At 37.7% G+C, this 141983-nt stretch overlaps 1 protein-coding gene, 2 long non-coding RNA genes and 43 other non-coding genes across 46 annotated transcripts; 45 read left to right on the forward strand and 1 right to left on the reverse strand.

The window, feature by feature from the left end:
• Positions 1-117: 117 nt before the first annotated feature.
• Positions 118-190, forward strand: TRNAT-UGU (transfer RNA threonine (anticodon UGU)). The gene has a single exon. It is a non-coding gene; the product is annotated as a tRNA-Thr (tRNA).
• A 1124-nt stretch (positions 191-1314) lies between these two features.
• TRNAT-CGU (transfer RNA threonine (anticodon CGU)) lies at positions 1315-1387 on the forward strand. Its single transcript has one exon. It is a non-coding gene; the product is annotated as a tRNA-Thr (tRNA).
• Positions 1388-1553: 166 nt separating this feature from the next.
• Positions 1554-1626, forward strand: TRNAT-UGU (transfer RNA threonine (anticodon UGU)). Its single transcript has one exon. It is a non-coding gene; the product is annotated as a tRNA-Thr (tRNA).
• A 406-nt stretch (positions 1627-2032) lies between these two features.
• Positions 2033-2105, forward strand: TRNAT-CGU (transfer RNA threonine (anticodon CGU)). The gene has a single exon. It is a non-coding gene; the product is annotated as a tRNA-Thr (tRNA).
• Positions 2106-2270: 165 nt separating this feature from the next.
• TRNAT-CGU (transfer RNA threonine (anticodon CGU)) lies at positions 2271-2343 on the forward strand. The gene has a single exon. It is a non-coding gene; the product is annotated as a tRNA-Thr (tRNA).
• A 646-nt stretch (positions 2344-2989) lies between these two features.
• TRNAT-CGU (transfer RNA threonine (anticodon CGU)) lies at positions 2990-3062 on the forward strand. Its single transcript has one exon. It is a non-coding gene; the product is annotated as a tRNA-Thr (tRNA).
• Positions 3063-4186: 1124 nt separating this feature from the next.
• TRNAT-CGU (transfer RNA threonine (anticodon CGU)) lies at positions 4187-4259 on the forward strand. Its single transcript has one exon. It is a non-coding gene; the product is annotated as a tRNA-Thr (tRNA).
• A 166-nt stretch (positions 4260-4425) lies between these two features.
• On the forward strand, positions 4426-4498 carry TRNAT-UGU (transfer RNA threonine (anticodon UGU)). Its single transcript has one exon. It is a non-coding gene; the product is annotated as a tRNA-Thr (tRNA).
• Positions 4499-4904: 406 nt separating this feature from the next.
• Positions 4905-4977, forward strand: TRNAT-CGU (transfer RNA threonine (anticodon CGU)). The gene has a single exon. It is a non-coding gene; the product is annotated as a tRNA-Thr (tRNA).
• Positions 4978-5142: 165 nt separating this feature from the next.
• On the forward strand, positions 5143-5215 carry TRNAT-CGU (transfer RNA threonine (anticodon CGU)). The gene has a single exon. It is a non-coding gene; the product is annotated as a tRNA-Thr (tRNA).
• A 646-nt stretch (positions 5216-5861) lies between these two features.
• TRNAT-CGU (transfer RNA threonine (anticodon CGU)) lies at positions 5862-5934 on the forward strand. The gene has a single exon. It is a non-coding gene; the product is annotated as a tRNA-Thr (tRNA).
• Positions 5935-6099: 165 nt separating this feature from the next.
• On the forward strand, positions 6100-6172 carry TRNAT-CGU (transfer RNA threonine (anticodon CGU)). Its single transcript has one exon. It is a non-coding gene; the product is annotated as a tRNA-Thr (tRNA).
• Positions 6173-6337: 165 nt separating this feature from the next.
• On the forward strand, positions 6338-6410 carry TRNAT-CGU (transfer RNA threonine (anticodon CGU)). Its single transcript has one exon. It is a non-coding gene; the product is annotated as a tRNA-Thr (tRNA).
• Positions 6411-6576: 166 nt separating this feature from the next.
• On the forward strand, positions 6577-6649 carry TRNAT-UGU (transfer RNA threonine (anticodon UGU)). The gene has a single exon. It is a non-coding gene; the product is annotated as a tRNA-Thr (tRNA).
• Positions 6650-7770: 1121 nt separating this feature from the next.
• On the forward strand, positions 7771-7843 carry TRNAT-CGU (transfer RNA threonine (anticodon CGU)). Its single transcript has one exon. It is a non-coding gene; the product is annotated as a tRNA-Thr (tRNA).
• Positions 7844-8248: 405 nt separating this feature from the next.
• Positions 8249-8321, forward strand: TRNAT-CGU (transfer RNA threonine (anticodon CGU)). Its single transcript has one exon. It is a non-coding gene; the product is annotated as a tRNA-Thr (tRNA).
• A 167-nt stretch (positions 8322-8488) lies between these two features.
• Positions 8489-8561, forward strand: TRNAT-UGU (transfer RNA threonine (anticodon UGU)). The gene has a single exon. It is a non-coding gene; the product is annotated as a tRNA-Thr (tRNA).
• Positions 8562-8727: 166 nt separating this feature from the next.
• TRNAT-UGU (transfer RNA threonine (anticodon UGU)) lies at positions 8728-8800 on the forward strand. Its single transcript has one exon. It is a non-coding gene; the product is annotated as a tRNA-Thr (tRNA).
• Positions 8801-9921: 1121 nt separating this feature from the next.
• On the forward strand, positions 9922-9994 carry TRNAT-CGU (transfer RNA threonine (anticodon CGU)). Its single transcript has one exon. It is a non-coding gene; the product is annotated as a tRNA-Thr (tRNA).
• Positions 9995-10399: 405 nt separating this feature from the next.
• Positions 10400-10472, forward strand: TRNAT-CGU (transfer RNA threonine (anticodon CGU)). Its single transcript has one exon. It is a non-coding gene; the product is annotated as a tRNA-Thr (tRNA).
• A 167-nt stretch (positions 10473-10639) lies between these two features.
• On the forward strand, positions 10640-10712 carry TRNAT-UGU (transfer RNA threonine (anticodon UGU)). Its single transcript has one exon. It is a non-coding gene; the product is annotated as a tRNA-Thr (tRNA).
• A 165-nt stretch (positions 10713-10877) lies between these two features.
• On the forward strand, positions 10878-10950 carry TRNAT-CGU (transfer RNA threonine (anticodon CGU)). Its single transcript has one exon. It is a non-coding gene; the product is annotated as a tRNA-Thr (tRNA).
• A 645-nt stretch (positions 10951-11595) lies between these two features.
• TRNAT-CGU (transfer RNA threonine (anticodon CGU)) lies at positions 11596-11668 on the forward strand. The gene has a single exon. It is a non-coding gene; the product is annotated as a tRNA-Thr (tRNA).
• A 646-nt stretch (positions 11669-12314) lies between these two features.
• Positions 12315-12387, forward strand: TRNAT-CGU (transfer RNA threonine (anticodon CGU)). Its single transcript has one exon. It is a non-coding gene; the product is annotated as a tRNA-Thr (tRNA).
• Positions 12388-12791: 404 nt separating this feature from the next.
• On the forward strand, positions 12792-12864 carry TRNAT-CGU (transfer RNA threonine (anticodon CGU)). Its single transcript has one exon. It is a non-coding gene; the product is annotated as a tRNA-Thr (tRNA).
• Positions 12865-13031: 167 nt separating this feature from the next.
• TRNAT-UGU (transfer RNA threonine (anticodon UGU)) lies at positions 13032-13104 on the forward strand. Its single transcript has one exon. It is a non-coding gene; the product is annotated as a tRNA-Thr (tRNA).
• Positions 13105-13269: 165 nt separating this feature from the next.
• TRNAT-CGU (transfer RNA threonine (anticodon CGU)) lies at positions 13270-13342 on the forward strand. Its single transcript has one exon. It is a non-coding gene; the product is annotated as a tRNA-Thr (tRNA).
• Positions 13343-13987: 645 nt separating this feature from the next.
• On the forward strand, positions 13988-14060 carry TRNAT-CGU (transfer RNA threonine (anticodon CGU)). Its single transcript has one exon. It is a non-coding gene; the product is annotated as a tRNA-Thr (tRNA).
• Positions 14061-14706: 646 nt separating this feature from the next.
• Positions 14707-14779, forward strand: TRNAT-CGU (transfer RNA threonine (anticodon CGU)). The gene has a single exon. It is a non-coding gene; the product is annotated as a tRNA-Thr (tRNA).
• A 165-nt stretch (positions 14780-14944) lies between these two features.
• Positions 14945-15017, forward strand: TRNAT-CGU (transfer RNA threonine (anticodon CGU)). Its single transcript has one exon. It is a non-coding gene; the product is annotated as a tRNA-Thr (tRNA).
• Positions 15018-15182: 165 nt separating this feature from the next.
• On the forward strand, positions 15183-15255 carry TRNAT-CGU (transfer RNA threonine (anticodon CGU)). Its single transcript has one exon. It is a non-coding gene; the product is annotated as a tRNA-Thr (tRNA).
• A 165-nt stretch (positions 15256-15420) lies between these two features.
• On the forward strand, positions 15421-15493 carry TRNAT-CGU (transfer RNA threonine (anticodon CGU)). Its single transcript has one exon. It is a non-coding gene; the product is annotated as a tRNA-Thr (tRNA).
• Positions 15494-15658: 165 nt separating this feature from the next.
• Positions 15659-15731, forward strand: TRNAT-CGU (transfer RNA threonine (anticodon CGU)). The gene has a single exon. It is a non-coding gene; the product is annotated as a tRNA-Thr (tRNA).
• A 647-nt stretch (positions 15732-16378) lies between these two features.
• TRNAT-CGU (transfer RNA threonine (anticodon CGU)) lies at positions 16379-16451 on the forward strand. The gene has a single exon. It is a non-coding gene; the product is annotated as a tRNA-Thr (tRNA).
• A 165-nt stretch (positions 16452-16616) lies between these two features.
• On the forward strand, positions 16617-16689 carry TRNAT-CGU (transfer RNA threonine (anticodon CGU)). Its single transcript has one exon. It is a non-coding gene; the product is annotated as a tRNA-Thr (tRNA).
• Positions 16690-16855: 166 nt separating this feature from the next.
• TRNAT-UGU (transfer RNA threonine (anticodon UGU)) lies at positions 16856-16928 on the forward strand. The gene has a single exon. It is a non-coding gene; the product is annotated as a tRNA-Thr (tRNA).
• A 406-nt stretch (positions 16929-17334) lies between these two features.
• Positions 17335-17407, forward strand: TRNAT-CGU (transfer RNA threonine (anticodon CGU)). Its single transcript has one exon. It is a non-coding gene; the product is annotated as a tRNA-Thr (tRNA).
• Positions 17408-18291: 884 nt separating this feature from the next.
• TRNAT-CGU (transfer RNA threonine (anticodon CGU)) lies at positions 18292-18364 on the forward strand. Its single transcript has one exon. It is a non-coding gene; the product is annotated as a tRNA-Thr (tRNA).
• A 165-nt stretch (positions 18365-18529) lies between these two features.
• On the forward strand, positions 18530-18602 carry TRNAT-CGU (transfer RNA threonine (anticodon CGU)). Its single transcript has one exon. It is a non-coding gene; the product is annotated as a tRNA-Thr (tRNA).
• Positions 18603-18768: 166 nt separating this feature from the next.
• Positions 18769-18841, forward strand: TRNAT-UGU (transfer RNA threonine (anticodon UGU)). The gene has a single exon. It is a non-coding gene; the product is annotated as a tRNA-Thr (tRNA).
• A 406-nt stretch (positions 18842-19247) lies between these two features.
• TRNAT-CGU (transfer RNA threonine (anticodon CGU)) lies at positions 19248-19320 on the forward strand. Its single transcript has one exon. It is a non-coding gene; the product is annotated as a tRNA-Thr (tRNA).
• A 165-nt stretch (positions 19321-19485) lies between these two features.
• On the forward strand, positions 19486-19558 carry TRNAT-CGU (transfer RNA threonine (anticodon CGU)). The gene has a single exon. It is a non-coding gene; the product is annotated as a tRNA-Thr (tRNA).
• A 1124-nt stretch (positions 19559-20682) lies between these two features.
• TRNAT-UGU (transfer RNA threonine (anticodon UGU)) lies at positions 20683-20755 on the forward strand. The gene has a single exon. It is a non-coding gene; the product is annotated as a tRNA-Thr (tRNA).
• A 12220-nt stretch (positions 20756-32975) lies between these two features.
• On the forward strand, positions 32976-33593 carry LOC149662690 (uncharacterized). The gene has a single exon (XM_089842281.1). The coding sequence runs from the start codon at positions 32976-32978 to the stop codon at positions 33591-33593; it is 618 nt and encodes a 205-aa protein (XP_089698407.1).
• Positions 33594-55328: 21735 nt separating this feature from the next.
• LOC149662691 (uncharacterized) lies at positions 55329-119102 on the forward strand. Its single transcript, XR_016368582.1, has 3 exons — positions 55329-55786; positions 117896-118461; positions 118551-119102. It is a non-coding gene; the product is annotated as an uncharacterized LOC149662691 (long non-coding RNA).
• A 4640-nt stretch (positions 119103-123742) lies between these two features.
• Positions 123743-124286, reverse strand: LOC149662692 (uncharacterized). The gene is made up of 2 exons (XR_016368650.1): positions 124169-124286; positions 123743-123962 (listed from the first exon to the last, which is right to left on the reverse strand). It is a non-coding gene; the product is annotated as an uncharacterized LOC149662692 (long non-coding RNA).
• Between the last annotated feature and the right edge of the window lie 17697 nt (positions 124287-141983).

Genomic DNA, 141983 nt, shown 5'->3' on the forward strand with positions numbered 1-141983 from the left:
ACTAAAAATAATAGTTGCTTGAGATATGCATTAATGCAAAGAATAGGTAAACACTGCGAAGGAGTTAATTTAGTAAAATTACGGAAATATTCAGCATTAATCTCGCTTCGGAACCAGGGCTCCGTGGCATAGTGGTTAAAGCGCCTGTCTTGTAAACAGGAGATCACGAGTTCGATTCTCGACGGAGCCTCGTTGTTATGATAATTGAACTAGTTTTCGTAGCTATTAAATTTTGAAATCTAAAAATAATAGTTGCTTGAGATATGCATTAATGCAAAGAAGAGGTAAACACTGCGAAGGAGTTAATTTAGTAAAATTACGGAAATATTCAGCATTAATCTCGCTTTGGAACCGGGGCTCCGTGGCTAAGTGGTTAAAGCGCCTGTCTCGGTATACAGGAGATCATGAGTTCGATTCTCGTCGGAGCCTCGTTGTTATGAAACTTGAACTAGTTTTCGTAGCTATTAAATTTTAAAAACTTAAAATAATATTTGCTTGAGATATGCATTAATGCAAAGAATAGGTAAACACTGCGAAGGAGTTAATTTAGTAAAATTACGGAAATATTCAGCATTAATCTCGCTTCGGAACCAGGGCTCCGTGGCTAAGTGGTTAAAGCGCCTGTCTCGGTAAACAGGAGATCATGAGTTCGATTCTCGTCGGAGCCTCGTTGTTATGAAAATTGAACTAGTTTTCGTAGCTGTTAAATTTTGAAAAACTAAAAATAATAGTTGCTTGAGATATGCATTAATGCAAAGAATAGGTAAACACTGCGAAGGAGTTAATTTAGTAAAATTACGGAAATATTCAGCATTAATCTCGCTTCGGAACCAGGGCTCCGTGGCTTAGTGGTTAAAGCGCCTGTCTCGGTATACAGGAGATCATGAGTTCGATTCGCGTCGGAGCCTTGTTGTTATGAAACTTAAACTAGTTTTCGTAGCTTTTAAATTTTGAAAAACTAAAAATTATAGTTGCTTGAGATATGCATTAATGCAAAGAATAGGTAAACACTGCGAAGGATTTAATTTAGTAAAATTACGGAAATATTCAGCATTAATCTCGCTTCGGAACCAGGGCTCCGTGGCTAAGTGGTTAAAGCGCCTGTCTCGGTAAACAGGAGATCATGAGTTCGATTCGCGTCGGAGCCTTGTTGTTACGATACTTGAACTAGTTTTCGTAGCTTTTAAATTTTGAAAAACTAAAAATAATAGTTGCTTGAGATATGCATTAATGCAAAGAATAGGTAATCACTGCGAAGAAGTTAATTTAGTAAAATTTCGGAAATATTCAGCATTAATCTCGCTTCGGAACCAGGGCTCCGTGGCTCAGTGGTTAAAGCGCCTGTCTCGTTAACAGGAGATCATGAGTTCGATTCTCGTCGGAGCCTCGTTGTTATGAAAATTGAACTAGTTTTCGTAGCTGTTAAATTTTGAAAAACTAAAAATAATAGTTGCTTGAGATATGCATTAATGCAAAGAATAGGTAAACACTGCGAAGGAGTTAATTTAGTAAAATTACGGAAATATTCAGCATTAATCTCGCTTCGGAACCAGGGCTCCGTGGCATAGTGGTTAAAGCGCCTGTCTTGTAAACAGGAGATCATGAGTTCGATTCTCGTCGGAGCCTTGTTGTTATGATACTTGAACTAGTTTTCGTAGCTTTTAAATTTTGAAAAACTAAAAATTATAGTTGCTTGAGATATGCATTAATGCAAAGAATAGGTAAACACTGCGAAGGAGTTAATTTAGTAAAATTACGGAAATATTCAGCATTAATCTCGCTTCGGAACCAGGGCTCCGTGACTAAGTGGTTAAAGCGCCTGTCTCGGTAAACAGGAGATCATGAGTTCGATTCTCGTCGGAGCCTTGTTGTTATGAAACTTGAACTAGTTTTCGTAGCTATTACATTTTGAAAAACTAAAAATAATAGTTGCTTGAGATATGCATTAATGCAAAGAATAGCTAAACCCTGCGAAGGAGTTAATTTAGTAAAATTTCGGAAATATTCAGCATTAATCTCGCTTCGGAACCAGGGCTCCGTGGCTTAGTGGTTAAAGCGCCTGTCTCGTAATCCGGAGATCATGAGTTCGAATCTCGTCGGAGCCTCGTTGTTATGATACTTGAACTAGTTTTCGTAGCTATTAAATTTTAAAAACTTAAAATAATAGTTGCTTGAGATATGCATTAATGCAAAGAATAGGTAGGCACTGCGAAGGAGTTAATTTAGTAAAATTACGGAAATATTCAGCATTAATCTCGCTTCGGAACCAGGGCTCCGTGGCTTAGTGGTTAAAGCGCCTGTCTCGTAAACAGGAGATCATGAGTTCGATTCTCGTCGGAGCCTCGTTGTTATGATAATTGAACTAGTTTTCGTAGCTATTAAATTTTGAAAAACTAAAAATAATAAATGCTTGAGATATGCAATAATGCAAAGAATAGGTAAACACTGCGAAGGATTTAATTTAGTAAAATTACGGAAATATTCAGCATTAATCTCGCTTCGGAACCAGGGCTCCGTGGCTTAGTGGTTAAAGCGCCTGTCTCGGTATACAGGAGATCATGAGTTCGATTCGCGTCGGAGCCTTGTTGTTATGAAACTTAAACTAGTTTTCGTAGCTTTTAAATTTTGAAAAACTAAAAATTATAGTTGCTTGAGATATGCATTAATGCAAAGAATAGGTAAACACTGCGAAGGATTTAATTTAGTAAAATTACGGAAATATTCAGCATTAATCTCGCTTCGGAACCAGGGTTCCGTGGCTTAGTGGTTAAAGCGCCTGTCTCGGTAAGCAGGAGATCATGAGTTCGATTCTCGTCGTAGCCTTGTTGTTATGAAACTTGAACTAGTTTTCGTAGCTATTAAATTTTGAAAAACTAAAAATAATAGTTGCTTGAGATATGCATTAATGCAAAGAATAGGTAAACACTGCGAAGGATTTAATTTAGTAAAATTACGGAAATATTCAGCATTAATCTCGCTTCGGAACCAGGGCTCCGTGGCTTAGTGGTTAAAGCGCCTGTCTCGTAACCCGGAGATCATGAGTTCGATTCTCGTCGGAGCCTCGTTGTTATGATACGTGAACTAGTTTTCGTAGCTATTAAATTTTAAAAACTTAAAATAATAGTTGCTTGAGATATGCATTAATGCAAAGAAGAGGTAAACACTGCGAAGGAGTTAATTTAGTAAAATTACGGAAATATTCAGCATTAATCTCGCTTTGGAACCGGGGCTCCGTGGCTAAGTGGTTAAAGCGCCTGTCTCGGTATACAGGAGATCATGAGTTCGATTCTCGTCGGAGCCTCGTTGTTATGAAACTTGAACTAGTTTTCGTAGCTATTAAATTTTAAAAACTTAAAATAATATTTGCTTGAGATATGCATTAATGCAAAGAATAGGTAAACACTGCGAAGGAGTTAATTTAGTAAAATTACGGAAATATTCAGCATTAATCTCGCTTCGGAACCAGGGCTCCGTGGCTAAGTGGTTAAAGCGCCTGTCTCGGTAAACAGGAGATCATGAGTTCGATTCTCGTCGGAGCCTCGTTGTTATGAAAATTGAACTAGTTTTCGTAGCTGTTAAATTTTGAAAAACTAAAAATAATAGTTGCTTGAGATATGCATTAATGCAAAGAATAGGTAAACACTGCGAAGGAGTTAATTTAGTAAAATTACGGAAATATTCAGCATTAATCTCGCTTCGGAACCAGGGCTCCGTGGCTTAGTGGTTAAAGCGCCTGTCTCGGTATACAGGAGATCATGAGTTCGATTCGCGTCGGAGCCTTGTTGTTATGAAACTTAAACTAGTTTTCGTAGCTTTTAAATTTTGAAAAACTAAAAATTATAGTTGCTTGAGATATGCATTAATGCAAAGAATAGGTAAACACTGCGAAGGATTTAATTTAGTAAAATTACGGAAATATTCAGCATTAATCTCGCTTCGGAACCAGGGCTCCGTGGCTAAGTGGTTAAAGCGCCTGTCTCGGTAAACAGGAGATCATGAGTTCGATTCGCGTCGGAGCCTTGTTGTTACGATACTTGAACTAGTTTTCGTAGCTTTTAAATTTTGAAAAACTAAAAATAATAGTTGCTTGAGATATGCATTAATGCAAAGAATAGGTAATCACTGCGAAGAAGTTAATTTAGTAAAATTTCGGAAATATTCAGCATTAATCTCGCTTCGGAACCAGGGCTCCGTGGCTCAGTGGTTAAAGCGCCTGTCTCGTTAACAGGAGATCATGAGTTCGATTCTCGTCGGAGCCTCGTTGTTATGAAAATTGAACTAGTTTTCGTAGCTGTTAAATTTTGAAAAACTAAAAATAATAGTTGCTTGAGATATGCATTAATGCAAAGAATAGGTAAACACTGCGAAGGAGTTAATTTAGTAAAATTACGGAAATATTCAGCATTAATCTCGCTTCGGAACCAGGGCTCCGTGGCATAGTGGTTAAAGCGCCTGTCTTGTAAACAGGAGATCATGAGTTCGATTCTCGTCGGAGCCTTGTTGTTATGATACTTGAACTAGTTTTCGTAGCTTTTAAATTTTGAAAAACTAAAAATTATAGTTGCTTGAGATATGCATTAATGCAAAGAATAGGTAAACACTGCGAAGGAGTTAATTTAGTAAAATTACGGAAATATTCAGCATTAATCTCGCTTCGGAACCAGGGCTCCGTGACTAAGTGGTTAAAGCGCCTGTCTCGGTAAACAGGAGATCATGAGTTCGATTCTCGTCGGAGCCTTGTTGTTATGAAACTTGAACTAGTTTTCGTAGCTATTACATTTTGAAAAACTAAAAATAATAGTTGCTTGAGATATGCATTAATGCAAAGAATAGCTAAACCCTGCGAAGGAGTTAATTTAGTAAAATTTCGGAAATATTCAGCATTAATCTCGCTTCGGAACCAGGGCTCCGTGGCTTAGTGGTTAAAGCGCCTGTCTCGTAATCCGGAGATCATGAGTTCGAATCTCGTCGGAGCCTCGTTGTTATGATACTTGAACTAGTTTTCGTAGCTATTAAATTTTAAAAACTTAAAATAATAGTTGCTTGAGATATGCATTAATGCAAAGAATAGGTAGGCACTGCGAAGGAGTTAATTTAGTAAAATTACGGAAATATTCAGCATTAATCTCGCTTCGGAACCAGGGCTCCGTGGCTTAGTGGTTAAAGCGCCTGTCTCGTAAACAGGAGATCATGAGTTCGATTCTCGTCGGAGCCTCGTTGTTATGATAATTGAACTAGTTTTCGTAGCTATTAAATTTTGAAAAACTAAAAATAATAAATGCTTGAGATATGCAATAATGCAAAGAATAGGTAAACACTGCGAAGGATTTAATTTAGTAAAATTACGGAAATATTCAGCATTAATCTCGCTTCGGAACCAGGGTTCCGTGGCTTAGTGGTTAAAGCGCCTGTCTCGGTAAACAGGAGATCATGAGTTCGATTCGCGTCGGAGCCTTGTTGTTACGAAACTTGAACTAGTTTTCGTAGCTTTTAAATTTTGAAAAACTAAAAATTATAGTTGCTTGAGATATGCATTAATGCAAAGAATAGGTAAACACTGCGAAGGATTTAATTTAGTAAAATTACGGAAATATTCAGCATTAATCTCGCTTCGGAACCAGGGTTCCGTGGCTTAGTGGTTAAAGCGCCTGTCTCGGTAAGCAGGAGATCATGAGTTCGATTCTCGTCGTAGCCTTGTTGTTATGAAACTTGAACTAGTTTTCGTAGCTATTAAATTTTGAAAAACTAAAAATAATAGTTGCTTGAGATATGCATTAATGCAAAGAATAGGTAAACACTGCGAAGGATTTAATTTAGTAAAATTACGGAAATATTCAGCATTAATCTCGCTTCGGAACCAGGGCTCCGTGGCTTAGTGGTTAAAGCGCCTGTCTCGTAACCCGGAGATCATGAGTTCGATTCTCGTCGGAGCCTCGTTGTTATGATACGTGAACTAGTTTTCGTAGCTATTAAATTTTAAAAACTTAAAATAATAGTTGCTTGAGATATGCATTAATGCAAAGAATAGGTAGGCACTGCGAAGGAGTTAATTTAGTAAAATTTCGGAAATATTCAGCATTAATCTCGCTTCGGAACCAGGGCTCCGTGGCTTAGTGGTTATAGCGCCTGTCTCGTAATCCGGAGATCATGAGTTCGATTCTCGTCGGAGCCTCGTTGTTATGATACTTGAACTAGTTTTCGTAGCTATTAAATTTTAAAAACTTAAAATAATAGTTGCTTGAGATATGCATTAATGCAAAGAATAGGTAGGCACTGCGAAGGAGTTAATTTAGTAAAATTACGGAAATATTCAGCATTAATCTCGCTTCGGAACCAGGGCTCCGTGGCTTAGTGGTTAAAGCGCCTGTCTCGTAAACAGGAGATCATGAGTTCGATTCGCGTCGGAGCCTTGTTGTTTTGATACTTGAACTAGTTTTCATAGCTACTAAATTTTGAAATACTAAAAATAATAAGTGGTTGAGATATGCATTAATGCAAACAATAGGGTAAAACTAAAAACGAGTTAATTTATTAAAATTTCAGAAATATTCAGCATTAATCTCGCTTCGGAACCAGGGCTCCGTGGCATAGTGGTTAAAGCGCCTGTCTTGTAAACAGGAGATCACGAGTTCGATTCTCGACGGAGCCTCGTTGTTATGATAATTGAACTAGTTTTCGTAGCTATTAAATTTTGAAATCTAAAAATAATAGTTGCTTGAGATATGCATTAATGCAAAGAAGAGGTAAACACTGCGGAGTTAATTTAGTAAAATTACGGAAATATTCAGCATTAATCTCGCTTCGGAACCGGGGCTCCGTGGCTAAGTGGTTAAAGCGCCTGTCTCGGTATACAGGAGATCATGAGTTCGATTCTCGTCGGAGCCTCGTTGTTATGAAACTTGAACTAGTTTTCGTAGCTATTAAATTTTAAAAACTTAAAATAATATTTGCTTGAGATATGCATTAATGCAAAGAATAGGTAAACACTGCGAAGGAGTTAATTTAGTAAAATTACGGAAATATTCAGCATTAATCTCGCTTCGGAACCAGGGCTCCGTGGCTAAGTGGTTAAAGCGCCTGTCTCGGTAAACAGGAGATCATGAGTTCGATTCTCGTCGGAGCCTCGTTGTTATGAAAATTGAACTAGTTTTCGTAGCTGTTAAATTTTGAAAAACTAAAAATAATAGTTGCTTGAGATATGCATTAATGCAAAGAATAGGTAAACACTGCGAAGGAGTTAATTTAGTAAAATTACGGAAATATTCAGCATTAATCTCGCTTCGGAACCAGGGCTCCGTGGCTTAGTGGTTAAAGCGCCTGTCTCGGTATACAGGAGATCATGAGTTCGATTCGCGTCGGAGCCTTGTTGTTATGAAACTTAAACTAGTTTTCGTAGCTTTTAAATTTTGAAAAACTAAAAATAATAGTTGCTTGAGATATGCATTAATGCAAAGAATAGGTAAACACTGCGAAGGATTTAATTTAGTAAAATTACGGAAATATTCAGCATTAATCTCGCTTCGGAACCAGGGCTCCGTGGCTAAGTGGTTAAAGCGCCTGTCTCGGTAAACAGGAGATCATGAGTTCGATTCGCGTCGGAGCCTTGTTGTTATGATACTTGAACTAGTTTTCGTAGCTTTTAAATTTTGAAAAACTAAAAATAATAGTTGCTTGAGATATGCATTAATGCAAAGAATAGGTAAACACTGCGAAGAAGTTAATTTAGTAAAATTTCGGAAATATTCAGCATTAATCTCGCTTCGGAACAAGGGCTCCGTGGCTCAGTGGTTAAAGCGCCTGTCTCGTTAACAGGAGATCATGAGTTCGATTCTCGTCGGAGCCTCGTTGTTATGAAAATTGAACTAGTTTTCGTAGCTGTTAAATTTTGAAAAACTAAAAATAATAGTTGCTTGAGATATGCATTAATGCAAAGAATAGGTAAACACTGCGAAGGAGTTAATTTAGTAAAATTACGGAAATATTCAGCATTAATCTCGCTTCGGAACCAGGGCTCCGTGGCTTAGTGGTTAAAGCGCCTGTCTCGGTATACAGGAGATCATGAGTTCGATTCGCGTCGGAGCCTTGTTGTTATGAAACTTGAACTAGTTTTCGTAGCTTTTAAATTTTGAAAAACTGAAAATTATAGTTGCTTGAGATATGCATTAATGCAAAGAATAGGTAAACACTGCGAAGGATTTAATTTAGTAAAATTACGGAAATATTCAGCATTAATCTCGCTTCGGAACCAGGGTCCGTGGCTTAGTGGTTAAAGCGCCTGTCTCGTAAACAGGAGATCATGAGTTCGATTCGCGTCGGAGCCTTGTTGTTTTGATACTTGAACTAGTTTTCATAGCTACTAAATTTTGAAAAACTAAAAATAATAAGTGGTTGAGATATGCATTAATGCAAACAATAGGGTAAAACTAAAAAAAGAGTTAATTTAGTAAAATTTCAGAAATATTCAGCATTAATCTCGCTTCGGAACCAGGGCTCCGTGGCATAGTGGTTAAAGCGCCTGTCTTGTAAACAGGAGATCATGAGTTCGATTCTCGTCGGAGCCATGTTGTTATGATACTTGAACTAGTTTTCGTAGCTTTTAAATTTTGAAAAACTAAAAATTATAGTTGCTTGAGATATGCATTAATGCAAAGAATAGGTAAACACTGCGAAGGAGTTAATTTAGTAAAATTACGGAAATATTCAGCATTAATCTCGCTTCGGAACCAGGGCTCCGTGGCATAGTGGTTAAAGCGCCTGTCTTGTAAACAGGAGATCACGAGTTCGATTCTCGACGGAGCCTCGTTGTTATGATAATTGAACTAGTTTTCGTAGCTATTAAATTTTGAAATCTAAAAATAATAGTTGCTTGAGATATGCATTAATGCAAAGAAGAGGTAAACACTGCGGAGTTAATTTAGTAAAATTACGGAAATATTCAGCATTAATCTCGCTTCGGAACCGGGGCTCCGTGGCTAAGTGGTTAAAGCGCCTGTCTCGGTATACAGGAGATCATGAGTTCGATTCTCGTCGGAGCCTCGTTGTTATGAAACTTGAACTAGTTTTCGTAGCTATTAAATTTTAAAAACTTAAAATAATATTTGCTTGAGATATGCATTAATGCAAAGAATAGGTAAACACTGCGAAGGAGTTAATTTAGTAAAATTACGGAAATATTCAGCATTAATCTCGCTTCGGAACCAGGGCTCCGTGGCTAAGTGGTTAAAGCGCCTGTCTCGGTAAACAGGAGATCATGAGTTCGATTCTCGTCGGAGCCTCGTTGTTATGAAAATTGAACTAGTTTTCGTAGCTGTTAAATTTTGAAAAACTAAAAATAATAGTTGCTTGAGATATGCATTAATGCAAAGAATAGGTAAACACTGCGAAGGAGTTAATTTAGTAAAATTACGGAAATATTCAGCATTAATCTCGCTTCGGAACCAGGGCTCCGTGGCTTAGTGGTTAAAGCGCCTGTCTCGGTATACAGGAGATCATGAGTTCGATTCGCGTCGGAGCCTTGTTGTTATGAAACTTAAACTAGTTTTCGTAGCTTTTAAATTTTGAAAAACTAAAAATAATAGTTGCTTGAGATATGCATTAATGCAAAGAATAGGTAAACACTGCGAAGGATTTAATTTAGTAAAATTACGGAAATATTCAGCATTAATCTCGCTTCGGAACCAGGGCTCCGTGGCTAAGTGGTTAAAGCGCCTGTCTCGGTAAACAGGAGATCATGAGTTCGATTCGCGTCGGAGCCTTGTTGTTATGATACTTGAACTAGTTTTCGTAGCTTTTAAATTTTGAAAAACTAAAAATAATAGTTGCTTGAGATATGCATTAATGCAAAGAATAGGTAAACACTGCGAAGAAGTTAATTTAGTAAAATTTCGGAAATATTCAGCATTAATCTCGCTTCGGAACAAGGGCTCCGTGGCTCAGTGGTTAAAGCGCCTGTCTCGTTAACAGGAGATCATGAGTTCGATTCTCGTCGGAGCCTCGTTGTTATGAAAATTGAACTAGTTTTCGTAGCTGTTAAATTTTGAAAAACTAAAAATAATAGTTGCTTGAGATATGCATTAATGCAAAGAATAGGTAAACACTGCGAAGGAGTTAATTTAGTAAAATTACGGAAATATTCAGCATTAATCTCGCTTCGGAACCAGGGCTCCGTGGCTTAGTGGTTAAAGCGCCTGTCTCGGTATACAGGAGATCATGAGTTCGATTCGCGTCGGAGCCTTGTTGTTATGAAACTTGAACTAGTTTTCGTAGCTTTTAAATTTTGAAAAACTGAAAATTATAGTTGCTTGAGATATGCATTAATGCAAAGAATAGGTAAACACTGCGAAGGATTTAATTTAGTAAAATTACGGAAATATTCAGCATTAATCTCGCTTCGGAACCAGGGTCCGTGGCTTAGTGGTTAAAGCGCCTGTCTCGTAAACAGGAGATCATGAGTTCGATTCGCGTCGGAGCCTTGTTGTTTTGATACTTGAACTAGTTTTCATAGCTACTAAATTTTGAAAAACTAAAAATAATAAGTGGTTGAGATATGCATTAATGCAAACAATAGGGTAAAACTAAAAAAAGAGTTAATTTAGTAAAATTTCAGAAATATTCAGCATTAATCTCGCTTCGGAACCAGGGCTCCGTGGCATAGTGGTTAAAGCGCCTGTCTTGTAAACAGGAGATCATGAGTTCGATTCTCGTCGGAGCCATGTTGTTATGATACTTGAACTAGTTTTCGTAGCTTTTAAATTTTGAAAAACTAAAAATTATAGTTGCTTGAGATATGCATTAATGCAAAGAATAGGTAAACACTGCGAAGGAGTTAATTTAGTAAAATTACGGAAATATTCAGCATTAATCTCGCTTCGGAACCAGGGTCCGTGGCTTAGTGGTTAAAGCGCCTGTCTCGTAAACAGGAGATCATGAGTTCGATTCGCGTCGGAGCCTTGTTGTTTTGATACTTGAACTAGTTTTCATAGCTACTAAATTTTGAAAAACTAAAAATAATAAGTGGTTGAGATATGCATTAATGCAAACAATAGGGTAAAACTAAAAAAAGAGTTAATTTAGTAAAATTTCAGAAATATTCAGCATTAATCTCGCTTCGGAACCAGGGCTCCGTGACTAAGTGGTTAAAGCGCCTGTCTCGGTAAACAGGAGATCATGAGTTCGATTCTCGTCGGAGCCTTGTTGTTATGAAACTTGAACTAGTTTTCGTAGCTATTACATTTTGAAAAACTAAAAATAATAGTTGCTTGAGATATGCATTAATGCAAAGAATAGCTAAACCCTGCGAAGGAGTTAATTTAGTAAAATTTCGGAAATATTCAGCATTAATCTCGCTTCGGAACCAGGGCTCCGCGGCTTAGTGGTTAAAGCGCCTGACTCGTAATCCGGAGATCATGAGTTGGAATCTCGTCGGAGCCTCGTTGTTATGATACTTGAACTAGTTTTCGTAGCTATTAAATTTTAAAAACTTAAAATAATAGTTGCTTGAGATATGCATTAATGCAAAGAATAGGTAGGCACTGCGAAGGAGTTAATTTAGTAAAATTACGGAAATATTCAGCATTAATCTCGCTTCGGAACCAGGGCTCCGTGGCTTAGTGGTTAAAGCGCCTGTCTCGTAAACAGGAGATCATGAGTTCGATTCTCGTCGGAGCCTCGTTGTTATGATAATTGAACTAGTTTTCTTAGCTATTAAATTTTGAAAAACTAAAAATAATAAATGCTTGAGATATGCAATAATGCAAAGAATAGGTAAACACTGCGAAGGATTTAATTTAGTAAAATTACGGAAATATTCAGCATTAATCTCGCTTCGGAACCAGGGTTCCGTGGCTTAGTGGTTAAAGCGCCTGTCTCGGTAAACAGGAGATCATGAGTTCGATTCGCGTCGGAGCCTTGTTGTTACGAAACTTGAACTAGTTTTCGTAGCTTTTAAATTTTGAAAAACTAAAAATTATAGTTGCTTGAGATATGCATTAATGCAAAGAATAGGTAAACACTGCGAAGGATTTAATTTAGTAAAATTACGGAAATATTCAGCATTAATCTCGCTTCGGAACCAGGGTTCCGTGGCTTAGTGGTTAAAGCGCCTGTCTCGGTAAGCAGGAGATCATGAGTTCGATTCTCGTCGTAGCCTTGTTGTTATGAAACTTGAACTAGTTTTCGTAGCTATTAAATTTTGAAAAACTAAAAATAATAGTTGCTTGAGATATGCATTAATGCAAAGAGTAGGTAAACACTGCGAAGGATTTAATTTAGTAAAATTACGGAAATATTCAGCATTAATCTCGCTTCGGAACCAGGGCTCCGTGGCTTAGTGGTTAAAGCGCCTGTCTCGTAATCCGGAGATCATGAGTTCGATTCTCGTCGGAGCCTCGTTGTTCTGATACGTGAACTAGTTTTCGTAGCTATTAAATTTTAAAAACTTAAAATAATAGTTGCTTGAGATATGCATTAATGCAAAGAATAGGTAGGCACTGCGAAGGAGTTAATTTAGTAAAATTACGGAAATATTCAGCATTAATCTCGCTTCGGAACCAGGGCTCCGTGGCTTAGTGGTTAAAGCGCCTGTCTCGGTATACAGGAGATCATGAGTTCGATTCGCGTCGGAGCCTTGTTGTTATGAAACTTGAACTAGTTTTCGTAGCTTTTAAATTTTGAAAAACTGAAAATTATAGTTGCTTGAGATATGCATTAATGCAAAGAATAGGTAAACACTGCGAAGGATTTAATTTAGTAAAATTACGGAAATATTCAGCATTAATCTCGCTTCGGAACCAGGGTCCGTGGCTTAGTGGTTAAAGCGCCTGTCTCGTAAACAGGAGATCATGAGTTCGATTCGCGTCGGAGCCTTGTTGTTTTGATACTTGAACTAGTTTTCATAGCTACTAAATTTTGAAAAACTAAAAATAATAAGTGGTTGAGATATGCATTAATGCAAACAATAGGGTAAAACTAAAAAAAGAGTTAATTTAGTAAAATTTCAGAAATATTCAGCATTAATCTCGCTTCGGAACCAGGGCTCCGTGGCATAGTGGTTAAAGCGCCTGTCTTGTAAACAGGAGATCATGAGTTCGATTCTCGTCGGAGCCATGTTGTTATGATACTTGAACTAGTTTTCGTAGCTTTTAAATTTTGAAAAACTAAAAATTATAGTTGCTTGAGATATGCATTAATGCAAAGAATAGGTAAACACTGCGAAGGAGTTAATTTAGTAAAATTACGGAAATATTCAGCATTAATCTCGCTTCGGAACCAGGGTCCGTGGCTTAGTGGTTAAAGCGCCTGTCTCGTAAACAGGAGATCATGAGTTCGATTCGCGTCGGAGCCTTGTTGTTTTGATACTTGAACTAGTTTTCATAGCTACTAAATTTTGAAAAACTAAAAATAATAAGTGGTTGAGATATGCATTAATGCAAACAATAGGGTAAAACTAAAAAAAGAGTTAATTTAGTAAAATTTCAGAAATATTCAGCATTAATCTCGCTTCGGAACCAGGGCTCCGTGACTAAGTGGTTAAAGCGCCTGTCTCGGTAAACAGGAGATCATGAGTTCGATTCTCGTCGGAGCCTTGTTGTTATGAAACTTGAACTAGTTTTCGTAGCTATTACATTTTGAAAAACTAAAAATAATAGTTGCTTGAGATATGCATTAATGCAAAGAATAGCTAAACCCTGCGAAGGAGTTAATTTAGTAAAATTTCGGAAATATTCAGCATTAATCTCGCTTCGGAACCAGGGCTCCGCGGCTTAGTGGTTAAAGCGCCTGACTCGTAATCCGGAGATCATGAGTTGGAATCTCGTCGGAGCCTCGTTGTTATGATACTTGAACTAGTTTTCGTAGCTATTAAATTTTAAAAACTTAAAATAATAGTTGCTTGAGATATGCATTAATGCAAAGAATAGGTAGGCACTGCGAAGGAGTTAATTTAGTAAAATTACGGAAATATTCAGCATTAATCTCGCTTCGGAACCAGGGCTCCGTGGCTTAGTGGTTAAAGCGCCTGTCTCGTAAACAGGAGATCATGAGTTCGATTCTCGTCGGAGCCTCGTTGTTATGATAATTGAACTAGTTTTCTTAGCTATTAAATTTTGAAAAACTAAAAATAATAAATGCTTGAGATATGCAATAATGCAAAGAATAGGTAAACACTGCGAAGGATTTAATTTAGTAAAATTACGGAAATATTCAGCATTAATCTCGCTTCGGAACCAGGGTTCCGTGGCTTAGTGGTTAAAGCGCCTGTCTCGGTAAACAGGAGATCATGAGTTCGATTCGCGTCGGAGCCTTGTTGTTACGAAACTTGAACTAGTTTTCGTAGCTTTTAAATTTTGAAAAACTAAAAATTATAGTTGCTTGAGATATGCATTAATGCAAAGAATAGGTAAACACTGCGAAGGATTTAATTTAGTAAAATTACGGAAATATTCAGCATTAATCTCGCTTCGGAACCAGGGTTCCGTGGCTTAGTGGTTAAAGCGCCTGTCTCGGTAAGCAGGAGATCATGAGTTCGATTCTCGTCGTAGCCTTGTTGTTATGAAACTTGAACTAGTTTTCGTAGCTATTAAATTTTGAAAAACTAAAAATAATAGTTGCTTGAGATATGCATTAATGCAAAGAGTAGGTAAACACTGCGAAGGATTTAATTTAGTAAAATTACGGAAATATTCAGCATTAATCTCGCTTCGGAACCAGGGCTCCGTGGCTTAGTGGTTAAAGCGCCTGTCTCGTAATCCGGAGATCATGAGTTCGATTCTCGTCGGAGCCTCGTTGTTCTGATACGTGAACTAGTTTTCGTAGCTATTAAATTTTAAAAACTTAAAATAATAGTTGCTTGAGATATGCATTAATGCAAAGAATAGGTAGGCACTGCGAAGGAGTTAATTTAGTAAAATTACGGAAATATTCAGCATTAATCTCGCTTCGGAACCAGGGCTCCGTGGCTTAGTGGTTATAGCGCCTGTCTCGTAATCCGGAGATCATGAGTTCGATTCTCGTCGGAGCCTCGTTGTTATGATACTTGAACTAGTTTTCGTAGCTATTAAATTTTAAAAACTTAAATTAATAGTTGCTTGAGATATGCATTAATGCAAAGAATAGGTAGGCACTGCGAAGGAGTTAATTTAGTAAAATTACGGAAATATTCAGCATTAATCTCGCTTCGGAACCAGGGCTCCGTGGCTTAGTGGTTATAGCGCCTGTCTCGTAATCCGGAGATCATGAGTTCGATTCTCGTCGGAGCCTCGTTGTTATGATACTTGAACTAGTTTTCGTAGCTATTAAATTTTAAAAACTTAAATTAATAGTTGCTTGAGATATGCATTAATGCAAAGAATAGGTAGGCACTGCGAAAGAGTTAATTTAGTAAAATTACGGAAATATTCAGCATTAATCTCGCTTCGGAACCAGGGCTCCGTGGCTTAGTGGTTATAGAGCCTGTCTCGTAATCCGGAGATCATGAGTTCGATTCTCGTCGGAGCCTCGTTGTTATGATACTTGAACTAGTTTTCGTAGCTATTAAATTTTAAAAACTTAAATTAATAGTTGCTTGAGATATGCAATAATGCAAAGAATAGGTAGGCACTGCGAAGGAGTTAATTTAGTAAAATTACGGAAATATTCAGCATTAATCTCGGTTCGGAACCAGGGCTACGTGGCTTAGTGGTTAAAGCGCCTGTCTCGTAAACAGGAGATCATGAGTTCGATTCTCGTCGGAGCCTCGTTGTTTTGATACTTGAACTAGATTTCATAGCTACTAAATTTTGAAAAACTAAAAATAATAAGTGGTTGATATATGCATTAATGCAAACAATAGGTTAAAACTAAAAACGAGTTAATTTAGTAAAATTTCAGAAATATTCAGCATTAATCTCGCTTCGGAACCAGGGTTCCGTGGCTTAGTGGTTAAAGCGCCTGTCTCGGTAAACAGGAGATCATGAGTTCGATTCGCGTCTTAGCCTTGTTGTTACGAAACTTGAACTAGTTTTCGTAGCTTTTAAATTTTGAAAAAACTAAAAATTATAGTTGCTTGAGATATGCATTAATGCAAAGAATAGGTAAACTCTGCGAAGGAGTTAATTTAGTAAAATTACGGAAATATTCAGCATTAATCTCGCTTCGGAACCAGGGCTCCGTGGCTAAGTGGTTAAAGCGCCTGTCTCGGTAAACAGGAGATCATGAGTTCTATTCTCGTCGGAGCCTTGTTGTTCTGAAACTTGAACTAGTTTTCGTAGCTTTTAAATTTTGAAAAACTAAAAATAATAGTTGCTTGAGATATGCATTAATGCAAAGAATAGCTAAACACTGCGAAGGAGTTAATTTAGTAAAATTTCGGAAATATTCAGCATTAATCTCGCTTCGGAACCAGGGCTCCGTGGCTTAGTGGTTAAAGCGCCTGTCTCGTAATCCGGAGATCATGAGTTCGATTCTCGTCGGAGCCTCGTTGTTATGATACTTGAACTAGTTTCCGTAGCTATTAAATTTTAAAAACTTAAATTAATAGTTGCTTGAGATATGCATTAATGCAAAGAATAGGTAGGCACTGCGAAGGAGTTAATTTAGTAAAATTACGGAAATATTCAGCATTAATCTCGGTTCGGAACCAGGGCTACGTGGCTTAGTGGTTAAAACGCCTGTCTCGTAAACAGGAGATCATGAGTTCGATTCTCGTCGGAGCCTCGTTGTTTTGATACTTGAACTAGATTTCATAGCTACTAAATTTTGAAAAACTAAAAATAATAAGTGGTTGAGATATGCATTAATGCAAACAATAGGGTAAAACTAAAAACGAGTTAATTTAGTAAAATTTCAGAAATATTCAGCATTAATCTCGCTTCGAAACCAGGGCTCCGTGGCATAGTGGTTAAAGCGCCTGTCCTGTAAACAGGAGATCATGAGTTCGATTCTCGTCGGAGCCTTGTTGTTATGATACTTGAACTAGTTTTCGTAGCTTTCAAATTTTGAAAAACTAAAAATTATAGTTGCTTGAGATATGCATTAATGCAAAGAATAGGTAAACACTGCGAAGAAGTTAATTTAGTAAAATTACGGAAATATTCAGCATTAATCTCGCTTCGGAACCAGGGCTCCGTGACTAAGTGGTTAAAGCGCCTGTCTCGGTAAACAGGAGATCATGAGTTCGATTCTCGTCGGAGCCTTGTTGTTATGAAACTTGAACTAGTTTTCGTAGCTATTACATTTTGAAAAACTAAAAATAATAGTTGCTTGAGATATGCATTAATGCAAAGAATAGCTAAACCCTGCGAAGGAGTTAATTTAGTAAAATTTCGGAAATATTCAGCATTAATCTCGCTTCGGAACCAGGGCTCCGTGGCTTAGTGGTTAAAGCGCCTGTCTCGTAAACAGGAGATCATGAGTTCGATTCTCGTCGTAGCCTTGTTGTTATGAAACTTGAACTAGTTTTCGTAGCTATTAAATTTTGAAAAACTAAAAATAATAGTTGCTTGAGATATGCATTAATGCAAAGAATAGGTAGGCACTGCGAAGGAGTTAATTTAGTAAAATTACGGAAATATTCAGCATTAATCTCGGTTCGGAACCAGGGCTACGTGGCTTAGTGGTTAAAACGCCTGTCTCGTAATCCGGAGATCATGAGTTCGATTCTCGTCGGAGCCTCGTTGTTATGATAATTGAACTAGTTTTCGTAGCTATTAAATTTTGAAAAACTAAAAATAATAAATGCTTGAGGTATGCAATAATGCAAAGAATAGGTAAACACTGCGAAGGATTTAATTTAGTAAAATAACGGAAATATTCAGCATTAATCTTGCTTCGGAACCAGGGTTCCGTGGCTTAGTGGTTAAAGCGCCTGTCTCGGTAAACAGGAGATCATGAGTTCGATTCGCGTCGGAGCCTTGTTGTTACGAAACTTGAACTAGTTTTCGTAGCTTTTAAATTTTGAAAAACTAAAAATTATAGTTGCTTGAGATATGCATTAATGCAAAGAATAGGTAAACACTGCGAAGGAGTTAATTTAGTAAAATTACGGAAATATTCAGCATTAATCTCGCTTCGGAACCAGGGCTCCGTGGCTAAGTGGTTAAAGCGCCTGTCTCGGTAAACAGGAGATCATGAGTTCTATTCTCGTCGGAGCCTTGTTGTTCTGAAACTTGAACTAGTTTTCGTAGCTTTTAAATTTTGAAAAATTAAAATAATAGTTGCTTGAGATATGCATTAATGCAAAGAATAGCTAAACACTGCGAAGGAGTTAATTTAGTAAAATTTCGGAAATATTCAGCATTAATCTCGCTTCGGAACCAGGGCTCCGTGGCTTAGTGGTTAAAGCGCCTGTCTCGTAATCCGGAGATCATGAGTTCGATTCTCGTCGGAGCCTCGTTGTTATGATACTTGAACTAGTTTCCGTAGCTATTAAATTTTAAAAACTTAAATTAATAGTTGCTTGAGATATGCATTAATGCAAAGAATAGGTAGGCACTGCGAAGGAGTTAATTTAGTAAAATTACGGAAATATTCAGCATTAATCTCGGTTCGGAACCAGGGCTACGTGGCTTAGTGGTTAAAACGCCTGTCTCGTAAACAGGAGATCATGAGTTCGATTCTCGTCGGAGCCTCGTTGTTTTGATACTTGAACTAGATTTCATAGCTACTAAATTTTGAAAAACTAAAAATAATAAGTGGTTGAGATATGCATTAATGCAAACAATAGGGTAAAACTAAAAACGAGTTAATTTAGTAAAATTTCAGAAATATTCAGCATTAATCTCGCTTCGAAACCAGGGCTCCGTGGCATAGTGGTTAAAGCGCCTGTCCTGTAAACAGGAGATCATGAGTTCGATTCTCGTCGGAGCCTTGTTGTTATGATACTTGAACTAGTTTTCGTAGCTTTCAAATTTTGAAAAACTAAAAATTATAGTTGCTTGAGATATGCATTAATGCAAAGAATAGGTAAACACTGCGAAGAAGTTAATTTAGTAAAATTACGGAAATATTCAGCATTAATCTCGCTTCGGAACCAGGGCTCCGTGACTAAGTGGTTAAAGCGCCTGTCTCGGTAAACAGGAGATCATGAGTTCGATTCTCGTCGGAGCCTTGTTGTTATGAAACTTGAACTAGTTTTCGTAGCTATTACATTTTGAAAAACTAAAAATAATAGTTGCTTGAGATATGCATTAATGCAAAGAATAGCTAAACCCTGCGAAGGAGTTAATTTAGTAAAATTTCGGAAATATTCAGCATTAATCTCGCTTCGGAACCAGGGCTCCGTGGCTTAGTGGTTAAAGCGCCTGTCTCGTAATCCGGAGATCATGAGTTCGAATCTCGTCGGAGCCTCGTTGTTATGATACTTGAACTAGTTTTCGTAGCTATTAAATTTTAAAAACTTAAAATAATAGTTGCTTGAGATATGCATTAATGCAAAGAATAGGTAGGCACTGCGAAGGAGTTAATTTAGTAAAATTACGGAAATATTCAGCATTAATCTCGCTTCGGAACTAGGGCTCCGTGGCTTAGTGGTTAAAGCGCCTGTCTCGTAAACAGGAGATCATGAGTTCGATTCTCGTCGGAGCCTCGTTGTTATGATAATTGAACTAGTTTTCGTAGCTATTAAATTTTGAAAAACTAAAAATAATAAATGCTTGAGATATGCAATAATGCAAAGAATAGGTAAACACTGCGAAGGATTTAATTTAGTAAAATTACGGAAATATTCAGCATTAATCTTGCTTCGGAACCAGGGTTCCGTGGCTTAGTGGTTAAAGCGCCTGTCTCGGTAAACAGGAGATCATGAGTTCGATTCGCGTCGGAGCCTTGTTGTTACGAAACTTGAACTAGTTTTCGTAGCTTTTAAATTTTGAAAAACTAAAAATTATAGTTGCTTGAGATATGCATTAATGCAAAGAATAGGTAAACACTGCGAAGGAGTTAATTTAGTAAAATTACGGAAATATTCAGCATTAATCTCGCTTCGGAACCAGGGCTCCGTGGCTAAGTGGTTAAAGCGCCTGTCTCGGTAAACAGGAGATCATGAGTTCGATTCTCGTCGGAGCCTTGTTGTTCTGAAACTTGAACTAGTTTTCGTAGCTATTAAATTTTGAAAAACTAAAAATAATAGTTGCTTGAGATATGCATTAATGATAAGAATAGCTAAACACTGCGAAGGAGTTAATTTAGTAAAATTTCGGAAATATTCAGCATTAATCTCGCTTCGGAACCAGGGCTCCGTGGCTTAGTGGTTAAAAAGCCTGTCTCGTAAACAGGAGATCATGAGTTCGATTCTCGTCGTAGCCTTGTTGTTATGAAACTTGAACTAGTTTTCGTAGCTATTAAATTTTGAAAAACTAAAAATAATAGTTGCTTGAGATATGCATTAATGCAAAGAATAGGTAGGCACTGCGAAGGAGTTAATTTAGTAAAATTACGGAAATATTCAGCATTAATCTCGGTTCGGAACCAGGGCTACGTGGCTTAGTGGTTAAAACGCCTGTCTCGTAATCCGGAGATCATGAGTTCGATTCTCGTCGGAGCCTCGTTGTTTTGATACTTGAACTAGATTTCATAGCTACTAAATTTTGAAAAACTAAAAATAATAAGTGGTTGAGATATGCATTAATGCAAACAATAGGGTAAAACTAAAAACGAGTTAATTTAGTAAAATTTCAGAAATATTCAGCATTAATCTCGCTTCGGAACCAGGGCTCCGTGGCTTAGTGGTTAAAGCGCCTGTCTTGTAAATAGGAGATCATGAGTTCGATTCTCGTCGGAGCCTCGTTTTTTTGATACTTGAACTAGTTTTCATAGCTACTAAATTTTGAAAAACTAAAAATAATAAGTGGTTGAGATATGCATTAATTCAAACAATAGGGTAAAACTAACAAGTTGGGAAAGCCAAAATATTACCTCTCCGAGTGGAGATGACTATCACTACCCCTTAAACAACCTAAATATATGCATCTATCGCTTTTTTTAATTCTTTGCAAGTGCAGGAATTCAATTTTAAAATAGTCAATTGTTCAAGCCTTTTCAATATCTCTCAATTGCTGGGGAAACTCTACTCTCTTGCTATACCTCAACCGTATTCTTAGTCTACCAGTATGACTTGTAACATTTGTCCATATCAAAGCTGATACATACATCGCCACACAAAAAGCAAATGTCCCCAAAACATGGAAGCCACAACCCAATCACACATAAGCTAGGCTCGTACTTGTTCATCGCTTTCGATGATTTCACTAATATTAGCATTAACATTTTGTACATTATTGGGTTCCTTATTAATAGATATGCCTACGCCTACAGTACTTTCAATAGAACATTTATTTAATGCATTATCTTTCGTACGATCATGGCCAACTGGCCTCGTGGTAGGACCAACATTTTGCGTGCTAGAACCTGTTCCAGAAACAGCCTTCTCCTTTCATTTTCTCGTTTCCTAAATTCAGGATCTGACCTTTTTGCCCTCATTCTTTCCCTTGCCTTTCGTTTTCTGATTTCCTCTTTACTTAAATTATTATCTTCCTCCATTTACTTATTAATCAGTTAAATACTCACAAAGGTTGGCAAAATCAATCTCCTTCAGTAATACGTAAGGCTTAATTATATTATTTGCCGAACAAAATTAATCGAGCAAATTTAACACTTAACTTCTTCCTTCGAAATTCTATCAAAGAATGAATCAACTGTTTAAAAAAAAGGTTTTTTTCGCGAATAGGGCGCTATCATACCAACAGCAATTCCGTCATATTTAAAAAATATACATTGCCAACACTTTTTTCAAATAAAGAATGATAAAAGTGCGTAAAAAAGGTCTTTCACAAATAGGCCTAGGGGGCGTATAAACTAAACAGCAACAACGCTCTACAGCTACACTAATCTTACACAAACAAGGAGTACTATAAACCCACTACTGGAAGCGGTATTTTTATTCAAACGTAAAACAATTTCGCTTAAGCTTAACATCTCTAGACATCGGTAAAAATGTCTCTATCACTCCTAGACATTATAACTCAAATTCATCTGATTATGTTTTAACAAGGTTAAATCTAACTGGGAGTAAGATGAAAGGAGTAGAAGCTTATCTGTCTAAGGAAATATGAAATTTTATCTTAACAGTTCGTTAAATCATAAGTTTATAACGAAAAAACGCGGAAGGGGAAAACGAGCAGACAACAGCGATTTTTGGGGGTAGAAGGTTAAGAGCGCCATCTGTCGTCCGTGCCAAAGTTGAACTTCCACTCGAAACGCAATGAGAAAGTGGATAAAATAATGCCATCAGCTATTTAACTGCGTCGATATATTTAACGACTTGACCCATGACATGCCCATAACACTGGCTTCTATGAATCCTATTTATTCTTGGATGCTAGGAAACTTGGTAGACGTAACAGTCTGTACCAAGTACCCAAGCATCCTTCAATAAACGCCTGGCAACATTGTGGTACGCATGGTACAACTAAAAAATAGGACGTGTATCTATCTTTCCAGTCACTCCAAGTCGTTAAGCCCTCATTACAGAGGATTTGAAACACTATCGTAATTCCAAGTGTCTCGAATCTCTACGTTCCTGTCCATTATGAACAGTGCTGAGAGAAAGATACATCAGAAAGAGCCATTCAAATCGAATTGCCGAAAATATTATCCATATTTTCATTTCATATAACAGAGAAAAAGAAATTATTATGGTTTTGAGAGGAGCTTCTCATTTTGGTTGTTGTTTAAAATATAACGCAATGCACGGGCCTAGATACATATAGCAGGCAATGAATAAAATATATCGCAATGCACGGGCCTTGATAGATAGAGGAGGCAATGTAGGAAACATAACGCAATGCACGGGCCTTGATAGATATAGGAGGCAATGATTTAACGACTTCGGTACTTGGGTTTATCTTTAATATTTAAATAAATATAATTATTTTTAATTATTTTAATCGCCAGTAAATAACTTTAAAAATAGTTAAATCGTTTAAAATAAAGTTGTTCATAATATCTTTCGAAACTTTGCTAATATTGACGTTTAAAGTGAAGGGTACCCTTCTTGCCCGCTTTCTTCAAATTTTGGGGTATATATACGTTTCGATTCCATTATAATAATAGATAAAAACGCATTCGCGTGAACCTTTGGTGGAAGCCCTGCCATTGGGAGGCTAGACGTTTCTCGTAACCCTAGCTGATCGCCGCGTATATCTTAAAACCAAATAATAGATAAAAACGCATTCGCGTGAACCGATGGTGGAAGCCCTGCCATTGGGAGGCTAGACGTTTCTCGTAACCCTAGCCGCTCGCCGCGTATATCTTGAAACCAAACGATGACGGTGGAAAAGAAGCCAGAATGTACTGACCGGCGTCCATGTGGAATGGACAAAAGACCTGAAGATGGTGGTGCATAGAAGCTGGTGTCAATGTGGAATTGACGAAGAACAGAAGATGGTGGTGCATAGAAGCTGGTGTCAATGTGGAATTGACGAAGAACAGAAGATGGTAGTGTATATAAGCTGGTGTCAATGTGGAATTGACGAAGAACAGAAGATGGTGGTGCATAGAAGCTGGAGTCAAAGTGAAATTGACGAAGAACAGAAGTTGGTGGTGCTTGGAAGCAAGCACGTACAGACTAGTGTCCATGTGGGATGGACAAAGACTAGCAGATTGTGGTCCTTAGAAGCCAGTTAGTAAAGACTGGTGTTGGTAGATGAATGACCAAATTTCCGTGAACCGCGAACGCGTTCCGGAAATCGGGTATTTGTTTGCTCCGATTTGTAAACTGCGAACGCGGTCACGTGGGGTCTGACAGACAGACAGACACACACACACACACACACCCATACATGTCCTACATTGCTTATGAGGACCGAGTTTAAAAAGTCACTTACGGGGACATTTAGAAAACGCAATATCTCCTCCGCTTTTATCGTAAAATCGAAAATATATTTCACTTTTATGACTTGTTTCAAATTGCATCTTAAAATGAATTCCAAATATTTTTAAAGGAAACTTTTACATAATTTTCTTTACATTCTTTATGGGGACCAAAATCTATGACGTATTTCCGGTTAACTTTGTCCCCGTAAGAATAGCAATGCACTTATATTCTCTAAGCTTGAGTTATGGGTAACAAAATGTCTCAATTCAAAAGGAAACGGAATTTAATACGTTAATACGATAAGAACAAGCCGTAATCAAGCAGCTGATATTGTCAAGATTCATTTTGAAAACTTAAAAATAATACTTGTATAAATTTAGAAAAATCATAAATAGTAATACAAAACCTCAAGAAACAAACTCTTAAAAACTTAAATCTTGGAACAATGATCCACCTACCAAATGTCAAATAAAATTCAATTAAAATGGTATATATCAAAATTTTCATCAAGAACAAAAATCATTAAAGAAGGTTGGAACAATGGCCTCATAGAGGGTGGTAAAATTCAATTTTAGAAACAATTAAAAAATATATAGGCCCTATTAAAAATAAAAATTATTTTTAGTGCTTTGTACGATATCTTACGAACTTTACGTATTCAAATTTACTAATCAAAAATTAGACACAAAATGGGGTAAATTATAAAATTCAAGTAAAAGATTTTTTTTAAATAATACTATACACGACAACCTTCGAAGTTAACTTTTATTCATCCATATGAAAGATAATAAAAAAATGTTGGGAATGGGGTCCCCATAGCGGATGTATTATTTCAAACTTAAACAGAAAATGTGATTTACTACAGATTTCAATTTAACGGAAGGAAATCAAAAACACGAAGATATTTCTACTTCGTTAGACGATATCTAGATAAATCGCATTATTTTCACTAGAAGCAAAAAACATGAAAAGCCGTTGGCTCAAAGGTCCCCGTAAAGGGTTTAAAAATCCAAAATTAGACACAAAATGGTGTAAATTTTAAATTTCAAGTAAAGGTTTTTTTTGAATAATACTAAACACGACAACCTTCGAAGTTAACTTTTATTCATCCATATGAAAGATAAAAAAAAATGTTGGCAATGGGGTCCCCGTAGCGGAAATAGTAATTCAAATTTAAACACAAAATGTGATTTACTACAAATTTCAATTTAACAGAAAGACATCAAAAAGACGAAGATATTTCTACTTGGTTAGACGATATCTAGATAAATCGCATTATTTTCACTAGAAGCAAAAAACATGAAAAACCGTTGGCTCAAAGGTCCCCGAAAAGGGTTAAAAAATCCAAAATTAGACACAAAATGGTGTAAATTTTAAATTTCAAGTAAAAGGTTTTTTTTGAACACGACAACCTTCGAAGGTAACTTTTATTCATCCATATGAAAGATAATAAAAAAATGTTGGCAATGGGGTCCCCATAGCGGATGTGTTATTTCAAACTTAAACACAAAATGTGATTTACTACAGATTTCAATTTAACAGAAGGAAATCAAAAACACGAAGATATTTCTACTTCGATCTACGATATCCAGATAAATCGCATTATTTTCACTATAAGCAAAAAACATGAAAAACCGTTCGCTCAAAGGTCCCCGTAAAGGGTTTAAAAATCCAAAATTAGACACAAAATGGTGTAAATTATAAAATTCAAGTAAAAGATTTTTTTTGAATAATACTAAACACGACAACCTTCGAAGTTAACTTTTATTCATCCTTATGAAAGATAATAAAAAATTGTTGTCGATGGGGTCCCATAGCGGATGTAGTAATTCAAATTTAAACACAAAATGTGATTTACTACAAATTTCAATTTAACAGAAAGACATCAAAAAGACGAAGATATTTCTACTTCGTTATACGATATCTAGATAAATCGCATTATTTTCACTAGAAGCAAAAAACATGAAAAACCGTTGGCTCAATGGTCCCCGTAAAGGGTTTAAAAATCCAAAATTAGACACAAAATGGTGTAAATTTAAAATTTCAAGTAAAGGTTTTTCTTTGAATAATACTAAACACGACAACCTTCGAAGTTAACTTTTATTCATCCATATGAAAGATAATAAAAAAATGTTGGCAATAGGGTCCCCATAGCGGAAATAGTAATACAAATTTAAACAAAAAGTGTGATTTACTACAAATTTCAATTTAACAGAAAGACATCAAAAAGACGAAGATATTTCTACTTCGTTATACGTTATCTAGATAAATCGCATTATTTTCACTAGAAGCAAAAAACATGAAAAACTGTTAGCTCAAAGGTCCCCGTAAAGGGTTTAAAAATCCTAAATTAGACACAAAATGGTGTAAATTTTAAATTTCAAGTAAAAGGTTTTTTATGAATAATACTATACACGACAACCTTCGAAGTTAACTTTTATTCATCCATATGAAAGATAATAAAAAAAATGGTGGGAATGGGGTCCCCATAGCGGATGTAGTAATTCAAATTTAAACACAAAATGTGATTTACTACAGATTTCAATTTAACAGAAGGAAATCAAAAACACGAAGATATTTCTACTTCGTTCTACGATATGTAGATAAATCGCATTATTTTCAGTAGAAGCAAAAAACATGAAAAACCGTTGGCTCAAAGGTCCCCGTAAAGGGTTAAAAAATCCAAAATTAGACACAAAATGGTGTAAATTTTAAATTTCAAGTAAAAGGGTTTTTTTTTTGAACACGACAACCTTCGAAGGTAACTTTTATTCATCCATATGAAAGATAATAAAAAAATGTTGGCAATGGGGTCCCCATAGCGGATGTGTTATTTCAAACTTAAACACAAAATGTGATTTACTACAGATTTCAATTTAACAGAAGGAAATCAAAAACACGAAGATATTTCTACTTTGATCTACGATATCTAGATAAATCGCATTATTTTCAGTAGAAGCAAAAAACATGAAAAACCGTTGGCTCAAAGGTCCCCGTAAAGGGTTAAAAAATCCAAAATTAGACACAAAATGGTGTAAATTTTAAATTTCAAGTAAAAGGTTTTTTTTTGAACACGACAACCATCGAAGGTAACTTTTATTCATCCATATGAAAGATAATAAAAAAATGTTGGGAATGGGGTCCCCATAGCGGATGTATTATTTCAAACTTAAACACAAAATGTGATTTACTACAGATTTCAATTTAACAGAAGGAAATCAAAAACACGAAGATATTTCTACTTCGTTCTACCATATCTAGATAAATCGCATTATTTTCAGTAGAAGCAAAAAACATGAAAAACCGTTGGCTCAAAGGTCCCCGTAAAGGGTTAAAAAATCCAAAATTAGACACAAAATGGTGTAAATTTTAAATTTCAAGTAAAAGGTTTTTTTTTGAACACGACAACCTTCGAAGGTAACTTTTATTCATCCATATGAAAGATAATAAAAATGTTGGGAATGGGGTCCCCATGGGGTCCCCATAGCGGATGTGTTATTTCAAACTTAAACACAAAATGTGATTTACTACAGATTTCAATTTAACAGAAGGAAATCAAAAACACGAAGATATTTCTACTTCGTTCCACGATATCTAGATAAATCGCATTATTTTCACTAGAAGCAAAAAACATGAAAAACCGTTGGCTCAATGGTCCCCGTAAAGGGTTTAAAAATCCAAAATTAGACACAAAATGGTGTAAATTTAAAATTTCAAGTAAAGGTTTTTCTTTGAATAATACTAAACACGACAACCTTCGAAGTTAACTTTTATTCATCCATATGAAAGATAATAAAAAAATGTTGGCAATAGGGTCCCCATAGCGGAAATAGTAATACAAATTTAAACAAAAAGTGTGATTTACTACAAATTTCAATTTAACAGAAAGACATCAAAAAGACGAAGATATTTCTACTTCGTTATACGTTATCTAGATAAATCGCATTATTTTCACTAGAAGCAAAAAACATGAAAAACTGTTAGCTCAAAGGTCCCCGTAAAGGGTTTAAAAATCCTAAATTAGACACAAAATGGTGTAAATTTTAAATTTCAAGTAAAAGGTTTTTTATGAATAATACTATACACGACAACCTTCGAAGTTAACTTTTATTCATCCTTATGAAAGATAATAAAAAATTGTTGTCAATGGGGTCCCATAGCGGATGTAGTAATTCAAATTTAAACACAAAATGTGATTTACTACAAATTTCAATTTAACAGAAAGACATCAAAAAGACGAAGATATTTCTACTTCGTTATACGATATCTAGATAAATCGCATTATTTTCAGTAGAAGCAAAAAACATGAAAAACCGTTGGCTCAAAGGTCCCCGTAAAGGGTTAAAAAATCCAAAATTAGACACAAAATGGTGTAAATTTTAAATTTCAAGTAAAAGGTTTTTCTTTGAATAATACTAAACACGACAACCTTCGAAGTTAACTTTTATTCATCCATATGAAAGATAATAAAAAAATGTTGGCAATAGGGTCCCCATAGCGGAAATAGTAATACAAATTTAAACAAAAAGTGTGATTTACTACAAATTTCAATTTAACAGAAAGACATCAAAAAGACGAAGATATTTCTACTTCGTTATACGTTATCTAGATAAATCGCATTATTTTCACTAGAAGCAAAAAACATGAAAAACTGTTAGCTCAAAGGTCCCCGTAAAGGGTTTAAAAATCCTAAATTAGACACAAAATGGTGTAAATTTTAAATTTCAAGTAAAAGGTTTTTTATGAATAATACTATACACGACAACCTTCGAAGTTAACTTTTATTCATCCATATGAAAGATAATAAAAAAAATGGTGGGAATGGGGTCCCCATAGCGGATGTAGTAATTCAAATTTAAACACAAAATGTGATTTACTACAGATTTCAATTTAACAGAAGGAAATCAAAAACACGAAGATATTTCTACTTCGTTCTACGATATGTAGATAAATCGCATTATTTTCAGTAGAAGCAAAAAACATGAAAAACCGTTGGCTCAAAGGTCCCCGTAAAGGCTTAAAAAATCCAAAATTAGACACAAAATGGTGTAAATTTTAAATTTCAAGTAAAAGGGTTTTTTTTTTGAACACGACAACCTTCGAAGGTAACTTTTATTCATCCATATGAAAGATAATAAAAAAATGTTGGCAATGGGGTCCCCATAGCGGATGTGTTATTTCAAACTTAAACACAAAATGTGATTTACTACAGATTTCAATTTAACAGAAGGAAATCAAAAACACGAAGATATTTCTACTTTGATCTACGATATCTAGATAAATCGCATTATTTTCAGTAGAAGCAAAAAACATGAAAAACCGTTGGCTCAAAGGTCCCCGTAAAGGGTTAAAAAATCCAAAATTAGACACAAAATGGTGTAAATTTTAAATTTCAAGTAAAAGGTTTTTTTTTGAACACGACAACCATCGAAGGTAACTTTTATTCATCCATATGAAAGATAATAAAAAAATGTTGGGAATGGGGTCCCCATAGCGGATGTATTATTTCAAATTTAAACACAAAATGTGATTTACTACAGATTTCAATTTAACAGAAGGAAATCAAAAACACGAAGATATTTCTACTTCGTTCTACGATATCTAGATAAATCGCATTATTTTCAGTAGAAGCAAAAAACATGAAAAACCGTTGGCTCAAAGGTCCCCGTAAAGGGTTAAAAAATCCAAAATTAGACACAAAATGGTGTAAATTTTAAATTTCAAGTAAAAGGTTTTTTTTTGAACACGACAACCTTCGAAGGTAACTTTTATTCATCCATATGAAAGATAATAAAAATGTTGGGAATGGGGTCCCCATGGGGTCCCCATAGCGGATGTGTTATTTCAAACTTAAACACAAAATGTGATTTACTACAGATTTCAATTTAACAGAAGGAAATCAAAAACACGAAGATATTTCTACTTCGTTCCACGATATCTAGATAAATCGCATTATTTTCACTAGAAGCAAAAAACATGAAAAACCGTTGGCTCAAAGGTCCCCGTAAAGGGTTTAAAAATCCAAAATTTGACACAAAATGGTGTAAATTTTAAATTTCAAGTAAAAGGTTTTTTTGAATAATACTATACACGACAACCTTCCAAGTTAACTTTTATTCATCCATATGAAAGATAATAAAAATATGTTGGGAATGGGGTCCCCATAGCGGATGTATTATATCAAACTTAAACACAAAATGTGATTTACTACAGATTTCAATTTAACAGAAGGAAATCAAAAACACGAAGATATTTCTACTTCGATCTACGATATCTAGATAAATCGCATTATTTTCACTAGAAGCAAAAAACATGAAAAACCGTTGGCTCAAAGGTCCCCGTAAAGGGTTTAAAAATCCAAAATTTGACACAAAATGGTGTAAATTTTAAATTTCAAGTAAAAGGTTTTTTTGAACAATACTATACACGACAACCTTCGAAGTTAACTTTTATTCATCCATATGAAAGATAATAAAAAAATGTTGGGAATGGGGTCCCCATAGCGGATGTAGTAATTCAAATTTAAACACAAAATGTGATTCACTACAGATTTCAATTTAACAGAAGGAAATCAAAAACACGAAGATATTTCTACTTCGTTATACGATATCTAGATAAATCGCATTATTTTCACTAGAAGCAAAAAACATGAAAAACTGTTGGCTCAAAGGTCCCCGTAAAGGGTTTAAAAATCCAAAATTAGACACAAAATGGTGTAAATTTTAAATTTCAAGTAAAAGGTTTTTTTTGAATAATACTAAACACGACAACCTTCGAAGTTAACTTTTATTCATCCATATGAAAGATAATAAAAAAATGTTGGGAATGGGGTCCCCTTAGCGGATGTATTATTTCAAACTTAAACACAAAATGTGATTTACTACAGATTTCAATTTAACAGAAGGAAATAAAAAAGACGAAGATATTTCTACTTCGTTATACGATATCTAGATAAATCGCATTATTTTCACTAGAAGCAAAAAACATGAAAAACCGTTGGCTCAAAGGTCCCCGTAAAGGGTTTAAAAATCCAAAATTAGACACAAAATGGTGTAAATTTTAAATTTCAAGTAAAATTTTTTTTTAATAATACTACAGGGTGTTACAAAAAGATGTGTCACAAATTCAGGGGCGCATTCTACGGGTCAAAACAAGACTAAGTCACCAAAGAACTATGATCCAAAACTGAACACCCGCGGAGATACGGGCCATCAAAGTATCACGTAAAATGCGATGAATTTTCCTTCAAGTGAAGCGACGAATATGGCTTGACCATATTGTTTTCAATAAATTGGTCATAATTGAAAAAGATTCGATATTTAAGAAGCGATCGATTCTGGGGGCAGAGCTAAAAGCATTTTAGACCAAAAAATTAAACATTTAATTTGGTAAAGTGTTTTAATTTGGCCTAAAGTTACAACGGCGTTTTCAGATCGCTGTAGTTGCTGAGTGGCTTGGTTTTTCATTCATTAAAACGATGGCCCATTCAACTTCTTTGTCAAGTCAACGAGTAAAGCGCTTTTACGTGTAAGCAAGAGCTTCTAGTTATTGGAAAGATGTCGTGACAACGGCATGAACCTAGTAAAACCGGCGTTTTTAACCAGACCGTGGTATTATTTCCCAATCTCGCATGTCTGTTATCGAACCCCTGTGGAAGTTACGTTTGCCATCGAACATTCGTGGATATCTGTGTCGTGGGACATTGTTCTAAGACAGATTCACTATCGGCCACGTATGCAATAAATGACGCATACGGCGACAAACGACCAATGCTATTTCTCACGTGATTTAAATACTGTATGACGCGTAATCCTTCGAAAAGTAGTCGCTTAAGTACATTGCTGCTAGTAATGATTGATAACTACACCTGCTAGATGAAATGTCAACTAGTACATTACAATGTTTTTTAAAGGATCTTAAAATAGACCAATTAAAAAACATTTGTTTTGGAAAATTATTCAAACGAGGAGCTAGCCGATATGCACCTTATGTATGGACGAGCATTCGGCAAAGCTAGAAGCCAGGCGCCTTTACCAAGAGATGTGTCCTCAACGACGATTGTCGTCAAACTTTCGTGGCGGTAGATCCAGAGGCGGCGCCAGAATTTTTTTCAGTATAGGCTGAAGGTACTTAGTTTTAGGGCCCCTAGCAGGGTTTTTCAACTTTCTACCCCCTTCTAATTAAATATTATAAGTCAATTAAAAATAAATAATAATTAATATATTATATTTTAACTTTTACCTCTTAATTCTAAATCAGTTTTGCTTCTTTTAAAGAAATTTCTCATTGTTTTTCCTTGTTTCTCAATGTCTGATTGTCTTGTCCGTTTTTGTTTACTCTTTTGCGCACCAGATAACTATTTTCTGCTACTTATATTCAATGAACAGGTAGGGCAGCCTGCTAAGCAAGCGTTTTACATTATGAGAGACTTTCGTTGCATTAAGAGACTATGCTTGTTCAGACTGAAGTGCCATAAAATTCTTTTCTTACACACAACTTTGAACATTTACTCTATGGCTGGTCAATGCTTATAAAAGTTTCCCCTCTAAAGTCGACTCATCGACTGACTGTGGATGGAGCTGTCTTTGCTGTGTGGGGTTGGGAGGCGATGAGTCGCCTCTAGAGACGGAATTTAAACAAATGTTTACCATTCTACATAGCAGATTAACCTGGAGCTATTTTACTACCAAACTTTGCTCCTTTTATTGCTCAGTTTTTGAGGTTTTTTGGGCCCCTCCTCCTCAATTTTGGGGCCCTTGTCTAATTGTCAGGTAGGCTAAAGCCTACTTAGCCTTAATGTAGTGTCGCCACTGTCACCGTAGATCGACGTTTGCGAGAGACAGGGCAACTACGGCGAAGGGGTGGAGCTGGAAGACCGCAAGATGTATCCGAAAACTTAGAAAACCAAGTCCTGCAAATCTTACAAAATGATCCCGGAACCAGTACCTGCAAGCTGGCAGATCAACTTGATGTAAATCATGTAAAGGTTTGGAGAAACATAAACAATCACGGATTTCAACCGTACCACTACCAGAAGGTTCAGGCTTTAAATCCAGATGACTATCCAAGGAGGCTACAGTTTTCAAACTGGTTTATCCACCAATGTGTTGCGAACCCCCAATTTCCAGGCATGGTATTAGTGACCGACGATGCCACGTTTTCCCAGGACGGAATCATCAACTCTCACAACATGCATCAATGGCGCCAAGAGAACCCGCACTCCATCGTGGTAGCAAGTCATCAAGTAAAATTTTGTTTAAATGTTTGGTGCGGTATTGTTGGTAATCTTTTAATCGGACCGCACTTGCTCCCACAAAGACTTAACGGTCAACATTATCTCCAATTTCTAACTGAAACGCTACAGGAACTCTTAGAAGATTTGCCCTTGGCTCAGTGGCGCGACATGTGGTTTATGCACGATGGCGCTCCCGCTCATTTCAGGCGCGACGTTCGGGCACATTTGGACGCCACCTATCCTGGAAGGTGGATCGGTCGTGGAGGACCTGTTGCTTGGCCAGCTGTTTCGCCCGACCTCAACCCTTTGGATTTCTTTCTTTGGGGTCATTTGAAGGACATGGTGTACCAAAGGGAAGTTCCAAACATCGAAGAGTTAAGTCGACGGATCATTGAGGCATGCGAAACCATCAGAAATACACCAGGAATCTTTGAACGAGTTCGTGGGTCTTCCGTTAAGAGGGCCGAAGCTTGCGTAAGAGGTCAAGGACAACATTTTGAACAAGTTTTGTGAAATTTAATCGATAAAATACTATTTCGATGCTCATTGCACCCTTTAAAAAACATTGTAATGTACTAGTTGACATTTTATCTAGCAGGTGTAGTTATCAATCATTACTAGCAGCAATGTACTTAAGCGACTACTTTTCGAAGGATTACGCGTCATACAGTATTTACAATCACGTGAGAAATAGCATTGGTCGTTTGTCGCCGTATGCGTCATTTATTGCATACGTGGCCGATAGTGAATCTGTCTTAGAACAATGTCCCACGACACAGATATCCACGAATGTTCGATGGCAAACGTAACTTCCACAGGGGTTCGATAAGAGACATGCGAGATTGGGTAATAATACCACGATCTGGTTAAAAACGCCGGTTTTACTAGGTTCATGCCGTTGTCACGACATCTTTCCAATAACTAGAAGCTCTTGCTTACACGTAAAAGCGCTTTACTCGTTGACTTGACAAAGAAGTTGAATGGGCCATAGTTTTAATGAATGAAAAACCAAGCCACTCAGCAACTACAGCGATCTGAAAACGCCGTTGTAACTTTAGGCCAAATTAAAACACTTTACCAAATTAAATGTTTAATTTTTTGGTCTAAAATGCTTTTAGCTCTGCCCCCAGAATCGATCGTTTCTTAAATATCAAATCTTTTTCAATTATGACCAATTAATTGAAAACAATATGGTCAAGCCAAATTCGTCGCTTCTTTTGAAGGGAAAATTCATCGCATTTTACGTGATACTTTGATGGCCCGTATCTCCGCGGGTGTTCAGTTTTGGACCATAGTTCTTTGGTGACTTAGTCTTGTTTTGACCCGTAGAATGCGCCCCTGAATTTGTGACACATCTTTTTGTAACACCCTGTATACACGACAACCTTCGAAGTTAACTTCTATTCATCCATATGAAAGATAATAAAAAAATATTGGGATTGGGGTCCCCATAGCGGATGTAGTAATTAAAATATAAACTCAAAATGTTATTTATTACAAATTTCAATTTAACAGAAAGACATCAAAAACGCGAAGATATTTCTACTTCGTTATACGATATCTAGATAAATCGCATTATTTTTACTAAAAGCAAAAAACATGAAAAACCGTTGGCTCAAAGGTCCCCGTAAAGGGTTTAAAAATCCAAAATTAGACACAAAATGGTGTAAATTTTAAATTTCAAGTAAAGGTTTTTTTGAATAATACTATACACGACAATCTTTAACACGACAATCAAGTTAACTTTTATTCATCCATATGAATGCTTATGCTTAAGGTCCGTTGGAATAAATAATATAAAAGTAAGGAATGGAAACTTTTCCTGATCCCTGCCTTCCGCAGTTTAACAAAAACACCTGAAGACCCAAAAGGATTCAAGAATTAAGGATTTTTGGAAACTGCCTTCCAGTAAACTGTGGTTGCTACATTCCTACTGACTTGTTAGTGCCACGATTTCTTACTGGAAGTTGTTATCCAAACCAAACCCTGACCTACCGACTCCATTCCTTTCTTTTAACTCCATGGGTTGGAAACTACGTACTACACATCGTGGGAAATATTTCAGAACACAGTTATGCCGTTTTCCATTATAGATATACTAAAAACATAAAGCTCCAGATTCACAGTGCTGGATTTTGCTTAACGAAAAAATGCGGGACAAATAGCAGACACCCACTATTTTATGGTGAAGATCAGTGTATATTATAATAAGTTTCAGGTAATTTAATGACAATCGAAAACTGCATAAAGCCAATGCTACGGTACTTAACGAATATAGACCGATATCAAAAGGGGCGTCAAAGGGGGCCGCAGTCCTCAGTAGAATGATAGAGAGATAGATCCGGTGAGAAAGGGGGTAATACGTCGGCGGAAAGGGGTACACTCTGTCTGCTTAAACCCCCTTTTTAAATCGGTCTGTGGAAGATAAGTTTAAAGCGTCGCGCTTGCGCAGAGAGAAACATAAACGAGCTTCAGTCTCAACTCAGAAGGTCGGGACGGGGGGGCGAAAGGGCTATAATCTCGTCTCGTTTGCTCACCGTAACGCGCGCCAGAGAAAAAATGAATTGTGGAAGCTAAAAATTGGGAGTTTTCTCATGCAAAGAGAAATATCAATCCAGCTTGAATCCCTTTTCACTCCCGCATTAATATTTTGAATTTTTTTATAGCCAAAAATAGAATTTTGTGAATATTATATAATATAGCTTAATGGATTGAGAGGAAAAAATTCGGTTCGATATTCGAATCAAGAATTAAATTTGTACAGAACTATTTTTTAAAAGAAAGGTTTTTTATGCATTTCCACAGTAAAATAGGTTAGAGCACAGGGATTTTCTATTTATGCTGAATCCGAAATCGTAATTTTAATCACTTTGAAGCTTAACATTACGAGGTGAATAGTTTTTTGCGAGTTAGACGTTTTTGTTGTAAAATTTCGAATCATAGTGAATGCTTGAACTACGCAATTAAAACCAAATTTCTCGTATTGATTAAACTTATATTCAAATTGTAATACAGTAATAATTTCTATATTCTGCGCCTTTGTGGGTTTGAAAAAGTGTCGCCAAGGATTTTCTATATGTACAGTTTTTTTAAGGACTACGAAGAAAAACTCGTTTTTTTATAATATATTTCAATATTTATAATCTAATACACTCTAAAGAATGACAAAGGCTAGAAGGATATATTTACGAAAGGCATCGTTAATTAAACTTAAAATAGGGTTTTTAACAACTTCCTCTTATATTAAATTATTCAAAGAGCCCATTTCAATGCTAATGTTTTACTTCCTTAAGAAAGTGCACAGTGTTCCAATGGTTTGTTTTTCATATTTTTTTATTTAGGATGTAGCTAGATATTATATATTGCACTTAAAAAATCATAAATTTGATAAATACCTGTTTAATTGATATTTAGAGTAAATTCTATTTTGTGTTTCTTTGATTTATTACATCTATAATATTTTAATTCCAACAATTTTTGACTTATCTTGACTAACACTTTTTGCGTCTCCTTAAGTTATTAGAATTAAAAATAAGTCCAAATTTTCATACCCGAGATGGGCATTGTTCGTCTTTTTTCTTTTAATGAATGTTAAAAACCTTCCGCAACTAAACGCAAAAAAATGATTAGAATTTTTGATATAAACCTGTTTAATAAAATCCCATATTTTGTCCAATTGTGACTATTTACACCTTTTTTACAGACCCTTCTTCCAATAGATTTTTGTTTTGCTTTAGATAAAAATTGGATAATTTCCGAAGGTATCGTACAACAATTTAAAAGAGCCTCGGATATCAAAACTTGCTGAGGTTAACGGTAATAGTTAGTATAGGGCGCTGTAGGTTAGCTGTAATGTTAAGCTCCAAAGAGATTAACATAACAATTTCGGATTCAGCATAAATAGAAAATCCCTGTGCTCTAACCTATTTTATTGTGGATATGCATAAAAACCTTTCTTTTAAAAAATTGTTCTGGAAAGGTTTAATTCTTTATTAGAATATCGAACCGAATTTTTTCCTCTAAACCCATTAAGCTATATTATATAATATCCAGAAAAATGCTGTGAGTTGCCTTATTTGGGCATTTTTGGCTATAAAACAATTCAAAATATTAATGCGGGAGTGAAAAGGGATTCAGGCTGGAATGATATTTCTCTTTGGATGAGAAAAATTCCCAAATTTTAGCTTCCACAATTCATTTTTTCTCCAGCGGGCCTTACGGTGAGAAAACAAGACGGGTTTATAGCCCTTCTGCCTCCACCCCGTCCCGACCTTCTGAGTTGAGACTGAAGCTCGTTTATGTTTCTCTCGTTGCAAGCGCAACGTTTTAAAAATATCTTCCGCAGACCGATTTAAAAAGGGGGGTTGCGCAGGCAGAGCGTACTCCTTCCCGCTGTCGTAGTACCCCCTTTCTCACCGGATCTATCTCTCAATCAGTCTACTGAGGATAGCGGCCCCTTCGACGCCCCTTTTGATATCGGTCTATAATTGTTAAGTACCGTAGCATTGGCTTTATGCAGTTTTTGATTGTCATTAAATTATCTGAAACTTATTATAGTTCTAGGAGAGTGGTACCTCTCTTACATAAGACTTCATACAGCCTTTAATGATTAATGAGGTGTTTTTTGATTGGTTTTAACCTTTTTCGTATTATTTTTACTGTTTTGAAAAAATCTATAGAACAACAACCCGGACTCACAATATAAGTATAAAATTTCGAAGAGATCCATCTAATAGTTTATTTTATAAAAAGTCAATTTGCCAAGGATGGTTTTCATTAACATAAAATTAATTAGCCTTTTTGGAAAAAAACTCGAAACTTCCCATTGAAATAACGTGGCGTTTTTTATAAAAAAAAAGCCAAATTCTGGACCGTATATTCCAAAAATTATAAATTGCTTAGGATTCAAAACGTTTTTAAATTAACATTAGATCTTTATATTAGGTCCTTTTCTACTTTTCATTCAGAAACTTTTATGATAAGTATATTCAGTTTTAATTTTTTCAAAAATACCTCGATTTACGATTTTTTCAATGATGCCCTGTTTTATTAGAAATTGACAGCACGTTCGTGACAGCGTTTAGTGGTTGAAAACAATTGGAGTGATTCTATTTAAAGTTTTATGGATGAAATACTCTATAGAAAGTTAAGTAAGCTTGAATCCAAGCGCTGTCTGTTCGCGAGTCGATAACCTCGGCTGAAATCTAATTAATTTTCTTTAAGAATACAGCTCTGCACAAGTCTATGGCATTAACATTGATTTCTTACTGTTTAAGACAAACAACGAAATTCTGATCATAGGGGACACGAACTGTAACCTCAAAGCCACCACGCTATCGGCAAAGGCTAGACTACTGGGGAATTTCATACAAATGATAACATCTCCGATCAGAATAACCCTAAACTCAACAAGTTTGATTGATCATATTTATGTAAATCATCCGGAACGAATCACAGAGGTCATAGTAAAGGCATGTGGAGCATCTGACCATGACCTAACAAGGATCATAAGGAAGAAAATGAGTATAAAACTGCATAAGAAAATTACCTCGAAATTCGTTCAAGAATTCCATACAAAATTAAACAAGGCTAAGGAATCCATTGACAGCCCAGAAAGGGGCCTACAGATGTTACAAAATGAAATAATTGACCACCTGGACAAGCATGCTCCGCTAAGATAAAAATATGTATCTACTAAAAGCGCCCCGTGGCTAACCTCAAATATAAAACATCAAATTCACATAAGAGACAAATTCAAGACAAAGACAAGAACAGTAAACCATGCTCATAAGGAAAAGTACCAAAATATGTACAGGAAACTGACAAACTTGGTCAACACTCTTATCCATAAAGAGAAGACAAGATACTTCAAAATTAATATTGGAATCGGCAGTAATGAAACGACCAATATTTGGAAAACCATTAAGCCATACCTCAAGCAAAAGAATACCAAACTTATAACGGAGATGGAATACAAGGCCAATAAAAACAAAGATCCAGAAACATGCTTAACGAATGCTTTGTGAACATAGCAGGGGAACTACTAAACATGAAGAGTGTATCAAGATGATAGCTAAAGCGCAAAAATTTGACTCACTTACAGCTGCCAGCGCAAAAGCTAATATTACATCTCTGCAACATAATTACCACCTAGAAGGGCTGAAATTAATGTACAGAATAAAAATTATTTATTACCCTGACTTTATTCAAATATGGTTTCAAAAAAAATAATAACGTAAAAACTCGTGGCACAACAAATAACTTCTATACGGAAAACTTCTCCAGATATAGAAATAAAAGCTTGAAGCATAAGGGTATTAATAAAATCTGTCATTGTAGACAAAGACTGGAAAGTGTAAAAGATAAGGTTTGAAAATGAACTGCCTGAAGTAACAGATATTAAAATTTTCACTTTTGAAGACATCATTATAAAACATCAATTATTTTAAAAAATTCTTATCTTACTTTTTTTCACCAAAATTACTTCGGGAAAGTATTTTAAAAAGGAGCATGCGCGTTATTTTCAAAACACTACGGCTTTACATTTTAAATTTAAAATTAGGTAGAAAATTGACCCTATAACGTGAGAAAATCGTTGAGAGCTTACAAAATATAAACCGTATTAAAACTTTACAAAACGTATTCTTAAATTGTAAAGCTTTCAATGTATTAAATATTAACGTGCTGTGTTGCTCTCAAAGATCACGATCAATCTACAGATCTTTTCGACACTAATAACTAAATCACAAAGAAAAGGCCTATATTATTTTCCGCTACGCAATATTTTCAATTTCAAAATATAAAAATTTAAACTCTTCAAGAGAAATCTTTTCAGATATCCAAGCATTTGAATCTCCTAGAATCAAATGTTAGTTGAAAGTAAAACCAGTACCAAGCTAGTATCCCTTAAACCCTTCTAGGTGACAACTACTATTGAGGACAAAATACTTATTATATTGCTGAAAAATATTTTGGGAAAATGAAATTTTGGTGAAAAAAAGTAAGATAAGAATTTTTTAAAATAATTCATGTTTTATAATGATGTCTTCAAAAGTGAAAATTTTAATATCTGTTACTTCAGGCAGTTCATTTTCAAACCTTATCTTTTACACTTTCCAGTCTTTGTCTACAATGACAGATTTTATTAATATCTGTCACTTCAGTCTTCATATTAATTAAAATTCTTTAGAAAATATGGGAGAAAAAGTCCTAGGCCGTTGCGCGTCCATCGGTAATCTAGCTTAAATACCAGCCGTCGGTAATACGGCTAAATTACCAGTCGTCGGTAATACGGCTAAATTACCAGTCGTCGGTAATACGGCTAAATTACCAGTCGTCGGTAATCTAGCTTAATTACCGGTCGTCGGTAATCTAGCTTAATTACCGGTCGTCGGTAATCTAGCTTAATTACCGGTCGTCGGTAATCTAGCTTAATTACCGGTCGTCGGTAATCTAGCTTAATTACCGGTCGTCGGTAATCTAGCTTAATTACCGGTCGTCGGTAATCTAGCTTAATTACCGGTCGTCGGTAATCTAGCTTAATTACCGGTCGTCGGTAATCTAGCTTAATTACCGGTCGTCGGTAATCTAGCTTAATTACCGGTCGTCGGTAATCTAGCTTAATTACCGGTCGTCGGTAATCTAGCTTAATTACCGGTCGTCGGTAATCTAGCTTAATTACCGGTCGTCGGTAATCTAGCTTAATTACCGGTCGTCGGTAATCTAGCTTAATTACCGGTCGTCGGTAATCTAGTTTAATTACCGGTCGTCGGTAATCTAGCTTAATTACCGGTCGTCGGTAATCTAGCTTAATTACCGGTCGTCGGTAATCTAGCTTAATTACCGGTCGTCGGTAATCTAGCTTAATTACCGGTCGTCGGTAATCTAGCTTAATTACCGGTCGTCGGTAATCTAGCTTAATTACCGGTCGTCGGTAATCTAGCTTAATTACCGGTCGTCGGTAATCTAGCTTAATTACCGGTCGTCGGTAATCTAGTTTAATTACCGGTCGTCGGTAATCTAGCTTAATTACCGGTCGTCGGTAATCTAGCTTAATTACCGGTCGTCGGTAATCTAGTTTAATTACCGGTCGTCGGTAATCTAGCTTAATTACCGGTCGTCGGTAATCTAGTTTAATTACCGGTCGTCGGTAATCTAGCTTAATTACCGGTCGTCGGTAATCTAGCTTAATTACCGGTCGTCGGTAATCTAGCTTAATTACCGGTCGTCCGTAATCTAGCTTAATTACCGGTCGTCGGTAATCTAGCTTAATTACCGGTCGTCCGTAATCTAGCTTAATTACCGGTCGTCGGTAATCTAGCTTAATTACCGGTCGTCGGTAATCTAGCTTAATTACCGGTCGTCCGTAATCTAGCTTAATTACCGGTCGTCGGTAATCTAGCTTAATTACCGGTCGTCGGTAATCTAGCTTAATTACCGGTCGTCGGTAATCTAGCTTAATTACCGGTCGTCGGTAATCTAGCTTAATTACCGGTCGTCGGTAATCTAGCTTAATTACCGGTCGTCGGTAATCTAGCTTAATTACCGGTCGTCGGTAATCTAGCTTAATTACCGGTCGTCGGTAATCTAGCTTAATTACCGGTCGTCGGTAATCTAGCTTAATTACCGGTCGTCGGTAATCTAGCTTAATTACCGGTCGTCGGTAATCTAGCTTAATTACCGGTCGTCGGTAATCTAGCTTAATTACCGGTCGTCGGTAATCTAGCTTAATTACCGGTCGTCGGTAATCTAGCTTAATTACCGGTCGTCGGTAATCTAGCTTAATTACCGGTCGTCGGTAATCTAGCTTAATTACCGGTCGTCGGTAATCTAGCTTAATTACCGGTCGTCGGTAATCTAGCTTAATTACCTGTCGTCGGTAATCTAGCTTAATTACCGGTCGTCGGTAATCTAGCTTAATTACCGGTCGTCGGTAATCTAGCTTAATTACCGGTCGTCGGTAATCTAGCTTAATTACCGGTCGTCGGTAATCTAGCTTAATTACCGGTCGTCGGTAATCTAGCTTAATTACCGGTCGTCGGTAATCTAGCTTAATTACCGGTCGTCGGTAATCTAGCTTAATTACCGGTCGTCGGTAATCTAGCTTAATTACCGGTCGTCGGTAATCTAGCTTAATTACCGGTCGTCGGTAATCTAGCTTAATTACCGGTCGTCGGTAATCTAGCTTAATTACCGGTCGTCGGTAATCTAGCTTAATTACCGGTCGTCGGTAATCTAGCTTAATTACCGGTCGTCGGTAATCTAGCTTAATTACCGGTCGTCGGTAATCTAGCTTAATTACCGGTCGTCGGTAATCTAGCTTAATTACCGGTCGTCGGTAATCTAGCTTAATTACCGGTCGTCGGTAATCTAGCTTAATTACCGGTCGTCGGTAATCTAGCTTAATTACCGGTCGTCGGTAATCTAGCTTAATTACCGGTCGTCGGTAATCTAGCTTAATTACCGGTCGTCGGTAATCTAGCTTAATTACCGGTCGTCGGTAATCTAGCTTAATTACCGGTCGTCGGTAATCTAGCTTAATTACCGGTCGTCGTTAATCTAGCTTAATTACCGGTCGTCGGTAATCTAGCTTAATTACCGGTCGTCGGTAATCTAGCTTAATTACCGGTCGTCGGTAATCTAGCTTAATTACCGGTCGTCGGTAATCTAGCTTAATTACCGGTCGTCGGTAATCTAGCTTAATTACCGGTCGTCGGTAATCTAGCTTAATTACCGGTCGTCGGTAATCTAGCTTAATTACCGGTCGTCGGTAATCTAGCTTAATTACCGGTCGTCGGTAATCTAGCTTAATTACCGGTCGTCGGTAATCTAGCTTAATTACCGGTCGTCGGTAATCTAGCTTAATTACCGGTCGTCGGTAATCTAGCTTAATTACCGGTCGTCGGTAATCTAGCTTAATTACCGGTCGTCGGTAATCTAGCTTAATTACCGGTCGTCGGTAATCTAGCTTAATTACCGGTCGTCGGTAATCTAGCTTAATTACCGGTCGTCGTTAATCTAGCTTAATTACCGGTCGTCGGTAATCTAGCTTAATTACCGGTCGTCGGTAATCTAGCTTAATTACCGGTCGTCGGTAATCTAGCTTAATTACCGGTCGTCGGTAATCTAGCTTAATTACCGGTCGTCGGTAATCTAGCTTAATTACCGGTCGTCGGTAATCTAGCTTAATTACCGGTCGTCGGTAATCTAGCTTAATTACCAGTCGTCGGTAATCTAGCTTAATTACCAGTCGTCGGTAATCTAGCTTAATTACCAGTCGTCGGTAATCTAGCTTAATTACCATTCGTCGGTAATCTAGCTTAATTACCGGTCGTCGGTAATCTAGCTTAATTACCAGTCGTCGGTAATCTAGCTTAATTACCATTCGTCGGTAATCTAGCTTAATTACCGGTCGTCGGTAATCTAGCTTAATTACCGGTCGTCGGTAATCTAGCGTAATTACCGGTCGTCGGTAATCTAGCCTAATTACCGGTCGTCGGTAATCTAGCTTAATTACCGGTCGTCGGTAATCTAGCGTAATTACCGGTCGTCGGTAATCTAGCCTAATTACCGGTCGTCGGTAATCTAGCTTAATTACCGGTCGTCGGTATTACCAGTCGTCGGTAATGTAGCTTAATTACCATTCGTCGGTAATCTAGCTTAATTACCGGCCGTCGGTAATCTAGCTTAATTACCGGCCGTCGGTAATCTAGCTTAATTACCGGCCGTCGGTAATCTAGCTTAATTACCGGTCGTCGGTAATCTAGCTTAATTACCAGTCGTCGGTAATCTAGCTTAATTACCAGTCGTCGGTAATCTAGCTTAATTACCAGTCGTCGGTAATCTAGCTTAATTACCATTCGTCGGTAATCTAGCTTAATTACCATTCGTCGGTAATCTAGCTTAATTACCAGTCGTCGGTGATCTAGCTTAATTACCAGTCGTCGGTAATCTAGCTTAATTACCAGTCGTCGGTAATCTAGCTTAATTACCAGTCGTCGGTAATCTGGTTTAATTACCAGTCGTCGGTAATCTAGTTTAATTACCCTTAATTGGTAATCTAGATTAATTACCCTTAATTGGTAATCTAGATTAATTACCCTTAATTGGTAATTTAATTTTTAACCCTTAATTGGTAATTTAATTTGTAACCCTTAATTGGTAATTTAATTAGTAACCCTTAATTGGTAATTTAATTAGTAACCCTTAATTGGTAATTTAATTAGTAACCCGTAATTGGTAATTTAATTAGTAACCATTAATTCGTAATTTAATTAGTAACCATTAATTGGTAGTCTAGTTTAATTAACTCTAATTGATAATTTATTTTAAGAACGTTTAATTGGTAAACTACTTTAATTATTTAAATTCGTAATCTAGTTTTTTATCTTTAATTGGGAGTCTAGTTTAATTATCTTTTATTGGTAATCCAGAATAATTAGCAGGGAAAAGTTAAAATGTCCATTAAGCTAGTTTGAATTTGACCATATCCGCGACAATTTAGACCCGTGTGTTTTGATGGCGTCGCTGTAGCGGCCGCGTCAACGTCACTGCAGCAATATTAAAGCCGTCTTATCTCACTATCGATAGGCCATTCCAACCAAAAGGCATTAAGAAGGAACAATCGGGTTATTATGAGGCAACTATACGTTAAAAAAGGCCAACATTGGTCTCGCTGATATTTCCTAATAAAACAGTGTATAAATGCTAAAATATCGCAGATTGGGGTAGTTTTTAAAATTTAAAATTAAACATACTTAAAATTAATTTTTCTCAAAAACCTTAAAAATGGTCCTAGAAAAAGGTTTAAATTTTGATATATATATAATCTTGAAATAACGTGGCGTTTTTTATAAAAAAAAAGCCAAATTCTGGACCGTATATTCCAAAAATTATAAATTGCTTAGGATTCAAAACGTTTTTAAATTAACATTAGATCTTTATATTAGGTCCTTTTCTACTTTTCATTCAGAAACTTTTATGATAAGTATATTCAGTTTTAATTTTTTCAAAAATACCTCGATTTACGATTTTTTCAATGATGCCCTGTTTTATTAGAAATTGACAGCACGTTCGTGACAGCGTTTAGTGGTTGAAAACAATTGGAGTGATTCTATTTAAAGTTTTATGGATGAAATACTCTATAGAAAGTTAAGTAAGCTTGAATCCAAGCGCTGTCTGTTCGCGAGTCGATAACCTCGGCTGAAATCTAATTAATTTTCTTTAAGAATACAGCTCTGCACAAGTCTATGGCATTAACATTGATTTCTTACTGTTTAAGACAAACAACGAAATTCTGATCATAGGGGACACGAACTGTAACCTCAAAGCCACCACGCTATCGGCAAAGGCTAGACTACTGGGGAATTTCATACAAATGATAACATCTCCGATCAGAATAACCCTAAACTCAACAAGTTTGATTGATCATATTTATGTAAATCATCCGGAACGAATCACAGAGGTCATAGTAAAGGCATGTGGAGCATCTGACCATGACCTAACAAGGATCATAAGGAAGAAAATGAGTATAAAACTGCATAAGAAAATTACCTCGAAATTCGTTCAAGAATTCCATACAAAATTAAACAAGGCTAAGGAATCCATTGACAGCCCAGAAAGGGGCCTACAGATGTTACAAAATGAAATAATTGACCACCTGGACAAGCATGCTCCGCTAAGATAAAAATATGTATCTACTAAAAGCGCCCCGTGGCTAACCTCAAATATAAAACATCAAATTCACATAAGAGACAAATTCAAGACAAAGACAAGAACAGTAAACCATGCTCATAAGGAAAAGTACCAAAATATGTACAGGAAACTGACAAACTTGGTCAACACTCTTATCCATAAAGAGAAGACAAGATACTTCAAAATTAATATTGGAATCGGCAGTAATGAAACGACCAATATTTGGAAAACCATTAAGCCATACCTCAAGCAAAAGAATACCAAACTTATAACGGAGATGGAATACAAGGCCAATAAAAACAAAGATCCAGAAACATGCTTAACGAATGCTTTGTGAACATAGCAGGGGAACTACTAAACATGAAGAGTGTATCAAGATGATAGCTAAAGCGCAAAAATTTGACTCACTTACAGCTGCCAGCGCAAAAGCTAATATTACATCTCTGCAACATAATTACCACCTAGAAGGGCTGAAATTAATGTACAGAATAAAAATTATTTATTACCCTGACTTTATTCAAATATGGTTTCAAAAAAAATAATAACGTAAAAACTCGTGGCACAACAAATAACTTCTATACGGAAAACTTCTCCAGATATAGAAATAAAAGCTTGAAGCATAAGGGTATTAATAAAATCTGTCATTGTAGACAAAGACTGGAAAGTGTAAAAGATAAGGTTTGAAAATGAACTGCCTGAAGTAACAGATATTAAAATTTTCACTTTTGAAGACATCATTATAAAACATCAATTATTTTAAAAAATTCTTATCTTACTTTTTTTCACCAAAATTACTTCGGGAAAGTATTTTAAAAAGGAGCATGCGCGTTATTTTCAAAACACTACGGCTTTACATTTTAAATTTAAAATTAGGTAGAAAATTGACCCTATAACGTGAGAAAATCGTTGAGAGCTTACAAAATATAAACCGTATTAAAACTTTACAAAACGTATTCTTAAATTGTAAAGCTTTCAATGTATTAAATATTAACGTGCTGTGTTGCTCTCAAAGATCACGATCAATCTACAGATCTTTTCGACACTAATAACTAAATCACAAAGAAAAGGCCTATATTATTTTCCGCTACGCAATATTTTCAATTTCAAAATATAAAAATTTAAACTCTTCAAGAGAAATCTTTTCAGATATCCAAGCATTTGAATCTCCTAGAATCAAATGTTAGTTGAAAGTAAAACCAGTACCAAGCTAGTATCCCTTAAACCCTTCTAGGTGACAACTACTATTGAGGACAAAATACTTATTATATTGCTGAAAAATATTTTGGGAAAATGAAATTTTGGTGAAAAAAAGTAAGATAAGAATTTTTTAAAATAATTCATGTTTTATAATGATGTCTTCAAAAGTGAAAATTTTAATATCTGTTACTTCAGGCAGTTCATTTTCAAACCTTATCTTTTACACTTTCCAGTCTTTGTCTACAATGACAGATTTTATTAATATCTGTCACTTCAGTCTTCATATTAATTAAAATTCTTTAGAAAATATGGGAGAAAAAGTCCTAGGCCGTTGCGCGTCCATCGGTAATCTAGCTTAAATACCAGCCGTCGGTAATACGGCTAAATTACCAGTCGTCGGTAATACGGCTAAATTACCAGTCGTCGGTAATACGGCTAAATTACCAGTCGTCGGTAATCTAGCTTAATTACCGGTCGTCGGTAATCTAGCTTAATTACCGGTCGTCGGTAATCTAGCTTAATTACCGGTCGTCGGTAATCTAGCTTAATTACCGGTCGTCGGTAATCTAGCTTAATTACCGGTCGTCGGTAATCTAGCTTAATTACCGGTCGTCGGTAATCTAGCTTAATTACCGGTCGTCGGTAATCTAGCTTAATTACCGGTCGTCGGTAATCTAGCTTAATTACCGGTCGTCGGTAATCTAGTTTAATTACCGGTCGTCGGTAATCTAGCTTAATTACCGGTCGTCGGTAATCTAGCTTAATTACCGGTCGTCGGTAATCTAGTTTAATTACCGGTCGTCGGTAATCTAGCTTAATTACCGGTCGTCGGTAATCTAGCTTAATTACCGGTCGTCAGTAATCTAGCTTAATTACCGGTCGTCGGTAATCTAGCTTAATTACCGGTCGTCGGTAATCTAGCTTAATTACCGGTCGTCGGTAATCTAGCTTAATTACCGGTCGTCGGTAATCTAGCTTAATTACCGGTCGTCGGTAATCTAGCTTAATTACCGGTCGTCGGTAATCTAGTTTAATTACCGGTCGTCGGTAATCTAGCTTAATTACCGGTCGTCGGTAATCTAGCTTAATTACCGGTCGTCGGTAATCTAGTTTAATTACCGGTCGTCGGTAATCTAGCTTAATTACCGGTCGTCGGTAATCTAGTTTAATTACCGGTCGTCGGTAATCTAGCTTAATTACCGGTCGTCGGTAATCTAGCTTAATTACCGGTCGTCGGTAATCTAGCTTAATTACCGGTCGTCCGTAATCTAGCTTAATTACCGGTCGTCGGTAATCTAGCTTAATTACCGGTCGTCGGTAATCTAGCTTAATTACCGGTCGTCCGTAATCTAGCTTAATTACCGGTCGTCGGTAATCTAGCTTAATTACCGGTCGTCGGTAATCTAGCTTAATTACCGGTCGTCGGTAATCTAGCTTAATTACCGGTCGTCGGTAATCTAGCTTAATTACCGGTCGTCGGTAATCTAGCTTAATTACCGGTCGTCGGTAATCTAGCTTAATTACCGGTCGTCGGTAATCTAGCTTAATTACCGGTCGTCGGTAATCTAGCTTAATTACCGGTCGTCGGTAATCTAGCTTAATTACCGGTCGTCGGTAATCTAGCTTAATTACCGGTCGTCGGTAATCTAGCTTAATTACCGGTCGTCGGTAATCTAGCTTAATTACCGGTCGTCGGTAATCTAGCTTAATTACCGGTCGTCGGTAATCTAGCTTAATTACCGGTCGTCGGTAATCTAGCTTAATTACCGGTCGTCGGTAATCTAGCTTAATTACCGGTCGTCGGTAATCTAGCTTAATTACCGGTCGTCGGTAATCTAGCTTAATTACCGGTCGTCGGTAATCTAGCTTAATTACCGGTCGTCGGTAATCTAGCTTAATTACCGGTCGTCGGTAATCTAGCTTAATTACCGGTCGTCGGTAATCTAGCTTAATTACCGGTCGTCGGTAATCTAGCTTAATTACCGGTCGTCGGTAATCTAGCTTAATTACCGGTCGTCGGTAATCTAGCTTAATTACCGGTCGTCGGTAATCTAGCTTAATTACCGGTCGTCGGTAATCTAGCTTAATTACCGGTCGTCGGTAATCTAGCTTAATTACCGGTCGTCGGTAATCTAGCTTAATTACCGGTCGTCGGTAATCTAGCTTAATTACCGGTCGTCGGTAATCTAGCTTAATTACCGGTCGTCGGTAATCTAGCTTAATTACCGGTCGTCGGTAATCTAGCTTAATTACCGGTCGTCGGTAATCTAGCTTAATTACCGGTCGTCGGTAATCTAGCTTAATTACCGGTCGTCGGTAATCTAGCTTAATTACCGGTCGTCGGTAATCTAGCTTAATTACCGGTCGTCGGTAATCTAGCTTAATTACCGGTCGTCGGTAATCTAGCTTAATTACCGGTCGTCGGTAATCTAGCTTAATTACCGGTCGTCGGTAATCTAGCTTAATTACCGGTCGTCGGTAATCTAGCTTAATTACCGGTCGTCGGTAATCTAGCTTAATTACCGGTCGTCGGTAATCTAGCTTAATTACCGGTCGTCGGTAATCTAGCTTAATTACCGGTCGTCGTTAATCTAGCTTAATTACCGGTCGTCGGTAATCTAGCTTAATTACCGGTCGTCGGTAATCTAGCTTAATTACCGGTCGTCGGTAATCTAGCTTAATTACCGGTCGTCGGTAATCTAGCTTAATTACCGGTCGTCGGTAATCTAGCTTAATTACCGGTCGTCGGTAATCTAGCTTAATTACCGGTCGTCGGTAATCTAGCTTAATTACCGGTCGTCGGTAATCTAGCTTAATTACCGGTCGTCGGTAATCTAGCTTAATTACCGGTCGTCGGTAATCTAGCTTAATTACCGGTCGTCGGTAATCTAGCTTAATTACCGGTCGTCGGTAATCTAGCTTAATTACCGGTCGTCGGTAATCTAGCTTAATTACCGGTCGTCGGTAATCTAGCTTAATTACCGGTCGTCGTTAATCTAGCTTAATTACCGGTCGTCGGTAATCTAGCTTAATTACCGGTCGTCGGTAATCTAGCTTAATTACCGGTCGTCGGTAATCTAGCTTAATTACCGGTCGTCGGTAATCTAGCTTAATTACCGGTCGTCGGTAATCTAGCTTAATTACCGGTCGTCGGTAATCTAGCTTAATTACCGGTCGTCGGTAATCTAGCTTAATTACCAGTCGTCGGTAATCTAGCTTAATTACCAGTCGTCGGTAATCTAGCTTAATTACCAGTCGTCGGTAATCTAGCTTAATTACCATTCGTCGGTAATCTAGCTTAATTACCGGTCGTCGGTAATCTAGCTTAATTACCGGTCGTCGGTAATCTAGCGTAATTACCGGTCGTCGGTAATCTAGCTTAATTACCGGTCGTCGGTAATCTAGCTTAATTACCGGTCGTCGGTAATCTAGCGTAATTACCGGTCGTCGGTAATCTAGCCTAATTACCGGTCGTCGGTAATCTAGCTTAATTACCGGTCGTCGGTAATCTAGCGTAATTACCGGTCGTCGGTAATCTAGCCTAATTACCGGTCGTCGGTAATCTAGCTTAATTACCGGTCGTCGGTATTACCAGTCGTCGGTAATGTAGCTTAATTACCATTCGTCGGTAATCTAGCTTAATTACCGGCCGTCGGTAATCTAGCTTAATTACCGGCCGTCGGTAATCTAGCTTAATTACCGGCCGTCGGTAATCTAGCTTAATTACCGGTCGTCGGTAATCTAGCTTAATTACCAGTCGTCGGTAATCTAGCTTAATTACCAGTCGTCGGTAATCTAGCTTAATTACCAGTCGTCGGTAATCTAGCTTAATTACCATTCGTCGGTAATCTAGCTTAATTACCATTCGTCGGTAATCTAGCTTAATTACCAGTCGTCGGTGATCTAGCTTAATTACCAGTCGTCGGTAATCTAGCTTAATTACCAGTCGTCGGTAATCTAGCTTAATTACCAGTCGTCGGTAATCTGGTTTAATTACCAGTCGTCGGTAATCTAGTTTAATTACCCTTAATTGGTAATCTAGATTAATTACCCTTAATTGGTAATCTAGATTAATTACCCTTAATTGGTAATTTAATTTTTAACCCTTAATTGGTAATTTAATTTGTAACCCTTAATTGGTAATTTAATTAGTAACCCTTAATTGGTAATTTAATTAGTAACCCTTAATTGGTAATTTAATTAGTAACCCGTAATTGGTAATTTAATTAGTAACCATTAATTCGTAATTTAATTAGTAACCATTAATTGGTAGTCTAGTTTAATTAACTCTAATTGATAATTTATTTTAAGAACGTTTAATTGGTAAACTACTTTAATTATTTAAATTCGTAATCTAGTTTTTTATCTTTAATTGGGAGTCTAGTTTAATTATCTTTTATTGGTAATCCAGAATAATTAGCAGGGAAAAGTTAAAATGTCCATTAAGCTAGTTTGAATTTGACCATATCCGCGACAATTTAGACCCGTGTGTTTTGATGGCGTCGCTGTAGCGGCCGCGTCAACGTCACTGCAGCAATATTAAAGCCGTCTTATCTCACTATCGATAGGCCATTCCAACCAAAAGGCATTAAGAAGGAACAATCGGGTTATTATGAGGCAACTATACGTTAAAAAAGGCCAACATTGGTCTCGCTGATATTTCCTAATAAAACAGTGTATAAATGCTAAAATATCGCAGATTGGGGTAGTTTTTAAAATTTAAAATTAAACATACTTAAAATTAATTTTTCTCAAAAACCTTAAAAATGGTCCTAGAAAAAGGTTTAAATTTTGATATAAAACCGTTCCCAAACGTAACAAACGAATATTTCATTTCAAAAGGGTTGCGACAAAATGGCTAAATTTGAAAAAAACTCCATGTTATTTCTATGGGAAAATTTAACTTTTTCACCAAAAGGGCTGAATCATTTTATGCAAATGAAAACCACCCTTAGCAACTTTATTTTTTATAAAATAAACTAATGAGTGGATCTTTTTGAAATTTTAACCACATATTGAGGGCCCGAATTGTAGTTCTGTGGAATTTTTTCAAAGCAGTTAATACGATACAAAAAAAGTTATAACCAATCAAAAAACCATCCTTATACATTAAAGTCGGTATGAGGTCTTATCTAAGAGAGCTATCGCTCTCATAGAATAGAGATCGGGAATAGACTCCTAATGGACATCAAACAAAAACAATATTATAAACTTGTTATAGATAAGATAAACAATTATTTGAACAATCTTACTAGTCTTGAGTAATAGCAGAAAAATTAGAGCTTTTCTCTTTTTAATTTTAAAATCTTAACTTAAAAGCAGGACACTTTTGTAAATAAGAAAATTCTTAAAGGTATATCCTAAATAAAAGCCTATTATTATTTATATTATTATTATTATCATTAAACTAGATTAGTGATTAAAGGAAGTTAAGCTAGATTACCGATTGCAGAAAATCAAGCTAGATTACCGATGGCGGGTAATTAAGCTAGATTGCCGATTCGTAATAATTTCCAGTTAGTGTTTAAATTTCACTAACCACATCTGCTATGAGGATCCTTTTTCCGACGTTTTTTTATAATTTTTCATATGGATGAATAATAGTAAACTTCGATGGTTGTCGTGTTTATTTAAAAAAAACCTTTTACTTATAATTCACACCATTTTCCGTCTAATTTTGTATTTTTAAATCCTTTACGTGGACCTTTGAGGCAACGGTTTTTCACGTTTTTTGCTTTTGGTTAAAATAATGCGATTTATCTAGATATCGTATAAAGAAGTAGAAATATCTTCGTGTTCTTGATGTCTTTCTGTTAAATTGAAATTTGTAATAAATCACATTTTGTGTTTAAATTTGAATTACTACATCCGCTATGGGGACCCCAATCCCAACGTTTTTTATTATCTTTCATATGGATGAATAAAAGTTAACTTCGAAGGTTGTCGTGTTTATTTAAAAAAACCTTTTACTTGAAATTTATAATTTACACCATTCTGTGTGTAATTTTGGATTTTTAAACCCTTTACGGGGACCTTTGAGCCAACGGTTTTTCATGTTTTTTGCTTTTGGTGAAAATAATGCGATTTATCTAGATATCGTATAACGAAGTAGAAATATCTTCGTGTTTTTGAAGTCTTTCTGTTAAATTGAAATTCGAAATATTCAAATTTTGTGTTTAAATTTGAATTACTACATTCGCTATGGGGACCCTATTCCCAACGTTTTTTTTATTAGCTTTCATATGGATGAATAATTGTAAACTTCGAAGGTTGTCGTGTAGATTATTATTCAAAAAAAACCTTTTACTTGAAATTTTTAATTTACACCATTCTGTGTCTAATTTTGGTCTTTTAAACCCTTTACGGGGACCTTTGAGCCAACGGTTTTTCATGTTTTTTGCTTTTGGTGAAAATAATTCGATTTATCTAGATATCGTATAACGAAGTAGAAATATCTTTGTGTTATTGATTTCTTTCTGTAAAATTGAAATCTGTAGTAAATCACATTTTGTGTTGAAGTTTGAATTAATACATCCGCTATGGGGACCCCATTCCCAACATTTTTTTATTATCATTCATATGGATGAATAAAAGTTAACTTCGAAGGTTGTCGTGTTTATTTAAAAAAAAAGTTTTACTTGAAATTTATAATTTACACCATTTTGTGTCTAATTTTGGATTTTTAAATCCTTTATAGGGACCTTTGAGCCAACGGTTTTTCATGTTTTTTGCTTTTGGTGAAAATAAGGCGATTTAATTACATATCGTATAACGAAGTAGAAATATCTTCGTGTTTTTGATGTCTTTCGTTAAATTGAAATTTGAAATAAATCACATTTTGTGTTTAAATTTGAATTACTACATCCGCTATGGGGACCCTTTTTTTAACGTTGTATTATTATTTTTCATATAAATGAATATTAGTAAACTTCGTAAGTTGTCGTATCTAATATTGTTTAGTCGTTTTATATAAGAGCTAGTTAAGATAGCAAGTATTCATGTGCTTATCTTCTCAAAATAAAGAAAACGGTGCGTTTGTGTTTAATTTTTATGATCATTGTTAAAATACCGCTTTTATGGGGCCTTCACTCATACCGGAAGTAGTAGTGTGTGCTTTTTAGTTCTTGCGAGGACCGATAAGGGGGCGCTATTATCAGTCCGTGTGTGACACAAAATCGGCAATGTGTAATTTACCGCCTTTGTGGGGACCACCTTAAAAACTAATTTTAGGCAATTAAAATCAAAAAATAATTAATTTGAGCATATGTTATTTTTGGGTTTAATGGGGACCGGGGTGTGCGTCCCCATAAGTGACTACGGTCCCCACAGGATTGGTGTGTTTTCTCGTCGCGGTCCTCATAAGTATAGTAATGTAAACGCACACACAAACACACACACACCCACACACACACACACACACACACACAGACACGTCGAAATTAGAACCTCTCCGTGACATACGTCACTCGGAGAGGTAAAAAGTTTGTCAGACCCCTAATGGTAAACTATGCCAAAGCTATTAGTGATGTTAAAGTAAAGGTAAACAAGTACAAGCAAAAACTCATATCTCGAAAATACGCTACGTTGTGATTCAAATTTAAAAAAAAATCTTATGCAAGGTATCAAATCAATCAAAACCCATATTTTGAAAATGTTACTTTGTGTTGTGATAAAAAAGTAGACAAAATACTTAACAAAATACACTGTAAATATGATAAAGACATTAAATGTATTACTTCTAAAAACTACCTTACTTTATTCCAAAAAAAACAAACAAAAAACCGAAAACAAATGAAAAACACCAACCTCAAGACTATAGTAAGCTTTCTTCTATAAGCTATTTCATTCGTTTTGAAGTTCCCGCCATAAAAGTTTCCCCCTAAGCGCGACATCTAGCGATCATTAAAAAATCGGTTTGCCGCCCCTCCCGTAGCTTTCTACCTATAGGCCTTTATTAATACAAGTCGGCTATGACTATATTTACCCTGATTTGAGTAAAATGGATAACGGTATCCTTAATTAAGTAGCGATACTGTTACCTATGATTACGCAGTCTGGGAAATAGCACACTTGCTCTGGTCCAAAACCAGTTTATTAATTGCTTGGACTAGTTTTTTAATTCAATAAGTGGGGGTTACTGGTCCTTAGGACCAGTTTATTAATTGCAAATCAATAGGAGAACAAAGGTGGGGGCCAGTCCTGAGACCAGTTTATTATTTAGGACACTAGGGAGGTTACTGGTCCAAAGAACTAGTTTAAAAAATATCCTTATTTCCCAGACTGATTGCGAGACCAATAAGGTATTAAAAAATCATAGCATAATACATTAATCAAAAATGTCTTGATTAGAATCAAGACCTAAAAAGTATCGATAAGACTGAGGTTATCACTTGTCTGAAGGATCAGATATTAAGTTTTCTTTTTAATTGAAACTTAAATGCATGCTTAAGAAAAAACAACGTTCCATTACCGTTTTCCGTTGAAATAAATTATTTTACTGGTAATCAATTTCAAAAATTTACTTATCTCGGCTTTTCGACCACAATTCCATTCCCCGAAAACATTTTATCATTACATTAATTACTTTTGGGAGAGTACGTGTATGGTTTTGCGCTTTAAGGTTCCTAAAGACGTTACATCCCGATTTGTGACCGGCACGCTTCGCAGTGGAACATTTTAATTATTCTAAACCAATGGCGCCAAATTCAATAGGGACAGTAAGATTTTTACTCGCGGTTTTGCAAAATGATGTAATATCAAGTGTACTTTAGTCAACCGTCGTGTTGTTCTTTCTCATAGTTCAGGGCATGATCAGTGTTACTGCCCAATTTCTCTCTCGAGTTTCTAACAATGGTTAGAGACTATTTGATATGTCACGGCACAACGTTATATATATTTGTAAATTCTAAGTAGCACAAAAGGAAAAAGAATCCATTTTTTATTTTGGTTTGAAATAAATAAACTCATGATAATAGTTATAACGAACAGAAAGTCAAGGGAATGGCACCGGTAATGAGCAGCAAAAAGAGAGGAAAGTTTGCTTCAAGTTAGCAGAGGACATGGTAGTGAAAATAGTTATCCAGAATTTTGTTCGTTCAAACCTTAATATATCATGAAAAATTCAAGTGAGGAGGCGGCACTACCTAGAAAGATTGATTTTGGCAGATAACAGCGAAAAAACTATGTTCTACACACACTGGGACTATGGGAGTTTCAGGGCCGCTGGTTGCACATGATGAAATTTCAACTCCAGTTTACATCAATTCTCCCTGGTCGTGCTAGTAGCAGGTTAAGCTATAGTTCGCTCAGGTCCTGTTAGTCTCGAAATGGTTATATAGTCCTTGTTACTTTTAAAAGGTTGTTGTCATGGCTAAACAGACTGCTATTACAGTTTTTTATTGTTTTATAGGTTATTTTGACACGTTATCTCCCAAAAGTAATTAATGTAATGATAAAATGTTTTCGGGGAATGGAATTGTGGTCGAAAAGCCGAGATAAGTAAATTTTTGAAATTGATTACCAGTAAAATAATTTATTTCAACGGAAAACGGTAATGGAACGTTGTTTTTTCTTAAGCATGCATTTAAGTTTCAATTAAAAAGAAAACTTAATATCTGATCCTTCAGACAAGTGATAACCTCAGTCTTATCGATACTTTTTAGGTCTTGATTCTAATCAAGACATTTTTGATTAATATCTGTTCCTTCAGTCTTCATTTTAATTAAGAATGTCAAGAAACTGTTTTACATTTTCAAAATCTGCACTAAGCAGAAACAAATATAAAGGGGACCATAACTTTAGCTCAATCAGACATTTATTTATAATGATACTTGAAAAAAACGTAAATCCATAAATGTTTGTATTCTTATTGTAGTTAACATAATACAATTTTTTACAATCATTTATTGAAACGCGAGGCGCCCCCCTAAAAATTCCAGAAATAGGACCAAATTGACAATTTTACAAAATTTATAAAAAATGCTGATTTATGTCCGTTTAACATTTAGCTCAAAATTGTCATAAGCTTCACAAAGACGATCCGAGATTGTCAATTTCAAACTTTTTTGTAGCATAAACTAACGTCTGTTTGATATTAGGCTTAAAACCTTAAACAAAATATAGTCAGGGCTACCCTAAAAGTTCACAAAGATGATCCAAGATTGTTAATACGCCTAAAAAGTGCCATCTTCAAAATATGTAGCCGGGGAAAAGAGAGCGTGATCGAGTGGGCTATGCTAGTGGTTGGAAGTCGCGTGGGGCTGGGACAGGGATAAGGGAGTAGAGATGGATTGGAAATGATGATGGGCGACCTGCGGCACCGTATCTCTCCCAATGTACCTCGCACACGCCCCTACCCTTCGGTAGGTGATTGCTAAGTGCTGCCGCGTAGCGCCATTTTATTTGTATGAGAACTAGCTTCTATTTTGAAGATAGAGGGAGCGCCTTTTACAATTTCGTCCAGTACGACCCTACCTAACCGCTGAGGATGCTGGGAGGGCTATGGTGCCGTAGGTGGGGGTACACAGGCAACGCTATAGGTATGGGGGTTTCCAATCCAATCCTCTCTCCTTCAAGGTTGGGACTCCAGGCATAGCCGACTCCAATAAGGCGGTGACACAAGGCAAATGACCAGTTTAAAAATTGCCTGGTCCAGTTCAAAGATTAAATCGGAGGGGGGTCAGTAGTCCACGAGACTACTAAGAATGCACCAATTACCCACAAGCACCTACAAGTACCCACACGCACCTACAAGCACCCACAAGAACCTACAAGTACCCACAAGTACCCACAAGCACCCACAAGCACCCACAAGTACCCACAAGCACCTACAAGTACCCACAAGCACCTACAAGTACCCACAAGCACCCATAAGTACCCACAAGCACCTACAAGCACCCACAAGTACCTACAAGTGCCCACAAGTACCTACAAGCACCCACAAGTACCCACAAGTACCTACAAGCACCCACAAGAACCCACAAGTACACACAAGCACCTACAAGTACCCACAAGCACACACAAGCACCCACAAGTACCTACAAGTGCCCACAAGTACCCACAAGTACCCACAAGCACCTACAAGCACCCACAAGTACCTACGAGCACCCACAAGTACCCACTAGTACCTACAAGCCCCCACAAGTACCTACAAGCACCCACAAGTACCTACAAGCACCCACAAGCACCCACAAGTACCTACAAGCACCCACTAGCACCTAGAAGTACCTACAAGCACCCACAAGCACCTACAAGTACCTACAAGCACCCACAAGCACCTACAAGTACCTACAAGCACCCACAAGAACCTACAAGTACCTACAAGCACCCACAAGAACCTACAAGTACCTACAAGCACCCACAAGAACCTACAAGTACCTACAAGCACCCACAAGAACCTACAAGTACCCACAAGAACCCACAAGTAGCCACAAGAACCCACAAGCACCCACAAGCCCCTACAAGCACCCACAAGCACCCACAAGCACCTACAAGCACCCACAAGCACCTACAAGCACCCGGGCTAAGCACCTACAAGAGCTCAAACGCCATATTTTCTTGCTTAACATCCCTCTAACGGCGTGAATCACGACAAAAACGCCGTAAGTCCAATTTAAAAAATTAGGGCTAAATAACAGTGGTAAAACGCTGTAATTCCAATACCCAAAACAACGTAAGTCAAAGTATGTGTTAATAATGATTAAAACCAATACTTAAACTTAATTGATGTTTATGAAACTTAAAAAGTAGGTACATTGAAGTGTTATCTTTCATTTAAGATGGTTCCCAAACGTAACGAGTGAATAGTTTTCCTTATATGCCTTCGGAGAAAATGCTCTTTTTTATAAAATTCCCATGTTATGTCTATGGAAGAATATTGTATCTTTCACCAAATGTCGGATTAATTTTATGGATTCTAAAACCACCCTTAACAACTTTTTTCATTATAGAATTAACTATTAGTTGGATCTCTTTGAAATTTTAGCCACAAAATTAGAGCCGAAATTTTAGTTCACTGCCAAAATTTCAAAGCAGCAAAAACAATACGAAAAAAGTTACGGCCAATCAAAAACCCTCCTTTAGCATTAGAGGCGGTATCAAGTCTTATCTAAGAGAGCGACCGCTCTCCTAGAATAGCAGACTTCGAAAACAGAGGATATGAGCAAGGAGGATGGCAACCAGGATGGGAAATGATATTTACCAACGATAATTTCAGAAATTTTTACTTCTTTCAATACTCTTAGTAGCAAAACCACTGCAACACTGAACAGTGTGTTACATATTTAACATTAGCCAAAATTAATATCCTTTAATTAATCAAAATAGTGTTACTAACGTCTTTAAAAAACGCAACCTAAAACCACAAGAGCTACGTTCGTATGTCAAAAAATGGGAATGCATGTTAAAGATCAATAATCACCAATCGTTTTCACCTTTAATACAGAACTTGAATTTAAATAATATAAATGTAAAAATTTGTTAAATGAAAGAATTTGTACAGTTCTGTTCGTCATTATTTCCCTTGAAAGTAATCACTAACGTTTAATGAGCGGAGATTTGATCATTAAGCTTGGTTGTAATCAAGACATTTTTGATTATTAATATCTCGCAGCTCTCACAGATAACAATATAGTAATTGATTAATAATGAATTTGTTTATAATTTATTTGAACCTACCGACAGTATTCTATTATCCCAAATAACCGAAGTTGATGATGAGAAGACAAATTAGACAAGTAGAAAATCAACATTAGCGAAATTGTTTTATTTTTTTAATAATAAAATATTCTGTTGACTTTTAAATTTAAAATTAATTTTAGTAAATTTCAAAGACGTTTTTTGTTATGAAAATAATGAAAATCATACCTAATTAGCCACGACCTAATTCTAATTCCAAAATTTTGGTTTTAACCGAGAGCTCAAACGCCATGTTTATCTAGCTAAAGTCCCTCTTACGGGAAGTTTCGGCGTGAATAACGACAAAAACGTCGTAAGTCCAATATTAAAAAATGAGGGCTAAAATGCGTGTCTCTAACAGTGGTAAAACCCCGTAACTCCAAAACCCAAAACAACGTAATTCATAGTAAGTGTTGGCACATTTATGGACTGTTATCTTTCATTTAAGATGGTTCCCAAACGTAACGATTGAACAGTTTTCTTTATACATTATCCCAATTAAGGTCATTTTTCCAAAAAATCCCATATTACCTCTATGGAAGAATATAGTATTTTTCACCAAATGTCTGATTCATTTTATGGATTCTAAAACCACCCTTAACAACTTTTCTCTTTATAGAATTAACTATTAGTTGGATCTCTTTGAAGTTTTAACCACAAAATTAGGGCCCGAATTTTAGTTCACTGGCAAAATTTCAAAGCAGCAAACACAATACGAAAAAGTTACGGTCAATCAAAAAACCCTCCTTTAGCATTAGAGGCAGTATCAAGTCTTATCTAAGAGAGCGACCGCTCTCCAAGAATTAGCTTAGTTTTGCCATTGGGGTTGTAAAGTTCAGTACTACAATGGATGGGGAATATAATTGAAAATTATGTAACGATAAACAGAAAAAACACTTTTCTCTAATATTTTAAAGCCCTAAAAAAACTAAATAACCTTATTTGAATAACCAAATCAATACTCTTGGCCCTTGGCAATAGCAAAAAAGTCAAAAAACAAACACCATGGTCAATTATTCGGCGTTCAGCCTCCTAAATTCAACAATATTATTGAAAATAATGTAATAAAAACTCTTCCCTCGAACATTTTGCACGTAAAAATAGGATGAAAATAGCTCGAAAACTTTGAAATTGCTTTCCTATTCGTATAATCAATGGCCTTGACAAGCAAAGACAAACATTCTTCCCCCTCGGGGGTCTCTCGATGACGTCAGACCAACCGCCTTCGAAAATTTGAAAATTCCAAAACTCGATCGAGCACCTCTTGCAGTCTTTGAACCATCTTTTTTAATCGCGCTTAACCTCTGTTTAATCGTAACTGTCTTCGTGTAATGCGAATGAATTTTAGAGCGGCTGTAAATTTGCAAGAACATTTGACCGAAGCGGTCGTATCCGCTTACGAAAGCTTTTCGGATACGAATAGAATATAATCGAAAATATTAAGCGTTGTCCAAAAAAGATTTTTAAAGTTCAAACACTGCGGGGTAGAAGAGGTCTTTAACCCTAGTTTTGCCGTGAGAGGTGACTGAGATTGCCTACTTAGCTCTCTAATAATGAATTAGTTACCTTTTTCACTTGCTTAAAAAATATGGCTAACCTGCCAGAGCTACCCGTGGTAAACGACGTGGAGTTGTCGATAATTCCAGGTACCATCAGGCTTCTGGAACTCTCACTAGCCGAATTAAAATCAAATAGAAAAAAATCGAAAACGCCATTTCAGACATTGACAATAAAATTGAACAGTACCAAAAAAATTGAGGATTACAGAGTTAAAACGCTCCAACAAGAACAAGCTGATGAGATTAGAAAAAGCTCGAAGTGAACGACATTACGCTTGAAAAATTTGAATTTATGATCAAATCATTCGGAAGAATTAAAAAAAATGACGGAACTCTTAAATTAGATCAGTCTTTGGAGGAAATTGCCACTCAATTTGGAGTTGAAGAGTTGTCTGAATTTGGTTCGTACCAGTGAAACTTAGTTTTCATTTTTGTTATAATCTTACATTATTTAAAACTCTTTAGAGAAAAGTTCGGAGCAGGAACAAACGTCCCCCATGGAAGTTCGTAACATTACTCGTTCTCCCGAAACTACTTCAAATTCGACTTCTAGTGAGCAGGACCGAAATAATTTTGGCTTTCATTGTACTTGAAAAATGTTTACTAATTTTAGTTTTTCAGAAGATGCTTCTTGACCTCCTACACCGGGAAAATCCATTGACGTCACGACAACATTGTATGAAACTAAAGGAAAGGAAAAGGGTGAAGAGAACGCCAAGAAAAGTGAAGATAAGGGGCCAAAAAAACCATTAAAAAACCTGAAAAAAAGGGTAAGCCACTACTTATGTCACCAAGTATGCCGTTAAAGTCCAGGTTTTTAAACTCATTAATTTGTAAATTGTTCACATATCTCCATAAAACATCAGATTTTCTGTATTACAATTTCGAAAAACTTCTAAGACAGCCTTATTCCGTAAGTCAACAGTTTCACTTATTAATATTTGTTCGTTTGATCCCGAAAAGGTGACAACTAATACTGTATCGGGTGCTTATGGAACGAATAAGCAACTCTTTGGCTTAAATAATTATTCTTCTAGAATAACGCCAAACCTCGCTATTAATTTTTTCATATCCTGTTTATTTAGATATTGTGAAGTAACGGCGCGTAACCAAAGGAACCCTCGACTATTTACAACATACGAACTCTCAAATGAGAAGAAAAGGTTGGCAAAAAGTACGGAATTAACAATTACTAGATTACTAAACATTCTTAAAGTGACTTTCGTTTCCGCAAAATTTCTAGAACGTCTTGAATATTTACCGTAAATGATAATTACGTTCGAACAAATTTTTTCTATAATATTTAGGCACAAACATCAACTGATTTCACTATCAGTTACGTTCGCGACAAGACGAAATATTTAAGAAAAGTTGATATTTTTGTCGAAACCTTTTGCGTCCAAATGATCCGCGTAAGGTTAATGACATGAATAATCCAGTTTGTTCTCTTCATCGACAGCGAGATATTTGCCAATTTCTGGAAAACATGTCGTTCCGTGAAACGTGCTCCGTTTCAACACCAAATCTGCCAAAATGCGATTAAACAATTCTATTTGCCTTTTAATTGTTTCTTTCCCTTTCCGTAACTTCGTGATTGCTACATTCGTTTTCTTTCGAAAACCTAGAGTCGCTGCTTTCAAAAATTGAATCGATGCTTTTGGTTCTGGGAAGGGAGGCGTAGTGTTTGCGTGAACGAATGAATAACCTTTTTAGTAAAGTTTTAATAGCGTTATCTCCTTGTTTCTTTCCATTGTTGAAATTTTAGTCTTGTTCACAAAATTAGTTACCGAAATTTCCCAAACAATTTGGATGAAATTCCTGGTAAGGCTTTGGCATCCCTGATTCTTTCAACCCTTTTAAGGACCATAAAAGTTAATTACCGTCTTGCCAATTGTCCATAGTAATATGGTAAAGCATTTCTAGAAAATCCTGACGTTCCTCGCAGATAAACGAGTTTTCGCGCAAGTACTCTAAAAGTTGACTTTGACCTGTCAAGGAAGAGAAACACGTATCGAATAGTAGTGCAGCTTAAAGCGTCATTCAACTCGTTTACGTATAAAATTCCTAATGATTTAAAATCACTCGAAACAAACATCGTTGCTTTCGCGAAAGGTTCAACTTTTTTACCTTGCCGAAAACACGTTTCGGAACTAACAAGGCGACTAGTAGCATTTTCGAAGCTCGTGGTCGCTATTGTTATTATAAACTAGCGAAATATATATTTTCCTGAACCGAGAAAAAAGCCAGTCTTACCGCCACATCGCAAACTTCGAACAATCGTACTAAATAAGCTTCGTGACAGTCATTTAAGTATAGCGACCCTTTCACAACGCTACTTACTTTCTCTTTACTAATCAAAAACGGAAATTTTATTGTCGGAGACTTTAAAGGAAACCATACGTTCCAACTGGTACTAATTACTATTAATCCGTCAATTTTTACTACGGTGGCAAAATCGAAGGCAGCCTGTAAAATAATCCGACATTTTCACCTCACTGATCCCTCGTCTACGAGTCAGAAGTGAATGAGGGAGTATGTTTGAATATTTGTAACCCAAGTGCAGTGTTTCTCTTGGCAGAGACGAAGAAATTTGCTTCCCCTTTCAAATTTAATCACATCTTAGAAACGTTTCTCTACTGTTTCCTTCCCCTTAGGACATTCAAATCTCTTGTTCTATATATGCCTTCGCCTTTCAAATTTAATCCCCCTTAACAAACGAACCGCCATTGTAATTTCCTCCTTTTCCCCTTTCATTACTCTCCTATAACCTTTGCCTTTCATTTTTGGAAAACGGTAAACTGAGCCTTGGATACCTGGTATTAAAAAACATTTATTTTATGATAAATTTATAATTTCATAGAACCTTTTTTATTTGATTCTATTCCGGTTCTTCTTCGTATCGCATGCGGTCAAGAAAATACAATCCGCATCTGAAATCCAAGGTTAATTAGGATTACGTAACAAAAATAAACAAATTAGTTACTTCTTCGACAATTTTCCAGTTTGAATGAGGTACGGGTCAGTGCTGTGAGCGCAATTAATCAGAAAAACTATTTCGTCTTCCCTCACTTGAAACATATTATCAGAGACGTCTTCCTTCAAGTCGCAAAAAATTTACGCAACGACCTACGGTCATAAATAAGGGCAGTTATTCACATACGTATTTCAAAGATGTATTTTAAATATTAGACGTTTTACCCAAGCGATAGGTCTTTAAGAAATTTTGAGGCTTCCATCTTCAAAGGCTCATTAATTTGGCGTAGAAACGCATTTGCTATTTTTTTTGGCTTGAATATTGACTTTTGTTTTATCTTTTCCGAAGAATCTTCTTCATTGGTAGCAGGCGTAGGTTTCATTTTATTTTAAAATCACCAATAAACTTTGTGGATTATGTGTAAATGAGTAGCTTTTTCTCTTAGAGAGGTAATTATGTGCGGAATATAGAGATGTCAGTGGGATTAAGTTTGTAGTAAGCACCGTCAATAATCTTAAACACGAAAATTAAGGAATCATCGTATGGAAAAGTTCGACTAGTACCCTGTGCGGGTTTTTTGCGAGGGGGGATTTGGTATAGCATTGCCGCTGCTGGGGAAGTTTGTAAAAGCAAAGTTGAGCTTGTACAGTTGCCAAATGATAGTATGGATGTTTTCGCTTCTGGAATGTTAGACCATTATGTTCAAAGGTCACATGATTTAGAAGTAGTAACGTTAGCTCAATTTGCGGCTCGGTATGAATTTTCCAAAAGTCGTAGAGTTTAGAAACTCCAAAGTCATTGATGACGATGAGAACGATGAAATTCAATATGGTAAATGGTTAAAATTGAAAAATGATTCAGGGTTCATTAGAAAACGTGGTCATTCTAAAATTATACGTTATCGGAGATTCAATTTAGTGAAAGATCCCGAGCAGTTTTATCGTGAACAAGTCATGTTATTCTCGCCTTGGCGTGATGAGAGTAGAGATATTTTGACAAAGGATGTAAAATCTGAGTATGAGCTTAGACTTGAGATTATAACGGAATGTAGAAAAGAATTTCATAATGAAATTGACGAATTAGCTATTGAACAGGCTGTGAGAGATTTCGAAAGTGAAGCTATTGAAGCTGATCTTACTAATATCCAACCTGAATTGGAACATCAAAATGAAATAGAAAGGTCTTTAATTGTTGAAGATTCTGAATTTCTAATTAATTCAGTGGAAGAGGCAATAGGAAATATTAACAGAGATATTTTTGATGGTAATGTGGAAAACACTGTTGCACCATCAGTCACGTTAGTTAATGATTCAGAATACAATGCCCGTGTTAGAAAGCTGAATTTGAAACAAAGAAATATTTTATGAAGTTCTGCACCATTTACAGTGCAAAGAAATTTGAATCTGTTACTACATTTTACAATAAGCAACCAGGGTCTAATCCTTCGGAGGTTAAAGTTCTGCAATGCGTCCCTACGGGAAGGCTGCCTTTAATATAGGTGGGGCGACTTTTCATAGTACCTTTTGTCTACCCGTTAGTCAATTTGCCGGAAGCATTTCCAGATTAGAAAGTGAAACTCTTCACAATTGTAGGTTGATGTATGGTCAGGTGAAATTGTTAATTATTGACGAAATATCAATGTTTGGTGCGAAGGTTTTTAACGGAATAAACTCGAGAATGCAAGAGATAATGGGTTCCCCAGATTATTTTGGTGGTGTGTCTGTACTTTTAGTTGGAGATTTTAACCAACTTAGACCCGTCCGGGATCATTTCGCTTTTCAAAGTCAAAGTGATAGCGACAATCCCTACGCGTCTTCAATTGATAACCCAATACGGGGTGAATTCCAATTGAGTGAACTTGAAGAAATTATGAGGCAAAAAGGTGATAAGAGGTTTGCGGAAGCTTTAAATAGAATGGCTGTGGGAACCATAAATAAGGATGATATTGACTTGTTCGTAAGTTTAGAACTAAACAACGAGCGTGTACCGCCTAAAGAAGCGATATATCTTTTCCCTACTAACGTTGAAGTGAACCAATTTAACCAAGAGACGGATTTAAAAATGAATAAGGAAAAGTGCATTTCAATTTCAGTAGATTTTGTAAATGGTGATCTTAGTAGCGAAGTTAAAAGTAACATTCTTTCCCAAGTTCAGACGTTAGCAACGTGTGATACATATGGTCTTCCTAAAGAACTAACACTCGCTTGTGATGCAAGATATATGATGACTAAAAATGTCGATACCTCTGATGGTGCGACAGGTTGGTTAAGAAAGATAGAGTACGGTACTAATAGGCTCGTGGAACAAATTTGGGCAAGACTAAAGTCCTTGTCGCCAAAGGTTCGAGACGACTTGGTTCAAAGGTCTGATCGAGAAGCGAGACCACCAAAGTCTGTCTCTCTATTTGTCAGGGCTCCCTTTTATACACGCGAGGGGTTCATTGTTACTCTCCGCTAGAGGGATGTGCCCCCTTCCCCTAGCGGAGGAGAGTTTACCTATTTGGGCTTTTTAGCGGTGTTTAGAGTACGGGTTACGGCGTACGGATAAGCGCGGGAGACCAAGCGGCGACATTTATTTACGTGAAATTAGTTACATGAGTTAATAATGTATAATGTATAATGTACATACATGACGTAATGGTAATAATAGAATAGAATAATCGTAACACGTCCATCCCGCTAAGAAAAAGCGTCCGGATTTTTTTTTTCTTTTTGTCTTTTCGATTACTTGGACATTTCAATTGAACGCCCCTGGCAACTCCATCAGATATATAGGAAGTCCTTGATTACTTTGCCGGAAGGTCCTAGCTTGTTTGTTCTTTTTAAAAACCGGCCTCGTAACGCTCGACGGGCTTCCTTGTGCGAGTACCCCGGCGTAGGTTGGTTGGTGGCGGTGGGATAACTGTTTCGGACGGCCATGGAGGCTCTTCAGTGATTGTTCGTACATTCACCCTGTCCGTGAACCGGACCGATTTCAGTGTGGTGGCGTTATTACGGTAGAATGTTCGGTTGTGTGTTCGTCCGTGTCTACAGGCGTTCTAGCATTATCTGTGTACAGTTCTAAAGCTGTTCCTTCGTCGTCGGTATCGACAATACTTTCTGTGTCGGCGTCAATACGGCTGATGTAAGGTTTCATTCGAGAAACGTGAATAACGTCCTTTTTTCCCCACCGATTTTCGATTTCGTAATTTACGGGTGGAATTTCGCGAAGGACCCTGAAAGGTCCATGGGACTGATGAAGTAGTTTCTCGGACCGGCCTACCTTCCGAGTAGGCGTCTTAACGTAGACTAGGTCATTTGTATGGTATCGTCGATCCGTCCGTCCGCTATCGTATATGTCTTTGCTTTTTTGCTTGCTATTTTCTTCACGCTGTGCAACGATTTCGCGGAAGTGGACCAAGTTTTTTTGTAGGGATTGACTCCCTTCTAGTTCGGTTTCGAGCACAATGTCGACGGGTAATGTGGCTTCCCGACCATGAACGAGAAAGAAGGGTGAATATGCCGTTGTTTCGTGCTTCGAGGTGTTATACGCGAATGTCACGAAGGGTGGGCTTGTGTCCCAATCTTTTTGATCCGTTAATACACATTGACAGATCATCTCGGCCAGCGTCCTATTAAAAAGCTCGCAAAGGCCGTTTGTTTGTGGGTGGTAAGCCGTGGTGCGGATATGTTTTGTCGACGCTAGTCGTAACGTTTCTTCCTTTAACTGTGCTAGGAACTTACTACTTCCGTTGGGGCTCCATGCCGAAGTACTATATCTTCTACGAACACTTTGGCTGCGGACTGTGCGGAAGCATCATTCGTTGCTCGGCATTCAACCCATTTAGAATGGTAGTCCGTGATTACTACGATGTAGCGGTTACCATCATTTGAAAGACGAAAGGGCCCAAGGTAGTCCATCCCAACTCGTTTTAATGGTTTCTATGGCTGGGGGTATAGGTTGGAGCTGCCCGCTGGGTTTTTGGTTGGTTCCCTTTAGGACAGCACCTATACCGTATTCACAGGCATCGCTGTGGATCTCTGTCTCTAGGTTTGGATCGAAGTGGCGCAGTACCGGAGCCGTTGTTAGTTTTGTTATAAGTTCGTCGAAAGCCGCCTGGAAAAACCTATCCCATGAAAATTCCGCGTACTTCTTCTTTAGTTCGGTTAGCGGTTTTGTAGTTTTGGAAATCTTTAATAAACCTTCGGTAGTAATTGCAGAGGCCTAGAAAGCTTTGGACCTCTTTCTTCGTTCCTGGTATTCTGAAGTTTCGGACAGCTTGAATCTTGAGTGTATCCGGGCGTGTTGTTTCACCGTCGACTATATGACCGAGGTAGTGAATGGATGATTGCGCGATGGAACACTTGGTTAGTTTTAGTTTCAGATTGGCGTCCTGTAGCAAAGAAAACACCTCTCGGAGATGCGTCAAGTGTTCTTCAAAATTCTTCAAGAAAATGATTATATCATCTAGGTAGGCGAGACACACCTTCCATAACAAGCTAGATAGGACTTTATTAATCATTTTCTGGAAGGTTGCTGGCCCATTACATAATCCAAAGGGAAGGACGTTGAACTCGAAAAAGCCTTCTGTACTAGCGAACGCTGTTTTTTCCTTATCTTCGGCAGCCAGTTCTACCTGCCAGTGTCCAGCGGCCAAGTCCAACGTGGTAAAATATTTGGCCACACGAACCGTCTCAAGGATATCTTGAATATGTGGTAAAGGGTGGACGTTATTTTTTGTCATGTTATTGACTTCCCGAAAGTCAGTGCGGAAACGCCTGCTTTTATCCTTTTTCCTGACTAATACGTTAGGGCTGGACCAGGGCGACTCTGATTCTCTAATGATTCCTTGTTCTAGTATCTCTTGAATTTGTTCTTTTATGATTTCTCTTTCGAAAGGTGATTGTCGATAGGGTCTTTGGTTTGTCGGGGTTTCATTCCCCGTATCTATGCGATGTTGTACCGTGGTTATGCGGCCTAGATCCCAGGGTGATGCTGCAAAGACCGTTGAGAATTCCTCAAGAAGGCTCTTGATTCTTTGTTTTTCTTCGGCGTCCAGTTCGTCGTTAAGTGTTGTTGTCGATAGACGTAAGAATTTTGGTTGATGGTGCATGACTAGCCAATTGTACGTCTTGAATTGGTAGGGCGTGGCCTAATTTGCTATCTTTATGTAAGTATATTTTCCGGTCTGTTGGATTTGCAACTCTAATACAGCCTGTGTTGTTTTTAATTGTCGTCAGTGAACGGGCTATGATAATGTCCTTCTGCAGGTGTTTAGGAATTTGGGGTTTAATTTAACGTTAATTATACTTAATTACATTGAAATTAACTTGTCGTCGGTGCTCATTAAGCTTAAAAAATGACTTTCAACAATTAATTCACCTTAATTCTAATGTTTAGAGGAGTTTTTGATTATTTCCAACACATTGCGTTCAATTTTTATCATATCCTGTGCTAGGTTTGTGGTAAAGATTATCTATACAATATGTTAATGAATGATGTTATTCTATAGTTTAGCTTGAATACCAGTAATTAAATCAAATACCTATACAATTCATAGCAATTGAAACCAATAAACAAACGGCAATGTGGACTGTGGAAATAGCAAACAACGTAACCCCCCGTTTCTAACGTGGTTACGTTGAGAGAATCTGTGATGTAAACCTGAAAATTATTTCACTAATTAAATTATATAACGACACTGTCCTCCTGCATTAACCAGTACCACTGTTACCTATGAATTAAACAATCCACTGTTGGTAACAAATACTTTATAAAATGATAACGTAACATCACAGTATGACTGATTCATTAGGAACAAAATTGTTTTAACAAATAATCTGGTCCTCTACATTGGTTTAGTTTCAGGAATTATATCACACACCTTCACAATTAGTAGCATTCTAGTGAGATTAACAAATAATGAAACCGTTTATACCTGTCCTCAAATGAGAATGTTGAATTAACTGCGCTAACGCAAACAACACTCTTTTTACTGCCGTAGGGAAAACACATTGAACATTTTGTCATCTTTCCTGTAATATTTTGAAGTTGAATTCTTCACAGGATGTAAACACTACCGTTGATTTCTAAACCATAATAACTTGGATAGATATGCTATCTTTTACTTAAAACTAGATGCGCCAACAAAACTGGCATGAATACAGTATTAATTAGTAGCGTAAAACCTAGGCCCTAGGGTTACGATTTGTAGCATGAATCGAAGCAGACTGCGTATTTTTGTAATTCCAATCCAAAACAGTGCTGGAAATAAGCTTTCTTATAATCTTTAAAAGGAAAGACACTATAAACACTATATTACATGGACAAACTAAATCTTAAGCCTTGGCCGTAAAGAACGTCGAAAAGCTTACTTTAAATGATATAAAAACCTCTATTAACTGTAATTATTTACCTGAATTACATTTCTAGACGAAAATTCGACCTGATAACGACGTATTTCTTATTAAGGGTGCTACAGTTAATTAGAAATTACACATAAAGGTGCTCAAGCTCGGATGAAATACCAAAGTCTACTGCTAAGAAATTAGGAAAATCAGCAAGAAAGCCAACATTTGAAATTTGTCAACGTAACTTGTTAGCACCCACAAACCTAGGCCCTTCTTGTTATCAACGAGAACGAAATGAAGAAATAGGTTTAAGCGCGCTATAAGGTTAGGCTGACTTCTGACCCAAAAGTATTTTTTGACGTACTTTCTTAATTAGTTAAATTTCAAAAATTAGAATGCATTAATTAAAAATCGAAACAGGTAAGTTTCTCATTTAAGAAATGCTTGATAATTTAGAAGTATTCCGAAAACAAACTTCGCTATAGTTTTTCCGTATGGCCTGTCTCAATTGCCTTAAAAAACCGAAAATTTTTAATGCTTTTTCTATGGGACGCTAACCCTAAAAACTGTGAATTTTCTTTTAACATTACGGAAGGGTGTCATGTCATATCTACAAGGGCCTACCGGCCCTGTAGAATTTGGGAGATTTCCGTAAAAAACTGATCCACTTGCCGATCTTTTTTGCCATTCTTCTCGTTTGCTTACATTTATTAATCGCTCCTCTCATCACAAGCTGTAAGGTATGGGCCACACATCTTTTGCGAATAGGTTATTTTCAAATGCCCGAAAATTCTTCATCTGGGTGGTCGAGGTCATATGGTACGCCAAATGACTCATTCGAAGATCCATCACGTGGTTCCTCCTCACTTTCTGATGTAACATCTTCTGCCCTAACAAAAGTTAGTGTGGCGGGCCAGGGGTCCTCGAATACATCATTCATATTAAATGCGCGACTGATATTCCCCGCGTTGCACACGCAAACGCTTTTGATCTTTACAAAACGTTAAAACAGATTTGATATTATAAGTATATTTTTTAATAAATATTATATTACCTTGTTGCGATCAATTCCAGCAGCCTCCTTCATGTCATTTAACTTTGCTAGAATTGCTTCGCCATCATATTTGCCAGGGAAAAGGGAAAAACCAACTAAGCAATTGCGAGAAGACCAGTTGACAGCAACGAAACATCGAACTCCTAAAACCGCTTCTCGAGCCCTACTGCTACAAATGGCCAATGTCAGATGGATTTCTTTATATCGGGCTTTTAGCCCAGGACTTTTAGGGTTTGACCTAGAACATTTGAACATAAAGATGAAAATTGGTACATGTGTTGTTTTTGACCCAACCAAAAATATACTAAAAGTCCCCTGCTGTAGAGCGCGAGCTTTCGCCGCCATCTTGGAAAATGGCCGCCGGGAATGCCAGCTACAATGTATTCCACGTTCTTCTTCAAAAACTATGAAAATTGGTACACATTATGATTGGAACCACATGAACATCATGGCAGAATTTTACAGCTCTGTGTTCAATAGTTTGGTCGCCATATTGGAAAATGGCCGCCGTTAATGCTAGGTACAGTATATTTCACCATGTTGTTGGAAAACTATGAAAATTGATAGGTATTACAATCAGAGCTGTGTGAACCTCAAAGTAAAATATTGAAGCCATTAATCAGATAGTTTGGCCGCCATGTTGGAAAATGGCCGCCATCAATGCCATATAAATACAGTATATGGTTCAAAAATTATGAAAATTGGTAATTATTATGTTGAAGACCGTCTAAGCATCATACTTGAATATTGAAGACGTGCTACTGATAGTTTGGGCGCCATCTTCGAAAATGACTGCTGAAAATGCTAAATAAATTTCAAATATATAAATCTTTTTGAAATTCCATTTTTGAATAGATGATTTTCATTAACGTAATAAACAACAAAAAATGGATATCTCGAAGTCGAAATTATCGAGGCCATTTTTAAAAATGGCCACATGAAAATCATTGCCCTAAATTCTGAAAGAAAGAAAAGTTATTCTAAGCTGTTATTCTCTACATGTTGATTAGAGAATGTGATTTAATATGGGGTTTATACATTCTACTGTTTTTTTACATTAGAATTTAGACAGATCTCTAGCATTTCATACATATTCATCGTCATCCTGAAGATTTTTCATAATAATTGCATGTCAGAACCCTTGATTAGGCGCTACACATAGCTGGGGGCCTTATCAGCCACCATATTCCAAATTGAACCTGCGGAACCGCCGTCATGGCACATGGAATCGGCCAGTGGGACCGACAAACGCCACTTGAGCAGATGACAGAAGCTGGACACCGTCAGCGGCGAGCCCAGTCAAAGGGTGGTCGGTGACAGGGAGGGATTAAGGCAGCAGAAGACCCGATGGGACGGAGGAGTTCTCTCCAAGCACAACAGTGCCATACGGCCCAAACAAATAGTGTATCCGCGACACCTAGAGGGTTGTCAATAGCGGAGGCGAGCCTGAGCGGGGGCGAAGCGGCCCAGCAAAACCTTCACGGAATGGGTCAAGGAACGGTCTGAACCAAGGGTGAACCCAAGGAACTCCCGAACCGTCACACCGAACTCGGGCCCCTCCGCCACGATAAGTCCTTTGAGTTAAAAAGGTTAAGAGAACATTTCTTTCATTTACGTGCTGTAACTGGGTGTGGTTATGATAAGGCGTGGTTTAAAGTAATGACAGATAATCAACATCTTACAAATTTGTTGCGCTTTTTTAATGACCATATTGCATCTAGGGAAGCCATAGCTGCTGCCGAAGAGAGATTTCTTTTCGATTTTTTGAGGGTGATAATTGACACGTCGCGCTTCAACTATGTAGATATTACACGTATATGGAACCGTTGTCACATATACTGTCAAGTTCTCATTTGATCTCGCTAAGCTTAATTCAACAACCGACACCGCAAAACTACATTTTTTCCGAGCGTATCTTCAAGTCCAAAATAGCTAGGAAACGATTTAATTCCATTCACACCATTCTCCTTCCGGCATCAGATGATTTTGTAACACTCATTGTTTGTAACTGCAGTCTGCAGAACATCTTGTATAAAGAACTGTGAATGTCGACGATCTGGATTAGCTTGCTGGGCAATGTGTGGTCATTGTCAAGGTATTAGCCGTAATAAAAATCTTCAGGATGACGAGAAATATGAACGAAATGTTAAAAATGTGTCTTAAATCTAATCCTTAACGACCCAGAATGTATATACCCCATATAAAACGGTTTTTCCTCACCAAAATCCGAGTAATATGGCTTTCCTTTTGTTTTTTTTCCAGATTTTAGGATAGTAATATTTCAGGGAACATTTTTGAAGATGGGTCGATAATTTAGTCTCGAAAATAGTTATTTTTATGGCGTTTAATACGTTCATGAAAATCATCTACTCAAAAAAAAATATCGAAAAAATTTATATATTTGTAATATATTTGGCACTTCGAGCAGTCATTTTCGAAGATGGCGCCCAAAATATCAGTAGCACGTCTTCAATATTGAAGTATGATATTAAGACGGTCTTCAACATAATAATTACCAATTTTCATAATTTTTGAACCATATACTGTATCTAAATGCCATTGATGGCGGCCATTTTCCAACATGGCGGCCAAACTATCTGTCTAATTGCTTCAATAATTTACTATGAGATTCACACAGCTCTGATTGTAATACCTATCAATTTTCATAATTTTCCAAGAACATGGTGAAATATACTGTACCTAGCATTCACGGCGGCCATTTTTCAATATGGCGACCAAACTATTGACCACAAAGCTGTAAAATTTTGCCATGATGTTTATGTGGTTCCAATCATAATGCGTACCAATTTTCATAATTTTTGATGAAGAACGTGGAATACATTGTAGCTGTAATTCATGGCGGCCATTTTCCAAGATGGCGGCGAAAGCTCGCGCTCTACAGCAGGGGACTTTTAGTATATTTTTTGTTAGGTCAAAAGCAACACATGTACCAATTTTCATCTTTATGTTCAAATGTTCTAGGTCAAGGCCTTTTTTGGCCTATCTGTCCTGGCCTATTTGCTTAATTCATTCTAAATATTTACTTTATTTAAAACACATTTTTTTCCAAAGTAATGCTTGTATATTCCTGTCCCGTATGGTAATCAAATAAATAAACCTATGAAAAACATTAACATGTACAAAAATGGGCCAAGCCTCGCTCGTGCCCTCTCCGCCGTAAAACGTTCTGAGATCCCATGTAGAGCCAAGTCTGCCTTTTGTTCTCATTCAATCGCCAATTGAACAATTATGTTATAAATTAAGTCCTTTTCCTAATTAATAACCAACATTCTTTGACTCTTTCATTATTATACATCTTTGTTCGTATCAAAAATATCGTGACTTGGCAATCGCAAGTAAGTAATATTAAAAGGAAGTCGAGGGGATATTCACTAAATCGTTGCCGATTTTAAAATAATCGAAGGGATATTCACTAAATCGTTTATGGTCGAGGGGATATGTACAAGTTTATAAGGCGAGTTATGCATAACCTTATGTACACGTTTATAAGGTAATTACCTGCGCTTGCCAAGTCACGATATTTTTGATACGAACAAAGATGTATAATAATGATAGAGTCAAAGAATATTGGTTACTAATTAGGAAAAGGACTTAATTTATAACATAATTGTTCAATTGGCGATTGAATGAGAACAAAAGGCAGACTTGGCTCTACATGGGATCTCAGAACGTTTTACGGCGGAGAGGGCACGAGCGAGGCTTGGCCTATTTTTGTACATGTTAATGTTTTTCATAGGATCTCACTTCTTTTTGTAGACCCTCTCGTTATACTTCGGTAGTTATATTAAAACACGACCCTCTCGTGGTACTTCGTTTGCCAATATAATCGATAGCGTTTGTCCATATTAACGCTGAATTACCCCTTTCGAACCGCAGAGAATATGCAATAATGATTGTACGCGATATCCTAATATAAGAATGTAGCATCACTTACGACACATTTCTTTTAAACTACTACTCCTATTAGCTTTAATATATATTTAACTTTCGGTTAACTTTGGACAATTACGTCCTTTCATCAAGAACACACACTATTTCGGTTGAAAAGACGGCAGCGCCATCTAGTTTTAAAATGAAGAACTAGAGAACAATTTTATAAAAATTTGGGGATGTTTTAATTTTTCTGTGCTTTATAAAATAAATGAAAACTAAATCATGAATTTTAAGTTTCTATCTCCTCTAGAAGTACCTTAGAATTTTGATGATCGGTGAGTGAGTGAGTGACAAAATAAGGTAAATTTCACCTGCGATATTTCGAAAAGTATAAAGGGTAGGAACTTGAAATTTGGAAACTATAGCTAGGATTGACAGTCCTCGCGGCAAACAAAATTTCAGACTTTAACTGTACCCTTCACGCAGTTACTGAGGTCTTAAAAGTGCCACGAGTTGCTTCGAGAAAAGGATGTCAGTGCTCGACTTGGCTGCGAGCAGCCGTGCTCCCAGATTTTTAAATTTGTTTAGTAGGTGGAAATAAAATCAAATATTCTTATTTCAAAATCTATTTATTCTAAAGTGAAGTTTTTTTTAATAATAAAAAATTTGTTTATTTTTTAAATTCTTTGGTTGTTTTGTAAAAAAGATGTTTTTTTCTTAAAAAAGAAAAACATTGGTTTTTTTAAATGCTTTTTTATTGTTAAAAATCTTTTTTCATCGCCGCGATGAGGGCCATAAAGAGTTTTTCAAAAATGTGATCGTCGAGACGACCGTCACAGACGCTTTCGTCTACCGGCATGGTGTTTAAATGCCACCATGCGCGGTATTGGCGTAGCTGCATGAGTTCGATCAGGATTCTATTAAAAACCATCCGTCATTAGAGACTAGCTAGATTTTTTTCCTTATTATTAAATTACAAAATAAACCTACAGAAATCCTTTACAGTTCAAGGGCAAGAGGCTAGGTAAATAAAAAAATCGTGTTCGATAAATAAGCTAAATATTTTATTCCCAATCACTGATAAAAAAATAATTTCTCACGTTGGCTCGAGAACAATGACTGTGTGCTGATTGATGATGGTGTTTGTTTGGTTAATGATTTCATCCAAATAAATATCGTCGTTAAAATAAACCCTCTCCTGGCTAATTATAATTTCGAATCCCGCTTTAATCCTAACAAAACACGGCGGGTATTTAGGGTAAGTCAGATATAAAAGGTTGAGTGTTAAGAAAATAACACCTACACGGTCGAGTTACAATTCATCGTGTTCATATTTTGGGCCGGAAATACATGTCAGGGCCTAAATATGAAAGGAGGAGAAGAAGGCGGTGGCGATGGCACTGGCGGTGATGGAGAGGGTAAGGAATTCATGGCTTGATTAGTCGGGGAAAGCGGCGTATCGACACCTTGCAAATAGCTGAAAAAAACCAAACCCCCACCACCCCAGCTTCAAATTACAAGAGGGAAAATGAAATGCCCTAGAAAGGTAACTAGGACTAGATCCCGTTGACGAAATAAAAAACGGATTAGAAGATAGCAATGCGTCAAGTAAATAAATGTAAATTTTTAGGGGGTACGCGTCAAACGCAATCGCTACGCGAAAATTCTCAATAAACCGAAAATAAATATATCTCGTCAAAAGGAAAATTATTATTTCTATTTTTAATTGATACTATTTATTTTAAAAATTTTCGCTTACCAATCGGGGATAGAGCCGTCTTTTCTATCTTCGCTCATTTATTTCTGGGGGTGCTAGGATTTTAAATTTAAGACGTTGTCTTTGTGGTTTTAACTTCGAACTAATGGTCCGAAATGGGGAGTAAAACGGTTTTTATATTTGAACGGAATTAAAAGGAAGGGGAGGGTTAACATCTTAACCACCCTTTTCGAAATAAAAGAAAGGTCGCGATGGAGGGGCAAACAAACCAAATCAGGTGAGAGGTCCGACGAAATCTATCTAGGAATTCCGATACGTTTCCAAACTAACCGAAATACTTTCGGATGAGAAGGGCTTTACTTTAAATAGAAACCCTTTCCCTTTTTTTCGCGACTTTTGTCTCTCTAAATTAGTCATTAGGTTTATTTCTTTTTTAATTGGAAAAGACCGTAAACGAGATTTCAAAATCCCCGAATGTTTCGGTTCTCGAGAAATCTACTTTAGGAATAATACAAAAAAATAACCTTCAGGGTCAAGGGGAGATCGAATTTAACAATGACGGAGGAAACGTCGGTAATTAAAATAATGAAGAACCGATTTTGTTTCTTCGATTGGAAGGACGAGGAAAGGAATTCGAAAAGAGAGAGTGAAAGGGTCTGCCTCTCCTTCCTCCCTCTCTCCACCGCCGGGGAGCCACCGCGATTTTCCGCGAGCGGCGATCTTTTCATTAGAAAAAAATCGCCGCTAATTCCGCGGCACGGTAATTAATTCCGCGTGACGCGACGCGCCAGGTTAATTAAAAAACGCTTCTTTCTGACGTTTATATACGAATTACTCTTCCTAACTTTTCTTATTCGTATTTTATTAAACTTCCTAGAAGGAAGTCGAATGATACCGTTCGAGCATATCGCTTCCGTTTTTGTAGCCGGTAGTTCCGGTTGCGGAAAAACGGCGTTTTGTTTTCGCGTTATTAAACACAAAGACGATATGTTCGATCCTAAAATAGATCGAGTTGATTGGTATTTTTCCGAATATCAACCTTTTTACGATGATATGAAGAGAAATTATCGCGTTAATTTTATTCGAGGATTACCGGATGATATTTCGATATACGACGGCAGTAAAAACGTCTTGTTAATCATTAACGATTTAATGAGCGAAAATAAAAGCGCGTTAATCGCCGATCTCTTTACCAAATACAGCCATCATAGATCTTTGTCGGTCTTCTTTTTAGTCCAAAATTTATTTCATAAAAATATCCGCGAAATATCTTTAAACTCTAAATACATAATTTTATTCCGCCAAATTCGCGATAAAATGCAAGTTAATTTTTTGTTTAAGCAAATCGATCCTCGTAATTGGAAATTTATACGCGACTAAAAATAATTATTCTTACTTATTATTCAATTTAAGTCAGAATTGTCCAACGAATGGAGAATCAGAACTAATATTTATCCCGGCAAAACGAACGTAGTATACCAAAATAAATAAAATAAAATAGGTATTAATAGACACCTTCATTTACACTATGACTTCGAAACGTAATAGAACGTCCATAAACGAAACAAAAACTGTCAAAGCTTAGCCAAGAAAAATATAGATTTAATTAAAGTCTTAGCGCGATTAAAAAGGAAACAAGGATTTGGGATTTTGGAAAAAGCTAATAGAGAATTGATAGAAACGTTCGATTAAGTCCGAAAGTTTTCTCACCTAAGGGAACATCACGGTAACATAGTTACTTTGTAGTTACCTTATCCGATTCTCTCACCTACGGGAACACCACGGTAACTTTCTAATTACCTTATCGTAGTCGCTCACCTAAGGGAAAACCACGGTAACATAGTTACTTTGTAGTTACACTATCCGAGAATTTAATGCGAAAAAACAATACTGACTTTGATAAGGGTAATTTTTATTGATTATTTAGAAACGGTTTACAACATTCATTATTTAACAATATCATGAGATAATAACAAATTAAAAATTATCTGACTTTGATTAGCAAATAAAAATATTCTTAATTCTCTACTTGGGATTCTGTTTTCATAGTTTTCTTTTTCGCATTTTCCTGGAAAAACTTCATTGACAAAACTTTTGAACGTTTTGTAAATTATATTATATTTACCTTGTGGTCATTTATGTCGGCTTCTTAATGTCTTTTTCAATATCTGATTTATATTTAGTAATTCTTCTATCCTGTAGGGTGATTTTTGCTTGCTGCACGTTTAATTTTTCTAATTTTTCTTTCCATCTTTTCAAATACATTATTTTTTCCTCTTCTTCACTCAGTATGGAACTGTAGATCAATTAGGTAAAGTTAATTTTAGCATTCGTACATGATTCGGTTCACAGACTAGGAGGATTCATAATCATCCTTTCTTGGATTCCCAATCCTCATAGTCTCAAGGCTACGTGTACCTCATTGATATAGTTTGCGCAATTTTCTCTGGGTCTGAAGTTTCTTCAGTTTTAAAATTTCGGTGTTGCTCTGTAACCACTTCCCATTGAAGATTTAGTCTCGGTGAATTGTTTCCAGCTCGACCGATCACTGCGATCAAGGCCAAACGTCGCGAACTCTCTTATATAACTCTCATCGCCGATTCACGTGCCCAATCATCCACTGTTACTAACACTAACTATTCTAGGTCTGCTTGTCAATATCTAGCGCACCCTGATGCTGACATACCTACGTCTGCCACGCCACCTCCCGCTGCCATTACCGTTTCCGTTCCTCCTCCAACAGCCAAACCGGAAGCACTGTTTTCGTCCTTGTTCGACTCTTATGTGGCCAATGCTACGACTCCAGCCGATTTTCGTGCTAGCAGGTGACCCGAGTGCACTCACTGAACCAAACGACTGCTTATCTTCTCGTTTCCAACCGAAACCTGTCGCAGTCTCACGCCGAGCCGCTGGTCAGGTAAGCGCTAGAATTAAAAAGAGGTATAGTCCCTTTACAAGTTGAACCCAAAGAACCTTTCTAAGCTCATTCTTGACCCTACGAAAATAACCCCGTTCAACCCAGTGAGATCGACATCGCAGGTACGTTTGGAGATCTATTCTCTTCACCGTCCCCACCTGATTCCAAGCCATTCATTCCGAAACCATCTAACGGTCATACATACTTTCCGATCTGTATTGCGGAAATTTCGCAAACACTTTCGCGTCAAAAATCGTCATCCCCTGGTCCTGATCAGTTAACACTTAAGGATGTCCGTTCTCTTCGCGTTGAGGACCTCGCCGTTCATATTTAACGTGTTATTCTACTTAAAAGACTTACCCCTATCTTTGAAGCAGTGTCGGACGGTCCTTATCCCTAAAACCGGTGACCTTTCACGTGGCACTAACTTGAGGCCGATAACTTTACTCTCACTTCTAGTTCGGTTGTTTCACAATATACTCGCCGGTCGCCTCCGTTTCGCGTTAAATCTTAATTCGGCTCAGCAAGCATTTGTTTCGGCTGACGGTGCAATTAAACAATATCTGAGTCTTTTTATAACTCTTTTCTTAGCTCAATTATGTTTGAAGTGATATCGGTCTGTTATAAATAAAACATGTGTAAAGGACATGGTAATTTTGATTTTATTTCTAAAAACCAAAAATAATTGGGTCTAATTCGGGAAACAGCAGATGATATTTTTTGATATACCGACTGGGAAAGATGGCCTTGATAAACAAAATTTTGAGCAGCCTGATTTGTAACTTAACCGTGTAGAGAAAAAATTGAGAACTTTATATTTTGTTTTCTAACAATATTTTCATTGAATTTGTTTGTTTTCTAAAAATATTTTCATTGAATTTGTTTGCTTTCTATAAATATTTTCATTGAATTTGTTTGTTTTCTAAAAAATATTTTCATTGAATTTGTTTTTTTTCTAAAAAATATTTTAATTGAATTTGTTACACAAATTATTAGTTCTTTGTTGTTTGCGAAAATGGTTATATTCCGAGTTAAAAAAGGCCCAAGGAAAATTTATTTTAATGATTCCCACTAAATTATACAAATTGTATAGGTAAACTGGCATTTCATTTCTTAACAGCAGTATGGAAGGCCGGTGTATGATTCATTTAAATAACTCAGCCCACAGATTGAACTGCATTATAGCATAGGCCTTTAAAATATGTTTAGTTATAAAAAAAGAGTTTTGAAAATCTGCAGGGGCGATCACTTGGGGGGGACAGGGTGAGGCTCCCTCCTTAAAACTTTTTTGAGTTGGCAAATTGACGCTCACTTGGCAAAGTTGAAATTGAAAATAGATCTAAAAGGTCAGGGAAATGTCAGTGAAAAATATTTTGGAGTGAAATTGAAATTCTGGAAAACAGTATCAGAGTGACCGGATAATGTATTATCTGAGATTGCGCCCGCTGTCCTAGTTCTCCGCCTGTCTGTGGGTACTGCTGTAAAGCCCATACTTACGCCCAATGCACTTCTGAAGATGATCCTACCTGCTTTAACTGCTGGGATCACAATCGCCGTCATCGTACCTCTTTTGATGTCTACCACGAAACCAATGACCCCCGGTGCAAAGTTTACATTCGACAAGTCTGGCTTTATCATTCGCGGGTTTGCTACTAATTCCTCGGTTTCTTATTGACCTCGTTTTACCATGGCTACTTCACATGTTAATAACCTTGCTGCTACTTTTGTTTATCCCGTCTCTGGTGTGGCTTCGTGCCCAGCCTGTGTGTGGGTTTTTGCGGACCACAACTTATATAATGTCCTTAAATTCGGTCTCCTTCAAGGCTATTATCGAGTACACTGAATCAGGACAAATCTTATTTGCTCTTCGTGCCAAATATTTTAAGTTCGCTGCCTGTTTTGTATTCCTGGCAGTGCCATTGGTTCGATGTCGCCAACTTTCGGTTGCTGGACCTCTTTCTCAAGATTTTTTAGGTCAACTTTCACTTCGGCGGTTATTTCCTTATAAGTTTCTTTTGGGTCATTCTTTTGACCTTTCACTCTAGATTTCAAGTTATTTAACGTGGACCTATTAGTAGGATACCAGGGAACATTTTTTGTTTGGTTTTGAATTTCCATGTGGTCTTTCAACCCAAACTGTTTCATCACCTTTGTAGTGAATTAATACAGGATATGGGCCATTCGAACGATTTTTAAGAGTGTAAACATGTCTCTGAAACTCCCTACTACCTGCTTTTTCAAATCCAGGTCTAATATCGCAGTTCAATTTGATGATGTCTTGGTACGTTTTCGGTAGTGTGAGAATTTCTCCATTGCATTCCGTCATTATAAAGATATCTTTCCTTCATTATGTCATCGGTACAAAGTAAAAAATATTGCCCCCTTTAATTTCATTTTTTGGGCAAAATCTCAAAACGTTATTTTTTATAACCCCATTCTTTACATCCATTAAAATATTTCGCGTTTCTACTAGTTTGAGGCTTCTTGAAATACCGCTTTTATATGCAAAGATTTTTGAAGTTCCCAAAATATCACGCGTGAAATTTCCAATTTCGCCCTCAGATTCTGCTGGACAATTTGGATTTTCATCTCCTTCAAGGAATTGGCCCACAATGTGCCTTTTTTCTAATAAATTAATGTCATGCAAATCATTTCCAGAGGGGTTCCATTTTCTTCCCATGGACGTGGTTTTAGTGCAATTGGTCTCAATAGGTAATTCCTCAACCCCTCGAACTGAATTCTTTGCAGTTAAGCTTTTTTCAGAACAGTCATCACCATCAGCAAATCTTTCAGATTGATCATTACGTTTAAGCAAAGAAATGATGTCACAATCGACAGTATCATTGTTCAACGACTCTAAAAGTTCGTTTACTGACGCTGAAAAATCCATAAGGAATTCTTTCTGATCAAAATTTTCAGAACTCATTTTTAACGTAGCTCTTATCTAACCTATACGAAAGCCACGTGCGGAGGTCCCAGACGCCAAACAGATTCTGACCGGAATAATTTTGCCGCTCTTCGGCGAGTGGTAGAGCAGATAAAATTAATGAAGGGAGTGGACGCTTCGCACCATCTAGGTTTTCATCCGATAGAACACTTTCATTTTTATTTCTGTAAACCCCTTTCAAGTATTCCCCCCTAATAAACACAAGTGACTCAATGTTGAGAACAGAAATTAAAGTCTATTTAATTAATTACTTTAATGACCATTAGAGTCGGGATTACTATAGTGTTTGGAAACGTTTCATTATTATTCTAGAAAATTAATAATTCGTTTTAATCCTGATTAGTTATTTAAATTTTTTTAAATTAAATTTCTTAGAATAGGCCCAAAAAATTACAGAATTTTTCGAATCACCCGCCGGAAAGATCCGGTTTCATTATTGGTTGAAAAAATATCTCACACTCAACGGGTGTCTAAGGGTGATTTTAATAATTGTAATTTATGAGAAAAACTTGGTTTTATACCCTTCGACAACCTAAAAACAACTAAAGTCAAAATTTTAACAATCTTAAACTTCTATGGCTTTAATATTTATTATAGGAATGTCTCAAAAACTATACTAATTTTAATCAAAACCAATCATTACGTTTTTCCTAACATTTGTGCTACGACAAACGCTCTACAGACGCCGACAATATAAGGCAAAATAATAATGATAATAATAAAATAAACAATTCTGTACGAAGTTCAGCTTTGGCCACTTTTAATTTTTTTAATTGACGACCAAATTAATTCAAATATTGTATTACAAACCACTAATCATGATTAAAAAGCCAATTTGAACCTCTTGAATGCCTTTCTAAAACATTCGCCCCCTTTGGCTAATTTAGATCAAATAAATTTTTAAACGATATTTAAAAGTATTTTAAACCATTGGCAAAAATAAAAAAAATGGCTATTTTGAACTTTAATAGCTATAATTTTAATTAATAATGCCTTCATCGCACCTAGATCTCCTTAAATAACACGGCATAGGAATTGGTTGTTAAAATACGAAGAAAAAACTAATGCCGTTTCCCATGGACTAATTTTGTTGGGTAGAGAGTGAAAGTTTCCTTATTAGTGAATTAAAATATAGCTACGTCTCCTTAAATAGTGCTCCTTGGAAAACGGCATCAGCTTCCTTTTAGGTCCGCTTGAGGGCACCCTAGAGCGTGGTAACGTTTTTTCAAAGAGAATATAGGGGAGGAGTTGAAGCTCCCCCGCTCCACAAGGCTAAATTACATTGTTGCCCCTAAATTATACTAGTGGTACGAGGGAGTTTCCGGCTCAGTCGCGCCACCTACGATACCGTTAAATGTCTCAAACGGAAATGCCTCGGTACTGCGCATTGAAGATGCGCGGTAGAAAAGACCAACAATATTTTCCCCTCTTTCCACTCCTCCCCTATATTCTCTTTGGTTTTTTGTCGTTTACTACAAATTTGGAGGGATTCGCGCGATGCCGTCACAAATGGTTTAGCTTTGGACACGACAACCACTGTAAGAAAATGAACGCGTTAAAAATAGACAATTTAGTCGCAATGTTACTTAGCCCGGAAGGGTTAAATACGGAGCGGGCTTTGTTTAAAGCCGAAGAAATCGGCATTAGAAGCATAAAATTATTAAAAAATGAGGTACGTTAAGGTTAAACTTTACTTTAGCTTGCGCATTCAAAAGTGTTTTCAATAAATATCATTTATTCAAGGTTAATTTGTTAAAATTAAGGTGCGGAAATTAATAAAAATATATATTTTCCATGTTTTTCTATATTTTTTCCTTCATATTTAAGGTTTGGTTTGGTCAGGTTTGGTTTGGTTAGGTTTGGTTTGGTTTGGTTTGATTATGTTATATATTTAGATAGTTTATGGTATTTGGTGGCTACAAAAAAGGAACTGGTCAGGTTTTTATGGTCGTGAAAATATTTATAAAAATAGTTTCCGCGACTAAATGTAATTAATTATCATATAATAAACCTCCAAGAAATGATATTTATTCGAAAAACTGTTAATAACGAATATCGTATTATGAAAGAAGCCCAACTAGAGCTTTGAAATTACCGCAATTTTTAAAAATGGTAATTTACCGGGTAAATTACCGAATAAAATTTCGGTATAACAAAAATTACCGTAATTTATGATATTTTATACTTTCACAGGCTTAATACCGCGTTAATTAACGTAATTTAACGGTAAATTACCGTTTTAAAATTACGGTAAGGTATAAATCGGTAATTTACGCGGTTTTTGGTAAATTACCGGTAATTTACGGATGGTAAATTACCGACTCACATCTCTAAGCCCAACCCACTTATAATTCTATTTTCTCAACGTAGGCGTTCGCAAGCTTCGAAAAACAGGCTGAAGAAGAACAAGAACTTCTAAAACTAGTCATTCAATTGCAAAATTTGAGAAGAAAAAATGCTATTGAAAAAATTAGGCCACGTTTTTTGGAAAAAACCATAATCGCGCTAAAGTCTATTGAGAATTGGACCGATCAAGAATACCTTTTTGGAGCCCAGTTTCAAGAAACTTTAAATTACCTCGAAGAGGCGACGAAGAAATTCGTAAGTACTAATTGTCTGACCAAAGTAATTTCATGGGCCTTGTGCCCCGTAAAGCTCATTGGAGAAGATTAAAGAAATTGATTGGGTATGGAATGTCTTATAATTTAAGGGCGCTTTTTATTCATAATTTACCGGGCATAAGGTGTTTTCTATGAAATTAGTAAAGGCGTCTAATTACGGGGTGTAAGATATAACTACGGTCAATGTGTAATACCTAACGTGAAAGGGACACACGTCAAGAGATAATGTTAAAATATTTTTGTCCACAGGGAGCCCACATGATGACAGAGGTGGATGAACCACCCAGCTCACAGGAAGGGGGAAGAGGGACAGCAGGAAGGGGCTCAAAAGGGGGCGATTTTATAGAAAATGAACTATAAGAAAAAAATATTTTTGTATTAAGAGAAAAAAAGTTTTGTAATAAGAAAAAAAATTTTGTGTTAAGAAAAAAAAATTTTGTGTTAAGAAAAAAAAATTTTGTGTTAAGAAAAAAATAATTTGTGTTAAGAAAAAAGAAAATTTTGTGTTAAGAAAAAAGAAAATTTTGTGTTAAGAAAAAAGAAAATTTTGTGTTAAGAAAAAAGAAAATTTTGTGTTAAGAAAAAAGAAAATTATTTTCTTCTATTAAGGGTTACTTTTGTGTAATCATTTTAGCATTGTTGTTTTTAGAATGGTCTTACGGGTAATAATTTAAACAATATTAAGGGTAGCGCATCGAGGGGTTACCCACACAAAATTTCTCTTTGTGTCGCACTATTACAATTATAACATAAATAAATTTATTGAAGTAAGGATTACGGGTAATCATTTTAGCACAGTTAAAAGTAGCGCATCGAGGGGCTATTCACATAAATTTTATGTACGCCTGTTAAGTAGGGTACGATGTGGCTGCTATTACTAGCCCTTGGGTCGTCTTCTTTTATTTAGGTCCGACTCACTGTCACCAACATCGTGCACATTTCTTCAAGACCGACTCACCTTCGCCATAGACCAATTATCTTTACCCTTTGTCCCTTTTACTTTTATGTATTACTACTGTATTGGCAACCATGCAAAGGGTTTTAACATAGGAGTGTTATATTTTAATTAAAATTTAACCGTTTCAAATGTAATAATGGCGTTTTTTAGGGTGCCTAAGGGTGCGAAAATTTTAAATTGGCATGGAATAATTATAAAAGATGTTGATTAAGCCTTTTTCAGTGATAATTAGTCGTTCTACATCGATTGATTTATTTAATTTGCTCGATTTTCGGGAATAAACTCGAATTTTCTCGACTGACTAAAGTACAGAATTTTTCGAATCACCCGCCAGAAATATCCGGTTTCATTATTGGTTGACAAAATATATACTACTCAGCCGGTGCCTAAGGGTGGTTTGGGATAGTTTTAAGTAGGATTACTTGAGAAAATAAAGTGGTAAATTACAGGGGGTGAAAGGGGGTGTTTTTTTTAATTTATACCACTTGTTTATATTGAAGAAATTAAAGGAATTGACACGAAATAATGAAGAAAAGTAAAGGGGCCTAATCTGACTAAAGTACAGAATTGTGGGCGGAGTTAAGATTTAGAGATATTTCCAGTATGCACTCCCGGCATCTGTCGAGCCTTTATCGTATCAATTAAAGATGAATATATATCATATTTGGATTTCGTTGTTTTGACGTTTCCAAAGGGTAGAAATGAAGGTTTACCACATTAATTAGTTTAATTACAATTCTATTTGTAATCTAAATTGTGTTAGGAGACCTTTATAATTAAAATTTAACCGTTTCAAATGTAAAAATGGCCTTTTTTAGGGTGCCTAAGGGGGCGATAACTTAAAATTGGCGTTAAATATTTATAAAAGATGTTGAATATGCCTTTTCCATGATAATTACTCGTTCTAAATGGATTGTTTTATTTAATTTGCTCGATTTTCGGGAATAAACTCGAACTTTCTCGACTGACTAAAGTACAGAATTTTTCGAATCACCCGCCAGAAATATCCGGTTTCATTATTGGTTGACAAAATATATCATACTCAGCGGGTGCCTAAGAGTAGTTTGGGATCGTATTAATAAGGATTACCTTAGATAATAAAATGGAAAGTTACAGTTATGAAAGAAAGGGGGTGTTTTTACCTCTCCGAGTGACGTATGTCACGGAGAGGTTCTAATTTCGACGTGTCTGTGTGTCTGTCTGTCCGTTGTTACACCCACGTGACCGCGATCGCAGTTTGCAAATCGGAGCAAACGTGTATTCAAATTCCAGACCGTATTTACAGTCACGGAAATTGTATTCGACTTACAGGCTATTACTTCATTGCCGGTTTAACAACTCTGTTCATTTGTCCACCCCACATGGACACTAGTCTGAACTTATTGGCTTCTAAACACCACCATCTTCTAGTCTTTTGCCCATTCCACATGGACACCAGTCCGTACTTACTGGCTTCTAAACACCACCACCTTCTCGTCTTTGTCCATTCCACATGGACACCAGTCTGTACTTACTGGCTTCTAAACACCACCATCTTCTATTATTTGTCCATCGCACATGGACACCAGTCTGTACTTACTGGCTTCTAAACACCACCATCTTCTATTCTTTGTCCATCCCACATGGACACTAGTCTGTACTTACTGGCTTCTAACACCACCATCTTCTGGTCTTTATTTTGTCCATCCCACATGGACACCAGTCTGTACACCTGGCTTCTAACACCACCATGTTCTTGCCTTTGTTTTTGTCCATCCCTGATGGACACCAGTCTGTACACCTGGCTTCTAACACCACCATCATCCTTAAGGTTAAGACATACGCGGCGATCGGCTAGGGTTACGAGAAACGTCTAGCCTTCCAATGGAGGGATCTTCCTCCAAGGTTCACGCAATTGCGATGTTCTTATCTACAACTGCGATTCGAATCCTTTATATACTACCTATTTGAGTAAAGCGAAACAACAGTCGTATCCTTCCATTCAAACGTCAATATTAGTCAAGCCTCTCAAGGTTGTTTAATTATTCTTTTTTAAAACGATGTAACGCTCAATAAGGCGAACAACTAACGAAGAAAATTTTAAATATTAATTATATTTATTTTAATATTTAAGATAATCTCTTTTCTCCATTCAAAATTAATACGGAAAGAGTTAAAAAGCAGTCTATTTTTTTGTCTGTGTGTGTCTGTCCTTTATCACACTAGTGCACCGAGTTAGCAGTTCGCTTTGTTTTGATGTGTTAAGAAATCCTACAGAACCTTAATATTCACTTTTTCCATAATATAAATTGAATATGTGGAAATGTTTTTCGTAATTACGATGCATTTAGTACTTTTGTAGCTTTAAAGCTCTGTTTCATTTTGATATTCCAGGGATGTTTTTTAATATTATTATTTGAAATGAATGTTTATATATTACTTAAGCTATACTACATCTGTATATAGAATAATCCTTTCTAAAGTGATTACAAGAAGAACGCTACTTTATTGGTCAAATGAACTTTTATTTGTCAATAGGCTTAGTGAACCAAAAAGTAAACGCTTGGGTTTGGTTTTCGTTTCTGTAATGCAGAGACATTAACGGTACAGAGTGAGCCGAAAGTTAAATACACTTTTAAATAGTTAGGCTTAGACTTTGAAATCATGGTGGAAATCTGGGCCGCGTTCATCAGAGCTCAGCGCTATTAGCAGTGTCCTACAAGACGGGATTTTTTTTGAATTGTGACATCACGGTGCTCAGCACTGGGTTTTTGGATAACGTGACGTAAAACGCGTAGTTCTCAGCTTAGCGAAAAAAACATGGAGGAGTTAATACAAATACCTCTTGCTGATTCTGATGGTACTATAGCTATTTAATTGGCGTGAAACCAGTTGATCACGCGAGAATTTTAAGAGACATGTTTGTTTCTAATTTTAATTATAAAAGTGTTTGTTATCTATCTCTATAAATATGTTATCATACAATTTTTGTTAAGCCTTGGTACCTTGCACGCTTTATTGCGCTAGCGTCACTTTTAAAACACCGATGACCGGAGAAAAGCTTTGACGACAGAGCTCACCGGTGAACGTTTTCCAAAATCCGCTGTCTTTTTTGGTAAGTTCTGCTGAACGCAGCCCAGTCCAGCGAAAGGTCTGATCGTAATCGGATTATAGCTTCGTGTTTTCATGCTTTTTATGGTGCGCATATACTTCCAGTGTGTGTAGCGACAAATTAGCTTTGGTGTTATGTAACGTCAACAGTCATGTTGACAAACTAAGAAAGTCGTTGAGGTGAAACGAGAGGATAGTGTTTGCATGGCAACCCTGTTGTGAATTTGGCTTTGAACATAGAGGGTATACAGTTGAGGAGTAGAAAATTGGGCCTTTACAAACACGTAAAGGTAATATCCCTCCAAAGTTTTATCTCTTCATTTCCCGTTTTCCCCCCATCGGATGATTTTAATGTGTACAAGTATATCCTTATTGGATGTAAAATGTCGTCTGATTTACAGTATATTTGCTATGCTTAGTATACTGCTTTAATATTTCATAAATTTTCACTTCAGTATTTGTTCATAAAAAAAGAAACATTTCCATATCTGGGTAAATAAGTTTGTAAGTAGTCCTCTTGACTCGGAGAGGTAACATTTTGGTTTTCCCAACTTGTTTAATTTATACCACTTGTTTATATTGAAGAAGTTAAATGAATTAGCCCGAGATAATTAAGAAACGTAAAGGGGCCTAAGCTGACTAAAGTACAGAATTGTGGGCGGAGTTAAGATGTAGAGATATTTCCAGCATGCACTCCCGGCATCTGTCGAGCCTTTATCGTATCAATTAGAGATGAACATTTATCATAATTGGCTTTCGTTGTTTTGAGGTTACCAAAGGGTAGAAATGAAAGTTTACGTCATTAATTAGTTTTATTACAATTATATTTGCAATCTAAATTGTGTTAGGAGACCATTATAATTAATATTTAACCGTTTCAAATGTAAAAATGGCTTTTTTTACGGTGCCTAAGGGGGCGACAATTTTAAATTGGCGTTAAATATTTATAAAAGATGTTGAATATGCCTTTTCCATGATAATTAGTCGTTCGAAATGGATTGTTTTATTTAATTTGCTCGATTTTCGGGAATAAACTCGAATTTTCTCGACTGACTAAAGTAAAGAATTTTTCGAATCACCCGCCAGAAATATCCGGTTTCATTATTGGTTGACAAAATATATCCTACTCAGCGGGTGCCTAAGGGTGGTTTGGGATAGATTTAATTAGGATTACTTGAGAAAATAAAGTGGTAAATTACAGGGGTGAAAGGGGGTGTTTTTCAATTCATAACATTTGTTTTAATTGAAATAATTGAATGAATTAGGCAGGGATAATTAAGAAACATGAAGGGGCCTAAGCCGACTAAAGTACAGAATTGTGGGCGGAGTTAAGTGGTCCTAACGCCGTCAAAGTAAATCGTTAATTTTTGAAGAATTAGATGATTTGAATGATAAAAAAGCTTAAATTCGTAAAATGTTAATCATTTTTAATTATAATTAAATGTATTTTACTCCCCATTGGTCCCCTTGGTGAAAAATAACGTTTAGGATGAAGTTTCCTCTACCGCCGTTTCACCCGACTGGGATTTTAGTGATTTCCGACCTTAGGCACATTCGTCTTTTTCTGTACTTTAGTTCCGCCCTGTTACCATCAAGGACCCTTATCCTTTGCCTAATATAGAGGACATGTTAGCTAGGGTGGGAAGACCGAAATTTATAACAACCCTTGACCTTAAAACAATGTATTGGCAAGTGGAAATGCACCCTAAGAGCAGATCTAAAACTGCTTTCGTGACTCACATGGGAAAGTACGAGTTTAATGTACTCCCTTTTGGGCTTTGTAACGCCCCTAGCTTCTTTCAGCGTTTAATTGACGACATTTTTAGAGATGCCGATTATTTCCAGTTAATTGACTATTTAGATGATTTAATCTCTCTTAGTGAAGATTGGGATCAACACTTAACGTGTTTAGAATACGTCTTAAATAGATTAAATGAAGCGGGTCTCACCTTTCAGTTGAAGAAATGTCGTTTCGCTCAGAAAGAAGCCACTATTTTCGGTCACATAGTAAATGAAAAAGGAGTGCATATAGATCCTTCAAAAATCGAAGCCATCGAGAAATTCCCTCCACCTAAAAATGTTAAGGAAGTCCAGAGATTTTTAGGGATGGCAGGTTGGCATAATAGGTTTATTAATCATTACTCTCAAATAGTAGCCCCTATTAACAAGCTTAAAAGGAAGGATCAAAAATTTATTTGTGGTATCGAACAGCAACAAGCGTTCGAAAAGATCAAGGAAGACATTTGTAAGGCTCATCCCTTAGCTTCCTTTAGAAGGGATTCCCCTTGCATTTTAACTACAGATGCTAGTGATGCAGGGTTAGGTGCCCTTCTTTCCCAAATACAAGACAATGTAGAAGTTCCTATAGCCTATGATAGGACAGGACTTAAAGACGCGGAAACAAGGTACTCCACTAGCGAGAAAGAGTGTTTAGCCATTTGTTGAGCAGTTAAGAAGTTTAGGCCTTTTCTAGAAGGTCGTAAATTCACTGTCCTTACTGACCATCAGGCTCTACAGTGGTTATTTAATATCAGGGAACCCAATTCTCGACTAGTTAAATGGGCTATGTACCTTCAAACATTTGATTTTACCATTAAACATAAGAAAGGAGTAGAAATGTTAGTAGCTGACGCTTTATCGAGAGCTCCGATAAACGTCCTAAGCATAAACTTTAGCTCCTCCACTTCAATTTCTACTATTAACCAGGATCCAACAAGTAGCAGTATAAGTCAAAATTCTACCGGTAGTAGTAGTAGTAGTTCATCAACACCCTCTAGCGATTCTGTTGCAGGCCAGATACGTCCCCCAGGTCCTAGAGCCCTATATTCAGTATTTACATTAGAAGATGTAAGAAAATCTCAACGGGAAGACCCATTTGCTTCCCTTATAATTAATTCCTTGCAAGGACCTAACCCAGTTGGGCATAAAATGTTCGAACTCAAAAATAACCTTCTATATAGAAGACCTTATAGGAATTATCCTGAGAAAATTTATTTACCACCCCTTTTAAGGCTAGAAGCCATGCGATTATTACACGACCACCCTTTATCAGCTCACAGGGGCAAAGATAAGACAATGAGCAAAGTCACATTTAGATATTGGTGGCCAACTATAGTTAGTGACGTCCAGGACTATGTTAGAGGATGCGCACTATGCCAACAATTTAAGGCTAGAAATAGAAAAAAACCCAGGGCTAATGCAACCCTCTGAGATAACAAGTCCTTGGGACCAGATTAGTGTCGATATTATGGGACCTTTTCCCCAAAGTAGACACCACTACAAATACCTTATAGCCTTTGTTGATTATATTACAAAATTCGTGGAAATGATACCACTTAAAACTATTACAGCAAAGACTTGTGTCCAAGCTTTCAAGTCTATTATTTCTAGGTGAGGAGCTCCTAAAGCTATCCTTAGTGATAGAGGGGTACAATTTACCTCGAAACTTTGGCTGCAGACTTGCAGAGCTTTTAGAATTAACCCAAAGTTTACCACCCCCTACACACCTAAGAGAAACCCCACTGAGAGAGTAAATAGAGTAATAGGCGAGCTTATTTCATTTTATGTAGGGAATCATCATGATAGATGGGATGAATCCCTTGACCTTCTTCAATTTGCCATATTTTCTGCACCCCATGAAACCACGGGCAGATCCCCTTTCTTTTTGAATTTAGGGCGGGAGCCACGTCTCCCTTGGGATTTAGAAACTGAAGAACCCATTCAGGACCCTGATGACCCCAGTCGTACAAAAGCTTTAAAAGTTCTTAAGGAACAATTAGAATTCAGTAATGAATTATCTAAGTTAGCCAAAGCTCACCAGAAGAAATACTATGACCTCCGTCATGACCCTCTAGAATTTGAGGTAGGAACCCTAGTATGGATGGAAACACATCCTTTGTCAAATACGACAGGTCAGCTTATGAAAAAGCTCTGTCCCAAATGGGCAGGTCTCTTTAAAATAGTAGCAAAACATTCTCCCGTTGTTTACGAGTTAGAAAATGCTAACTCAGGACAAAATGTAGGGAAAGTCAACCTAGAGCATCTGAAACTCTACTAGACTAATGTAGCTGTCTTCGACAATGCCAAAAATGCCCCCACTTCACAATCGAACGTTGCAGATTATCCTGAGTCTAGTCTTGCAACGAACGGTGGTACCATGGACCACCCTCCTACGGCGACTTCCTCAACTACTTTTTCTGAATCTTCATCATCTTCTACTTCACCGTCACCGCCCCAGGACAGTCAGAAAGTCGATCACCAGATCATTCCTGCTATTTCTGATGTCCCTCATACGTCGACATCAAGTACTCTAGAAGATCAAGCAGCGGATCAACAGATCCCTCCTGCAATTCCAGATGATTCACATCCACCAACAGACTCTGATAGTGAACCAGGCATGGCCCTTTTTGAAGACCCTCATCTCCTACTCCATACCTATCACGATATGAGAGCTTTCCAGCTCATTCATCCCACTAATGATAGTCCGCCTTCTGCGGCAGGCGAGGCTTCCCCGTCTGATCATGAAAAATCAGTCGCGGAACCAGAGCTACACAAGTTAACTTCCAGTTTTTCAGAAGAAATTCTAACGCCTGAGCAACCTTCTGAAAAATCAGCATCGGAACCGGCGTTACACCATTCACCTTCTTCAGGCTTTTCGGAGGAGATTTTACCGCATGAACCAATTTCTCAATCGCAATCCCAATCTGACAGTTCATCGACCACGTTATCAGAATCTATGAGAACTCCTAGATTAATCAGGGCTACCTTACCCGATATTTATTTAGAGCCTTTTCGATTGGAATGGCGAAGAGAAGTGTGTAAGAGGGCAACGGTTCAGCCAGGAGGTAATGAAGTTGACATCTATTACCGACCTCCAAAATAATAAGATCCCGAACCTAACCAGGGAACATATTTGTTTTTCCCGAGAGCCAATCTCTGTTTTCCCTTGGGAATTTATTTCCCAAGCAAATAAGAGGGGGTACTAATATATTGTCCGACGGAGGACGAGATTTTACACGGCCTATTTATTTTGACCCTCCTGCAGGGGCCACTAAGCTCGAGATAGGAAAAAGACGAGCCTATCCGTCCAACTTGGATTCTTCCCAAGAAATTAGCAATAAATATTCAGACTATTGCGCTAATTGTGGCCAACAAGATTGTTATTTCCCTAAGAGGGAAAACGGGGAACCTTTTCGCTGCGTCGAATGTGGAAAAATTTATCATCTCTTCAAGAACTGCGAGACTCCCTCGGATGAGATACCTTTGGTGTTAAAGGTTTCCCCAGAAGAAAGGAGTTCCCTCCTTGAAGAAGCAGAAACTGTACAAGGCCCTGTTACTGTTTTTCGGCGCCAAAAGGACTATGTCCAAAATTGCCTTATTCCTTGGCCTCAGCCTCCAGCTCAGTTCGCAGTCCCTCCAGCTCCTCACCAGAACCTTCCTCCTTCCGGTGCTTCTCCACGTCAATGGTGCCCATTGATAGAGCCTGACGAGGAGGATAAGCTCAATTGGGAGCGTTTTGGAAGTATGGGTTGGGTCCCGAAGTTAACAATTCCCAAAATACTTATTCCGGCGAAAGTTGAGCAGGCGAAACATCCTCTCATCTGGAACACCGTAGTTTGCTGGAGATGCAGAAAGACAGGACACCATTTCGTTTCAGACTGTCCAGGAGGGCGCAGCATAGAATCGATTGCCCGACGAGAGGCCCGACGAATTGCCCGTTTGGCGCAAAAACATTCGCTCGGTTAAATGAAAAAAAAAAGTTTTTGTGATAACCCCTGCCAATCATTACAAGGTTCCTCGGGGTAACCTTTTTGTTTTGTTTTGTTTCAAATATAATTACAGTTCCTAACGAGGGGGGATGTAGCATGACTGCCAGATCCTTGAAGCTTCCGCTCCTTGGATCTGGCAGGGCTCTTGCCTCCATGCTACATGCTCCTCCTCCCTTTTCTTACTGCGATATTTTGCAACTAGAGTTTAGTTACGGTTGGCTTCGGTCGAGAGTAGTTATCTCTTTTTTGATTAAAGTTCTCCTAAGACGGAGTTTTGTATTAACGAAGTTAAGTTGCGGGATCGTTATCCCTTAGTTATTTTTACATCAATAAAGTCACGAAGAACTGTCTTCAGTTTTTTGGATATTACATTGTAAGTTGTCTTTGATTCATTTTTATGGCCCTCGGGAGAATCTCCCTATTTAGTTAATTTCTATTGAGGGTTACACATTTTATACGTAAAACGAACGCAATTTCCGGTAATCTTGGCATACGCCATTACTATACACAAAAGCCAGGGAATGAGTTTAAAATGCGCAATCATGCACTTGGGATCAAATTTATTTGGAACTGGCATGGCGTACGTTGCTCTATCGAGAGAGACTTCCTTGGCAGGTCTCCATCTCTTGCAGTTAGACCCGAATAAGATTATAGCAGAAGGACCGGCCATCGTGGAGTATAACAGGCTGCGTCAAAAACACGGACCTGATCTGCCACTTATAAAAATAGCGGAGTCGGTAGTAAAGAGAGGTAGAAAAAGGCCAGCGTCGAAGAGTGTTTTAGAAGGTGAAGTAGAGCGATCTGGTGAAACGGCAAAAGAAAAACCACAAAAAAAGATAATAATTGGTCTTCAGGGTATAGACATTTTTCCCTTGAAAGGATTTGAAAATGGAGATGGAGTAAAGTGCTACGCAAATAGCGTTTTGCAATTGCTGTTACTGATTCCAGAATTATGAAACATAATTAAAGGGCAGAAAGGATTATTGAGCGATAAGCCTATTTTGATTTGCCTTCGTAACACTATTGAGCATATTGAAAAACGAGTTCCCGCGACGATGATTTCAATTTACGAACGGCTGTTGGTCTGCCTTTTACCGACAACCAACAACAAGATTCTAGTGAATTCTGGTGGGTTTGGCAAAACTAGGCGAAGAAATGGAAACTTGTGACTCTAACGCTCTTCGAGAACTATTATCAGAGGCGTGCGCACGGGTCGGGCAGGGTGGGCTCTGGCCCGACATGAAATGTTTCAAGGGGGCGCAAAAGCCGGAAAAATAAGGGCGCAAAATTTGGGTATTAGATCTGCAGACTGCAGGAACATCAGCGAAACGCCGAAAGGGAACGGAAATGTGAATAACAGAGCCACTATGAGAAATGCGATGGTCAGACGTGGGACGGGAAAATTTTGTTCTCTCTCGTATAGTCTCGGGTGTTGTTGATACTAGTTTAGAGGAGAAAATTTTGTTCCTCTCCGGCGCCCGTGTCTCCGCGACACATGCGCAGACATGTTTTCAAGAGAACCGTAGGGGTTTAGTCTGCTTTTGAGTAATAAAATTGTGATTCTACTGATTAGCTGAATAATATAAAAATTGAAAATGTCGAAACGTAAATCTGGAGCCGAGTATAGAAAGGAACGATTGAAAAAGCTTCACGAGGCACATAAACTACTGGATCAAACGCATAAGTTGGATTCTTGGCTAAAGAAGTCAAAAAATGAAGGTTGGGCCTAGTCAAACATGTTTAATTAATAATTATAATTATTAGGGAAAAATGTCCATTATTTTGTACCTTTGTTGATAAAATTCTTAGTTTAATGATATTTTTAAACGAAATTTGTACTTAATATTGTTTTTGAAAAGTGAAAACAGTTTCATGGAAGTATAACGATTAACGTTCACAAACACAGGAAACGAAAATTGTTTAAGAGAGAATAAATGCATTGAAGAAACTGATCATACTGTCACTAGAGAAGCGCCAGGGCTGAACTTAAACTTGAATGAAACCATCGAAATAGGACTAGGAGAAGGAGATAACTTGCGTCAATCTACAGATGACAATTTGCAAAAATTGCTTGAATATAGGCCAAGTAGTGCATCTATAGTGACCTTCAACGCTGAATCCAGTACTCAAGAACCACGTGGTGATTTAGACATTGAAAATTTTAGGCAAAATCTGGCATCAACCTCAAATGACGACGTTTCCAATGAGAAGTTTGAACTGTCTGACTCTGACCATAGCACTTATACAAGTGTGAATTGTCAGGAAACATGTAAGAGTACCTCAGCAAACTCGTCGGTTGCAAATGACCCATCCAATGCATTACCAACATTACTTCTCGAACGTGAAATTATACTAAAAAATGGGCCATATCAACCTAGACTAATTGAATTCCCAAGGAAACAAATCGGATCTCATACACGAAACTTTCAGTCTTCGTGGTATGGGCGCTTTCCTCGGCTAGAGTACAGCCCATCTAAAGATGCTGCTTTCTGTTTCGTCTGCCGCTGTTTTCCATCAGCCCATTCAGACTCAATTCATGTGACTTTCACAAAAACTGGGTTCAAAAACTGGAAGAACGCTGTATGTTCTTTTGTTTCACACCAAACCAGTGCGCACCATATTCATAGCAACAATTCCCATATAACATACAAAAAGGGCAATCCTTTGGAATCTCAACTAAATGATCAGAATGCAAAGGTACTCAGTATTAGGGAGGCAAAAAGGGTTCGAAATCGTGAATTAATGTGTCGCCTTATTGATATAACACTTTTATTGGCTAAAAGTGGTAAACCCTTTAGAGGACACTTGGAATCCAAACTAAGCCCAGATCGCGGTCTCTTCGTAGAGATAGTTGAATTGTTAGGTAAATATGACCCTCTGCTGAAGTCACATTTACAAAATGGTCCGAAGAACAGTACGTACACAAGCAATCGCATCCAAAATGACTTAATTTCATCTCTTCACAAAGTGATGCTAGACAATATCAAAGAATCTCTCGTAGGGAAAAAAGTCTCAATTATGTGTGACGAAACTAGCGACTGTGGACATCATGAGCAAATGGCTTTTGTAATTCGTTATTATAATAATCGTGATAACAGACCTGTAGAAATCTTTGTCGCAATGGAAAGGCTTTTGTCTACGAACGCGGAATCCATCTTCGGTGTAATTGATGAGCTAGTTCAAAAATTGGGAATAATCTGGGAAAATGTTATGTCTCTTTGTTTTGACGGAGCTTCAACAATGGCTGGAGAAATAAGTGGCGTTCAGGCGCGGTGTAAGGAGAAGAACTCAAAAATTATTTATGTACATTGAATTAATTTAGTTTTAGTGTCTGCATGTATATCTCGAACGGAGAACAGCGTTCTTTTCGATTTTTTTGGGACGCTGCAAATGCTTCATAACTTCATTGAATCTAGCCCTCTACGCCATGGTGTTTTAGAAGCGATTAGAAATGAAATGGAAATGAAGATGAAAAGCATTAAATCCTTATCTACAACAAGATTGGCATACCGCGCTGAAGCTGTCGCCGTGGCTAGAGAACAATACCCAGCAATCGTGAAAGTTGTGGAAGAGATTCTGTCGTCCACTAAAGACGCCGAAACAAAAGCTAAAGGGAAAGGAATACTGTCTCAAATAAAGAGTTTTAATTTTGTTTGCTGCTTAGAAGTGGTTCATCCTGTTCTACAGTTAATAGTTAAAGTGAGCAGAACTTTACAAGATCCAGCGATTAATATTCAGTTTGCTTGGAATGAAGTACAAAATCTAAAGTTGGCCCTCGAGCCTAAAGGTTTTAGTGATTCCTTTAAGAAAGTGTCTGAAAAATGTCAAGCCCATGGTATTGAAATACCAGAGCCTAGGAAAAGAAAAGTTTCAAGACGGCTGGATGATAAATACAAAAACCAATATCATGCTCAATCGAAAGAAGAAGAATTGAGATGTAACTTATACTATCCGATGTCGGACAGTATGGTTGCGGGTATCACAGTAAGATTTGACCAAGAAAGCTGCCAGGTTATTAATGCCACTTCTGCTTTGTTCTCATTAAAACCAACGACACTGGACATTCAATATTTAGCAGACTATTTTTCTATATCGGCGGATGGGCTTGAAGCCGAAAATAAGTTGTTAAGGGCTAGGCTTGGTACTGAATTTCTAAAAGAGGTTGGAAAAATGGGCTGTTACACATGGCTAGACTGGCTCCGTGAAAACAACTTAGATTGCATTTATAGCGAGTTCCACAAAGCAACTTCTTTATTTTCCGTAATACCTGTTACCAGCTGTTCCTGTGAAAGGGCGTTTTCAAAACTAACGCATGTAAAATCAAAGCTTAGTGTCACCATGAAACAAGAAAGACTTAACAATTTGATGTTGCCATACATAGAACAGGAACTGGCGGTAAAAGTGGACTTTGATAAAGTCATTGATAACTTTAAGAGTAATGTTCCACACGCACGTAGATTTGGGTTGTAACATCTTAAATAAAGCATCTTATGTGATAGTACTTTTAAGTTTCATTTTGACACACAATAAAGGGAGATGGGGGCGCACGGGGAAGGGGCGCAAAATGAACTAGGCGGCCCGACCTTACTGAAAACCCTTCGCACGCCTGTGACTATTATGGACAAAGTCGCAACCGTTTCTTCTAAATATTTCTTTGAAAATGCTTACATTTTTTAGTTAGTTTAGAAATTATTAATTATGGTTTTTACATTTAAATCATTACACATTTATTTAGAGTTTACTTTAATGGAAGTAATGATGTAATAAGATGGTCAGTTTGTAAAAACAATATTATATTATCATAAATTATATTTTTAGTGAAATTTATAACTGTATTCTAAGCAAGCGTGTATATTTCGGCCTTGCAAAGCAAGTTTACGACACTTCCTCAACTTCGTCCCTATAAAATGAAATTTTGTCATCCTCAACGATTTGTCCTTAGCGAAATTTCTTCATCGTTCTTCACTAAGACATCCTCTTCATCAACATTCTGGACATATTCTTCAAATTGTATGAAGCCTTTATCCGTTTCAGCATATATCGTTTGGAAGATGGGAGGAGGCATGATATGATAGTTTCTCATTGCCTTTAGTCAAGAAGGAGGCATTTTGAGCGCAAATTGAAGCTTTCGTAACGCTCTCACTTTCAGCCACTTAATTTTTCGAATACTGCTTGTTCTTAGCATCACTATTTTCTAACTCTGACTGGACAATGTCTTTACTATCCCCATTAACGCTTTAGCATTCAATTTAACTACAGTTTCTAATATACTGAAATAGTCCTCATAGCCATTTTTATCAACCCTAGTAACGTTACCCTGTTTCATATCGTCCCTTTAGATTTTAGCATGGCGTTCTGCCTTGGTCTTCTTGGTTTAGCAATTTGGTTTGAACTGGAAGAGTTTCCTTTGTTCGGAACTAATCCTAAGGACAAGTTAGTACAAAGCCACTGTTCCGCAGAATCCACACCAGTTGCGTCGCTAGGGTCTCGAATTTGGGAGGGCTTAAGCCCTCTCTAAAGTATTGTGTGTCCGTGTGTCCAATTTTTCAAAACACATCACTTTTATCAGGACACCCTCTCATCTATAAAGCGAAAATTAGAGTAATAACAGAAGGAAACGTAATTAAGAACTGAACGAATATTTTATCACAAAAGGTTTCTCATCACATAAATTATTTTTTTTCTGTTGATATGTTTGAATATAACTTGACATTGATTATAGCAGGACTAGACTAAACTCGAGTGTGACTAGAGGGAAAATTGACTCTTGTAGGGTGTTGGTCTAAAAATTGGTCAATGATACAGTCAACGTAAAAATTGCGCCACTGCTCTCTATCGCCAAAATGGCTAGATAGGACAGCCTTTTCGGCCCATCGAATTTCTAAAATAACTTTTAATAAGTTTAAGCACTGAAAAGGAACGTTCACACGCTACATACGTTACAGGTAGAGTAACAGCTATTTGTAGCATTTTTCACAGTCCCGAGAAAAGGGATCGTGGTTAGTGTTCAAGATGCAGTGGTGGGCAAATTCGGGAAATACAAGTGTATGCTAAATTCCCTTTTGACCATCGTAACCCTTGGTTTCAACAAGCCGGCCTCAAATTTGTAGAAAGAGAATGATATTCGAGAGATTTTACATTCTCATTCTCAAAACTACGGTGGGGGAAAAAAGAAAACATTTATCCCCTTGGAAGGGTATTCGCCCGAGCGTTTCTTTCCCCTCCACGGAACTAGAATAAGAAGGGACTACCTAAGAATTTTACCTTGAGGAGATGCGGCGGCTATGGAGCCTGTAAAGAATGAGGGACAGCAACATTCGCGGAGGAGTCCTTAAGAAGAGTCCATACTACGGGTATTTCGCGCGCCTAGCGCGCGCTTTTCGCTCGCTTGATACGCGCGCTTCGAACGCATAGCGTCTACACACATGGTTTTAAAACGAGCGCCACCGCCTCTCCTACTTATTTCAACCAATAGCAAATCCCTGAACTTCGAACTCTTTAGTGTGGTCTGCTACTCTGCAATTTGGATATTTGTATCGGTTTTCTAGCCATGGCAAGCGAAAAACCACAAATTAACGACGAATATTTAATTAGCGAAGTTAGAAGTTTCCCAGAACTTTGGAATAATAAGCTACAGGTTTACAAAAACAGCAGAAATAAAGATTCAGCGTGGATACGAATATCAGAAAGAATGGGTTATACAAGGAAGTTAAGCCAAGGCTTAATACATTGTTTATAAAATCAAAGGTTTATAAATTTTAATGGATATGTTATCTTTAATATAAATTGTAGTTGATGAAGTGAGAGCAAGGTGGAAAACTCTGCGTGACAAATACGTGAGAGAAGAAGATAATTTCCACAACAAAGTTAAGCGGAAGTGGTAGAACATCGAGGGATAAATGGGATCTCTTTACATCTATGGATTTCATAAACGACACAATTAAATCAAAACCGTAAATATTTAAAATCTATAAAATATAAACTGAGTATAAAATAGTTTAGAAATCATTTCAGCACAATTAGCAATATGTCTTGCTCAACGGGGGATGCAGTAATTATTGCTGAACACATTGCTAGTACCTCATCTGCGATTCCAAAGTCATCTTAAACTATTTTAAACGGAGCATTAACAAGAGATTCAAACGGTACACCAATTAATAAATCGTACGTCGTGGAAACGGTTACTGGGGACTACATTATCGAAGATTATGAAGAGCTTTCAGAAGAAGAATCCTGCAGTAAAATAAATTCTTCTCATTCTACCAAACGTACTGCGGAAACCGCTGACTCGGGCTCGGTAGACCAATCCGATGCTAATGTTCACAAATCAAGGAAACTTCAGCAAAAAGACCAATACGAGGACACTGCTGAAAATATGGAAAGAAAACACCGAAAAGATGGATAAAGTCTGCCAACCTGCCGAAGTGAAAAAAGAATATAGTGCCAATGAAATGTTTCTGCTCAGTTTATCAAAATACTTTGATTCTTTACGGCCTAGTAATCAACGAAAAGCCAAACGATTGCTTTTGTCCACATTAGATGAATTAATTACGGAAGAAGAACAGGCAGGCAGAGAGTAATGAAATTAAAGAAATGTTATTTTTGAATTTGAGCATTATCTTTTTTATGGGTTCTTGTTCATTGTCGTTGTAATCTTCCCATGCAGGTATTCGGGTTATTTCTCCATTCTCCAGTTTGTAAATTGCCATCTTCGTCAATATAATCCGAAAACGTTTGTGGGCAATAGTGTCGAACAATGGTAACCTCTTCTTTGGTCAATAAATAATTGTGTAGGCAGACAACAGCCATTACGATAGCTTCAGCATTTTGAGGTTCCAGAGGAATGGCGTTTCTTAATACACGAAAGCGTGCACTTGCAATTCCAAAAGCATTTTCTATGCATCTCCTTGCGCGATATAATCTATAATTAAATATATCTTTGTCATCTGGAAGAAACCTCCCAGAAAATGGTCTCATCAAATGCTTTTGCAATGGGAACGCTTCGTCTCCAATAAAACAGAAAGGTAGCTCATCCCCATTTAGCTCAATTCTTCGGGCATCAGGAAAGAAATCGTCATCTTCAATTATCCTTCCCAAATCAGATGCTGCGAGAACTCCTCCAATGTCAACAAAATTAAATTTGTAGAAAGCATCACATGATGCCATCAAAACAATGCTGTGATGTCCTTTATAAATGAAATATTGAGACCCTGAATTTGGTTGCGCAATAAGATTTATATGCTTGCCATCTATGGCACCCACGCAGTTTGGAAAGTTCCATTTTTTAAAAAAGTGAAGTGCAGTGTTCATCATAGTTTGTTTTGATATTGGTGACAAAACTATTAGTTGAAGAGTCTCCCAGATAGCGTTGCATGTCTCGGGTATAATTTTCGCCACTGTAGATTTGCCCATTCTAAAGGCAAGGGAAAGCGATCGATAGCTATCGCCAGTTGACAAGTATCTACAATGGTTATATTAATTAATTTCATTGACAGTCCATATAATTATAAACAAAATGCCATAAAATGATTTAGTCACGTACCGTAAGGTTAAATACAATCTCTCTTCTGCTGATATTGTTTTCCTTAGGTGAGTTTCTTGTTTAGTCAATCTATCTCCAACTAGGCCAAGAAGATAATAACCCTTCGTTGCGACACCGGAAGTTCCTCTTTACGACGAGCTAGAGGAACTGGAAGTGCTCGGTAGGGCTATTTTTTGTGCACGTTTCACACCCATAGCGACTGAGACAGACGTAGAGCTGTACGTAGGTAGACAGAGGGTAGCGATTGAAAATTACTTGCGCAATAAACTGGCTTGGGATAGTGGGATTAAGTGGTATTTGACTGTCAGGGCTCGTTACACCCATCAGTTAGCTGACACTGAAGAGGATGTAGAAAATTTGATTTATCATAGAACCCGAAACCTTACTATTTTGAACCCCGACGTTATCCCCGGACAGATCGATTTTAGTATTAAGACTCTGAAACGTTTAATGGAGGAGTTCGAGGAGAGTGGTAGCGGGTGGGTTCTAGATAAAATTCTCTTCCAGCAAATTAATATCATAGCGTACCTCCCGCTTCACGGGGGTACGTACTTTGAAACCCCTAAAAATCTTTTAGTTAAAAAAAGCCCTATTAAATGTGCAAAATACAGACAATAAGTGTTTCTTATGGTCAATTTTGGCACATTTACACCCTGTAAACCATGGGAACCACCCACAACGTGTAACAAAGTACCTAGAGTATAGCAATGAATTGGACATGGCCGGTATTACGTTCCCCTTGGAAGTAAATACCGGTAAATTAGAGAATTTCGAACGGGCGAATAACCTTTCGATTAATGTATTCGGATACGAGAAAGAGGTCTTCCCCCTTTACGTGAGTTCCAACAGAGTTGAGGAACCGCGTCAAGTAGATTTATTGCTATTAACCGAGGGTGAGAAGAAGCATTTCTGCTTAATCCGAAGCATGAGTCGACTTCTATCGAAGGCGTTCACCGCATACACAAACATAACTATTATGGTCGTTATTGCCTGCATCGATTCTCAAGTGTAAACTCGGAGGAAAACTACAAGAACCACATCAAGGAGTGCAGTATACACGGACCCCAGAAGATCGAGATGAAGGTTAAGGAACCTATTCTGGAATTCAAAAACGTCGCATGGCAACTGAAGGTAAACTAAAACTTTTGTTATTTATCAGGGTGAGGTGTATTTTGAATAACGCGCCAAAATAGTTTACTGAGACTAACATCAGACGGCGGCTATAGCAAAATAAATAAAGCAGACGATAAGATGCATAAGAGAGAGGGAGAATGTTTCTCTCATTGAGGTTTACATTTTATCTAATGTAGTCGTTTTATTTCTATTTTCATCGGTTAAATACGTCATCTATGCCGATTTCGAGTCTATTCTCCGTAAAGTTCACCGATGCGATCCCGATTCCGACCTCTCTTCAACCAATAAAACTTCGCAGCATATCTCCTGTGGGTTTAGTTATGTCATCGTTGGTCACGACGGTACAGTCTCTAAACCAGTTACTTATCGAGGGATAGATGCCACGGAAAAGTTTTTAGAAAACCTTTTGTGTGAATACGAAATTATTAAGCGTAAGATTAAAGATAACGCCCCCATGAATCTATCAGACTTAGAAAAGGCACAATTCGCCTCGGCTCAATGCTGTTACTTATGTAATAAGCTTTTCACTGTAAATGACTGTAAATGACTGTAAAGTTCGTGACCAAGACCACACTAACGGAACCTACAGGAGAGCTGCTCATAATTCGTGCAACCTGAAACTGAGGACCCGGAATTTATCTCGTTACGATGCGCATCTTATTATGGACAAAATTGGATTGGTCAAAGATCACGAGATTAAGTGTATCCCCACGAATTCCGAAACGTACATTTCGTTTTCTCTGGGTAATGTACGTTTCTTAGAATCAATTAGGTTCATGCCTGCATCGCTAGAGACACTCGTATCGAATTTGGCTCGAGGAGGAGCCGATAAGTTCAAGTGTTTAAACTTCAGCGCTGACGAAGTACCGCATCTGCTGTGGAAACAGGTTTAACCCTATAACTACTTCGACTACGAGACAAAATTCGACGAGACCGAGGATGCCTTCTTCAATTCCTTAACTGACGAAGAGGTTAGTGAGGAAGATTATTCTCAAGCTCAAATGGTTTGGGGAAAATTCCAACTCACTAACCTCGGTGAGTACCATACTTTATACGCTATGACCGACGTTTTGCTCCTAGCAGATGTTTTTGAAAGTTTCAGGGTTATGTGCCTAGAATATTACAAGTTAGATTGCGCGCTCACATATACAAGTCCTGGTTTCGCTTGGCAAAGTGCACTTCGCATGACCCAAGTGAAATTTGAACTACTTCTGGATCCTGATATGCATCTCTTTATTGAGAAGGATATAAGAGGGGATGTTTCTTTAATTACGCATAGACTAGCCATAGCAAATAATAAGGATCTCCCCGAAACATTCCACCCAGCAAAACGCAGCTCTTACATTACCTACCTAGACTGTAATAACCTTTACGGCACCGTAATGTGTCACCACCTGCCGATGAGAGGATTTCGATGGATTCAACCATGTCAAGATTTCACTCGTGAAATTATCTTGAATCACCCAGACGATGATTCGCAAGGGTTTATCCTGGAGGTAGACCTTGAGTACCCGGAAAGTTTGCACGAAGAACAAAACTGTCTACCCTTAGCACCCGAACGTAGAGTTATTTACGTGGATGAGCTTTCACCATATTCGATTGAACAGTTGAACAAACTGAAAATTAACGTACGGGATAGACTTCCAAAGTTAGTTACCTCGCTCTACAATAGGGAAAAATATGTTCTCCACTACCGGAACCTCAAGTTTTACCTTGCTAAGGGGATGAAATTGGGGAAAATCCATCGAATACTCACATTCGAGTAGGGTGCATGGTTAAAACCATTTATCGAGTTCAACAAGGAGAAAAGGAAGCAGGCAGTGAACGACTTTGTGAAAGATTTTTTCAAGTTGGCCAGCAATAGGTACGCATCTACGCTACGCTAAGTTATTATTTCACACGTAAATTAATCAAAATTTTATCTATTAACAGTGTTTTCGGGAAGACGATGGAAAACCTCCGCAACAGGATCAAATTCGACCTTGTCCACACCCGGGAGATGGCAGTTAAGAAGGCCAGTTCGCCGACATTTCAGAGGTTCACCATCTTCAGGAACGAGCTGGTTGGGATCCATCGTCTGAAGCAATCCCTCAAGTTGGACCGACCCATTTACACCGGTTTCGCCATCTTGGACCTCTCAAAGTTGGTCATGTACGACTTAAATTACAACACTATGAAGGCTAAATATGGCGACGACCTCAAACTTCTTTTTACCGACACAGGTGTGATTTTTAAAAGCGTTTACTAGATTTAAATCCTTTTTCTACTTTCGATTTTAAAAAATTAGTTAATTGTTTTACGTATAATTGCAGACAGCCTGACCTATCAGATTTTCACGGACGATTTGCCCCGGGACTTTGCCCAGATGAAGGAGATGTTCGACTTTTCCGCCTACCATAAGGAACATCCGCTCTTCAGCGAAGAGAACAAGAAGGCCCTCGATAAATGTAACTCAGTATTTTCTTTGCCAATACGCGGACTATTATGGCGTACACTTCTTGCGTATGAAGTAAAGCTGACTTTATAGCGTTGACCATTAAAAACAGATGATCTGGGAAATTTGCATCTTCTACGTTGAGCCTATTTAAAATGTTGGCAAATTCTCTGACAATTTATAAATATATGTGGCGAAGTTCTTGTTTGGGCTATTTGAAAATGTCTTTTCGAAAACGTTTGGATTTTGATAAAATTGAATGTCTCACCATTTTGAGTCCACAACAACTTTTATTTAGTGTGGTTCGAAATTTCCCGGGGACCCCCACAACGGGCATTCCCCCTACGATATAAACCCCTAGGGGCGCCTATGAGGGGTAGTCTCGCGTCGCCATTGGAAATTTAAATTATGTGAAAAAAACGCCCGCCAATTGAGCATGCTTTCGCGCCGTCTTGGAAATTTATATTAAGTAACTTAATTCAAATTAAGGAAGTGTACCGGGTTCGCAATACGCTCCGTGGGGTTTCGCCAGTAGCCCTAATGCCCTCTTTAAGCCAATGCATGGCTCGACGACGAACGGACTCCTTAAAAGAAGATAATAGGTAAGTTATTCGTTCATTTCTAGGGATATTCTGTCGTCTGCTAGTGACATTTGAGCTGAGATAGAGTAGGGGTAGTGGCTATAAAAGCCTGTGATATAATAGTTACTGGGTAGTCTTTAGGTTAGTAGGGGTGGCAAAAATTCCGGAATTGCGGAACATATCCGGAGTTTTCAAAGTTGAAAACCAGAATTCCGTATCATACGGAATACCGGTTTGTACGGAATTCCGGATCATACAGGATACCGGTTTGTACGGAATTCAGGATCATACGAATGCTTTGGGGTTTTTTCTAAAGTCTCCAAAAAGAAAGACACCTGAAAAATCTTTAAACCAATGACAAGGTGTCTGATATTTTCGCCCCCCCCCCACCAAAGAGTACCACTTTCTCTCGAATTGCACCAAAGATGGACCACCACCAACAAGAAGAAGATCAAGCCATGGATGTCTCTTCAACAAGGCAAGAAATACTTTTTTTAAAAAACTTAGTTTTTAAGAAAAGACTTTCTCTATAGCTACGTCCACGGGGTTGATACCCCTTATTCACCCTGCGAGTATTCGGACTCGCCGGGTACTTCCCGATTAGGGATCCCCGAGCCGAGGGACCGGACCCCCTCCCCCAACGACGCCTAGCTGCGTCGTTGGGCATCGCCGACGACTGCCGCCCAGCCCGCAGCCTAGCCCACCACCCTCACCAGCACCATATCAGTCTCTCCCGGCTATTTATTACTAGTAATGCCCCGGCCGGGAGAGGATGTTCTGAATATCAACAGGGACTTGTGTTTCATTTAATTTTTTTTCATTAAAGCATAAAACTATAGTCCCTATTTATTTACAGAGTGATTTACCAAATTACAATGTACCTGGCGGTAATCGCCGAGGTCGTGGCGGACGACGCATTTATGCACAACCTGCTGAATCAAGTTCGGCAGGTCGTGTATAATAACTGCGTCTTTATTCGCCACGAGTGAGTTTTCATGCATTATTTTATGATTATATCTAATTTTAATTTTACAATTTTTATTACAGCCTCTTGGCTTTGAACTGTCGAGGGTTCTGGAAAGTTAATTCTTTTTATCAGTAGTTCAATACTTTATAAACCCTCTTTTTTCTCTTGCCCACAGGGTCATCCAGGAACTCTCGCCGCCCTTCCCCGGGCAGCTAGCACGAGTGTACGAGGGCAGGGACGACAAAATGTTCGAATGATTTCGTACGCTCGTGCAGACCCTGTCGCTGCCATAAAAATGTAAATTTTTTTAAAATAAATTATTTTTATAAATTTAAAAAATAATAAATTTTGTTCTGCATTTATATACTTTTCTTTAATTAAATTAAGCTTATATTTTTTTAGCTCAAAGTTTTAAACTTTATATCTTAGGCTTAAATAGTAAAAGAAAAAAAGGGAGGAAGAGATAGATATAAAAAGGTATTATATCTATGTCTAGTAGTATGTTTCAAGTCTCCCAGCACCAGGTTTATTAAAACTAACGTGTAAGAAAACCGATCCAAAGTTCTGAAATGCTAAAAATATCCTGCACGCTTGAGGGAAATTGATCCTGAAAGCGAAGACATTTGCCAAAATGGGTTTGTGGACGACAAGTATCCCAACAGACCCGATAGCTTGGAAGATGTAAGCTTGCGAGAGTTCGGGCGGTTTTACGATTACGTCAAGTACTCAGAGGTAGCGAAAATATCTGACACTGTTATAGAGTTGAAAACTAACCTCGGTTTCATGAATCTGTTGATCACCAAAAAATGCGTACTAAAGTAGTTTTGATGATAGCCTACCGTTTAGCAGTGGATGGTGAAGGTTTCCGAGGTATGATGGAGACTGCTGCTCCAGATGTTGACATTCCAAGTCGTCGAACCATGATTAGGGATATAGAGATTGTCTACAATAACCTTATGCCACAATTAAAGGTACGACTTTTCAGATGAGTTAGAAAATGAGTGCTTAGATTTAATCTTTCAGATTTTCTAGAATATCTTCCAATTTTTGGGGGGCAAACAACTGCACTTAACGCTTGATTTGTGGAGTACTAGGATAAGGGAGTCCGTGCTTGACGTGAGGAAGCAGTACATTGATGAAAATTTCTATTTTCATAATAAAAAGTAAATCATTAATTATAATAATTATACAAAAACGAGTTTTGCTTCGCAGTCTTTAAAAAACTGCACTTATACACAATCCGCCACACTTTCAAACCCACAAAGGGACTGAAATTAGAAATTATTATATGTATTGCAATTTGAAATGAAGTTTAATCGATATGACAAATTTGCTTTTAATTGCGTATTTCAAACATTTGTTATGATTAGAAATTTTACAACAAACACGAGTATAAATGCCGCGTTTCGAGATAAAGGGAGCTTAGATTTTTACGTACGAAATTATACAGAATCTGTTCCCGTAAAAACTTATCCATGTCAAATAATTAAAGCGAAAAAATGCAAAATGAGCTTTTAGCATTTTAATTTTTCAGGGTGGAAGAGATAAGAAGAACATTTATTTCGAGTAAAATGTCGCTTTACTACTTCTAAAATGAGGTCTGACATTCTGATTTGTGGCTTTAAAAGCAGTGTCGTATTTCTCACATTTATCATACATTCAGAAAAGGTGTTCATATGTGTGTTGTTACATCTTGTATAAGTTTTAAACTTCAGTTCGAACTCGAGTCATAATCGTCCTTGATTTAGCTCTTGCATGGTACCGAAACGCGGCATTTATACCCGTGTTTCTTGTAAAATTTCTAATCATAACAAATGTTTGAACTACGCAATTAAAAGCAAATTTGTCATATCGATTAAACTTCATTTCAAATTGCAATACATATAATAATTTCTAGTTTCTGGCCCTTTGTGGGTTTGTAAAAGTGTGGCGGATTGTGTATAAATGCAGTTTTTCAAGGACTGCGAAGCTTAACTCGTTTTTGAATAATATCTGTCCTTTTTGGGGAGAAACGTTATTTGGGAATAAATTAGTTCTGGAATAGTCAAACCTAAGATTAATAACCCCTGGATATGAAAGGAAATATGCAGGCATACTTGAAAAGGGCATCGGCATCTCTAGCGCCCCTATAGTCAAAACTTGGAAAAACGTTACCCCAAACAGAATCAGTAAGCGCGTGCTACTCCATGCTTTTAAGCCTCGGCTACTTTTTATCCGCGGTTCCCGTTTCTTTTTCTCTTCTCATCCCGGTACCTGGTCCGGAGGTTTTGGTCACTATATTAGGTAGGTTTTTAGCTTTTTATTTATGTAAAAATTAGATTAAACTATAAATTTGATAAATCAAATGACAACTTGCGTAAGAACAGCGTTTGCTAGGCATTTTTTGAAAATATTTAATGTCTTTAACTTAATATCGAAGACACAAAAAAACGTTTATGTTTACTAGGCCTTGCCGGTACAACCGTACAATTCATACTGCGTCGTCTGCATGGGGTGACAAAGTTCTACGTTTTGCCGTCTGAGGGCGCCACATGGCGATACTATTTGAAAACGCCCGGCTTTGCTTGCCTTTCATATCCAGGGGTTATTAATCTGAGGTCAAACTCAATCGTCCAATTTTTTAAGACTAATTATATAGTATTTCACTAAATCGTAACTTACATTTGGAAATTAGAATGGTCGGATAATACAATGCACTGCATAAAAACACACTATGCTAAATATTCGTTGAAACCATGTGAAAATTATAAAAATTCTCCAACTACTTCTTTGTGATCATTTAACCTTAGGCTTAGAAAGACAAAAAATAGGCCCTAAAAGTTTTAAAAAAATCTCGTGAACTTAATTACAGTGGTGAAATTAAGCGCGAGATTTGAATTGAAACTTTTATTGAAATGCAGCGCCTACCTATACAAAAACGCCTAGTTAACCTTACACTTCGAGAAATAAGATACTATTGTAGCATGGCTGCCAGATTCCTGGAGTTTCTACTCCTTGGATCTGGCAGGGTGTTATGCCTCCATGCTACATACTCCTCCTCCCTTTTCATACTGCGATATTTTGTCTAGAGATAGTTAGTTCTATTACTGACGGCAAAGAGAGCAGATATTTTCTTGTACTCTCCTAAGACGGAGATATTGTATTAGCTTTAGTCCTAGGGTTACGGGATTTTTATCCCTTCGTAAATTTTCTTAAAGAATAAACGTTTTGGATATTATATAGTAAGTTGTCTTTATTCATTTTTATGGCCCTCGGGAGATTCTCCCTTAGTTAAATTATTCTACGGGGGGTTACATAAAATGGGGACACGACTAGATAAGCCTCGGTCAGTCCCGTAAAAAACTGTTTATCATTGTCGGTATATCCGCCCCCCACGTGGTGTTAAGCCTTGGCTTCCACGTTGGATAATGATTAAATTAATTAAATTAAATCTTAATTAATCATAATTAATTTAAATGATAAATTAAAAAATAAAATTATCTTTGTAATTAATGTACTGAATTTAGATAACTTACTCGTTTATTTTGTATGAACTCATTTGACTATTTTGACCATTGTAAACTTAACTAAATTAAATAAATAATGGCCTACTCGGACAATAACACATGGAGGCCGTCTCGAACAGCTGAGGATGAGGAGGATGATTCTACCTTACATAAAGGGGAAGATAAATCAAAGGAAGATCTGTTTGCCTCTGCGGGGGACGATGGCGACACGCTAGCACCGCCAGAAACAAATGATCCTTTGGAGGATTTTAACCGGATTCTTAGCTTTGAAGAAGAGAAGGAAGAAGAAGATTCTGATAAGAGAAAGAGGACTGCAGCCTCTTCAGTTTCGGGATTTTCTCCCTATCAACTATTCCCTCATAAGAGTATTCCCGCTCCTAAGGGAAGTTCAACTCCCTCAAACTTCCCTCCTCAAACTGGGATTGATTCCCTTGTTCCTCATAAATCAAAGTCCAAAAGTGATAAGCCTAAAGTTAGTTTTACAACCACATTACCCAATCCTAGAGTTAGAACTATCGGAACTCAAATGTCTCCGTCTCGAAGAATCCCTCAATTAGGACCAGATACTACTGATGAGGAATTAAGATCCTTTATGTTACCCTTATTGTTGAAGGGGGTGGCGCGTCGCCGCGCCGAGCACCGATACCAAGGGTATATTGTGCGCCCCGAGCTTGTTAGACTACGAAGAGTCCTGTCGCCTCGATGAATCGGAGAATCCGATTGGCCGAGACAGTAGAGAACTGGTGAGGTTCCATAGTATGCATGTCGAAATGCTCGAACCTCATGGCCGCGAGGTAGTCGCAGCTACAGAGGATATGGGAGGAGGTTTCCTCTACCTCCCGGCAGAACCTACAGAGTGGGTCATCAACGATGCCCAATAAGTGCAGGTGTCTATTCAGCCGGCAGTGTCCAGTGAGGAGACTGGTGACCAGCCTAATTTTGTTTTTGGTGAGGGCAAGCAGCTCCTTTGCCTTACTCCAAACCTTGGCTGATAACTCAACCACACAGGCAAACGCCGTAGCTCAGAATGTAGCAATAAATAAAGCTATAGCTACTAGTTTGGATAAATTAGTTAGGGATCTACCCTCATTAATGAATAAAAGTACTATTCCTCAGACGGGAAAAGTCCCTATTGAACCGCCAGAAAGGTTAGCTTTTATGGGATCTTCTAGCGATAACGCCTCAGAGTTTTTAGCTGCTTTTGAGGAATATGCCAAATTTCACAAGCTATCAAATGAAGACAGGTTAGCGGCATTGCCTCTCCTATTAAGAGGGCATGCCTTGTATTGGTACAGGGATTTAATCCGTCAGTATGACGACATTTGTAATGCAAACCCTGCCCATCCTCATTTGGCTTGAAAGACATTTAAGAGGCACTTAAGGCTCAGTTTAGAGACTCAGAAGCTGACTCTAAGCTTAAAATAGAGATTTCCCATAGGAGTCAGAAAGATAAGGAGTCGGTAGAGTATTTTTTCGGGGAAGTTATGAAGTTAAATTTAGGAATGACCCATCCTCTTTCCGAAAAGGATTTAGTTCCTATTATTAAGAGCAATTTAAAAGATGAGCTTAGAACTCCTCTCCTATTTTTGCAATTTACTACAATGGAACAATTAAGGAATTCCTGTAAAACAATTGAGAAGGATATCGAAGTTAAGAAAAAGAATGCTGAAAAAAGGGAAAAGAGGAAATCACCCCTAAACCTAAGGCTACAGCAAAGGCTGAGTCCCCTTGCCCAGCAAACTGGGGCTCCGCCCATAGTCATTGTTCCCCCGGGCATTGTCAAAGCCCTTGTAATCCCCCTACTTCTCCTTCACATCCTAAATGGGATAATCCCTTGAAACCTTTAGACTCTAGATCAAAAGCTAGAGCTCAAAACACTTCAAATAGTCAAAGATCCTATAATAGATATAATAATCAGAAATCAAAATCTCCTGGTCGTCAATTAGCCTTGTTCTACCCATCTACACGTACTATCACGTGTTTCAATTGCCAAAAACCAGGTCATCTAGCACCCGACTGTCCGTATAAAAAGATTAGTAAGTCGGGGGAAGCCCAGCCCGGTGCCCAATAAATTCCCCTTCCAAGAAGCGTGTCGCGTTTCCCCCTGAGGATTGAATCCGTCAGGAAAGGTTCAGTTTATAAAAAAGTTACCATTCCCGTTACTTTTGAACACGCGACAGTTCACGCTAAGTTAGATAGTGGGGCCGATGCCTCTTTTGTCAGTTTAGATCAGTGGCGAAAGATTTGTAAATATAGAAACTCTTCAGAATTACCTGAAGATGAACAATTCTACAGGGCCAGTAGGCCCTTGTAGATATGACTTGACACCCTTCCGTAATGTTAAATGAAAATTCACAGTTTTTAGGGTTAGCGTCCCATAGAAAAAGCATTAAAATTTTTAATGTAAAGCCAAACGGAAAAACTATAGCGAAGTTAGTTTTCGGAATACTTCTAAATTAACAAGCATTTCTTAAATGAGAAACTTACCTGTTTCGATTTTTAATTAATGAAGTCTTAGTATTGTACTTCAACTAATTAACAAAGTACGTCAAAAAATTACTTTTGGGTCAGAAGTCAGCCTAACCTTATAGCGCGCTTAAACCTATTTCTTCATTTCGTTCTCGTTGAAAACTAGAAGGGCCTAGGTTTGTGGGTGCTAACATGTTACGTTGATATATTTCAAACGTTTGCTTTTATGTGGAAAATTCCTAATTTCATAGCACACGACAGTAAGGCAACTAGAATTAATTACTTTGGTATTTTGTCCGAGCTTGAACACCTTTGATTGGATTTGCAAATTATCTATAACACTCTTAAGAACAAATACTTTGATACCAGGTCGAATTTTCGTCTAAAAAATTAATTCAGGTAAATAATTACAGTTAATAGAGGTTTTTATATCTTTTGAAGTAAGTTTTTCGACGTTCTTTACGGCCAAGGCTTAAGTTGTATAGACTAAAGGCACTCCATGTTATTTCCCCATAGAGCTTAATACAGTCGAAGGCAGAGGGCTGCCATTACCCTATCTTAGTTACTCTATGTAATTATAGTCTCATATAGTGTCTTTTCTCTTTAAAGATTATTAAAAAGGCTGATTTCCAGCTCTAATTTGTTTTGGAATCCTCTATATAGTCTGCTCAATTTTATGCTAGAAACATAGCCTAACCGGGTTAACCCTAGGTTTTTTATGCTGTATTTACCGTGTTCGCTTCCAATTTGATGTAAAAAATGGCATACTTATTCAAATTATTAACGTGTTGAAATAAAGATAGTGCTTTTCACCCTGTGAAAAGATCGAAAACTTCAAAATACTACTTAGACCAAGAGCCAGTGGTCTGGATCTTACCTCATAAAGTACAAAAGGTCTGACCATTGGATTGAGTTCAGTTTTGATGATCATTAATAGATTTGGCCGTCTTACGCGTCACAGCTGGGGCATTTGAGGGGAGGCGGGGTCATGTTTGAACCTAATGAGGTATGATTTCTTACCTCATGAGGTACATGAATAAAAAAGGTGGCAAATGATAGAACTGGAAATGGCGATTCCAAATATATGAAATCTGACGTCATCAAAGGGGGCCATCAATAAATCAGACGGGGGTTAAAATGGTCGAATGAGGTATCAATTCTTACCTCATGAGGTACATGTATGAATCCGGTGTTGTTTGATAGATCTGGTCGTGCTAAATAACAGAATATTAAATCTGACTGGAAAATACGCGGCTTAGGTTTAATCTGACGGCCTGATTCTTGCGTCAGACTATGACAACTTCGTGCCTCATAAAGAGAGATTCCCACTCGACCGAAATAAACTGGCGCAAATCACGCAGCATACGGTAGAAATTTTACCTTACGCCGTCGTCCGGCTGTAGACTGTTCACACTACGACTGAATTTTGAGTTTGGCGGTAGATATTTTTGGGTCACGTGACAGATTAGAGTGGTTTCCATAACATTTATTTCGCACTCTGAATTGGTATCTCTGTCCCATTGTCGCTTAGATCGAACAAGAAAGTATATTTTCTAACCTCCTCAATAAAGACTTCCTTATTAACATCTTACCTCTATATACTTTCATTAGATACATTTTGCTTTCTTCGTGGCATGTTTCCGACCAAACAAAAAATACATGGCGGCTATCAATCTATCTAGCGTATGCGTGCACTCTTGAAATTTATGACGTAGACAGTGGGATAATTTCATTGTCTGAGACACCGATGTAACGCCGAACACGACCGAAAAATAGAACACAACTTGCGCCCGGCCGAGCGGAAATTCCGTCGGGCTCGGCGTAAAGATTTTTCGGTCGAACCCCTTTCTGCCGGGTCTCCGTCGTGATTTCCGTCGAGTGTGAGTCTAGCTTAAATGTAGCAGGTGATATATTGTCAAACCAGCCCCATTGATGTCAAGTACATTAAACTTAACTTGTTTGAGCGAGTTGCCTCTGTTTCTATCGAGGTAATGTGGTGAAATATTTTTGACTGTGATAAATGAGAAGAACTTAAATTGGCATCATTTAATAATAGAGCTATTTCAATCCGGGGGTAAGGAGGGTTTTTGAGGTGGGGTTTCGCCAGTCCCCGCCTAGGTGCCTTATTGTGCGCGAAATTTAGCTTAAAGTTCTACAGTTGCCCGTACGGATTGAGGGTAAAAACCCGCTCCGTTTATTGGCAGGCCCAACTGTGACGTTTCCCCCTTCAACTGATATAGCTCTATGCAGGCACATTTTATTTCAAACTCATTCAATGAAACCTTCTAACGTTAAATTATTATTTAATGCAAATAAAGACACAAAAATGTTACATTTTAAACGTCATTTGGTTCATCATCCGAGTCCGTCTGAAAATCAATATATACGGTTTCATCGTCATAGTTACCCTCCCTCCGTGTAGGCCACTGTAAAACTCTATGCTAAATTTCGCGCACAATAAGGCACCTGGGCGGGGACTGGCTAAACCCCGCCTCAAAAACTCTCCTTACCCCCGAATTGAAATAGCTCTATTATTAAATGATGCCAATTTAAGTTCATCTCATTTATCACAGTGAAAAATATTTCACCACATTACCTCGATAGAAACAGAGGCAACTCGCTCAAACAAGTTAAGTTTAATGTACTTGACATCAGTGGGGCTGGTTTGACAATATATCACCTGCTACATTTAAGAGTGCACGCATACGCTAGATAGATTGATAGCCGCCATGTATTTTTTGTTTGGTCGGAAACATGCCACGAAGAAAGCAAAATGTGTCTAATGGAAGTATACAGGGTGTTTCTGAAAAGTCCATCACAAATTAAGGGGCGTGTTTATGGGACCAAACTGAGCGGAAAGTACCAAAGAACATGGGGTGTACAACATTTTGTTACGGAGATATGGCCTTCCAAACATTCGCCCCTAAAACAAGGAAATATCCAAAAATGAGGAGTAACACTTAAGACCGACTAACCAGCTTGTTTAAAATTACTAGACAATTTCAATAGCCTTTAATCGAACAATTGATTTCTACCTTTACTAATCAGAAGCGTATAAATGAGTAGAAGTATGCCTACGGTGGTAATGTAAAATTAATCCCAAGTGACATGATGTTTCAAGATCTTCCCAGCACCAAGTAAAATGGTTCTGATTGAAGGGACTTTTATTAGCACAGCGTAAACAACGTTATTTTCAGGAATTAGTCCAAATGTCCACGGGCGGCATTACAAAAACGAGGCAGTCTTTCGAATGATACTTGGACATGTTGGAAGATCCCTGGCTTGTTCCTGTTATCTCAAACCGTAAAAAGCTACGCAAATCTTCATCATCACGGACAACACTCTTGTACGTTAGGTATGACCTTGAGAAAACCTAAAAGGACATCTCGAATGTATTTGAAAAACCCATCTCCAATTAAGGGGCGTGTTGTTTGTTTCCAACAGAGTAAACTCGCCCAGAGAACAATTACAATGCAGAGCCACGTTTCGGCGTTAATGGCCCACAAAGGTGGTCCCAAACAAAAGAACAAACTTTAATTTGTTTCGTTCAGTAAGTGTTTCATGTGTCACAGATAAAACGCCATGATTAATGCACGAAGAAAATGTTATTGACAAGTTTTCGGACCGCGATGCTGAAATGTGGTGGTGCACCATCGTGCATGAACCACATTCTGTTTATTAAACCTAAGGGTACGTCTTCGAGTAGTTCTGGTAAATCGTCCCGTAAGAACTACAAGTAAGCCACACCGTTTAACCTGGGCTTTAGGAAATATGGCCCAATTAAATTGTCACCCACAATACTACACCACACGTTTAAGCTGAATTGTACTTTGTGAATTCTAACGCAAGTTGCGTGTGGTTTTTTCTTAATCAGCAAACCAATTGGCGGCTGCTTGTTTTTGGATCGTCCTCGAAAATAGTGAGAACTTCGCCTATTCTTAAAAAACAGAGCACTAAAACAGAGCACTATGTTTTTTAAGAAAGGAATAAAAGAGGTTTCACGTACATGTGTTTGTGTTATTAAACTCATAATTCAACGAAGTCTGTTACAATGCCTTTCTTCACAAATGCCGAATATGCGGATATGCACCTAATGTATGGACTAGCCGAGGGGAATGCCGCTGCAGCTGTACGCTTGTATCAGGAAAGATTTCCGCAGAGGCGACTACCAAATCGACTGACGTTCGAGGCTGTGGACAGACGTTTGAGGCAAGATGGACGAATCCAACCGGCTGGACCTCAACCTAGAGCGAGAGCCATCCCAGAGGCCGTAGAAGACGAAGTTCTCACCATTTTCGAGGACGAGCCTGAATCAAGTACCCGCCAAGTTGGTCGCCGATTAGGCGTAAACCACACGCTCGTGTGGAAAATCCTCAGAAGCCACCGGTTTCATCCTTTCCATGTTCAAAAAGTTCAAGGTTTGAATCCAGCGGACTACCCACGACGCACGGCGTTTTGTCAGTGGTTTCTGGCTAAAGTAAACGATATCGATTTCCCACGGGATTTGTTGGTTACTGACGAAGCTAACTTTTCACGGGATGGTATTATTAACTTACATAATAAACATCAATGGTCCCAGCTAAACCCCCACGCAACTTGCGTTAGAAGTCACCAAGTACAATTCAGTTTAAACGTGTGGTGTGGTATTGTGGGTGACAATTTAATTGGGCCATATTTCCTAGAGCCCAGGTTAAACGGTGTGGCTTACTTGCAGTTCTTACGGGACGATTTACCGGAACTACTCGAAGACGTACCCTTAGGTTTGGTAAACAGAATGTGGTTCATGCACGATGGTGCACCACCACATTTCAGCATCGCGGTCCGAAATTATCTTAACGCGACCTTCCCTTTGCGGTGGTTAGGTCGAGGTGGACCTGTGGAGTAGCCTGCTCGATCACCCGATCTGAACCCTTGTGATTTCTTTCTTTGGGGCCACCTGAAAGACTTAGTTTATCAAACTGAAGTGCCCGATGTTGAAGAGCTACGTCGACGAATAATTCACGGCTGTCAAACAATTCGCGAAACTCCAGGCATTTTTCAACGTGTAAGGGAATCATTTGTAAGACGTGCTAATGTGTGCCTTAACGCGGGTGGTGAACACTTTGAACAATTTTTGTAACTAGTTGCAATTAAATGTTAAAACTTGTCAATAAATTCATTTTCTTCGTGCATTAATCATGGCGTTTTATCTATGACACATGAAACACTTACTGAACGAAACAAATTAAAGTTTGTTCTTGTTTTTGGGACCACCTTTGTGGGCCATTAACGCCGAAACGTGGCTCTGCATTGTAATTGTTCTCTGGGCGAGTTTACTCTGTTGGAAACAAACAACACGCCCCTTAATTGGAGATGGGTTTTTCAAATACATTCGAGATGTCCTTTTAGGTTTTCTCAAGGTCATACCTAACGTACAAGAGTGTTGTCCGTGATGATGAAGATTTGCGTAGCTTTTTACGGTTTGAGATAACAGGAACAAGCCAGGGATCTTCCAACATGTCCAAGTATCATTCGAAAGACTGCCTCGTTTTTGTAATGCCGCCCGTGGACATTTGGACTAATTCCTGAAAATAACGTTGTTTACGCTGTGCTAATAAAAGTCCCTTCAATCAGAACCATTTTACTTGGTGCTGGGAAGATCTTGAAACATCATGTCACTTGGGATTAATTTTACATTACCACCGTAGGCATACTTCTACTCATTTATACGCTTCTGATTAGTAAAGGTAGAAATCAATTGTTCGATTAAAGGCTATTGAAATTGTCTAGTAATTTTAAACAAGCTGGTTAGTCGGTCTTAAGTGTTACTCCTCATTTTTGGATATTTCCTTGTTTTAGGGGCGAATGTTTGGAAGGCCATATCTCCGTAACAAAATGTTGTACACCCCATGTTCTTTGGTACTTTCCGCTCAGTTTGGTCCCATAAACACGCCCCTTAATTTGTGATGGACTTTTCAGAAACACCCTGTATAGAGGTAAGATGTTAATAAGGAAGTCTTTATTGAGGAGGTTAGAAAATATACTTTCTTGTTCGATCTAAGCGACAATGGGACAGAGATACCAATTCAGAGTGCGAAATAAATGTTATGGAAACCACTCTAATCTGTCACGTGACCCAAAAATATCTACCGCCAAACTCAAAATTCAGTCATAGTGTGAACAGTCTACAGCCGGACGACGGCGTAAGGTAAAATTTCTACCGTATGCTGCGTGATTTGCGCCGGTTTATTTCGGTCGAGTGGGAATCTAGCTTTATGAGGCACGAAGTTGTCATAGTCTGACGCAAGAATCAGGCCGTCAGATTAAACCTAAGCCGCGTATTTTCCAGTCAGATTTAATATTCTGTTATTTAGCACGACCAGATCTATCAAACAACACCGGATTCATACATGTACCTCATGAGGTAAGAATTGATACCTCATTTGACCATTTTAACCCCCGTCTGATTTATTGATGGCCCCCTTTGGTGACGTCAGATTTCACATATTTGGAATCGCCATTTCCAGTTCTATCATTTGCCACCTTCTTTATTCATGTACCTCATGAGGTAAGAAATCATACCTCATTAGGGCCAAACATGATCCCGCCCCCCTCAAATGCCCCAGCTGTGACGCGTAAGACGGCCAAATCTATTAATGAGCATCAAAACTGAACTCATTCCAATGGTCAGACCTTTTGTACTTTATGAGGTAAGATCCAGGCCACTGGCTCTTGGTCTAACTGGTAAGATGACAAAAAGTTTAATAAGTTTTCCCTACGGCAGAGTCGTGGTGTTTACGTTAGCGCAGTTTAACTATTTGTTACCAACAGTGGATTTTGTTAATTCATAAATATAAGTAACAGTGGTGCTGATTAATCCAGGAGGACAGTGTCGTTATGTAATTTAACTAGTCAAATAATTTCCATGTTTACATCAGCGCAGATTTTTCCAACGTAACCACGTCAGCAACGGAGGGTTATGTTGTTCGCTATCTCCACATTTCACATTGCCGTTTGTTTATTTGTCTAAATTGCTATGAACTGTTTAGGTATTTAATTTAATTACTGTTATTGAAGCCAAAGTTGCTAAACTATAGAATCACATCATTCCTTAACATATATTATAGATGATCTTTGTGTTACCGCAAATTTAGCACGTGGTATGATAAAAATTTAACACATTGTGTTGGCAAGAATGAAAAACTCCACAATTAAGGTGATTTGAAACTCATTTTATAAGCTAAATCAACACTGCCAAACCTCAATCCTTCATTAGTTTCAACTTAATTAAGTTTAATTAACGTGAATTTAAACATGAAATATACATATTTGGATGAGAACTCGAGTAACTTTGAAATAAAATACTTAATTAAGATTAAAACTGCACAAGCTGTTAGTATAGCCCCATGTTTTCTATCTCATACCTAGTTAATTTAAATTATCTTCAAAGTACATTAATAGGCGCGAAATTCGAAAGTTTAAGGTAAAATAAGATTCAAAACCCACTAAAAATTGCAATTAATGTTAAGTATATATTGAAAGTCATTTTTAACCTAAATGTACACTGCCGAAACACAATCCTACGTTAATTTTAAATCAATTAAATATAATTAACGTGAAATTAAACCAAAAATATTCATTTTTTGGAATAAAAGCTCAAATAACTTTTAAATAAACTCTTTAATTAAGATTAAAACTACCCAAGCCGTTGGTAAATCCCAATGTTTTCTATTTCACACTTCAGTTAATTTCAACTATGTTTAAGGTACATTAATTGGCGCGAAATTCAAAAGTTTAGGGTAAAATAATGACTGTGGCAAAAATGTTAAACTGCACAAAACGTTCCAATTAGGGAAAAATATTCCAATAAATTATACTTTTAAGCTTAATCGACTCTCCCGAACTGCGCTCAAATTAAGATTAAAACAACGCAAGTTTTTCGCACAGCCACAGATGTTTCCTATTTCACTTTCGAATTAATTTAATTCATCATTAAAATACATCAAAAGCGCATACATATTTTAGAGTAATTGCAATTAAAGTTAATATTTCATTGAAACTTGTATAAATCCACATTAGATAAACCGTTAAATTAAACTTAATCAAGTAAAATTAATGTGAAATTATTACAAAACACGAATGTTTTTGGTAAATTCATGGATACCTTATAATTGAACTAACAAATTATAATTAAAACTACACTTATCTTTCACTCAGCCTCCATTTTCCTGTTTAATTCTTACACTTAAAAAATTGTCATTTAAAATCATTTTTCCCATATTGAAAAGAGAGCTATTGAAAAGGCGCGAAATTTAAAAGTTTTTTTGGGGGGGGAGGGGGGTACAGTATGTGTGCCTTTTTAACAGGAGTATTGTAACCCTACAGACCTTGTATTTCTAATGGAACCGGCAATACCGCAACGCTGAGCCGAAAAACCAGGATGGTAATTGTTTGGTCCTATCGGGTGAGGACATTGGAGCACCAAAAACATACCGCGGTGTCACTTGTTGAACGTTAAAGCGACCTTCATCACTTTAAATCCCATGACCTGCTCAATCTGGCAATCTTTGAAAACTCAACTTTGTGGTACTTCCGGTCCCTTTTGATATACAGGGTCTTCAGTGTAGGAGCTAAGTAATAGAATTACAGTAGTTAGTCTCGTTTCCTAGCAAAATGCCGACCTGTTCTAACCAGGACAAATTGGACAGGATGTTTATTTTGGATGAAGGTCGCAGTAACGTTCAACTAAAGGCAGAGTTTTATGCCGAACGGTTTCGACACCGACAACATCCGGTGCGAAGCACCTTTCCCGACATTGGCGAGCACCTTCGTGATTTCGGTAGTGCAAGATCGTGAACGTGGAAGAGACTGTATAGTCTGTAATGAGGATAGAGATTTTGACATCGTAGCACGTTTTGAAGCCAATTCATGCTAATAGTAGAGCGGTGGAACAAGAAGTTGCACTAAGCCATTCTACTGTTTGTGCCAGTTTACAAGGGCATCATTACCGGCATTATCATACCCCCCTACAACAACCCTTAACGGACGAGGATTTCGTAAGACGGCAATACCATTAGTCTTACCATGCGTCATGAGTTTACTGCTTGCAAATGTATTGCAAGACATGGACAGGCGTCTGGAAGAGTGCCTAAACCACAATGGTAGAAACGTCGAATATTTACGTTGAGGTGTTTACCAAACAGTTAAGAGGTTGTAGTTTGAGGCCCACGTTCTACGACTAATCGTAGGACAGTGCTTTAAAATATTTTGTTGCATTCTCCAGAATTCTTTTTGTACCTTGTCACTCGTTGTCACTTGCATACAATAAAACATGAATTCTAAACATTTATTTACACCCTGTATAATTTAGTATGACATCACCCGTTGACAGTATTGGGGGTTTTACATAAAGGAAGCTGTTGGTCTGATCTCGACACCACTGTATATGTATACAGTGTACGAAACAAATATTTTTCTTCCATATTTCAAATACCGTCGTTTTTAAGCTTCTTTCATAAATAAAGTGCAACATTAAATGCTTATCGAAATCAATGTTATTGGATATAAGTTAAATGTAATTAACGATACTTAAGTACTTCTTTAAGCAATTAGAAATAGATCAACCCCAAATGTATGACGGTAAAACAAACATAATTATTCAAAATTTAATTACATTAAGACTGAAGTAACAGATATTATAAAAAAACGTCTTGGTTTGGACCAAGGCCGAAAAAACAAACGATATGTGTGAGGTTTATCAATTGGCTGAAGTTCAGATATTGCAATTTTTTTAGTTATTTTTATCCAGTTAATCCTTAATCAATATTAAATTCAATCAACTGATTTTACTGTTAATCGATCTATTCCCTCCTAATTAATTGAAAAAATTACAAATCTACGCATTTTCAAGAACAATTACATTTTCCGAAAACATTTTATCATGAAATTAATTATTTTGAAGGGATTTCGTGTAAGCACCTTGACGGACATAGTTTTAAATGTTGCTGGCTTGACAAATTTTCAACTTTGCATAAAAAAACCTTAAATCGGTAAGTTGCTAAGACTGATGTTAAAAAAATATGATAATTTAAATTTATTTTTTTCAGACTAGTTAATAAACGAATGCCGTATACTTAAGACATAGCAACATCGTTTATCCTGTGTGGTTTTTGTTAGTAGGTAGCTATCTGTAGCACTGGAAAAATATGATATCGGTATAAATATAACCAAAGGTAAAGGTAAAGATTACATAAAAAGAAATACGTTTCAGTACCAATGGCTTGTTATATTCATTTCCATTCAATACCAGTTAAACGAAGAAGGTCACACTTAACTTAACCCCCCCCCCCAAGAAAGTCTAAAGTACGAAGAAGGAAATTGCAGTGCAACCTTTCTTTCATAGTCGCGACATTAGAAATGTAGCATTTTGAATATACGAAATTAAATGTATGAATTCGTGCAACACCCTGGTTTGGCATCCACTAAATATTTACATTTTCCTTTCGAATTATGTCAAAGTTCGCCTGGTCTTTTTAGACACAGTATTTCAAATATTCAATATTGATCCCTCAACACGTACTCCTTTCAAAATAATTAATTTCATTATAAAATATTTTCGGAAAATGTAATTGTTCTTGAAAAACCGTAGATATGTAATTTTTTCAATTAATTTAAAGGGAATAAATCGATCAACAGTAAAATCAGTTGATTGAATTTAGTATTGATTAAGGATTAACTGGATAAAAATAACTAAAAAAATTGCAATATCTGAAACTTCAGCCAATTGATAAACCTCACACATATCGTTTGTTTTTTCGGCCTTGGTCCAAACCAAGACGTTTTTTTATAATTAGATTCTGTAGTTTTGGGCGACGGCCGATATACTTTTACAAAAGGTTCTCACGAACTAGAGTTTACTCTTAAGTCAAACGAAAGTGAGAAAAACCCTTGACCTTCTTCAATTTGCTATCAATTCTGCACCCCATGAAACTACGGGAAGATCCCCTTCTTTTTAAATTTAGGGCGGGAGCCACGTCTCCCTTGGGATTTAGAAATTGAAGAACCCCTTCAGGACCCTGATGACCCCAGTCGTACAAAGGCTTTAAAAGTTCTTAAAGAACAATTAGAATTCAGTAATGAATTATCTAAGTTAGCCAAAGCTCACCAGAAGAAATACTATGACCTCCATCATGACCCTCTTGAGTTTGAGGTAGGAACATTAGTATGGATGGAAACGCATCCTTTGTCAAGTACGACAGGTCAGCTTATGAAAAAGCTCAGTCCCAAATGGGCAGGTCCCTTTAGAATAGTAGCTAAACATTCTCCCGTTGTCTATGCGTAAGAGGAAGCTAACTCAGGGCAGAATGTAGGAAAAGTCAACCTAGGGCATCTGAAACTCTACTGGACTAATGTAGCTGTCTTCTACAATGCCGAACTTGCCCCCACTCCACAATCGAACGTTGCAGATGATCCTGAGTCTAGTCCCGCAACGAACGGTGGTACCATGGACCACCCTCCTACGGCGACTTCCTCAACTACTTCATCTGAATCATCATCATCTTCTACTTCATCGTCACCACCTCAGGACGGTCAGGAAGTCGATCAACAGATCATTCCTGCTATTCCAGATGTCCCTCATACGTCGACATCAAGTACTCTAGAAGATCACGCAGCGGATCAACAGATCCCTCCTGCAATTCCAGATGATTCACATCAACCAACGAACTCTGATAGTGAACAGGGCATGGACCTTTTTGAAAACCCTCCTCTCCTACTCCGTACTAACCACGATATGAGGGCTTTTCAGCTCAATCATCCCATTAACGATAGTCCGCCTTCTGCGGCAGGGGAGGCTCTCGCGTCGGATCATGAATCAATCGCGGGAACTAAGCTACATACACCAACTTCCAGTTTTACAGAAGAAATTCTAACGCCGGAACACAAATCAAAAAACATTCGCTTGGTTAAAAAAAAACCAATGATAATCAACATATTCCTCACCCCTGCAAAAACGTTCAAGGTTCCTCGGGGTAACCTTTCCATTATTTATTTTTCCTGTTATTATAAGACAGTTCCTAAAGAGGGGGGGGTGTAGCATGGCTGCCAGATTCCTGGGAGTTTCTACTCCTTGGATCTGGCAGTGTATATATGCCTCCATGCTACATGCTCCTCTTCCTTGTCAAATCGTCTGTGTTTTTGATATAATTGTTATTCAGTCACTAGTCAGCTTTCAGAGAGAGCGGTAGTTTTTGTTACATTAACTGTCAAGTGCACGGTTTAGTATGGTTTATCCCTTTCTTTTCGATTAATAAAATAATAAAAGTTTTCTTCTATTTTTGGATTAGCTTTCTTCTATTTTTGGATTAAACTGTAAGTTGTCTTAAATTCTTTTTATGGGAGAATCTCCCAATTCAGTTAAGTGCTATCGAGGGTTACACCGTTTTGCATCAATTTGGCAAACAAAAATAAACCGCTTAGCAAAATCAATTTGTAAACCAAAAAAAACTGATCAATATATAATTAATACGGCAGCGAATCGCGCCTCACGCGCAAACACATACGTCGCCGTTTCCTAAAGGACACACATAATTTCCGGATGAAATCAGGTGGCAAAGCGTTGTAAGCCACAAGAACCATGTTGAGAAGATCTTCTCGAGTGTCCGGAATTCTCTTTTCAATGTTGTTTGCCATATGTCCCCACATGGTTTCAATGGGATTTAAGTCCGGCGAGTGCGATGGCCATTCCAACGCGTTAATTCCTTCGTGGTGAAATGAAATTCTCTCGTTATTTCTCTTATAACCATCATCTGGTTATATCAGTCTGTTTTTCAACACTAGTTGATTCATCGAAGTTATAAACGTCTTTCATATCAAGGTATTTATCGTAATCATTTTTGTAAGGGTCCTCATCGGGAAATGCAATTGAATTTTCAATGAAATTTAAAATATGAACAAGAACTTCCGTTTTTTTAGAATGACCCGATTCGAATGAGGCTTGTTTTGTAACTTGCCACGAAATGTATTTTGAAAGATCGTAAGTGGGTTTATTGGAAACTAGTTTTGTTCCATCAGAGGTGGTCCCGACTCGGACACATTCTCAACTATTTCAGTTTTCAATTTACATTGAACTTTTGCAAAATATTTAAATGCTATGTAAAATTAAGAGGGTATACTGTTACAGATACATATATTGTACGTCGCGCTCAAGAATGGTCCAAGAAGCCTTCGAAAATCTATGCAACTATTGTTTTGTTCTATCAGAGGTGGTCCCGACTCGGACACATTCTCAACTAATCCAGTATTAAATAATCATAGAACTTTTGGGAAATATTTGAATTGTGAATAAAATTAAGAGGGTATCTAATATTGCACGTCGCACTCAAGAATGGTCCAAGAAGCCTTCGAAAATCTATCCAACTATATATTTGTTCTATCAGAGGTGGTCCTGACTCGGACACATTCTCAACTATTTCAGTTTTCAAAAAACATTGAACTTTTGGAAAATATTTGAATGTTATATAAAATTAAGTAAGAAGGCAATATTGCACGTCGTACTCAAGAATGGTCTAAGAAGCCTTCGAAAATCTATGCAACTTTGGTTTTGTTCTATCAGAGGTGGTCCCGACTCGGACACTTTCTCAACTATTTCAGATTTCAATTTACATTGAACTTTTGCAAAATATGTAAATGTTATATAAAATTAAGAGGGTATACTGTTACAGATACATATATTGCACGTCGCGCTCAAGAATGGTCCAAGAAGCCTTCGAAAATCTATGCAACTATTGTTTTGTTTTATCAGAGGTGGTCCCGACTCGGACACATTCTCAACTAATCCAGTTTTAAATAATCATTGAACTTTTGGGAAATATTTGAATTGTGAATAAAATTAAGAGGGTATCCAATATTGCACGTCGCACTCAAGAATGGTCCAAGAAGCCTTCGAAAATCTATCCAACTATATATTTGTTCTATCAGAGGTGGTCCTGACTAAGACACATTCTCAACTATTTCAGTTTTCAAAAAACATTGAAGGTAGGATTTTACTTTACCTCACTAACTCAACCCACACTTGATTCTGACTAATTAGGCCACGGGGAGTTCGAAAAAAATAGTTAAAAAATTCTAAACCCGCCGCAAGTTGGTCAAAAAAATTTTGGAAAATTTGAAAATTGCATGTACTTACCGCCATTAAGACCGCTACGCGCCTAAACGCATTCTGCCCTCGATCTTGATAAACTACCCGGGGGGTAAATATAATAACAAGGACTCGCGACGGAAATCGCGGAGCACACACTGCGGAAATATAGCTATGAAATTTTTAACACCCGCTGAAACATTTACAATTCTCATACCAGGATAGAAAAATATTTGAAGCAAGCTCCAATTTTAAAAATAAACAACGATATTTTGCTAAATTGCGTAGATTATTTCGGAACTAAATGAAGATAAACAATAATATTTTGGAAAAGGCATAACATTATTTGGGAAATAAATTAAGATAAACCACAATATTTTGGAAAAGGTATGATATTATTTGGGAAGTAAATGAAGATAAACCACAATATTTCGGAAAAGGTATAATATTATTTGGGAATTAAATGAAGATAAACCACAATATTTTGGAAAAGGCATAACATTATTTGGGAAGTAAATGAAGATAAACCACAATATTTCGGAAAAGGTATAACATTATTTGGGAAGTAAATGAAGATAAACCACAATATTTTGGAAAAGGTATAATATTATTTGGGAATTAAATGAAGATAAACCACAATATTTTGGAAAAGGCATAACATTATTTGGGAAGTAAATGAAGATAAACCACAATATTTTGGAAAAGGTATGATATTATTTGGGAAGTAAATGAAGATAAACCACAATATTTCGGAAAAGGTATAATATTATTTGGGAAATAAATTAAGATAAACCACAATATTTTGGAAAAGGTATGATATTATTTGGGAAGTAAATGAAGATAAACCACAATATTTCGGAAAAGGTATAACATTATTTGGGAAGTAAATGAAGATAAACCACAATATTTTGGAAAAGGTATAATATTATTTGGGAATTAAATGAAGATAAACCACAATATTTTGGAAAAGGCATAACATTATTTGGGAAGTAAATGAAGATAAACCACAATATTTTGGAAAAGGTATAATATTATTTGGGAAGTAAATGAAGATAAACCATAATATTTTGGAAAAGGCATAACATTATTTGGCAAGTAAATGAAGATAACAATATTTTGGAAAAGGTGTTACATTATTTGGGAAGTAAATGAAGATAAACCACAATATTTTGGAAAAGGTATAATATTATTAGGGACGTAAATGAAGATAAACCACTATATTTTGGAAAAGGCGTAACATTATTTGGGAAATAAATGAAGATAAACAATAATATTTTGGAAAAGGCGTAACATTATTTGGGAAGTAAATGAAGATAAAGCACAATATTTTGGAAAAGGCATATTGTTTGTTAAGTAAATGAAGATAATTTGCAATATTTTTGAAAAGGCGGCCAATTATTGGGAAGCAAATGATGGTGAACAACAATATTTTAAAAAGGCTTCAATATGTTGGAAGGAAGTGTATATTAAAAAATTATACACTATTAACTGCAAAACTGGCTATGCAGTAAAGTGCAGTAAAAATAAATGAAGATAAACCACAATATTTTGGAAAAGGCGTAACACTATTTGGGATGATAAACAACATATTTTGGAAAGGCGGTCACTTATTTGGAAAATTATATAAAATCTGCTTAAAATGTGGCACTTAGCGTTACCCGAAAAACACCACTTGGAGGTGGCCACACGTCGTTTCTCATGAGGAGTTTTGATAAGGCAGGCCCCCTTGCCTACTGCCGCTACAATCCAAAAGGGAGTTTTGATAATGCAGGCCCCTTGCCTACTGCCGCTATAACCCAACCGGGGAGTTTTGATAAGGCAGGCCCCTTGCCCACTGCCGCTATAACCCAACCGGGGAGTTTTGGTAAGGCAGGCCCCCTTGCCTACTGCCAAAAACTAAGAAAACGTTGGGTTATTCGTCAGTGAATTCGGCAGGGTTTTCTTCGTTTTGGCCAGCAATTAAAAATGCTGCTTCTGTCTCGGGATCGAGAGTAGCCAGCTCTTCCTCCGAGACCCCAATTTCAATTAATTCAAGGCCTTTTTTGCCCGGTCCAGGGTAGCAAGACTTTACGTCTTACAAGAACCGAGCAAAATTGGTTCCAGGAGGAAGCCAGTTTCCATCCTGGTCCTTGAAAAATAGGCATCGATACCAATAAGAAGCCATATAGCTACTTAATGACCAGTCTGTTCTGTGGGACTTAATGGCATTCTTCACGTGTCTATTTCGGTTCTCGATGTTGTTCGTATGGGCGCGAGAATCTTCCGAGTTGACAAACTCGTACTTATGAAGCACGGTGAGGTGCTCCCGAAAGCCCAATAACGTACAATTCATGTACATAGGGACTCCGTCAGACACGATGATGGGCCCAGGGGCCATATATTTTGCCATTTGCGTCCACAGAACAGCACGGGACTTATTTTTGACTTTCAAAAATAGACCATCTTTTGTATCCCGGCAATAAATTCCAAAGATACAAATGGTTTCTCCGGCTAACTCCACCCCTCGGTTGTATTTGCGAGTATGAAGGTGGGTTTCGTCCACCTCCACAAACAGTCCTGGTCCTCCAATCTGGACTTTTTCGGCCCTATTAGAAATGACAATTTCCGTTACCTCACGACACATGGAAAAATAATCCACAACTGTTCGTGAGGAACATTCACTATGGGTTGTAGCGTCGGTGACGCTCATTTTGCAAACCCAAAGGAAAACGAGAAAAAGATTGTCGGTAACCGACAAGTTTTGATTATAAAACCAGGTGTTTTTGGAGGGGACGAAAGCCTTGACACACTCGGAAGCTAAATACTCGGGAACGTTTTTCTTTGCTGCACTTAAAGCCTTTCGCTTGTTTGCTCGAGATTGCCCAGCAGAACATTGGATTATGTATCCAAACCGCGTTTGAGCGTTGAACACCCCCACAAGAAATCCATTGATAATGCCATCGTTGGACTTATTCCTGCAGGAACAAGCTATCTTTCTTTCATTGAAAGAATTAAGGCTTGGAACCAAGTCCAGAGAAACAACCAAAGTTTTAGCATCCCTTTCAGATTCAGCCTTCAACTCTTCGTTCATGGATGGAAAAAACCACCCCAATTTTTTAATGAAATACTGTGGAAAAACTGTTCCACACTTTCAAAATTAGGGTTTTCAAAAGTTGGATTCTCCATCTTTGAAAGTATGCACAGCCGCAAAAACCAATTAATTTAAGTATATTTATAGTTATATTGCTTCACAGTTCCCACCAAAAATGTTTCTCCTAAAAACGTTATTCCTCCCACCAAAAATGTTTCTCCTAAAAGCGTAATACCTCCCACCAAGAACGTTTCTCCTAAAAAAGTTATTCCTCCCAACAAAATATTTGCGCTAAAATGAGTTAAAACCATCGGCTTAGCTCGCTCAGACGCGTCTGACAAGAAAAAAAGGCCCCAGTTCGCGCGAAGAAAGATCGCCCCATTACGATTGACATGGTAACGGGCGATTTTTCTTCGTTACCATGGCGACGGCTCGCGCGAACTGAGGGCTTTTTTTCTTGTCAGCCGCGTCTGAGCGAGCTAAGGCGGTTAAATAAAACTTATTTTAGGAAGACACTTTGGTGGGAACATTCATTTTTTTGTGGGAAGAGTTAATTATTAAAATAAAATTTATGGCTTTCAAAAGCAATTACGTTGCAGCTATGAGAAGGTTGCTAAATGGAAAGGGCGTAACAGATTTCAGCAGAGTTCCTGAACACATTGTGTGTGCTTCTTTTTTTGACGAATGTACGTATTTAAAAAGAATGCAAGTTGTAGCATTCTGCATATTGAATGGTATATCAGAGTAAAATTTTTGGCGAATCATTCGTTGGAAAGATTACTCAAGGTAGGACGAACGTAAGGTTGCTGATATTTTCATTTACATGAAACAACGGGAAAATCTTGGTAGATTTTATTCCTACAATATTCATTCAGGGCTTATTGAATATTTAGATGGGTCCATTAGATATTTTGGCTCTCGAATTCAGTGGCCTTAATTAAGTTAAATTATTTTGTTTTGGATTGGTATCTTTCATTCTTGAGTACTGGCTTTTTTAAGAGATTTGCTGGAATTACAGTAAATATAAACGGCAGTAGGCAAGGGGACCTGCCTAAACAAAGCTCCCCATGAGAAACGACGTGTGGCCACCTCCAAGTGGTGTTTTTCGGGTAACGCTAAGTGCCACATTTTAAGCAGATTTTATATAATTTTCCAAATAAGTGACCGCCTTTCCAAAATATGTTGTTTATCATCCCAAATAGTGTTACGCCTTTTCCAAAATATTGTGGTTTATCTTCATTTATTTCCCAAATAATGTTACGCCTTTTCCGAAATATTGTGGTTTATCTTCATTTACTTCCCAAATAATATTATACCTTTTCCAAAATATTGTGGTTTATCTTCATTTACTTCCCAAATAATGTTACACCTTTTCCAAAATATTGTTGTTTATCTTCATTTAGTTCCGAAATAATCTACGCAATTTAGCAAAATATCGTTGTTTATTTTTAAAATTGGAGCTTGCTTCAAATATTTTTCTATCCTGGTATGAGAATTGTAAATGTTTCAGCGGGTGTTAAAAATTTCATAGCTATATTTCCGAAGTGTGTGCTCCGCGATTTCCGTCGCGAGTCCTTGTTATTATATTTACCCCCCGGGTAGTTTATCAAGATCGAGGGCACAATGCGTTTAGGTGCGTAGCGTTCTTAATGGCGGTAAGTACATGCAATTTTCAAATTTTGCAAAAAATATTTGACCAACTTGCGGCGGGTTTAGAATTTTTTAACTATTTTTTTCGAACTCCCCGTGGCCTAATTAGTCAGAATCAAGTGTTGGTTGAGTTAGTTAGGTAAAGTAAAATCCTACCACATTGAACTTTTGGAAAATATTAGAATGTTTTATAAAATTAAGATAGTAGGCAATATTGCACGTCGTACTCAAGAATGGTCTAAGAAGCCTTCGAAAATCTATTCTATGAGAGCGGTAGCTCTCTTAGATAAGACTTCATACTGCTCTTAATGTATAAGGACGGTTTTTTGTTTGGATGTAGTTTTTTTGTATTGTAATAATTGGTTCGAAAAAACTCCACTGAACTACAATTCTGACCCTTAATATGTGGTTAAAATTTCTAAGAGATCCATTAATAAGTTTATTTTATAAAAAATAAAGTTGCTAAGGGTGGTTTTCATTTCCTTAAAATTAATCACAGATCTATGGGAAATTTTCCAAAGGACATCGCACTTTTTCTATGGAAAATGGCTTTCTACGGATTTTTTTAAAATTTAAGTATGTTGTTAAGCTTAGTCAGCTGATCAAAAGTGTCCGTGGGCGTTTTTTTCTAGCTACCATAGTTTGATCAGTAATTGAAGTTGAAGTTGGACAATTACTTAGTGTAGTCTTTTACAGGCTATAACATTATTTTCGCTAACCTTTATTTTGCTAATATGAACAACATTCTCTGTGTGAGTATAGGTGTGTAGATAGAACGTTTGCCTGGTGATATTTTTACCTCGGTTCGAATCCAGATCATCCCACGATTTTTTTTTCACGAAACTATCTGCAAAGACAGTGACAACTCAAGTAGATAACATAACAGTATTTATTTATTAAACTATGATTAATTCATTACTAGAGGACTAAGACAAGAGAGAGTCTGAAAGTTGAACAAGATAAAATATACATAATGCGAGTAGGCCAAAAAACTATACCACTTAAAGTTCTTTGTTTGTAACATGCAGTTTAACCCGGTTAGATCTATTAGGCTATTGGCGAATACAGCAGTAATGGTGAACTTGCTAATGCTTACACTTTTGCCTGAATGGAATTGTCGCGCTAAACCGCTATCGCTCCGTGTTCATCCCTATTTTCAGCGTCAAGCACTGCTCTTAATAGATTGTCCGTGGGATATTTCACAGTTTCTTGGTGGCGGGCATATCCAAAATACCATAGCACACTTGCAACGTGGGCGCAGACTCCCAGTGTGCGAGCACCTGCTTTGCAAGTGCAATAAGTTTGGAGGATTGGTTCTGGTTGCGGACCTTCTATTAGTTGCGGCTGTTGTTGTTCAGTGTAGGATATATATAATGTATGCTTCACAGCTTGTGTGAAACGTGAATATATTTTTCCGCGTATCAATCCAGCTTCAAACTCTTGTGTTTCTAAATGAAACTCGTTGGCGATATCTCGCTGAGTACGATCCTGAATATATGAAGGAGCTAGTTTTACCTGGTATGTGCCAAATGTTTTATCTCGAATGTATTCCAAGGGTAAAACCGGAAATCCCTCTAACTGATTTTCATCCATTGGAATCCAACGACCGTTCCCCTGTCGCAAATGGAGTCTTTCGTTTATCACCCGTTCTTGTAACGTATTTGGTCGCTGTGCTAGTTCAAGCATTCTACGCGCTAGGTCATCATCGGCACCTTGCATGAGTATTGGTGGATGAAATCTGTTAATTATAGCGCAAGCAATCCTTAAGAAATCACCAAGACGTTCGCAGTGCTGCATTGGAATCATGTCCCGAAACATTTTGAAAATGCTCTTTAGGTGTCCGTTCCGACTCTCCACAATCCAACGGGTTTTGGTGATTTTTCTCGATTGATTTGCCTCTAATGTCGTGAACTGCCGTTGACCCCTTGGCAACAAAGCTGGCATTTCATGGTTTAATCCCAACCCATCCAGGAAATGGAGAGCATCTCTATACCCTCTGTCAACAACAAAAATGTCGTTTTCACGGAGCCATTCACGAATAGCACCCCTATCCCTTTCTATATCAGGGTTCATGTCGTGCATTAGGATCGCTGCATCGTTGTGTCTGGCGTCTGAAAAATATGGACCATGTACATCCAAGATGTAGCCATCGGGGGCTACAACGAGTCCGGCCTTGAGCAACGTGTATTTTTTATGCATAGAGTATGATTGCCTTGCTACTCGGAAATGGGAACTCTTCGGAGCTTTAAGGTAGGTACAATCAGGGTACAGAATTGCCACCCGTTCTTCGGGGTTTGGATTGTACAAGCGGTTAGCAAAATCGGTGACATGTGCTTGAATAAATGCGTCACGGTTTCTAGCTTCCATGGAATCGACACCAAGGTTCTGCGGCACAAATGTTTCCATCAAGCTCGTCCGAATAATTGACACAGCTAAACTTACTGCCTGACGAGACGAATAAGTCATTTCGGCTTTTAGAAAATCATCAGAAAGCCCTTGCCGTAGTTTCATGAAAAACATCATCAAGTCTTTTTTGGTTGGCAAACGTCTGTTACCATACATTTCAACCGGTCCACAAGATCTGAATACTACCCCGAACTGATCTTTGGTTAATGATGTTAATGCCTTAAAATCATTTTCTGAGAAGTTATCTTCGTCGTTGTATTTGTCCCTCTGAGAACGCATTGTCGCTTCTCTGAGTGCTTCAAACCAATCAGAAACCTCCCTGCCCAACAGTTTAACGCCACGTTTCACATAATTATGATTTTCCACAAACTGTAGCTGCAGGCAACCTAGATTCGTTAAATGCTGAGCACAGCATCTAGAACCAGTAGGAATAAATATGTCGGTCTTTACGTAAAAATCGCACCTCATCAGCAGAGAGGATCTAGTGCCACAGATTTCATGGCATACAAAACATAGGCGTGTAGACCTTTGAACTAACACTTTAAGTATTATTGCCGAAGGGTCATTTTCATCAGCCTTAATTGTGACAATTCTCCTATCACAGTTAATACAAAGGCGGTCATCGTCATTGGGATCTCGTACGTTGTGCAAACGTGCATCACGATGATCTCTGGCCAGCTCGAATCGACGCTGAACAATATTTTCGTCGGCGTTTATACCATTAACTCGGCGGTTAGCGTTTCTGAGATTGCATACAAAGCAATTAACCATTTTGTCTGTTGCCAAGTAGAAACTTAAACAAAAATGGTCCATATTTTTCAGACGCCAGACACAACGATGCAGCGATCCTAATGCACGACATGAACCCTGATATAGAAAGGGATAGGGGTGCTATTCGTGAATGGCTCCGTGAAAACGACATTTTTGTTGTTGACAGAGGGTATAGAGATGCTCTCCATTTCCTGGATGGGTTGGGATTAAACCATGAAATGCCAGCTTTGTTGCCAAGGGGTCAACGGCAGTTCACGACATTAGAGGCAAATCAATCGAGAAAAATCACCAAAACCCGTTGGATTGTGGAGAGTCGGAACGGACACCTAAAGAGCATTTTCAAAATGTTTCGGGACATGATTCCAATGCAGCACTGCGAACGTCTTGGTGATTTCTTAAGGATTGCTTGCGCTATAATTAACAGATTTCATCCACCAATACTCATGCAAGGTGCCGATGATGACCTAGCGCGTAGAATGCTTGAACTAGCACAGCGACCAAATACGTTACAAGAACGGGTGATAAACGAAAGACTCCATTTGCGACAGGGGAACGGTCGTTGGATTCCAATGGATGAAAATCAGTTAGAGGGATTTCCGGTTTTACCCTTGGAATACATTCGAGATAAAACATTTGGCACATACCAGGTAAAACTAGCTCCTTCATATATTCAGGATCGTACTCAGCGAGATATCGCCAACGAGTTTCATTTAGAAACACAAGAGTTTGAAGCTGGATTGATACGCGGAAAAATATATTCACGTTTCACACAAGCTGTGAAGCATACATTATATATATCCTACACTGAACAACAACAGCCGCAACTAATAGAAGGTCCGCAACCAGAACCAATCCTCCAAACTTATTGCACTTGCAAAGCAGGTGCTCGCACACTGGGAGTCTGCGCCCACGTTGCAAGTGTTCTATGGTATTTTGGATATGCCCGCCACCAAGAAACTGTGAAATATCCCACGGACAATCTATTAAGAGCAGTGCTTGACGCTGCCAATAGGGATGAACACGGAGCGATAGCGGTTTAGCGCGACAATTCCATTCAGGCAAAAGTGTAAGCATTAGCAAGTTCACCATTACTGCTGTATTCGCCAATAGCCTAATAGATCTAACCGGGTTAAACTGCATGTTACAAACAAAGAAAGCCATTTTCCATAGAAAAAGTGCGATGTCCTTTTTTGTCCATACCCTTACAAAAATAACTATACGTCAGATAGATTTGAAAACGGTCTTAAATGAAAGCCCCATGTCCATAGTTGGCGCCTATTTTTTTCATCAAGAAAACTTAAGTTTCAGTACTGTTTTTCATAGTTTTAATTACATGCTCCGACTTACGTGGTTTACCCTGAAATTATGGAACCTGCAACTTTTTAGCATGAGTTATGTAGTGTATGAAGCGAGTTAGGTCGTTTTACCGCGGTTATAGTCAAATTCTTAGAACAAATAGCTAGCTTAATGGACATTTTATCTTCTCTGCTTAGGTTAAAGCTATTTAAACTTGATTACCTTGTGGGTGCTTGTAGGTACTTGTGGCTGCTTGTGGGTGCTTGTCGGTACTTGTAGGTGCTTGTGGGTACTTGTAGGTGCTTGTGGGTGTTTGTAGGTACTTTTGGGTACTTGTGGGTGCTTGTAGGTACTTGTGGGTGCTTGTAGGTACTTGTGGGTGCTTGTAGGTATTTATGGGTACTTGTAGGTGCTTGTGGGTACTTGTAGGTGCTTGTGGGTGTTTGTAGGTACTTTTGGGTACTTGTGGGTGCTTGTAGGTACTTGTGGGTGCTTGTAGGTACTTGTGGGTGCTTGTAGGTATTTATGGGTGCTTGTAGGTACTTATGGGTGCATGTAGGTACTTATGGGTGCATGTAGGTACTTGTGGGTGCATGTAGGTACTTGTGGCTGCTTGTTGGTGCTTGTGGGTACTTGTAGGTGCTTGTGGGTGTTTGTAGGTACTTTTGGGTACTTATGGGTGCTTGTAGGTACTTGTGGGTGCTTGTAGGTATTTGTGGGTGCTTGTAGGTATTTGTGGGTGCTTGTAGGTACTTATGGGTACTTGTGGTTGCTTTTAGGTATTGTGGGTATTTGTAGGTACTTGTAGGTATTTGTAGGTACTTGTGGCTGCTTGTAGGTACTTGTGGGTGCTTGTAGGTACTTATGGGTACTTATGGGTGCTTTTAGGTATTGTGGGTATTTGTAGGTACTTGTAGGTATTTGTAGGTACTTGTCGGTGCTTGTAGGTACTTGTGGGTGCTTGTAGGTACTTATGGGTACTTGTGGGTGCTTTTAGGTATTGTGGGTATTTGTGGGTATTTGTAGGTATTTGTACGTACTTGTGGGTGCTTGTAGGTATTTGTAGGTACATGTGGGTGCTTGTAGATACTTGTGGGTACTTGTGAGTGCTAGTAGGTACTTGTGGGTGCTTGTAGGTACTTGTGGGTGCTTGCCCCGAGAACTTGTGGGTGCTTGCCCCGAGTACTTGTGGGTGCTTGCCCCGAGTACTTGTGGGTGCTTGCCCCGAGAACTTGGAGGTACTTGTGGGTGCTTGTAGGTGCTTGTGGGTGTTTGTAGGTGCTTGTGGGTGCTTGTAGGTGCTTGTGGGTGTTTGTAGGTGCTTGTGGGTGCTTGTACGTACATGTGGGTGCTTGTACGTACTTGTGGGTGCTTATAGGTACTTGTCGGTACTTGTGGGTGCCTATAGGTACTTGTGGGTTCATGTAGGTACTTGTGGGTGTTTGTAAATACTTGTAGGTACTTGTGGGTGTTTGTAAATACTTGTAGGTACTTGTGGGTGTTTGTAAATACTTGTAGGTACTTGTGGGTTCTTGCCCCGGGTACTTGTGGGTGCTTGCTCCGGGTACTTGTGGGTGCTTGCTCCGGGTACTTATGGGTGCTTGCCCCGAGTACTTGAAGGTACTTGTGGGTGCTTGTAGGTGCTTGTGGGTGTTTGCAGGTACTTGTGGCTGCTTGTAAGTACTTGTGGGTGCTTGCGGGTGCTTGTAGGTACTTGTGGGTACTTGTGGGTGCTTGTAGGTACTTGTGGGTGCTTTAAGGTATTGTGGGTACTAGTAGGTACTTGTGGGTACTAGTAGGTACTAGTAGGTACTTGTGGGTACTTGTGGGTGCTTGTAGGTACTTGTGGGTGCATGTAGGTACTTGTGAGTACTTGTGAGTGCTTGTAGATACTTGTGGGTGCTTGTAGGTACTTGTGGGTGCTTTTAGGTACTTGTGGGTGCTTGCCCGAGTACTTGTGGGTGCTTGCCCCGAGTACTTGTCGGTGCTTGCTCCGAGTACTTGTGGGTGCTTGCCCCGAGTACTTTTGGGTGCTTGCCCCGAGAACTTGTGGATGCTTGCCCCGAGAACTTGGAGGTACTTGTGGGTGCTTGTAGGTGTTTGTAGGTGCTTGTGGGTGCTTGTGGGTGCTTGTAGGTACTTGTGGGTTTTTGCCCCGGGTACTTGTGGGTTCTTGCCCCGGGTACTTGTGGGTTCTTGCCCCGGGTACTTGTGGGTGCATGCTCCGAGTACTTGTGGGTGCTTGCCCCGAGTACTTGTAGGTACTTGTGGGTGCTTGCAGGTACTTGTGGGTGCTTGTAGGTACTTGTGGGTGCTTGCAGGCACTTGTGGGCTCTTGTAGGTACTTGTGGGTGCTTGTAGGTACTTGTGGGTGTTTGTATGTACTTGTAGGTACTTGTGGGTGCTTGTAGGTACTTGTGGGTTTTTGCCCCGGGTACTTGTGGGTTCTTGCCCCGGGTACTTGTGGGTTCTTGCCCCGGGTACTTGTGGGTGCATGCTCCGGGTACTTGTGGGTGCTTGCCCCGAGTACTTATAGATACTTGTGCGTGCTTGCAGGTACTTGTGGGTGCTTGTAGGTACTTGTGGGTGCTTGCAGGCACTTGTGGGTTCTTGTAGGTACTTGTGGGTGCTTGTAGGTACTTGTGGGTGCTTGTAGGTACTTGTGGGTGCTTGTAGGTACTTGTGGGTGCTTGTAGGTACTTGTGGGTGCTAGTAGGTACTTATGGGTACTTGTGGGTGCTTTTAGGTATTGTGGGTATTTGTAGGTACTTGTAGGTATTTGTAGGTACTTGTGGGTGCTTGTAGTACTTTTGGGTCTTGTAGTACTTGTGGGTGCTTGTAGGTTCTTGTAGGTGCTTGTAGGTGCTTGTAGGTACTTGTGGGTACTAGTAGGTACTTGTGGGTGCTTCTAGGTACTTGTGGGTACTAGTAGGTACTAGTAGGTACTTGTGGGTGCTTGTAGGTGCTTGTGGGTGTTTGCAGGTACTTGTGGCTGCTTGTAAGTACTTGTGGGTGCTTGCGGGTGCTTGTAGGTACTTGTGGGTACTTGTGGGTGCTTGTAGGTACTTGTGGGTGCTTTTAGGTATTGTGGGTACTAGTAGGTACTTGTGGGTACTAGTAGGTACTTGTGAGTACTTGTGAGTGCTTGTAGATACTTGTGGGTGCTTGTAGGTACTTGTGGGTGCTTTTAGGTACTTGTGGGTGCTTGCCCGAGTACTTGTGGGTGCTTGCCCCGAGTACTTGTCGGTGCTTGCTCCGAGTACTTGTGGGTGCTTGCCCCGAGTACTTTTGGGTGCTTGCCCCGAGAACTTGTGGATGCTTGCCCCGAGAACTTGGAGGTACTTGTGGGTGCTTGCCCCGAGAACTTGTGGATGCTTGCCCCGAGAACTTGGAGGTACTTGTGGGTGCTTGTAGGTGTTTGTAGGTGCTTGTGGGTGCTTGTGGGTGCTTGTGGGTGCTTGTAGGTACTTGTGGGTTTTTGCCCCGGGTACTTGTGGGTTCTTGCCCCGGGTACTTGTGGGACTTGCCCCGGGTACTTGTGGGTGCATGCTCCGGGTACTTGTGGGTG

Source organism: Phalangium opilio, unplaced genomic scaffold, assembly GCF_054372755.1.
Source record: "Phalangium opilio isolate 3A_F unplaced genomic scaffold, DU_Popi_V2 ptg000063l_1, whole genome shotgun sequence".
Lineage (NCBI taxonomy): Eukaryota > Metazoa > Arthropoda > Arachnida > Opiliones > Phalangiidae > Phalangium > Phalangium opilio.

Coding starts and splice junctions, on each gene's coding strand:
- LOC149662690 (XM_089842281.1), top strand. CDS start 32,976: ATGGTATTAGTGACCGACGATGCCACGTTTTCCCAGGACGGAATCATC.